The sequence below is a fragment of the Camelus ferus genome, chromosome 9 (assembly GCF_009834535.1).
Source record: "Camelus ferus isolate YT-003-E chromosome 9, BCGSAC_Cfer_1.0, whole genome shotgun sequence".
NCBI lineage: Eukaryota > Metazoa > Chordata > Mammalia > Artiodactyla > Camelidae > Camelus > Camelus ferus.
Window position 1 is genome coordinate 10,219,602 of NC_045704.1, and position 104,908 is coordinate 10,324,509.

The following is a 104,908-nucleotide window of genomic DNA, read 5'->3' on the forward strand; positions in this document are numbered from 1 at the left end:
GCCAGTACTTGTGTTTGATGCTGTATTTCAGTGCACCTCTGCCTCTCACCTTCGTCTCTTGAGTTCTTGCCTCCCTTTGTATATCATTCATGTTATGATCCTGTTTAAAGCCATTCCATGGCTCCCCATGGCCCTCAGAATAAAACCGAAACTCTTGTTCTGACCTACAAGTCCCTGGGCAGTCTGGCCCTGTCTACATCTCCAGCCTATCTTCTTCCATCTGCACCTAGCTCACACAACATACAGGCGTCTTCTCTGGAAGCTCTTCTTGCCCCAGGGCCTTTGCATATCCTGTTCTCTGGCTGAGACTCTTGCCTCTAGCTTCACTTGGCTGGCTTCCTGCCATCCTTTCAGTGTCAGCTAAAATATCCCTTCCTTTTAAACTGGGTGAAGCCTCCCTGATGGAGCATTTTGTAGCATTTTGAATTCCTCTTTTGTCTTAACTGTAACTTTTTTATGAACACAGTTCTTTGATGAACGTCTGCCTTGTGCACAAGATGTAAATTCTCTGAGGATGTTGGGGACCCTGTTTGTCTTCCTCCCTTCTGTGGGCTCAGCATTCCCCACAATGCTTAGCACACAAATAAATTGTACGTAAGTACCCAAATAAATTGTTCGCAAGTACACAATTAAATTGCTGGTAGTGAATGAACGAGTCCCTCTGTGTGCTTTTTTATGCTCCCTCCGTAGTGCCATCCTGGTACATAGCAGGTGCTTAATAAACCCTTGTGGAATGATAAAGAAGTGAATGAACGCCCACGTCCACCGGTAGTCACTTTGCCTTTCTGTACCCCATCTCTTTACCTTTCTACTTATTTATATAGAGCATATATATAGTTTGTAGGTATAACTCTATATTCATGTGTTCTGGGCCCCTCTCCAGGAGTTGGGCTGGGCTGGTTGTCCCTTCCTCCTGCCCCGCCCCCACATGCACACAGCAAAACATTAAAAAGAAAACATCTCAAAACTGCAAAAAACACCACAGCCCTCCCCCCTCCCCCAACCCACAAAAAAATAAAACACGACGCTCCCTCCCAACGGCCCCCTCCCTTCCTTTCCCTTCCCCTCCCTTGGGGTCCCTGATTCGGAGGGTGGGGGATGCTCCCCCACGCCCGGGAGGTGGGGAGGGGGCGCGGGGGAAGGCCAAGCAGTCTCCAGCGCGCTCACGGGGAAGGAGGGGGGCGCCCCCGACCCCTGGCAGCCTCGTTGCACGCGCGCCCGCGCACGCGCCCCGGACACGCCCCCCTCGGCGCCCCCTGTCGCGCCCCTACACGGGCGTGGTTTTCCTGTTGAGCGTGTTGGTGTTGGAGGCCGCGGCCTCCTTGGCCAGGGTCCCGGGGGCGGGCGCGGCGGGCGCGGACGGTGCGGGCGCGGGCGCGGCGGGCGGCCCGGTGACCGTGACCGTGACGCCGCCGCCCGCCTCCTTGGGGAAAGCGTTGTGCAGCGTGAGGAAGCCGGACGCCCCCCCGCGGTCCCGCTCGGCGCCCGCCCCGCCGCCGCCGCCGCCGCCGCCACCGCCGCCGCCGCTCCCCGCGCCCCCCGCCGCGCCGCCGTACGCCCCGCCGCCGGCACCGGCGCTCGCCAGCCCCGCGGCCACGCTGCCCTTGGACGGGTCGCGGCTGAGCGTGTACATGGAGATGTCCGTGGAGGCGAAGCCCGGGCCCCCGGCGCCGCCGGGAGACGCGTCCCGCGACGGCGACGGCTCGCTGGAGCGGGAGCTAGAGCGGGAGCGGCGGCGGTAGCGGAAGCGGTAACTGGGCAGACGGAGGATGGCCGAGGGGCCGCTCCCGCCACTGCCGCCCGCGCCCCCGCCGGCCTTGAGCAGGTCCGAGCGAGACTGGCAGTGCGCCTCGCGGCTGCGCTCGATGTAGATGTTGACGGCCAGCACGCCGATCACCTCTGCCAGGATGAACGACAGCCCGCCGAAGTAGAAGGACCAGCCGTAAGAGTAGTGGTTCTTCTTCTCCTCGTCCCGCTTCGGGCCCGGCTCGCCCGCGTTGGCCGAGATGTACACGATCACGCCGATGATGTTGCTCAGGCCTGGGCAGGGACGGTCAAACGGGAGCCTCGAGGCCACCCTGGCTCGGTCCCTGTCCCCGCCGGCCCGATGGGCTAGGCCCAACCCCGGATTATCCAATGTCCACCCCTCGGTGGTCCATAACCCGCCTCGACTGGCCCAGGCCCTGCTCCATGGTGGTCTAAGCTCTCCCCGTTAAGGTCTAGGCCTCGCCCCAGATGGTCCAGACCCCGACCTGGCCGGCCTAGGCCCTGCCCCATATTGGTCTAAGCTCCACCACCCGGTGGTAGGCCCCGCCCCAGATGGTCTAAATTCCTCTCCAGCTGGCCCAGGCCCCTCCCCAAAGGGCACCAGAGCTTGCTTTGGATGGTCCAAGCCCCATCCCCAAGCTAATTCAGGTCCTACTCTGTTGGTCTAAAGCCCACCCTGACTGGTCTAAACTCTGCCCCAGCTGGCCCGGGGTCCACCCCAGATGATTCAGGCTCTCCCTTAATGGTCCAGACCCCTCCAGGATCTCCAAAGCCCTGCCCTAGATGTTCTAAACTCCTCCCCAGATGATCCAGGTTCTGCCCCAAGATGACCTAGGCTCCACCCCCAGGTAACCTATGCCACATCCCAGATGGTCTGGATCCCACCCTGGATAGTCTAATTTCCTCCCCAGATGGTCCAGGCCCTTCCCTGGCTAGCCTAAACTCTGCTCTTGATAAGATGATCTTATCAGGGTTTCCAGGCCCTACCCTGATTGGTCTAACTCCACTCTTAGGGTTATACATCTTGGTTTCCCCTAGGCCTCGCCCTTTGCTCTTTTAAACTGTTAATGCGGTAATCCTGCTCTGACTCTCTAGGCCGTAACTCTTGATCTGAGCTCTTTCATGATTATCGTCTATTCTAGACCTTCCCCATGGTGGTCTCCTTTCTACTCAAAGCCCCCTCTCCAGTTTGCCAAACCCCACCCTCTGAGCGCCGAGGCCAGGCTCCTCCCCTGTCCCAGGTGTAGCTAGTCCCTCCTTTCGAGTTCTCCAAGCCCCATCCCCTGCAGATCTTGATCCACCTCCAAAGAATCCCCTGCTCTTTATGCTAAATCCTCCTTCTCCTCTGGATTCCACCCCTTCAAAAAGGCTCTGACCCCTGGAATTTCCCAGTACTACTCACTTCGAGTAGAAAGGGGGTCTTGCCCCTTAATGCCATGCCTCACTTGGAGTTGGTCTGGGTGGTTTCGCAGAACCAGCCACTTCTCGCATACACCCGGGTCCACGAGGCCCCGCCCCCTAGAGCAGACCACTCCCCACCTGCATCCAAATCACTTTCTCCCTCCAGTGCCGGCTCCGCCTCTCTATCTATAAGATCGCAATTCTGCCTCAAGGCCCCACCCTCTGTCCAAAGCTCCTCCCCTTCCGTCTCCTGGACCTCGGGCTTTGGAGTCTTAACTCCAGGTATCCCCGATTACGCGCCAGACGCCAGTTTGTGCTGGCTTCACTCCCCAAGAAGATCGCGCCAAGGCGACACCTACCTCGCCCAGCGGGTGGCAACAGAGCTTGGGAAGAGCCTAGGAAGGCTTCAGGCCCCAGGGAGCGCCCCGGGCTGGGTGGCTTTGCAGGCGCGCGCGCGCACACTCGCACACGTGTGCGCGCGCAGGTGGGCCGCCCCCTCCCTCTGCCTCTCACCTGCTGCCACGAACAGGATCCCTGCGCCCAGAATGATGTTCCTCTTGGACTTGTAGACCCGGGAGGCCGCCACGCACACACCCCCAAGCAGCAGCAGGATGGCGCTGAGGATGGGGAAGATGCTGGAGGCCCGGACGACCCCTAGGGGGAGAAAGGAGGAGGGGGAGAGAGACAGGGGTGGGAGCCAGGGCGTCAGACGCGGCCGCCTGCACCCTCGGCGCTTGGCGCTTCCTGCCTGCCTTGGTCTCCGCTTCTCTCTCGCTAGTTCTCCAATTCTCCCTCTTTGCCTGTGCCTGTGTTCTGGTCCTTTTCTTTCTTTTCATTCTCTCTTTTCTTTAAAATCTATTTCTTGGTCTGATTGCCTCTCTCTTTCTTTGTCCTTTTTCTTCCTTCCTTTATTTTTTCTCTCTCCTGGCATATTTGCCTTCCTTTTTATTTCTCTAGTCACTCTCCTTCTCTTCTTTTTCTCTGAACTTTTCTATTTCTCTGTGGACCCTCCTCCCCTCTCTCTTTTTCCTTCTCTCACGCTCTTTTCCTTCGTCTCTTCTGCGCATTTCTTTCCTTTCTCCAGATCCTCTTTCTGTCAACTCTAAACATCTCTCTCCCCGCTACCCCTCTTCCTGCCAGGCTTCATCCATCTCTCCAGATTTCTCTGCTCTTCACCCCGCCCCTGCTCTCTGCCTTCGTCTCTTCGTCCTTTCCTCCTCTCTCCCTTCTCCCTCTCTGTCCCCCGCCTTTTCTGCCTGGCTTCATCTGTAGCCCTGAGTTTCTCCTTTTTCTTTCTCCCTCTCTTCTCTCTCGCTCTCTCTTTCTCTCTCCCTGTTTCTCCCCCTCTCTGCAGTCCTTTCCACCTTCCGCCCCCACCCCAAACCCCAGGAAACCAGATTTTGCGATTTCTGAGCCTGGCTGAGGCCGCAGCCAATCATAATTCGGGATTTGCCGCGTTCTCGGGGTAGCTACCAATCATAACACAGGCTTCCCCGCCCGCTCCCGAGAGTGGCCAGTCCGCGCCGCAGATTGCCTCACGGCCCCGGGCGCAGTGGCCAATCACAGCCCAGAGCGCGACAGCCAATCACCGCACTGAGTTGCCGAGCGTACTCTCGCCCACACTGTGGCCAATCAGCTCCCGGGATCCCCCCTTGGCCCGCCCCAAGGTGAGAGGAGGGGGCGGGAGAGAGACCACTGAGCCAATCGGAGAACAGAGGATCTCAGTATCTGGGCTTGGACTGGCTGCCAAGCTCATCTCTGTGTGTCGATCCAAGTGCTGAGACACAGCCCCCTCTCCCCCTCCCGCTTGGCCAGTCCACCCCCACTCTGTCCGGGACCCCCACGTACGGAGCAGATACTCCGCGCTGTCATGGTCGTAGTCCGTGTCCTCCGGGAAATGGTTGATCTTCACGCAGACGCCTCTTTTCAACCCTGGAGGAGGATGGGGTGATGGTAGGGGAGGGCGCTTAAGAGTTGGGGGGAAGCCCCGGTGAGAAAAGACCCTTCCCCCTCCTCAACCCCTTCTCTCGCTGGGCTGACTGGGAGGCGGGAAGTCCTGGCTCCAGAGACTGGGCAGCTGGGGCAAACTTTCAACCTCCCTGGACTCAGTTTCCCTAAAAAAGAGAAAAGGAAAAGAAAGAAAGAAAACCATCCAATACTCACTAAAAGGACACAAGGACCTTTGCCCTGTAACCTGAGCTGGGACACGGTCTCTCTGGCCTGTTTCTCCCTCTATAAGAAATAAAGCGTTTGTTTCGGCAATGCCAAGGCACCCTTCAACGCGAAACCTGTTGAGTCTGAGTGAGTGGGAAAACGAAGAGGCCACGGGGGGCGAGGACTACATTTCCCATCAGGCGCTATGGCGTCTTGAGTCCAATTGTGAGGAGAGAGCAGCCCCAGTGGATCACTGGGGTTGTAGTTTCTTCAGTGCGGCGTGTGTGGAGAGGGATTCCCCGTCTCTCTCTGCGCTGCACCTGGAATCTTCCAGGAGGAGATGGAGCGGTGGGAGGAAGCAGAGACACGCGAGAGGGTGCAGTGTGCCTTCGGGGAGTCCTGTAGTCTCACCCTCTCCCTCCCGCCCAGAACCCTCATCCTTACATAGCTGGAGACGGATATATAAAAAGTATAAATATAAATACATTTCTCCAGGCTCCTTCCAACCTCCAGGCCTCAACCCAACAGCTGTGGAACATTCCACTCACATTCTTCACAGATGGAAATACTTACCCTTGCAAGCGGGCAGCTCACAGGCCCCTGCTTGAAGAAGCTTCCACGCCCACCCCCAACACAAACACACACACTTCCTGCCCAGGGTGGGTTAGTTCCCCTCCGTGGTGCAGCAGCGACCTGTGCTGCCCCTTCCCCTTTTTAGCATGCATCGGGTTGGTTTATGATCTTCTTCCTCTGCAAGCTGGGAGTTCCTGCAGGGGAAGGGCACGGGGTCTGATTCCTGTGTGCCCCTAGCACTGCCTGGCATCAAGGAGGCCTCAAGAAATGTGTGTTAAATGAATGAAGTTATAAATGAATATAAGGATAGCAGAAGGGAAGATGTGAGACAAGATGACAGGGAAAGAAATGAGGGTAAAGAAAGAACTAGAAAGAAGGAATAAAAGGCAGTGAATAATCCCACTAAGAGCTAACATTTGTTAAGGGCTTCCCAGGAGCCCCATGAAACGGATAATGTTATTGGTGTCATGTAGTGGTCAGACGTGGGGAACTGGAGTCACACTGTTTGATAATGAAGCCCAAATCTATCATGTCCTTATTCTGTGATCTCATTGGCCTTACTTGGGCCAATCTTCTTCAGTCCCCTTTCCTACAACAAAAGGATAATAGGACCTACTTCATGGGGTTTGTTGTGAGCATTGAATCCAGACATAAAGACCTAGCACTTTGCCTGGAACACAATTAAGTGTTCAGTTGATACCACTCCATAAACCCATTGTCCAGATGAGGAAAGAGAGACATAAAAAGAGTTCATCAATTCACAGCTGATGGGTAGGGGAAACAGGATTCAAACACACAGCAGTTTGTCCCACTGGGATGTAAGCTTACGGGTGTTCACCACTGTCTTCCCAACATCTACAACAATGCATAGCATGTAGTAAGTGCTTAATAAATATTTTTATGAAAGAAAGATTGAATAGTCAACAAGCACATGGAAAGATGCTCAATATCACTAATCACCAGGGAAAAGCAAATCAAAACAACAATGAAATACCATCTCATAGATATGAGATGCCATCCCATTAGGATGGTTACTATAAAAAACCAACCAGACAAAACAGGAAATAACAAGTGTTGATGAGAATATGGATAAAGTGGAACTTGAGTGCACTGTTGGTGGGAATGTGAAGTGGTGGGATGCTACGGAAAATAGTACAGATGTTCCTCAAAAAATTAAAAACAGAATTACTATATGATCCAGCTATTCCACTTCTGTTAAATACTCAAAAGAATTGAAAGCAGGGTCTCTAAGAAATATTTCTACATCCATTTTCATAGCAGCATTATTCACAACAGCCAAAAGCAACCCAAGGGTCTATCAATGCATGAATGGATAAATGAAATGTGGTACATACATACAATGGAATATTATTCTGCCTTTAAAAGTAAGGAAATTCTGACACAATGCTACAACCTTGATGAACCTTGAGGACATTATGCAAAGTGAAATAAATCAGTCACAAAACACAAATGCTGTATGTTTCCACTTTTGTGAGCTATCTAGAGCAGTCAAATTCGTGGAGACAGAAAGTAGAATGATGGTTTCTAGGGGCTAGGAGAGGGGAAAAATGGGTACAGAGTTTCAGTTTTGCAAGATGAAAGGAGTTCTGGAGATTAGACAGTATATGAATATATTTCACACTACTGAACTGTCTGTCCTCTTAAAAATGGTTGAGATGATACATTTTACTACACTTAAAAAAAAAGAGCAACTGAATGAATGAATGAATGAAGATACACCTTTTGAGAGCCGATGCTTATCCATCAGCACATCGATTATGGTGTGGAGGGTAGGTTCAATTTCTCTCCTTTCTTGAATGGGGTCATAGTGCTTCTCTCCAATCATCAATGATAATTCACTGAGATTGAGCATAGAAAGTACACAGCATGCAGACTCAACAGACTAGACGTGACAGCAGTAATGTTAACTAGGACTTACTGAGGGCTAACCACACACCAAGCACTTGACAGATACTAACACACTCAGTATGCAAGACAAACTCGAGGGGTGCTAGGCAGTAACAATATCCCCACTTTACAGATGAGGAGACTGAGGCATGCAGCTGGAGAAATTGCTCAATCCCACATAGATGAAGGCATGGGGAGGAGACTCGAGTGTGGCTGGCTCCAGAGGTGAGCATATTTTAGGCAGCTGAGCATATTTTAAGGCTATGGTGGCCATGAGTGCTGGCTCTGGAATCCCGTGTCTGGACTCACACGCAGGGTTGCCACTTCCCAGCTGCGTGGCTTTGGGAACTTGAACACCCTTGAGCCTCGACTTCCTCATTTGGAAAATGCGGATGGTGATATGACCCCATATGGTTTGATAAGAGTTCTGTGAAACATAGCATCAAGCGAAGAAAACATGGAGGTTATGAGGCACGCCTCTGTGTGCTTTCCGACTGGTTCAGGGTCCGGCCACAATCTCTTTGTGGGCAGGGATGGTGGGGATGTGTCCCCGAGTCTCCCCCAGAGCCTGCCTAGCCCAGACCCGGCTCGGGGGAGAAGGGATGCGGACTGTACCCCGCACATGGGTGGCCATGTGGCTGACTCATTTCCCTTTCAGGCCCTTAGCTTCCTGCTCTGGCAGACTCGAGTGATAATAATACCTTCCCCCTGGAGCAATGGGAGGGATTCAATGAGATAGTAAGACATGCAAAGTGCTGTGCACAGAGACTTTATATAGCTGGCAGGAATCAACAGGCCGTGCGTCCAGGTTCTAGAAGCCTGAAACAATTTCCTGAGGATGGGGCTAGACCCAAACGGATGCCCCTAGCCCCGGGTCTCGGGTACTTGAAATGTGGCAATTGAGATGAGGTGCGGGCGTAAAATATGCACACAGATTTCAAGCTCAGTATGAAGGAAAATGTATAATATTTCATGAATAGTTGTTATACTGATAACATATTAAAATGATAATATTTTGGCTCTGCTCAGTTAAATAAACTATATTACTAGTCTTCATAGGAATGCATTATATTGTATAATTTATATTCATTGAATTAGATTCATTGAACCTTTCCCTTTTTACTTGTTTTAATGTCATTACTAGAAACATTTAAATCATATATGCAGCGGGGGAGGTATAGCTTAGTCACAGAGCGCACACCTAGCATGCACGAGGTCCTGGATTCAATCTCTAGTACCTCCATTAAATAAATAAATAAACCTAATAACCTCCCCCCACCAAAAAAACTTAAAACCAAATAAATCATACATGCAGCTTGTGTGATATTTCTACTGGGCAGTGCGGGGACTTCTAGGCTATCAAGGAAGGGAGGCGCAGGGCTTGGTCACGTGACTTCCTAATAAAAAGAACAGCAACAGAACATAAATGGCACAAGCTCGCCCTGTCTCGGTGCCTGCTGGCCTTTTGAATGCTTTAAACGTAGGAACTCATTGACCGCCTCCATCACCCTGTGGGTTACGGGCTGTTAGAATCCCCATTTTACCAATGATGGAAACAAAGTGCAGGGAGGCTTAATGTATGGCCCAAGGTCACCTTTCCAGGCACAGTAGACAGGAGGTACCCAGTCAGTTTTATTCCAGAGTCTGTATCCCAAACACTGCTCTCTACTGTGTCTCTCAGAGACACTTGGAGGGACATGAGGAAGACTGTGTCCTGGGGACACAGCACCTTCAGGAGACAATGGCTCAGGGGGACCAGTTTCTACCCTCTTGGATCCCTGATGGAATGGAGGCTGGTGGATGTGTTGCTCTGACTCCTAGGAAACAAAATAGACTCAGATTCAAATCCAGACTCCACTGCACATTAGCTGTGTGAACTTGGGAAAGTCGCTTCACTTCTCTGAGCCTTATCTTCCACTGTTAGGAGATGGGGGTATTAATACTACAGAGTGCACAGGGATATTGTGAGCATTCAGTGACACATGAATGACAATTACAGTAACAATAAAGCTGGCCCCTCCTTAACACACTTCCTTTGACCCCCAGAACACCCACTTACCTCATTATTTTCCCAAAACCTCTGTGGTCACTCATTTCTCAGCTCCCTTTTTTGGTTTTTCTGTTTTTTCTTTTGTTTTTTGCTTTTTTAAATGGAGGTACTGGGGATTGAACCCAGGACCTTGTGCATACTGAGCATGCGTTCTACCTCTGAGCAATAACCACCCCAGCCCCCTCTCTCTGTCTTTTAATACTGGACTAACTCAGGCTTTAGCCCTTCAACTAATTTTTCAGTTTGCTTCTGTCTCTGCCCATTCTCTAGTTGACCTCATCCATCCACATGTGATGATCTCCCCAATTTATATCTCCAGCCCAGACTGTCCCCTGAACTCTGGCCTCCTAGAGCATGTCGCTAACATCCTAGTTCAGGGGTCAGCCAGCTACGACCCACGGGCCAGACCCAGCCTGCCAAATCCAGTGAAGAGTGAGTTTCATGTTTTTTTTTTTTTTTTTTAATGATTGAAAAACTGTCAGGGAAGAGTATTTTGTGGTATGTGAAAATGACATAAAATTCAAGTATCAGTGCCTGGAAATGAAGTTTAATTGGAACCCAGCCACGCTCACCCACTCACGCATTGTCTCTGGTTGTTTTCAGGAGTAGCTGTGACAGAGACTGCACGCCCCCCGAAGCCCAAAGTCTTGCCTGTGCAGCACTTTGCAGGGCTTTCGCTGGACTGAGCCTTGTCCTAGAGGATGCCCCGAACAGGCACCTTAAACCTAACATGTCCAAAACTGAGCTGGTGCTAGCTAGCCCTCCTCATAATAGATCAGATAAGAGAAAATAAAAGAAATACAAGAAAATATCAGCTGTTTCATCTGACGGACCCCACCCCCATCCCCCATATTCTCCAATGCTCAGTCCGCACGCAGCCTTAGAGCAGTGACTCTCACTGAGGCGCGACTTTATTCCTGGGTGGTCACACTGGTGGATGCTGCTGGCACCTAGAGGCCAGGGATACTGATAAACACCCTACCGTGCACAGGACCCCTCTCCCTCTGCCATCCCCCACCACAACATGGAATTATCCAACCCCAAATGCCCAGAGCGCGGAGTTGGGAAACCTTGTTTTTGAGACACCCTGATTCTTTTCGCTCTCATGTCCCATATCTCACAATCGCCCCATCGGCAGTTCCTGCCCGCTGCACCTGCAGAATACATTCTGGATGCGAACCCAGACTCTACTGCTCCCACCCCAAAGAAGCCACCTCCCGTTTTCCCTTTTCCTGCTTGCCTTCCTCTCAACACAGCAGCAAGAGCGAGCCCCTTAACGTGTAAGCCAGTTCCTGTCATTCCTCCGACGTGGAGAGCAAATGACGTCCCAAGACCTGGAAGCATGTGTTATCGCTGTGACTCCGCCTCCCACCACGTTCCCGCTCCCCGGCTGGCTCTGCCCCAGCGCCCCCGGCCTCCCCTGGTGGTCAGACACGCGAGCGCATTCCTGCTGCTGGACCTTGGCTAGGTTCCTGAGACCTGAAGCTCTTCCCTCCGGAAGCCGCACGGCTGAACCTCTCCGTTCCTTCAGACCTCCCCTCGGGTGTCACCTGCTCAATCTCTTTTACCTCCAGTTTCACATGCTCAGCCCTAACACTTCCCGTCTCCAGCCTTGCTCTTTTTCCTCCTTAGCACTCAGCTCTAACACCCTAAATGTTCTATTTACTTATCTCCCTTGTTATCTGCCTCTCCTTCTAGAATATAGACATCTTTGTTGTAGTTGTTCATTCCACCACTGTAACTCCAGAATCAAGAACGTGCCTGGCACTGACATAGATTCAATAACTAGCGGCCGTGGAAGGAAGGGATGAACAAATGGAATGATCACTCTGTGCTGCGCGCTGTCCTAGGGGCTCCAGGATGCGCAAGGCCTCACACTTGGCTCTGTGCCTGGTGCTCCGTCAGGCCAGGGAATAAAGATGAAGTCAAACGGGCACAGAAGGAAGAGAGTAACATAATGAGAAAAGTGGATGGGGGTGAGGCGATAGGGACCAGAGGCGACTGTGGGGAAATGGAGACCCCCATGCCTCATCTGAAGACAAAATTGCTGCTTGGATCCAGCCAATTGTGGCCACAGCAGGCTACAAGTTCCAGGTTGTCAGATCTTCCATTAGTTCAAAAGAAGCTGGAAATCAGATTTTTCAATGTGCAATCTCCCTATTTTTAAATGTTGGCAACCGATTCAATTTTGGTTTCAGTTTTAAACACTCCACACTCCAGACAAAGCGTATCCACAAATCGCCTCCATCAGACCTGAGTTCTCTTGGCCCTGCCCCAGTCACAGCTGGGCGACCTTGGGCAAGTGGCTTAACCTCTCTGAGCCTTGGTTTCTTCATCCTCAACTGGAGGGTGGCATCCCACCCATAGGGTTAAATGAGATAATAACATTCTTTGCTCATTGAGAGCACTCAGCAAAACAGAGCGGGGGGGGGGGGGCGGGAATAGGGAAAAAAGATGGCTGAAAAAGAGAAGTGAAGGGATTTCCATCTTATTGGCCCTGGAAGGGGAGCTTTGGGATTGGCTGGTCCCCCTTCTTCATGTTGCAGACCGGGACTGTAAGGCTCAGGAAGGTCACACGAGGGAGAGATGCACAGGAGGACTGGAACCCAGGTGTCCTGCTTCCCAGCCCAACACCCCCATGATATGCGTCAAGAAATGGCAAAGCTGAGAGTGGGACCAAGGAGCTGCTGAGAGGAAGAGGGCTGGAGTGGGGAGAAGTGGGGGAGATGGGAGGCAGAGGGAGCTAGCTGGGAGGGAGGCAGCGAGAGGCAGAGCAGGACCAAGGGAAAGAATGAAGATGGAAATTAGAAGAGGAGGTGGCCTCAGTGTCAAGGAACGAGGTATGGAAGAAGGAAGAGGTCCGAGGCAGGCATGGGAGGAGGGAAGAAGAAACAGAGCCATCTAAAGGACGAAGGAGGACAAGGACCAGGACGGGAGGTTGGGAGAGATCCTGATGGGGGGCCTGATGGGTAGAGGCAAGCAAGACAAGGAGATCTGCGGGATGACAAGCCACAAAGAGAAAAGAGGAGAGGGCCATGGGTTATGGCCAGATGGGGCATGCCGTTTTAGGGGAGGAATAGCCAAAATGAGATCTGAGGTCGGGGCACTCAGGGGCCTGAGGTGGGATGTGGGGAGGGAAGACGCCATGTGCCTGCATGAGCAGTGTCAAGATAAATGGGGAGAGGCGAGGAGGGGTAGAGGGCTCCCCACGTGTAGGGAGGCCAGGCACCCGGAAGGGTGAGAGGAGGGGAGGAGAGGGGCCTTTCCCCGCGGACGAAGGGAAGGGAACATGAGGGGTTTCCCAGTGGAGGAGGCGCGGCGAGTGTGCAGAGACATGGAAGGGAACCTCGAGGTGGGAGGGGGTGTTCAGAAGAGGGCCGGGGTGCAGAGAAGAGTGGAAAGTTCGAGAGGAGGGTGGCGGGGAGTGGGCAGGAGCGGGAAGGAGCTGGAGAAGGGAGGCGGCCGGGTGGAGACCGCAGGAAACCTGGAGGTTCAGAGGGGGGACGTCCGACGTGGGGGGAGGGGAGGCAGGGCCCGCCCCACCCTACCTTCCAGGCAGCAGATCCTCCAGAGGCCCGAGTGGGTGAGGCCGCCGGGGTCCTTCTTCTCGGAGGAGCCGCTGCCCCCGCGGTGGGGGGGGCCGTCGTCGCCCGCCGTGAGGTTGGTGGTGTTGCAGATGAAGGCGCGCGTGTAGAGCCAGTAGTCGGTGCTGATGGCGATGGTCATGAGGCCGAAGGCGGCGAAGGCGCCCACCGTCGTCAGCAGCACCTGCACCCCCTTCTCGCACCAAAGGCCCCTCTCTTCGTTCCAGCGCTTCAGCGACTCCAGTTTGACCACGGGCAGCCGGGGGGCCGTGGGCCACCACCGGGGCAGCGGGGGCGGGGCCGTGCCGGCGGCTGGGGGGGGGGTCACAGCGCAGGCAGAAGTGGGGGGCCCGGGGCCGGGGCTGGGGAGGGGGCGGCGAGGAGGAGGCTGCGGCCGGGGAGGGGGTCAGAGGGCGGCCATGGGCGCCAGCTGGTGAGGGCAGGGAGCGAGATAAAGGATGAGATGAGCAGGCTTACCTCCCTGGATACCCCCTTCCCTGCCCCCCTGCCCCCCTACCCCCCACTTTTTCCTTGGTCGAAGGGACTCCTTCCACTCCGGGTCCCACTGCCTCCTTTTCTCTGAAAATATCTTGTGCCAAGAAAGTCTTCCCACTAACCCCACTCTGAGAAATAGCCCCACCAATCCTGACAGTGGTAGGGCACGCCTCCAAGCCCCACCCCCACCCCCACCACAGGGAAAGCCATCCCTCACTCTAGCCCCCAGGGCTTCCTTCCCAACAAAGCCCAGTCCAGTTCCTCAGCTCTTACAAGACACCCCCCTCCCATCCATCACCCTTCTCTCATATATTTCTCCCACTCCCTATCTTCCCCTGCAAGTCTCACCTCTTCACCTGTTTTGTCCTCTACTTGGGAAAAATAAATCTCTCAATCTCTCTTTAGCTAAAAAAGAAAGAGAAAGAAAGAAAGAAAAGAAAGAAAAGAAAGAAAGAAAGAAAGAAAGAAAGAAAGAAAGAAAGAAAGAAAGAAAGAAAGAAAGAAAGAAAGAAAGAAAGAAAGAAAGAAAGAAAGAAAGATGGAAAGGAAGAAAGATGGAAAGGAAGGAAGAAAGGAAGAAAGAAAGGAAGAAAGAAAGGAAGAAAGAAAACAAACAAATAAACTCTCCCAAATCTTCCAAAGTAATCTTGACTGCACAGCACAGAAAACCACACAGTAACCACCACAACCACCCCACCCCAGTCTCCTCTGCATGAGAACCCCCTTCCCCACCCAGACCCCTTTGTCTCCAGACCCAGGTTCTCAACCTCCAAGGCACCTTGGAACAACCGGAGGACCTTTACAGACACCGATACTTGAGAAATTCTGATTTCTTTGGTCTGAGTTTTGGCCCTGAGCATTTAGGTTTTTAAAAGCTCCTTGGGGGATTCTAATGAATGACCAACACTGTTGGACCCCCTGGTGTAGAAGAACAACCCCCTCCCCACTTCCTCTAACAGCCCCTCTTATCTTCCTTGGATGACCTCCCCCCTCTACTATGTCTTTGACTCAAGGAAAATCCCCCTCTGGTTCGTTTGCTTCTAGGAGTCTTCCGAATCTGGCCCCTACTATCTCTACAACTTAGACAAACTCATCATAGCCATCACTTTCTCCTCCATTAAGAAAAATTCCCTCCGTGAGTTGCACGGCATTTTCTACTCACAGGAATCCCTTCCTCCAGACCCCAAGTTTCTCTCCATTCAGAAGTCTCCCAAGCTGTGACCTGTACACCCACTGCTGTCCAAAGAAATCCTCCCAGTCTGCCCAGGATCCCCCACCCCACTCCTCTGCCCTTCCACCATCTCCCACTACCTCCAAATCCCTTCACGGTAGCCCTTGTCATGGGGATGAACCCCCCAATTCCAGATCTCCCCAGCTCACTTCGGCCTGCCACTCTCTCTTCAACTTACAAGATCCTCCCCTTACCCCCACCCCGACTTCTCTCACGTCATGAAGGGCCCCCTGCGTGCTCACCCTTCCCCCTACCCGCTCTGGCTCCCAGCACCTCCTCTGCTCAGAAGAACCCCCCTTCATAGCTCCCCCAAACTTCCCTTCTTGGTAACACCCCCAGAACTGCCCTTTTATTTCACCTGTGCTGGAACATACACTGGACACTCATTTTTCTTCCAAATTAAAAAAAATCCCCTCTATAGAGAGTGCCCCTTAGAAAAACTTGATCCACAAGACTATAACTCTCAACTAGGAATAATGGCCCACTCTGCACCCCACCAAGTGTCCACTCATTTCCCTTTCCCACAGCATCCCACCACCGCACCCCCTGCTCTGACTTCTCCACCTTACCCCAACCCTCTTTCCAGGCACGTGTCCCTTACCCGCTTTCACCACTCACTCTTTCCTAGACTTCTTCCCCAAACCTGTTATAGTTTAGAGCCTGGAAGCCTTAGAGGTCGGGGTGAAAAAAACAGTACTGGGTCCCAGCACCGGGGTGACCTTGGCCACTTCCTCTCCCATGAGCTGGCCCCTACTAGGTCTGTCCAAGGAGGGGTGTTGGAAAGGTTGTCTAGGGGGGTGTCTCCATGGCAACTGAGCCTAGTGCCCTACACGTGTGTTCCCTCCTCACCTCCACTCCCGCCTGCCCACGCACAGCCCCTGCCCTGGCCCCATTCACCAGTTCACCGGACCCTGACATCCCCAGCCTCCCTCTCCTCAGTTCTGACCCCTTCCTCTCGTTCCCCTCCAGAAAGATGCTGAATTTCCTCTCCCCTCCATCTCTCGGCCTCTCCTCCCCGCATCTGTGCCCCCTCACCACCAGCACCACCGCCTCCACTGTTCTAGCAAATTTCTGCCTCCACCCGGGGTGATCCTGTGACCCCTGGCTGTACCCCTCCCCCTCCTGGGCCCCCTACAACCCGGGATAAGGAGGGGATGGGGAGAGAAGGAAATGAGGGAAATTCTCTATCAAATAAAGATTCGAAGATCTTTTCACGTTGTCGGTTTGGGGGCAACCCTGTTTTAGGGATTCTTCCTTTAGTCCGTCCGTCTGTCAGTGGCAGCAAAAAAGGAGGGAGCAGGGGACCCCCAATCCTAAAGCTTAGGGATATGAGAGGGGTCACCATCCCCTCTCCCTCTGAAAGGGACCAGCTCCTTCCTCTAGAATTAGGGGGGTCATGGAACCTTCATTCCTCATCCACCCACCTCCGATTAATAAAAAAGGTCTGTCTCACCTCTTAACGATAGGTCAACTCTCCGATGCACTGGGGAGGGGACGCTGAGCCCCCTGTCGGCACCCCCCCAGAAAAACCCTCGTGGCTCCCAATTCTCACTGCTCCCCCTCCCCCAGCAGCGAGGGACCCAGGCGTCCGACCTGGTTGGGGGGTGGAGATGAGGAGGCTTACAGGGAATGGGGCTGTCGAGGTGGGAGAGGAGGCTGAGGGGCAGCTCTGAGCTTGGGCCCCGAGGTAGAGGGGGTCGGGATGGGGAAAAAAAAAGGTGAGGAGACAATTTGGTTCTCGTGTCGCTGGGTAAAGTGCGGAGCTGGAGGACGAGAGAGGGAGGGAGGAGGGAGGGGGAGGGGAGCCGCTGAGAATGGGGGAGCCACGGAGAGGAGATGGATGGGGGGAAGGGTAGTGATGGGGGGGAAGGGTCTGGGTGGCAGAAGGAAGCTGGGGAAAAAGAGAGAGACCCAGAGAGGGAGGGAGAGAGACAGAGCCAGGAGAGGCGGAAAGACCGAGATCCAGAGTCGGAGAAACAGAAATGGGGGAGGGAGAAATTTGGGGGAGGCAGCGGCTGGTAGCAGAAGGAAGTTGGAGAGAGAGACACACACAGAGAGAAATATCCAGAGAGAAAAGGGGACAGAGACAGAGACAGAAACCCAGAGGCTGGGGGAGAGATGGGGGATGGGGAAAGATTGGGGCGAGGGAGAGGATGGGGGGGTCGGGATCTGGGTAACAGAAGGAAAGAAGAGACAGAGAGTCATCCAAAGAGGGGGAGGAAAGACAGATGGGGAGAGACAGACAGAGACTGAGAGGATGGGGGAGAGAAGGAAAGAAATAAAAGGGGGAGAGAAATTGGGGATGGGGCAAAGGTCTTAGAGAAGAATTCGAGAGAGAGAGAGAGAGAGAGAGAGAGAAAGAGAGAGGGGGGAGAATGAAAGAAAATTAGGGGAGAGGGGTCTGAGTGGCATTGGGTTCCTGGAGACAGAAAGGCAGGTGCAAAAGGAAAGAGAGAGGTCCAAAGAGAGAGACAGATGGGGAGAGACTGAGACTGGAGGGGAGAGAGACCCAGGGAAAGAGAGACGGAGGTAGAGACCGAGGAGGCATTAAAAAGAAACTGGAGAAAAATAAAAGGGGGGCCAGGCTCAGCTGAATGAAGGAGGTCAGAGATAAAGGATACCCCTGCCTTCTCCCCAACCCACAACCCCAGCCCCTGATCCCTACCCCCATCCCCATTTCAAAGCCACCACCCCCACCCCCACTAGCCTCCATCTCTCCACAGCATCGCTTGCCGCCGCCACCGCCTCTTCCTGTCGTCATAGCAACAGGATCCAGGCGCCCAGCCAAGGCTGGCAACAGCGGCCGGAAATGAGGGGAGGGCCTTTTTAAAAGGACCCTAGGAGCTTTCCCCTTTCCCCAAATCCAAAGGGAAGCTCCACCTCCCCGGGCCATCCCACCATCCCCCTCATCCCTACTGAAGTGACAAGGACAAAGATCCCCTGAAAATAAAATTATATTACATTAAACTTAGAAGGATAGCAAGCCTTTTGAATTTCACGAGTAATTTTTTTTTTCTTCTTACCCTCTATCCACCCCTTAGCTCAAAGAGTTAGATTCCCAGAAGATGGGGATGAGAGTGAGGAGAATAGTAGAATGTGAAAAACTTGAGTGGAATAAGTTTTAAAGAAGTCTGTTGGGGGTTGGGTCAGAGGGCTATATCTAGAGGGTTAGAGAAAAATAGATTTGCGAGGTCTAGAGCTAGCCAGTGGGTAAAAGACGGGCAACCTTGAGGTGGAAAATCTGAGATGAGAGAAAGTTTGGTCTTGGGTTCAGACCTGAGAGATGCCTGAAGCCCCTGTGTGGCCCTGGCCAAAGCATTCCCTCTCTTCTGGACTCAGTTACAAGGGGGACAAAACTGTCTCTGACTAAATGAGAACATTGCTGAGGAAAGGTCTTTGCACACTGCTCTCGACAAAGTTATTTCAAGACTGTCTTCAGGGAAATGCTATAGAAAACTAAAAAGCTAGCCATCAACACAGACTTAGGGTAGGGATTTTGCATGCTTTCGCTTTTGCGTGCAGTTTTTACAGAATCCTTGCAATGTGGGCATTGATGTTCCCATATTATAGATGAACACACTGAGGCTTGGAGATGTACAGTGATTTGCACATGATCTCCATCACTGGCAATGAAACAGACCCTTTGTGGGGAGTTGCCAGGAATGATCAGCAATAGATGAACTTCAAAGCCACTCAACACACCAATCCTGTGTCAGTCTCTCCCTCTTGGGGGCTGGCAGAAGATAGAGAAGACCTGTGTTCCCCACACATCCAATTACCTCCCCCAGAGGAGCATCTCAGATTTCCACTGGAATTTCCTTAGGTCAGTTGACTTCATTCTCACCATGTCCCACGGGGGAAAGGAGTTTAGAGAAGCATTCTGACACCTTTGATTTAGAAGCAAAGAAACACTAGCCTCAAGGGAAGGGGCTTAGAATTCATTCATTTAAGAAACATATTTTTTGAGAGCTTCTGTTCTTTTGCCGGGCAGAAGGATATAGCCGCGGACAATAATGCTAATTGATATAAAATGAGTGCCGAATGTTAGAGACTGTAAGTGATTTGCAGACATGGACTAGGTCTTCTGGGTTCTGTTATTATCAGCCCCTATTTTGGGGGGGAGGTAATTAGCTTTATTTATTTATGTTTAGAGGAAGTACTGGGGATTGAGCCCAAGCCCTCATGCGTGCTAAGCATGTACTCTACCACCTGAGCTATACTCTCCCATCTTATCAGCCCCCATTTTAAAGATGTGAAAACTGAGGCTGAGAGAGGTGAGCATGTAGGTAGGAAGTAAAAACAGTGGGAATTAGAGTCAAAGCTTTGAAATTCCAGAACCAGTGCTATTTTCACTGCTTCTCTGTTCTTTGGTGGGGTGAGGGGAGTGTTTATATCCGAAATGGGGGAACTATAAATAAATAATAACAAAAACGGATACTTCCAAGGGGTGAAAACAACATGAAGATGATAAAATTAACCAGGGTTTCTAAACCTCAGGACTATTGGCATTTGGGCTCTGTAAGTCTCTGGTGGTGGGAGGGCTGTCCTGTGCATTGTAGGATGTCCAGTGACACCCCTGGACTCTACTCACTAGATGCCAGTAGCAAGGGATTACAGAAAAAATAATTCAATCTGTTCCACCTCAAATACTGTTCCTTATTGGAAGTCTTTTAATATTTTCAGCTGTTTCTCCTCTTACTTGTTTTTACATCCCTAAATAATAATTATCTTCTAGATGTGTCAACATTATACACTGTAGATTTTTTTTCTCTGATAAGTATTTAACTCATGTAGATCTCATTTTCCCTGCCTTCTTCCCCATATAGGTATATTTAGTTCTTCTACTGGTTAATCTTGTGATATTAAGTAATAGACTTAAATCATGTTTCCTTCTTTTAGAGGGCATATCTCTTCTTTTCTTTTTTTTTTTTAACTGAGTTTTGAGACAGAATCCACATACCATGCAATTCACCCACTTAAAGTGTACAATTCAATGGCTTTTAACTATAGTCATAGAATCATGCAAGCATCAACATTAGATCCATTTTAGAACATTCTCATTAGCTCAAGGAGATATCATACACCCCTCAGCCAGGCATCACCCTCAATCTCCCCACACACCCCCACCCATCCCTAGGCAATCACTAATCTACTTTCTGTCTGTATAGATTTGCTGATTCTAGACATTTCATATAAATGGAATCGTACACGTTCCTTTGTGATGGGCTTCTTTCCCTTAGCATGGTGTTTCCACTTCTGTGTTAGTACTTCATTTCCTTTTTATTGCAGAATAATATTCCATTGTATGGATATATCACATTTTATTTATCTATTGGATATTTGGGTTATTTCCACATTTTGTCTATTATGAGTAACGCTGCCATGAACATTTGCATACACCTTTTTGTGGTTACGTCTGTTTTCACTCTTTTGGAAGAGAATTGCTGGGTCTTATGCTTATCCTTTTGAGAAATGAGCTAGCATCTCTGGACTTCATTCTGCAAGTTAGAAATAAGAGAACTACTGAACAACACTTCCGCTCTTGAAAGGACTCTTCAGAAGGGGTGCCACAGAATATACAGGTTATGGGCCTTTTCAGATCTCATTCCTAAATTTGCTCATGACCTCATCTTGCATTAGCTGAGGTCTCCCATTAGATTAACCTGGAGACCAAGAGGCTATAGGCTCAGAGATAAGTATGCTAAGCCCCTCACCTTGAGAAGGTCATCCACCCTCACTTCCCTTGACCCCATGTGGTAGGCAGAGCTCCAAAATGACCCCCCAAATTACCACACCCTGGTGCACACACCCTGTACAACTCCCTCCCCTTAAATGTGGGCAAAATTTGTGAATAGGATGGAGTGTCACTCCCGTGATTACATTATATACAAGATAAAGTGATTTTGCATGTGTAATGTTCCTGATCAGTTGACTTGAATTTAGTCAAAAGGAAGATTATCCTGGGTGGGCCTGACCTAATCAGGTGATTCTTTTAGAAGGGTCAAGAATCACATCACACCAGTCAGAATGGCCATCATACAAAAGTCTACAAATAATAAGTGCTGGAGAGGGTGTGGAGAAAAGACAACCCTCCTACACTGTTGGTGGGAATGTAAATTAGTGCAGCCACTAGGGAGAACACTATGGAGTTTCCTTAAAAAACTAAGGATAGACTTACCATATGACCCACCAATCCCATTCCTGGGCAAATATCCAGAGAAAACTCTAATTAAAAGAGGTACATACATGGGGTGGGGGGAGGGTGTAGCTCAAGTGGTAGAGAACATGCTTAGCATGCATGAGGTTCTGGGTTCAATCCCTGGCATCTCCTCCAAAAATAAATAAGTAAACTTAATTACCTCCCCCTGCCAAAAAAATAAAGGTACATGCACCCCAATATTCACAGCAGTACTATAAATAGCCAAGATGTGGAAGCAACCTAAATTTTCATCAACAGATGAATGGATAAAGATGTGGTACATATATACAATGGAATACTACTCAGCCATAAAAAGATAAGTGAATCACTTTTCTGTACACCAGAAATAAACACAACATTGTAAGTCAACTATACTTCAATAAAAAAATAAATAAGAGACAAGAAGCCAGAGAAATTCAAAGCAAGAGAGTCTCCTGCTGTCCTGAGGGAACAAACTGCCCCATTGTAGAGAGAGTCACATGGCAAAGACCTGAGGGTGGGAAATGCTAGCAAAACAGAGGGACTTCAGTCATACAACAACAGGAGATGAATTCTGCTCAACCTGAGGGAGCTGGGAAATGGATCTCTCCCTAAATGAACCTCCAGATGAAGACCTAGCCAGACAACATCTTGGTTTTGCCTTGTAAGACCCTTTGCACTGTTTTGGACTCTTGATCAACGGAAACTGTGGGATAATGAATATGTGTTGTTTTAAGCCCCTGTGTTTATGGTAATTTGTTATGCAGCAGTAGATGACTAATACACCCTGTAGATCGCACTGTGCTGTGAAGTTCGTACAGGGGCCACTCAGGTAGTCACATTAATGCCTCCTCAATTCCTCCCTCTGTCTCTCCTGACAACCAGTTAGTCCCTGTGTGCAGACCCCTGTCCCTCCTGGATCCCTTTCATAGCCATTTTTTTCTCTCTGTCCTGCTCTTGTCTGGACTGTGCCAAGCCTACACCACTGATCTCCCTCTAGTCCGATTTTCACTTGGTCCCTAAAGGCTCTTTCTAACCTTCAGAACTGACCTTGTCATTCTTCTGCTCAAAATTCTCCTATAGTTCCCTATTGCCGTCAGAAAAAAAAATCTAAGCTCCTCACCTATGTCCGTCTGCCTGGGGCACCAGTCTCATCTTACGCCATCCCCACGGGTGCCTCCTGCCAACTGGAGTTGTTTTCCCTACTATGCCCAGCTCCTTTGTGCTTTTGAGATTTCTGAGTGTGGCTCCTTTTCCTGGACTCCCTTTCCATCTCTCAGTTATATGACAAACCCTCTACCAGCTTCTGAAGATTCAATTTACATGCTCCTTCCTCCAGGAAGCCTTCCCTGATGTATCAGGGGTTGTAGCTGTTCTTCCATCATGCCATACAGTGCCCCCACTAGAGCACAGTCACCCTGCATTGTGATCCATCCATCAGCTGGTCTCCCCCAGCAGAGCAGGGGCTGCTCAGGACAGGCACAGGTTTGGTTCACTTTGGTGTCCCCTAGAGCCCAGCCCTAGTAAACAGGAAGCTTCAGTCCACAGGTGCTGAATGAATGGATGGATGAAGGAATGAATGAATGACTCAGGGAATGAGTAGTGGATTACATATTCTAGGGTCCCTACCCTCCAGCAGTCCCTGCCCAACCCCCTCCCTGCCTCAAATCCTGAATGTGCTTTTTCCCAGGTGCTTGAGTGTTTTTCATCAACAACAGCTGGGGCCTTTGTGTTTCCTCAAGAGGAACAGAGTGGTGGTGGCGTGTTTTCCCGCTGTATCAGGAAGAGAAGATCAGCGTTTCTAAAATGTCCTCATTCAGGGTGAAGTGGAAATATTCCAGCACTGGGGAGTCAGATGGCTTGAGTTCCAATCTTTGCTTTTCCTTGTCTCCCTAAAGGACGCAGAACCAAATCATTATTCTTTCTGCACCTTCAACTTCTTGTCTAAAAAAGGGATTGAAGGTGCAGTTAGCAATCTCCCTCTGGGTGGGATGCTCTGGGACTGCTTTTCAAAATCACATACATCCAAGGAATTCTGGCAGGGCTCTTTTGGTGCCAATGAAACCCCTAAAATTACGTTCAAAATTTTGTGAATATGGGTGTCATTTTCTGGGGGTTCATAGCTTTTAACTGATTCTCAAAGGGATCCCTAATCCCCTAAAAAAGTCACTCGATTTAGCAAAATCTCATTTGTATTAATAAAAATAAAGGTAAAAATTAAGTCAAAAAATATCCCCAGACATTGCCCAATGGCCCTTCGGGGCAAAATCACCCTAAGATGGGAATCACTGGTCTAGAAGAAGAAACTGACAACAACCCTTCCCTCTCTGGGAAACAAAGCTGGGATTGGGAAAAGTGAGGAGAAGAAAGTTATTTTTTCTTTTCTACCCTTCTCTGCTGTTTAAATGTGAAAATCATGACAAGGTATTACATTTATAATAAAAACAAGTTTGTTGTTATATTACTTCCATTCACGGGACCAGTACACAGCTGTTGAAAAATGAGGCATATCTCTGCATCTGATCTATTGCCTTCATGGCATACAGCAGCAATGCTTAAAATTTTTGGCCTCAAGACCCCTTTATATGCTTAAAAATTGTAGCAGACCCCAAGGAGCGTTTGTTTACCTGTGTTGTGTTTATCAATATTTAACAAATTATAAAACTCAAACTGAGAATATTTTAAGATATGTATTCATTTAAATAAAATAATAAATTCATTGCATGTCTGCATAAACAAACTTATTTCAGTACAAAATGACTATAGTTAAACAAAATAGTGGTATTGTTCTATACTTTTGAAAACCTATTCAATGTTTGGCCTTAGAAGAAAGTTTGATTCTCATATCTGCTTTTGCATTCAATCTATCGTGTTATCACCCATGGTGAAGCCTCCAAAAGACTCTGGACTCTATATTCTCATGAAAGACTAAGTGAAAAAGGCAAATAACATCCTAGTATTCTTATTAAAGTGGCTTTGACCTCATGATGGCCACACTTGGAGAATCACTGATGCATAGTACTGATCTGTAAATGAAATAAGTTCAAAATGCTGTGTAAAAACCATAATAGATAAGCAGTTGTGACTGTGTAGTTTCTGAGATCAGAGGAGATTGGGTGCGTTCAGGGTGGTCTGGCCATAGACAACTGTGTAGTTTCAATATACATGGAGGCATACAGCTCAGTGGTTCAGCATGAGTAGTCTCAGGATTCCCAGGATTCAGATCTTAGCTTGACCACCTACTATCTGTGTGACCAAGAGAAAGTTAATTAACCTCTCTGTGCCTCAGGATCTCATTTGTAAAATGAGGATGATAAGAAAAGCACCATCCTCCTTGGGTTATTCAAAGCAAAATGCTGAGGACTTGAATGCAAAACAGCCAGCACAGAGGAACCAATAAATTATGCAATTAATTTATGCAAACTATTGTTATTAAGCATCTTTAATAACAATAAGGTAGTTATATAACTGATACTAAATTATCTCCATAATACATTGCCATGTGAAATTGGAAGGTACAGAAAGAACTATGTTCAAACTATGATAAATGTTGTGTCCAATAAACATGCATAGGCTACAGACAAACCTGTGTGTGGATTTAAACACACACATATATGCTTAAATATGCACACAATATTCTTGAAATTATACCTTAAAAGATGATAATATCTTTGCACAGAGGATATTTCTGGATGTCAGGAGGTCAGAAGTAGGGCTGACTTTTCATAGCATTCCTTAAAAAAAAAGGCAAACAAATCTTTAACTATGGAATCCCATTCTATTCTCAAAATGTAAAAAAACACAAAACAACAACCAAAAACACTAGCTTAGTTTGTTTGTTTGTTTTGTTTAAAGAACATACACTTGAGGATTTTAGGTTGTTAAATTCTGGACCAAAATCAGCAAATATCCCAGCACTTGCACCACCACCGCCCATTCTGCAGGCAAGACAGACAACACCAAATGATCAGGATGGCAGGCAGCATCAATCGATGGGGACATCCTTTCCCACTGAGCAGATGTTCAAGTCCTTCTCAACAGTGTGCTTCAAGCAGCCACTGGGAGTCAATTAGTCTTGACAAAGGAGCTGAAACATACTTGCCTTCCCAGTTCTCAAGCATGACCTCCAGAAATTCCTGAAATCATTGAAAATGACTCAGAGTATTTCCCTCAGGGAGTCTGATCCTGCTGACTCTTAATTCTCTCCTGCTAACCTACCCCCACCCCTCTCCCTGTTCCAGAGGGATTTGGAGTCCTTCTGGCCCATCCCCTTCCTTCTTTTTTTTTTTTTTTTTTTTAACAGAAAAAGAAAATGAAGCCCCAGAGATTAAAAGACTTGCTCAAGGTCACAGTATGACTTTGCATCAAATTCGTAGAAGTAAAATACAGCAGCTGAGAGAGTAGAGTCTGGGATTAGACAGGCCTGGGTCTGAATTCCCCTCTGCATCTTTCCAGCTGGGTGACATTACCTCCCAGAGTCTCAGTTTCCTCATCTCCAAAATGCAGCTCTTTGGAATGCCTAGTTCATAGGATGTTTGGGAGACTCCAATGAACTAATTAATAGAAGAAAAGGGTGCAGAGTATCTGACATCTAAAGACAGCTTAATAATTGTGCTCGTGGTCATTTGGGGGTGTGGTCGTGATTGCAGAAGTTGTTCTGATTGCCCGCAAGAAACTAAATCTAGACGAGGTGAAGAACAGAAGGGCTGCACTGTTTGCTTTTCAATATACTTCAAGAATAAGCTTATCAAACATTCGGGCTGTCTTCAATCCCTCAGTGTAGTACAGGAAATCGCAGGTCTTAGACCACACTTCAAGCCGCTATCCCTTACCTGCAAAACCTGTACGCACGCATGCATGTGTGTAAGCGCGTGTGTGATAATTTCTACAAACAGGGCTGCTGGGAATGTCTCTTGAGATCATGGGTGGGAGGAAAGCATGTGGCTCATAGTAGGTGCAATAAATGGCAGCAGGTATTTCTCAACAGAGTGACCAAGCATTAAGAGGAGCCACTGCTCCTTGGTGCAAAAAGGAAGGAAGCTTAAGTTTTGGGATCAGATAGCTCTAGTTCCAGCTCAAGGCTCTGCCAATTTCTACCTGTGTGACCCCAGGTGGGTCATTTCACCTGTGTGGACCTAGCTGAGAAAGGAGCCTAATAAACTCAACGTGCAGGCTTGGGGAGAAAATTTAATGAAACAACGAATATAGAAGGAAGGCGAGTAATAGTAACGGTACTCTTGGTAGTCAGAGTGATACCAAGAGTTAATTTTTATTGATTCTGACCTGTGTCATTTGCTGTCCTACAAGCTTTACATGGACTGAATTATAAAGTGCGGCTGTTAAGAACTATGATGATTAAGCAATCTAACAAACACCCATCTAACCTTACTCTGTTGCACTCTATCCCCCACCTCCACCCTAGGGGTAGAGGCCTTGGAGACCTGGACCCGCCACCTGTACCCTGTGCCCTCCCGCTGGTCAGGCGGAGACGTGTTTGAAATAAAGTTTATTGAAGTTTCTGTCGGTATTTACATATGATACACGGTAAATAACAGAGCCAGGCCCCCCACCCAACCCTTTCCCCACCCCGAGCCCCCCTCCCCCCAGCCTCGTTAAAAATCGCTGCGTAAAGACGGGTTAACTGCTGCGGTTCCCCCCTCCCCCCTCCCCCCTAAGATGCAAACTAAAAGCCCCCGTCCCTCCCCTGCCCCCCTCCCCCCACCCAGGGGGCCTTTCTAGTTCCGTGTACAACACTGTGCTACCTCGCCCCTCCTCCCCTAATAAGGGGGTGGGGGTAGTGAGTTTCTTGTGGCCCCCCCAATCTGTCCAAGGGGGCGGACGGACCCTTGAAAGAGGCCAGATTTGGGGGTCTGAGCTGGGAAGGGGGACTTCAATGAGGGGGAGTGCCAGAAAATGGAAGACTTCGAGGTTTGGGGGGTGTCGGCCCCCGCTACTGCCTCTCCCTCCCCCGACGGGGCCTCGAGGGGGAAGAGGCGGGCACAGGCGTGGAAATGGCATGGAGGAATCCCTCCACCCTAGGGTCTCCATCTTTGCCGTGTGGTGTGTGGGGCTGGACGCACCTAGGGGCTTGAGTGGGCGGCGGAGAGGAGGCAAGGAGACAGAGGAAGAGAAAGGAGAAGAGGAAAGAAGCCACGGACGGCTGAGAAAGCAAGAAGATCCATTAGAGAGCGCCCTTGAAAAGGCAGGTAGCCTTCATAAGGCGGAGAAGAGTCCAGCAAGCGAGAAACAATGGGGCCTCTCAAGTGTGTGTGTAGGGGAGAGGTGGGGGGGGAGGGGTGTGTGTGTGTGTGTGTGTGTGTGTGTGTGTGTCGGAGGAGGCCACGTTAACCACACCCATGGCCTCCAGCCCCCTGCCCAACCCAGGAGCTGCAGGCGGAGACCCCCCCGCACCTGTGGGCCTCCCTCCAGGCACCTGAGGACGCCGAAGGTCCGGAGGTGAGACTGGGCCAGGAGAGAGAAAAGCTGGGGCAGAAGGGAGAAGAGGACGGCTGGCATTCCTGGCGGCCGCAGGAACCCACTCTCCAGCCCAGAGCCCCTGCGGCGAGGCGGAAGGCTGGGGGCTCAGGGTACGTGGACGCACGCGGAGCAGAGGAACCTGGGAGGAGGAAATTGGCTGGGGGGGGGGCGGGCCATCTAGGGGTGGGAGTCACCTGGAAGTGGAAGGGACCAATGAAGTGGAGGGGTCAAGAAAGTGGGAGGAGCCATTGGAAAGAGGGCGGGATTAGGGTGAAGAGGCGGGGCCACCAGGAAGAGGGCGGGGCTAATGCGTGCGCAGCATCCTCCCCGTGGGAGCCAGGAGTCCCGGGGAGTTGCCTGGAGCTGCGTTCCCAGGAGGCTCTAGAGGAGGAGGAGGAAGAAGAAGAAAAGGAGGAGGAAGAGGAGGAAGAGGAATTCTCCGAGGGGCGGGGCCTCAGCAGGGCGAGGTGGAGATGTGCAGGTGGTCAGGGTACTTGATGGCCGGAGGATAGTTCTGCGTCATCTGGATGGACACATCGCTAGAGATATCGGAGGGACTGCGGCCGCGGCGCCACGCCTCGGGCTGCAGAAACTGGCCCGAGTAGTCGGAGCAGTCGCTGAGACGCGGGCGGTAGAAGGCCGGGTGCGGACGGTACATCTCCTCCTCCGCGTAGCGCTTGGTGAACAAGTACACGGACATCACGCCAGCTCCCTGTGGCAAGGAAGGATCAGAGTCCCCGAGGCTGGGCCCGGGCTCCCTCTGACCTCAAGACTCAAGACCCCCAGCCCCTCCTCTCCAGGGACCCAAGATTCCAGGCCTCTAGCTTCCCCCTTTCCCAGAACCCAGGAATTAGGGTCCCCGCCGCCTCCTCCCCCAGTACCGCAGGCTTCCAGACCTTCTTCCTCCAGGAACCAGGGTTTAGGACCTCAGCCACCCCCTCCTTTTAATTCAGAGTCCACACCCCCAGCCTCCTCTTCCTCCTGGACCCAGATTCATGCCGCCCACCCCAGACCCCATCCCCGTTAAAGACGAGAGTCCGGGCCCCACAGACCGCACCTCTTTGAGTAGGAAGGAGGAAGCGGCGAAGGCAAAAGACCACCCGTAGCGATAGTGGAAATACTGCTCGGAGCTGCTGGGCCTGTTCATGACCTCGTCGTTGATGCTGGAAATGTAAAGAACCAGGCCCACCACCAAGGAGAGGCCTGGGGGCAGAGGGACGCCCTTGGGCAGTCAGCAGTGGACCCTTTCCCCAGCCCCAGATCCCCTCCCCTGTCCTCCCTGCTCTATCCTAGACTAACTTCCACCTTTTGAATCCCCTTGTGGGCTGGGGCTTGGCTGGGTGCAGGGAGCCCAGAGGTAAATCAGCAACCTCCTCCTCCTCCCCCTACCCCAAATCTGCCACCCAGGAGCTCACAGTGCAATTGGGGAAGGCAAATATGGACACTGATCAACAGTCACACCCACAGTGGTATGTGCTATAAGGGTAGTGGTAGGACAGAGCTCTGTGGGTCCAGAAGAGGCACCAAACCCACCTGGGGCAGGGGTGGAGGGAGTCAAGGAAAGATTCCTGGAGGCATAGCTTTGTCCAAGTCCTAAAGGATGAGGCTCAGGGAAGAATTAGGGTATGCCATTATACCACTCTGGGCAGGGACAGAGGGAACAGCACGGGCTAAGGGTTGGAGGGGGATTGTTGAATGGATCCATCTATGTAGCTGAAACCTGGGCCAGAGCCACAAGAAATAAGGCCAGAGAAGAAATTTGGGACATTGACATGATGAGCCTTGAATGCCAGGCTGAAGAGCTTGGCATAGATGCCAAGGGCACTAGGGAGCCATGGAAGGTCTGGAGCAGAGGAAGGACAGGGCCAGATCAGGGTGTTAGAAGATCCTTTGGGGCTGGTTGGTTCTGGGAAGAGATTGGAGGGGAGAAACTGGAGTTGTGATATTCCAGGGGGAAGAGGATGAAGCTGAGCTGAGGCTGTATAGATAATAAGCAACAACAACAACATCAGTAATAATAACAATGCAATAACAATAGCAACTGCTTATATAGGTCTGCTGTGCCAGGCACCATTCTCATTGTTATATATGTATTAACTCCTATTCAAACTTCACAACAGTACTTTCAAGTAGGTACCCTTTGTATCCCCGCTTCTAGTTGAGGAAATAGAGTCTCATGGAGAAGGTAGAAAGGAGACGTCTGGTTTGAGAATTTTTAAGAAGCAAATATCACTTCCTCGAGATGAGCTTTCTTTTAAACAGTAGCCATGCAAGGGTGGTTTAAAGGAGGCCATAAAGTCCCCTGCCCCAAGTTAATCCAAGTAAGCTTTATCAGCATCTTCCCCTAGAATCCTACAAATAAACACCTGTGTGCCTGTCACACCCAGAATAAATCTAAATTCCTTCCATTGCCTCCAAAAGGGGTTAGCAAACTATGACCCCAGGGCTAAATCCAGCCCACCTCCTGTGTTTGTATGGTCTACTAGCTAAGAATGGCTTTTCTAAAATTAAATGGTTGAGAAAAATCAAAAGAAGAGTATTTTGTGGCACGTAAAAAGTATACGAATCTCATTTGGCAGTTCCTCAAAGTGTTTAAAGATAGAATTACCATGTAACCCAGCGATTCCACTCCTAGGTATTTACCCAAGAGAATAGGGAACATATGCTCACACAAAAACTTGTGCATGAATGTTTGCAGCAGCATTATTCATAATAGCCAGAAAGTGGAAACAACCCAAATGTCTATCAACTGAATGGATAAACAAAATGTGGTATAGCCATATAAAAGAATATTATTCAGCCAAAAAAAGGAATGAAGTACTGATTTAAACTACCACATGGATGAACCTAGAAAATATGCTAAGCGAAAGAAGCTAGATGGAAAAGACCACATACTGTATGGTTCCATTTATACGAAATGTCCCAAAACAGGCAAATCCTTAGGGATAGAAAGTAGATTTGTGGCTGCCAGGGAGTGAGGTGGAGGGGAGATTATGACTGGCTGTTAAAAGGAGTGAGGTTTCTTTCTGGCGATGAAAATGTTGCAAAATTAGGTAGTGGAGATACTTACACAACCTTGTGAATATACTAAAACTGTCAAATATGTGAACTTTATGTTATGTGAATTATAGTATCTCAATTCAAAGAGTATATGAACTTAGAATTTCAGGGTCCATTAACAAAATTTTGTTGGAACACAGCCACACCCATTAATTTACATTTAGCCTATGGTTGCACTGGCAAAGTTGAGTAGTTGTGACAGGCTGTGTGGCCAGGAAAGCTAAAAATATCTATTATCTGATCTTTTACAGAAACCTTTCCTGACCCCTCAACTGCAATGCCTACATAGTCTGGTACCTGTTAAATTCATCTCTAGTCAGTTTCTCCTTGCACCGTCCACTTTGATCACATGACTTTTCCCACCCTTCCTTGAACATGTCAAGTTCATTTCTATCTCAGGGTCTTTGCTCTAGCTGTTCCCTCGAACTGGAATGCTCTTTTCCCCAGATTTCTCCATGGTCACTCTGCCACTTCATTTAGATCGCTCCTCCCTTGTCACCTCTTCAGAAAGGATTTCTATGATCTCCTTGTTTTAAAAAATTTCCCTTTCACTCAAACTTAGAGAAATGCAGGTGAAAAAGATGAGGAGATACCATTTCTCATCCATCAGATCGTCAGAAGTTAAAAAAAAGTCTGGGTAAAAGGAAGCTCTTATATGTAGCTTGTGGGGACACGAAATAGTCCAACCCCTATGGAGAGGAATTTGGCCGTATGTAACAAAACCACACATATATTTATCCTTTAACCCAGCAATCCTACTTCTAGGAATTTACCCTGAAGGTATCCACCCAACAACATGGAAGCGCACGCATACAAGTAAAGTCACTGCATCATTTTTCATAATTGCAAAATATTGGAAATGACCTAACTGTCCTTACATGGAGGATTAGTGGAATAAACTATAAAACATCACACAGCGGAGTACTTGCATCTGCTTGTTTTTGCAAAAAGAGACATAGGAGGGAAGGCAAACATGAAGTCGATTACCTACAGGAGGTAGGGAAGGACAAGAAGGAAGAGATGGGAAGGAAGTGGCACTCCTCTGAGTATATATTTTTGCATAACTTTCACCTTTGGAACTATGCTAATATTTTATATATTCAAAAGATAAGAACAACAAGGATGAGGGGAAAACTAAAATTGAATATAGACAAAAATAAACGAAGCTAACTTTGTATTAGATGAATAATACAACCAAAGGATGGGGGAAAAGCAGTAATCCAAGTAACTTTTGGACAAAGTACTTTGAATATACATCTCAGTTTGAAGACAAAATGGCCTGCAAAGAAATCTTGAACCTTATTTAGTAGGTTTTTGTTGGGAGCACTGTAGGGACAGCAGTACTTAAGTTATTCTGTGTGCATAGTGAGGCTGAGCAAATGTGCAAATTTGGGGAGCTAGAGGTCTCAGCCTGAAAGAAGAAAGATACAAATCAGAATGGGGTAATTCAAGAAAAACTCCTGGGGCATCAGTGTAAACTCCTGTTTCACAAATATATATATAATTTCCTAGATTGTGTACTGAAATATCCTAGAAGCAGTGACACCCTAGCAGCAATGAGCAGACCTCACACCCAGATTTTGGTGTCTATTATCATTCCCCCTAAATCAGGAGTAAGGAAGAAATAGCTCATTTGAAGCCTGAGGCAGGGACAGTAAAAGTGTACTCATGCCACAAAATAAGGAAGTACTGAAAAAAATGTTGGAGACAAGTTAAAAAAGGAAAGAGAAAGAAAAATACCATATGATATCACTTATATGTGGAATCTTAAAAAAAAAAAAAAAAAGACACAAATGAACTTATTTACAAAACTGAAACAGACTCATAGACATAGAAAACAAGTTTATGGTTACCAAGGGGGAAAGGGGGTGGGAAGGGGTAAGTTGGGAATTCGAAATTTGCAGATACTGACTACTATATATAAAATAGGTAAACAGTTTTCTACTGTATAGCACAGGGAACTATATGAAATATCTCATAGTAACCTATAATGAAAAAATACGAAAAGGAATATATGTACATATATGTATGACTAAAACAGTATGCTGTACACCAGAAATTGATACAACATTATAAACTGACTATACTTCAATTTTTAAAAGCCATTAAAAAAAAGAAAAAGGACACAGGAACTTGTTTGAAGGGGGTTCCTGATAGTCCAACTGGGGACAATTTGAACATCAAAATGAATAATAAAGTAGTGGCAAGTAACACACTGAATTTTTTAAAAGTATGAATCCATACAGACATATTCTTTAAAGAAATAAATAATAAAAGAAAAGAGTGACATCCATATAGACAGAACAACAGAGTCAGAAGACACCATTCTGCAACCCTTGTAGTGATACTAGGATTCAGGCAAGCATAATCAGCAGACATTAAATCACTGGATGACAGAATCTCCCCATGCAACATCTATTAATTACAAAGAGATTTAAAAACCCTTCCTTTATCGTAAGGGAACATGACAGATACCGTCTGAAACATTGATGGAAACTAACATCACAATGACGGGGCAGACGGACATCCTGACCTCCTCCTAATGAGATCGTGCCACTTCTCCACTTACATGGTGCCCCTGCTGGAAAAGCGTAACCTGGATCCACTCCACTAGCGCAGAAACCGCGGGGCGTTCCACAAAACACTAGCTACACTCTTCAAACAACTTCAACATGAAAGATTAAAAAAAAAAAAAGGCACAGGAACTATATAAAAGATGGCAGGAGACGAAAGAGACACAGCAAAGAGATACAGTGGGATCCTAGCCTGGATCCCAAATCAGGAGAAAAACTGACTATAGAAGGCAGTTTGAAGACAACTGGTGAGGTCTGAACATAGGCTGTGTATTAACTATAATACTGTATCAGTGTTAAACATCCTGAATTTGATTACTGTATGGTGGTTAGGGAAGAAAATGCACTTGTTCTTAGGAGATATTTGCTGAATATCTAATGTTTAGGGGTGAAGTGTTTGTAATTTATGTTCAAGTGATATAATATAAAATAATATAATATAATATAATATAATATAATATAATATAATATAATATAATATGTACATACATGTATCGATGTATACACATAAGATAGAAGGAGAGAAAGACAACTGTGGCAAAATGTTAAAAATCAGTCCAGGTGAAGAATATATGAGAGTTCCCTGTACTATTTTTGCAACTTTTCTGTACATTTAAATATTTTTCCAAAACAACAAATTTTAAATGAAATAGGCATCCCCGTACAGAATTCCACCCCCCGCAAGGTGCCAAAGTGTTACCCTGCAAATTACTTATTCATTGTAAAGATAAAATATACCTTTTCAATGGAGAGCTCTAATGCCACCCCCTTTACCAAGGGTTTGAGGTTTGTTCCACTCCTGGTGGGACAACTTGACATTATTTGCTATCTGACATAATGGAGTATAAAGAACTTGGCACCACCTCTAAATCTCGCCAAACATATTTAAACAAAAATCTAATTAAGTCTCTACCCTGGATATAAACTTCCAGGTCACAGAAAATACAAAGAAAGAGGATCAAATCAAATAATGCAATGAGGAAACAAGCAAACAAATGCAGGAGGTGAGGTATTCTACAAGTCACCCCATTCTGCAGTTTTCAAAAGGACTAAGACATGGGCCAAGGTGTAACACTTGAACAAGTGATCAATCTTAACACCTCAAAAAAAGAGACAACCAGACATTGTTATGTCTCATGATGTAATGCAGTAGGGTGTACCAGCACCACTTATCTATGCAGCATTTTTGCCAAAAAAAAAAAAAAAGTCAAATCTGGATCTGATCTACAGTTTTACAGGAAAACACAGGATGGATGAACATATTAAAGCACAACACAGGAACGCAATTGGAAAGATCCAGAGTATGGGAATTCTATAAGACAAATGACTAGATTTCATCAACAAATAAATGGCAAGGAGAAAAGAGAAAGAGGGGGACTGTTACAGAGTAAAAGAGTCTTTGGAGATCTATCCACTAAATGCACAAGTGGAATTTGGATCCTGATTTGCAACAAATTAATTGTAAAAAAAAAAAGGCATTTATGAGACAAGTGGGGAAGGTGAACACTGACTAGATATTAATATATATTAAGCAGCAATCCTTAATTGATTTGGGCATGAGAGTGGCACTGTGGCTATGTTAAGTAACAAAGTATTAATTTCTCAGAGATATACTGAAATATTTGTGGATAAAACAATTTAATGTTTGAGACTGGATTTAAAATCATGTAGTGAAATGCAGAAGGGAGATATAGCAGTAAGACTAAAAAAGGAGTCACCATATGTTGATAATTGTTGAAACTGAGTGAAGGGTACATGGTAAATTATACTAGCCTTTTTATATTTTTATAATGAAATATATTTTTAAAGTCAGTGTTGTGAAAAAAAATTGTGCAGGAACTAGTTTAGACTAAAAGAGGCATTAACTAAATGCTATGCATGAACCTAGATTGAATCCTGGTTCTGGGAGAAAAGCTATAAAAGGCATACTTGAAACAACTGGAACAATTTGAAAATGGAATGAGTTGTATTATGGAATCATTGTAAAATTTCTAGGTTTGATAATGGTGTTGTAGTTATGCAGAAAATGTCCTTACTCTTAAGAGATGCATTCTAAAATGTTTAGACATGAACTATGATGATGCCCAAAACTTACTTCCAAATGGTAAAGCCAAAAAAGTGTGTTGTGTTTATGTGTGTGAATAGAGAAAGAGAGAATATGGTGAAAACATTGGCAAAATGCAAATATCTATGTGGATCTAGGTGGAAGAAGGTATTCCAGTGTTCATTGCACTATTCTATAGATTTCAAAGTTTTCATTAAAAATTTGGAGTGATTGAGGTAAGATAAAATAATGACCCCAATCACTCTCCTTCCCCTTAACCTGCTTTATTTATCTCCATAGCCCTTATCACCACCTAACATTATATTTTCTATTTGTAAATTTTTAGTCACAAGTCTCCTCCATTTCCTCTATGATGCTTGAAACTCGTCTACCTTGTTTCCTATTGCATTCCTAGCGTCCAGCACAAGATTCAGCAGACAATAAATACTAGTTGAATGGATTATACTTGCCATGCAAATAGAACTTCTAGACCAGCTCATTAGTTGCGTCTCCCTTTTGAATCCACTATAAATCCCCATTCCTTCAGCTCCTTCAAGCATTAACCTTTCCTTGCTCTGGACTACATAGCACTTTCAAATTCTAGTATTCCCTAATTTTGACATTCAAGAAGAAAGGCATCAGAGAGAAGTCTTGAAAGATGAGTAGGTTTATAGAAAAGGTTTACCCAAGGAAGCCCAGAAACCATGCTCACTAGAGTACCCTAGTCAAATGCAGGGAAGTCCTCTTGATTCCGCTTTCTGTCTATTACCCAGCAAAGATGGTCTATTATCAAGTGATGTCCATTTTATGTCCTGAATCGCTCATAAATCTAAACTCCCTTTTGCATCCCCAAGCCCTCTGACTCAGCTAAAGATCATTCTCTATGCCTGGAACATTGCCCTCAAATCTGTATCTGTTTTATTTATTTTTTTAATTAAAAAATTTTAAGGGGAGACATAATTAGATTTGTTTATTTTTATTTATTTATTTTTAACAGAGGTTCTGGGGATTGAACCTAGGACCTTGTTCATGCTAAGCATGCACTCTACCACTGAGCTATACCCTCCCCTCCTTTCTCCATGCGACTCTAACCTTCTCTTGTCAAAATGTTTCCTTGGCTCCCTAGTATCCACAGGAGAAAGTTTTCACTCCTCAGCCTGACATTCCAGGCTCTTGATGATCTGATTCCTGCTAACCACTCGTTCCTCATCTCAAGTCCCATATTTCACATTGTAGTTCTAAATAACAAATATTCTCCATACAGAGAAGCAGAAGCAGGGTTGATGAGAAGGAAATAGATATTTCCAAAGAGAAGGAGTTTTTTGTTGTTGTTTTTTCCTTTTTTCCTTTTTTCCTTTTTTTTTTTTTTTTTTTTTTTAGCTAAGAGTTATTTAAAAACAATGTCATGAGGGGAAGGTGGAGAGGGATAAATTAGGAGTTTGGGATTAGCAGATAGAATCCACTATACACAAAATAGATAAACAACAAGATCCCACTATATAGCACAGGGAACTATATCCAATAGCTTGTAATAACCTGTAATGAAAAAGAATATATTTATATATGCTTAACTGAATCACTATGCTGTACACCAGAAACTAACACAGCATTGTAAATCAACTGTAACTCTATTAAAAAGATAAAAATAAAAATAAAGTAAGTCTCAAAAAAAAAGTCAAAAGATAAGTTACTCTTGTCATTCTTTCTCCTTCTTGTTCATTTTACAGTGGCTCTGGTTCTCTAAAAATAACCTTCTTTTCCTTTTTTTTCCCCTTCCCTCTTTTTCTCTCTCCCTTCCCCCTTCCTTTCTCTGTAATCCAACTCTCTGTCTCTCTCTCACTCTCCCCACTACATCTGCTTCAGAATTCTTAGAGCACAGTAGGCAAGAATCACCTACATTCCAAAATGAATAGGAGAAACCTGCCTTAGGAACAATGGGTTTCAGAACCATGGAGAGCGACACAGGCGTCCACCTCTATCTTAGACGTTTTCTAGGGTCTTAATACATGCTGTGAATTCCATCTCTGTACAAGGCACTTACTTTTTTCACTTGAAAACTCCCCCCCTCACCTTTTCAGCATCAATTTAGATGTCACCTGCTTTTGGAATCCTGGTCATTCCCACCCTCTCCACCACTCCACTGTGTCCGCTGAATGCATCTTTCCTTTTCTCAGAATGTCCTGAGCTGCTCTTACTCTTATTTGTATCCCTTCTACAAATACTTCATCGTGTACCTTGCATCAGCAACTCATCTAGGTTCTGAAGATACAAGCAAGAGCATGTCCCTGCCTTTTGGAATTTACATTCTGGTAGGAGACAGAAAATGAACAAGATGACAGTAGCAATAAGTGCTACAAAACAAATATAAAATAGGGAATGTGATGGATAGTATAGTGGGGGCAAAACAACACTGGGTACCACTGTCAGAGGAAGAAACTGAAGAGGGAAAGTTGGAGCCCTTTGAGAATTAGGGGGAAGAGACTTCTAAGCATGGAGAGTTAATGAGTATCAAAGTGAGGCTGAGGTGATCATTTTCAAGGAATAGACTGAGGTCAGTGCATCTGAAGTTATAAGCAATGGAGAGAGTGTTAGTGAGTCAGGAAATGAGGTCAAAGATCTGAGCAGTAACCAAATCATGGAAGACCTGGTCAGCCAACATGAGGAGTTGGAATGTATACTAAGTGCAAAGGAAATCCACTGAAGCATTGAAAAGATTTAAGTGCTGTGTGATAACCTTTGCTGGACACGTAGCTGGGAGCTGTTTGTGGCTAACGGCATGTAGACTGCCATTTTTGATTCAGCACATCTTCAGTACCCAGCACAGCATGGGGCATGTAAGATGTCTCTGTAAATGTCTGATGAGTGAATGAATGAATGAGCAGATGCATCGAACATGTTTGAGGATCAGGGGTTAATATGAGCCATGCATGGGAAACCTGCCTCTTATGACCTGGAAAAAGAAAATCAATGGCACTCCAGCCTCCTCCCTCTTCTCTCACCAACCAAATAAAGTCAGTCATCTGGTTCTATTGATTCTTCTGTCAATATCCCTTTCTCTCAAAGCCATCCAGTCACCTTTATCCTCCCATCCCCCACCCCAGCTCAAACCTTATCCTCTGTTGACTGGACCACTGCATAAGCCTCCTCCTTACTTTCCCCATTTCCAATCTCTCCCTTGAGTCCACCCCAACACAGGTCCCTGAGGGATGTAAAATATCCAACTGTGACCCTGTCCTTCCTCTGCCCCAACCCTGCCACCACATTCTTCAAAACTGAATGGCAACTCCACAATTTACCAGACCTCAGGCAACTCCTGTCTCTCTCTGTCTTTTTTTGTAAACTTATTTATTTATTATTTGGGGGCAGAGGAGGTCATTAGGTCTATTTACTTATTTAATATTAGTTTTTTTTTTTAATGGAGGTACTGGAGATTGAACCCAGGACCTCATGCATGTGAAACATGTACTCTACCACTGAGCTATACCGTCCCCACCAAGTCTTGATTTCTTCATTGAGAACATGAGGTGATTGGATGAGATAATTCCATTTCAATATCTAAGATACTAGTACTATTTCCATCCTTTCCTCCCCTTTTAAGTCTCCTTTGTTTTATGATTTTTAATGGGGGTGGGGCAGTAGAGTGCCAGGCTGAAAGCCTGGGTTGGAATCCTGCTTCCACTTTGAAGCAACTTAACTTCTGAGTACATCTATTTCCTCAACTGGAAAATGGCAAGAATAATAATGGTATCTGCCTTATGAGGTGATGAAAAAGAAATAACTTAATTTGTATAAAGCACATAGAACTTCCCCCAACCATGGCACTCAGTAAAGTGTTCATTATTATGGTTGTTGTAGTTATTACTACTGTAAATCTGTGTGTGTGTGTGTGTGTGTGTGTGTGTGTGTGTGTGTGTGTGTATTTAAAACTATTACATGATGAGCACTTATATAGTGGGCTGGCCTTTCGCATCCATGATCTAACCAAGGGTCAGAAAACTACTATTTGTCCCATTGCCTGTTTTTGTATGGTTTGCAAGCTATGTGAGGTTTTTACATTTTTTAATGATGGGGGATAAAACTAAATTATAATAGTTCATGACCCATAAAAATTACATCGAATTCAAACTTCAGGGTCCATGAATAGTATTATTGGAACACAGCCAGGCCTACTGTTTAACCTCTGGTTGCTTTGGCACTCCAGCCCACATGGCTCACAAAGCCTGAAATATTTACTCTCTGGCCATAAGCAAATAAAGTCTGCTGACCCCTGATCAAGATTTGTCCTCTCAACAGCTCTGCAAAGGAAGGCTGAAGCTTACACAGTGAGTAATTGGTAGAATTTTAACCCAGTTCTTTATAGGTTCACAGCAGTGTGTGCCTTCAGGCACTACACCCTACAAACTTCAAAGCACACAACTGGATAGCTTGGGGTGGGGTCCGTAGGTCATAGTCTATGAAATGAAGTTCTGAAAGCAGGGTTCAATCTTCCCCAGATTACTCTATTATTACATCAGAGGCCTGACTCCCAGCCCTGAAGGCAACATTGTTCCTCAGTTTGACCTTGGGAAGCCTGGCCCTGATGCACTGGTATGAGCATGGCTTTGGGGATGAGAGTAACCTTGATTCTAATCCCAGCTCATCCATGTACCAGCTATGCTGCCTCCTCTGTATCCACTTCTGTGAACCACAGACAATGGGATTTTCCTTCTCATGTTTCAGGTGGGTTGAATAAAAGTCCCCATGCTCCCTACCTTTGCCCCACTTTCTGTCTCTCTAGGCCACTATTTTTCTGCCCTGACACTCTGGAATGGTGATATTGTGCCTGTCTTATTTTAGCTCAGTGTCTGGCTCCACAGGCTGTGATTCAAGTTTGCATGGAGGTTGCACCCCGGTTTCCCTGGGAAAAGGTCTCATCAGGTTAGGTTAGAGGCACAGGGGAGGTTTAGCCTAGAGAAATTTGGGTGGGGAGTGGGGAGGAGCCTGGGGGGAAGGGACATTCGAAGATCCATCTTCAACTATTTGCAGAGACTCCAAAGAGGTTGCCTACTGCGGGCCCCAGGGGACAGAATGGAAATGAGACGTACAGTGGGGTTTGCTCATAAAATACCAACTGAATTAAAAGGACCTAAATGGAATTTAGTTAAATTACGTTGAATTAATTCGAATTGAAGTGAAGAACTGAGTCAGAAGAGACTGGGGTTAGTCAGGCCAGATGGATAGAATTAAGTACGTGAGAGCTGAAGCGATCTGAGCTGACCTGAGCTAAATTGGACCGAATTGGACTGAACTGAACTGAACTGAAATCTGAAGGAGGATAATACTTCAGAAAGTACTCTGGAGCTCAGGACACTCAAGTCCCCAGGCACTAGCTTATGCTGGTATCTTGAGCAATTTCTGGGCCTCGGTATCCCCATTTTATTATGAGTGCTAATAATAACTTCCAGACAGAGATGTTAAAAGAAAGTTATGAGATCACTCATGCAAAAAGCCTTGTATCTCAAAAGGAAAAAGAACTATAAACAAACCTTGAACTCTAGCTAATGACATGCATGGTGAAGAATTTATGGTGAAGTGCACTGATGCCTGCAATCACTTTGAATGCATTTAAAAATGGTAATAAGATAGACTGAAGTATGGGTAGAAATATAGACAGATGAACAGATACAGGATAAAGCAAATCTTGCAACGTGGTAAATATGGACTCTAAGGTGTGGATACAGGGTTCTTCCAACTTTCCTGGTTGAAAAATTTTCAAGTAAAATGTTGCACAGAACATAAAGAGCCTTGTAATCTGCTAATTGCTAAAATATCAGGAGTGGTTAAAAATACAGTCTCTGGAGGCGAAATGAGTGCGTTTGTGTCCCATCTCTGCCTCTCACTGGTTGTATGGCCCTAGGCAAATGACTTCATCTCCCTGAGTGTTCATTTCCATATCTGTAAAATGGGGCTATTAATAGCATTGACCTCACAGGGTTGTTGTGAGTATCAGAACCGAGCTTGGCACATAATTAGCACCCAAAAAGCATTCGCTGTGATTTAGCTGCTTTCTCCATTTCACAGAGAGGGAAAGTGGGGCTCAGAGAGGTTCTGCAACTCCTCCAGGATTGCACAGCAAGGAAGTGGCTTTCTCATTGGAAGAGGAACCACAGGTTTCTGGAACCCAAAATATTCCCCCAGTCTGTAAATCATTTCCTTGGACTTACCCGACAGGATGAAGAAGATTCCGGAAACGAAGGCCAGAATGGTCCTCTGTGGGCGGATGTGGCCGATATTGCTGATGACGAACGCGGTGAACACGAGGAAGAGACTGACCATGGGGAAGGGGGTGGCTGTGCGCACTGTCTCTGGGGGAAGGGTAAGGAGAGAGACAAGGGTGAGGGGGGACTCTCCGAGGGGACACCTCCCCATCCTCCCATCTTCCTGGCTCCACTACTTTTGCGCCTTTACATGGCTCCTCCCTGCTTGCTCCACCGCTTCACCCAGACCCCACCGCCTTTGGCTTGACCCCACCCCTTTACTATTGACCACCCACTTCCCAGGCTCCGCCCCCTTCAGCCCGGTCCCTCCTTCTTACCCAACCACTTTGTCCGCTTTCCAGCTTCCGCTCCTTCCCTTCCACCCCACCCCTTCCCTGGTCCTGCCCTTTCTTCCAGGACCCGCCCTGAGACCCTGCCCCCTTGTTGCTTAACCCCGCCCACCCTCGCTTCCCCTCACTCAGAATATTCTCCGTGTTTTCCGTCACCAAGTTGATCTCCGGTTCAAGGAAATATTCTGAGGCCACGCAGCGACCCTTTTCCCTGCCTGGAGGGGAAGATAAGAAAGCAGGGCTGAAGGGGCGGCTCCTAAAGTTCCGGAGAGGCAGTCAGGAGCAGGACGCACAGCACAGACTCTGGGATGGAGATGTGAGGCTCAATCCAAAGCTCATGGTCTGTACTACGCTTAGGGGGTCGCAGAAGGGGATCGGCAGGAATCTCAGTGCTCCTTCTCCAAGGTGCCCTAGAGACCCTTGGATGGAATAGGACAAGGCTGGAAGCCCGAGTCCCAAGTGAGAAGGAGATGTGGGCCAGGCCTCCTGAATCCCTGACGAGGACAAGGTCTAGCGGGTGAGGTGCAACTGGATTCCTAGAAGGAGAATGGATTTTTTTTTTTTTTTAAATCCTGCCCATTCTACAAGGAAACTGTCCAGGAGACACGTTCTAAACCTAGACTATTGCTTCTAAGGGGTCAGGAGACTCTGGTGGGGTTCCTGGGGATTAGGAAACTGGGGATTGTGTGAGCACTAGGGCTCATTAGATCCAGGGAATAAAGGGCTAGAAATTGAATCTCCAGGTAGAAATTGGACTCTCCAGGAGAGAAACTGGATCAATTTCGGGCTTTCTGGCACCCAAGGGATGAGATTACAGATGAGGAGCCTCGGGTCTCAAGCAAGGCAGGGAGAGTTGACCGGAGGGCTGGTGAGATCTGTACCTGCGAAGAAGCAGACTCGCCATAGGCCGGCATGCAGCGCCATCTTGACCTCCGTGGTTTGGTTTTGCGGCAGCACCGTTCCCTCCTCCATGTACAGCCAGTAGTCCGTGCTGACCGCGATGCCCACGAGCAGCAGGCCACACGCGCCAAACACGCTGCTCAGCAGGGTCAGGGCGCGGCTGCTGCAGTGACTCATCCTCAGCGGCGGGGGGCGCCCTGCGGGGCCTGAGGGACAGAAAGCTGAAGCCCTGATGCGACCACTAGAGTCCCCAGACCCCAGGCAGCCATGCGGGACACTGGCCCCGGGCCAGGTTCACCAGTTTCCAAACTGAAACCTCTCAAATCTGACCTCTGGGTCCTGACCCATGACCCCATCCCTGGATTTGAACCGGTGATACCAACTCTTGAACCTCAACACCAGGACTGGCCTTCCCAAACTGGATACTCGTGCTCTGCCTCCGGATCCTGAACAGAGATGTCGTATTAGAACCCCCAACCTCTGGACAATATTTCCAACCATAACCTTCACCCCAGATCCAGAGACTGACCCTTGATTCCAACCATGTGTCTGGACCTGGGTCCCAAATATCATGACTCTGACTAGAAACTCAATTTCCAGATTCTCAGCTTAACCTCAGAACCAGTCCTTCCAACCCTAACTACATGCCCTGATCTGAGACCTTAAATCTAGACACCAGAGCCCATCAGAATCCCTAAACTTGAGCCTGGGCCCGTGACTCAGAAACTATCACATTGATCAGGCACTTGAACACTAGGACCAGTGCACACCCCCAGTCCTGACTCTGTGCCCTGATCCAAGGTCCCTGATCTCGAATACCAGACTCCAACAAGAGCATATCACCTCAACTCTGAGCCAGGGTCTAGGTCTCTGGACCCTGAATATTGGACCTAGAACACTGGATGCTGAGCATTGTAAGTTGTCTAGAAACCCTAACCCAGGCCACAAATCCTGACTCCATGCCCAGACCTAGCACCCTGACCTCTTTCCTTTGGACTCTATCTCTGAATAGCAGCCAGAAATCCCCAAAGTGGGTCACTAACCAAGGAAGGACCCATACCTTGGTCTCAGGCCTCCCATCTAAGTTTAAACACTTGGACTCTTATCTTGATCTTTAACATTCAATTCTAACTCCAAGACCTTGACTCGTGATCTTTTAACTCTGATCTGATGCCTTGACCTCAATTTGGTATCCCAAGCTGAGATCATGGACCATGTCCCAGATCCAAGATTCCAGAATCTTAATTCTCCCCCATCCCAAGTCCCTGTAGGCCCCTGAACCTGGGACGCTGGAACTCCATCCGAGGCTACTGGATCCCAGAATATGGGGGCCCAGAGACCTAGATTCAGGATTTTGGCTAGAGACTCCGGGATGTCAAAGCCATGATCTGGGAATCCCCCAACTCAGCACCCTAACCAGAGCATTCCAGTCAAACAAGTGACCCTCCTTCAGACTAGGAATCAGTCCTCTGAATTCTAAAACCCAAATCAAGAAGCTCAGGATCCCCATTTCCTCCATCCCCATAACAAGATCCCCAAATTCCCTAGCAGGGATTTTTTGACTCCAACTTCTCATTCTAGGACCTCCAATTACAGACCCTCTTCAACATCCAACCTGGCACCCAGATCCCCATAACACTGGACTCTCAAAACAAGAGATCCCCAGTTCATAGCTGTGGACTCCCAAATTCCAATCAGGAATCTGGAGATTCCAACTAGAGAGCTCCTAAATTCTTACCCACTTAGTCACCCCTCACCAAGAACTTTTCCCTAAACCCATGATTTGGGGGATTCAGTTTGGGATCCCCGTTCTATCTCAGCCAGAGCCTTCAACATACTGAATGCCACCATCTCCATCACCTTTTTAACTATGACTGTTAAGACCACTAATGCCCTCCCCACCAGCAATGCAGCCATGACTTGAGACCTCACCCTCCTTAACCAGAATTCTTGTAGCCTTGAAACTCGACACAACCCCAATAAGAACCCTGGAGTTTAAGATAGTCTTCATTCTGATGCCCCCCCGCACTCCATCCCAGCATCCAGTACCCTCAGCTTCACCCCGCCCTGCCCCCAGCCTCCTGGTGGATTCAGGGATTGGAGACTGGCTGGCTCCGACCGGCTTTTCCTCCCATCCCCCGCGCCATGGCTCCATGGCTTCACTGCCGGCTGCCTGCTCTTCTTCCAGTCCGCTCATCTCAGAAACAAGCATCAAAAACCCTGTCACCCTGACTGCCTTAGTCCCAGGTAGCTGACCTCAGCTCCCCTCATTGGCTGCGTGGACTCACAGCTGGGACCTTGCCCACTGTCACCTTCTCACTTTCCCCCTGGAACTCCCCTCCTTCCTCGCTCCGATTCCTCCTCACTCTAAATGGCCCGCCCAGATCTCCTCATTCCCCTCCAGCCTCCAGCCCTTCCTCCTTTGGGACCCCCCCCACCCCCACCCCAGCCCGGAACCTCCTTATCCTTCTTTATCCCAGGCTCTCCTGGATATAGGCTTCCGGACCCCCGGGGTCCCATGCTGCAAGCCTCAAGTCCAAACTCCACCTCCCTTCAATCTCTGGAGACGTACTCCCCCTTTCTGGGGACCCCTTCTTAGACTCACATCCTCCTTTACCAGGCTCAGGCCCACCCCCTCATCCAGGACCGCCTCCCTTGAGGACCTGGCCTGCGCCCTCCCTCGTGCCCACGGACTCTAAGACTCGGACACGGAGAGTATAGTTGTCCCACTCTAGGACCCTCGGACCTCGTCCTCCCGGATTTCTTAGGCCCAAATATCCCTCCATCCTCCATTGCCTCTTGTACTCGGGTGTCCGATTGCCAGAATCCCAGCCCCTCCAGAGCCACTCGGGTCTCTTTCAGCCCCAAACCCCGGCTCCCAGCCACCTCAAGGGGGGCCCCCTTACCTCCTTCCAGGACCCTTCCCTCGCGCTCACCTCGCTCAGGGCTGGGCGGACGCTCCGGGCCGCGGGCCCCGCAGCCGCATGACCGGCCCCGCGGCTTCCCCCGGCCGCCGCCGCCGCCGCCGCCGCCGGGGTCGCTGGTGCCCGCGCCCCCCGCCCCCGCCCCGGAGCCCGGCGTCCCGGCCCCCTCCCGGCCTCCCGCCTCCCACCCCCCACCCCCCGCGCCCGCGGCCTCACTCGGCGGACGACGCCGGGAGCTGGGACCCGCGGCCGCTCATTGGCTACTGCGGAGGAGGGGAGGGGCAGGGAAGGAGAGGGGAAAGGATGCAGGGAGGGAGGGAGATGGGTCTTGAGAATGGGGGAGGCAGGGAGCGAGAGAGAATAGAAACGGAGGCAGAGAGCCCGAGATGGGCAGGGGCACACAGACAGAGAGACAGAGCCGAGAGTCCCGAGTCACACCGAGACCTCGAGGCTGAGAAATTCTAAGTCTTGCAGGGCTGGAGACTGGAGGAGATACAGAGATGGCCTAAAAGAGACAGAGAAAAAGAGAGGCAGAGATCGAGTCTAGGACCCCCTCTCTTCGCCCAGGCTCAGAGACTCTGGGGTCCTCGAAGTGGCGAGGTCACAGAGACAGAGAGAGACAGGTAGACGGTCAGAGGCCTTGCGCGAAGAGACTCTGAGATCCAGAGACCTTGAGGTAGAGAGAGAGCGAGTACGAGAGCGAGAGAGAAAGAGAGAGAGAGACCCTGAGAAGGAGAGACAGCAGGGACAATCCTGGGGGTCCCCTGAAAAAGACTGGGGCTTTTGCGGGGGCGAAGTCTGGGGTCTAGGAGGCGGGAGGAGGCGTCCCGGGCCGGGGTCCCCTGAGCAGCAGGCGGGCGCAGAGCGGAGCCGGGTCCTGCAGCCGCCGCGGAGCCGGGAGCCGGGCCAGCACCCCCCACCCCCCACCCCGCCGTGATGTCAGCGGGGCCACTCTTAAAGGGGCAGGCCGCCCGCCGAGGGTCGGAGTACGGGTTGGGGGCTGCGGGCACCGGATGGGGGCGACCGTGGCGGTGCTGCGGGAGACAGGGGGAGCGCCAGCATCCAACTGGTCTGGGTCCCAGAAACCCAAGAGCCTGCAGGAGCAAAGAGACACAGCGGCTCCCCGAGGGAGCCTGCAAAGCTCTGGGGCTCAGTCCCCTCCAAACACACAGACAGAGGCACACCATTCCTCTGGCCTGTCCGAGTCCAGGGACTACACATCCCATCAGCCCTGGCGGCGGAGGCTGCACCTGGGGGAAGGGTCCTCCCGCGGTGTCTGCTGGAAAGTGTAGTCTATTCGGGCTGTCCTAGCCACTCCCCCACTCGCAAGTGGGTCAAGGGAAAGAGGCGCAGAGGGCGCGTTCGCCTGCCGTGTGCCTCGGTTGCTAGTCCTTAGGCTCACAAGTTCTGGTTGTTTTGGGTTCTTGTCGCGGAGCTGCTCCCTCTGATCAATCTCGGGGTCTCTCATCCTCCCTTTCAGGACCTCCCAGCCTCTGGGTTTGTGTGTGTGTGTGCGCGCGCGCTTGCGCGCGTGCTTGTGTATTGTTCTGGGTGAGTATGTGCGTGCTTGAGTCTCTGTGCCTGGGGTCTCTACCTAACACGTTCAGTGGTCTGTGTGTTCATCTCTGCCTCTTTCTGCACTCGTCCACTTTGGTCCTTTCTGCGATGCTCTTTCTCTCCCTCTCTCTCTCTGAGTCCCTGCTTTCTCCAAGTCTCTATTCTTTGTTCTTATGCCGTGGGTATTTTCTCTCACTTTATGGGTCTCTGCTTTCCCCCTCTCTCTCTGCTGTCCCCTCCCCAGTCTCTATCTCTCTGTCTCTTTCTCTCTCTGTTTATTTCTATATACAGTCATTGTCCCAGCTCCACACCCCCTTCATTCTCCAAGCTTAGAAGAAAACATCCAAACACTTCAGCATCAGCATCCCAAATTTATTCTCCAGCAGCTGTGGCCAGGTGGGAGAGGCAAAGAAGAAGAGAGGGGGAGAATCCCCAAGAGTGGCAGGCATTGGGGTGGGGGTAGGGTTCCGAGCAAGACTGGAGCCATGCAGTGATGGGTTTAGAATGGGGGAGTCTAGGACAAAAGCTGACTGGGAACAGTTGGGGAAAGAATCCTCCATACATCCCAGGAGTCTCCAGAGCATAGAAGTGGGGTGCTGGAGCATGGGGGCACAGCCTCCCACTTACTCCAGAATGCAGTGCAGGTAGGTGGGGCCTTGGAGGAGGGGATTATTCTGGAATCAGAGTCTGGAATAGTTCCACCACATGAGACTATTTCCCAGGGGAGGAGGAGAAAGGCGAGGCATAGATTCTAGCAAGATGGAGTCTAGAACTCAGTAGAGTTGGGATGGTGTTGGTGGTTCTGGAACTTGATGGAGCGGAGTCCTGAACACTGAGGCAGGTCAGAATCTAGGGCTCAACGCGGCAGAATCTAGAACACGGTCCGGCTCTAGAGACTGTATGGAGTTTAGAATGCCAGGAACGCTGGGGAGGGGCATCTAGAACCCAGGAGGCAGAGGCCAGAATGCTGGGGAACAAGATCTAGAATTGGAAAGGGGGTGGGGAAGTAAGGCAGGCGTGGCAGAGGGAGCCATGGGGACACCTAGTGGCAGCAGGTGAGATTACATGACTGGCACAGGCGCTGGGCTGATGGGGCTGCGGGCATCTGGGTGCACGAAATCCGGGTTGACATAGGTGAAGCCTTGGAAATCGGCTTGGTCGATGCTGGCCAGAACTAGGCGGTCTGGCGGTGTCAACGCTGGCGCTGCTCGCGTGAAGAACTTGTCGAAGTTCTCGCCGCTGCGGCCACACTGTGGGAAACAACGCGAGGGAAACATGAAGTTCTGCCCGCTCCTGGAGTGTCTATGTCCCCATATCCATCTCCTGTCTCCTCTGCACAACCTTCATGGCCTCTGCATCTCTCTTTAGGGTGTCTCCACAGGGAACCCCACCCCATCTCCACATATAGGTATTGGAACTCAGGGGTATCCCATCCCCAGAGGCCAAGGTTTTGTTTCCAGAAGGTGACTGACCGGGCGGGGTCTGAACGGAGGCGCGATCTCCAGTCGTTCCAGCCGGTCCCAGTCGATCCAGCGGAAAAAGCCATGAGCTCGGATGGTGGGTTCTCCGTCTGGCCCTGAGCCCAGGCGCTTTGCTGGGTGCTTGGTTAGGAACTGTGGGAAACACAGAAAGAGACAGACGGACAGACAGAGTCCCAGACAGGGAGGCCCAGAGACCGACAGAGAGAGAGGAAGACAAGGAAGGAGGAACAGAGAGACACAAGCACAGAGATCCAGAATGAACAGCAAGGGAAGCGGAGGGAGGGGGAGGGAGGGGAAAGAAGAGAGGGAGAAAGAGGGAGGGGGGATGAATGAGATGGGGTGGGTGAAATCCAAACCCAGAGACCCAGGGACAGACAAAGAAAGAAGCAGAATCAAGGTGTGAGAGTGTGTGGGGCAGAGAAACCCAGAAAGAGAAGAGGGGAAAGAGGGGTGGAAGAATCCAAGGTGGGGGAATGGAGGGAAAGAGGGAAAGAGGGAAGGAGAGGGAGGGAGGGAGGGAGGGGGAGGGAGAGAGAGAGAGAGAGAGGGAGAGAGAGAGAAGGGGAGAGAGAGAGAGAGAGAGATTGAAGACCCAGAGAAAATGGGGAATAGAGATCCAGAGAGAGGGGTTACTCAGTGGGGAGGACAGAGACCCAGAGAAGGTAGAGATGGTGCAGGGGCAGAGGTGGGGGAAAAAGAGAGGGGGACGGAGACCCAGGAGACAAACATCCAGGGAGAGGGATAAAGACCCGATTTGAGGGTAAGGACTCAGAGAAAGGGTAGGAGAGAGACCCAGAGAGAGGAGGACAAAGGTGCAAAAGGTGGACAGAGATCCCAAAGGACACAGAAAAGATAGAGACACAGAAAGCCCCATCAAGTGCCGATGGAGGCAGAGGGATGGGACAGAAACCCAGAGAGAGACAGTCAGAGGGACATGGAGACAGGAGCTAGAAGCAGAAGTGTGCTAACTGACACCTGTCAAAAGGCTGCCATTGGCTAGCCTTTTCCTCCTCCCTTAACTCCCCAACCCCAGAGGAGGAGACTGGGGCTCCCAGAGTTCGGCTGATTTGCTTGCAGGAAGAAAAATGGCAGAAGTCAGGTTCATCCGACCCACCCAGGGCTGGAGAGGAAGGCCCTGGCCATCTAGCACTTTCTGGAGTGAGCTGGGAAGTGGGGACAGCAGAGGAGGATGGGGTAGAGGCCATCCTTGGATGGGAGGTGGCAGCAGGGCAGGACATTATCTATCGTTCTAACAAAATCTCTGTATAAACTTTTTCAGCAGATGGAAGTAAAGGGACTTGAGGAGTGGGAGATTTCTAATGTGAATAGAGGCCCTGTGTGGCAGCCCCAGTTGGCAGCAGTGGGGTGTATAAGCTGTGGGTCCAGAGAATCTGGGAGTCAGGGGGCTCTCACCCCCTTGCAGATGGCCACAGCTTCCCGGGAAAGTGACTTGGGGTAGGTGACAGTTTGTTCCATGATGGCCTGGAACAACTCCTCCTCGTCCTCCCCATCAAAGGGGGGCTAAGGAAGTAGAGAGGACAAAGAGTGAGAGACTTGACAAACTACCTTCCCGCCATCACCCACCATGAACACACACCACCCCTGCTAAATTCCTAGGGGGAAATTTGACCAAACCACCAAAATTGTATCTTTCTCAGTCTCAGACTCTCTTATTTTCTATCTCAGATGCTTCAGCTCTCTGCACCTCTTTGCTGCTCCCTCTCTTTATCTGCTATGTAAATCAGCAGGGTGCTAATTAGGCAATATGTCAGTTAAATAGAAGAGAGAAAAACTGCAGGAAAAGCTGTAAAAATCCATCTCCTAGTTAGTTGAGTGTCCTCCAGTCTTCTGGGGTTAGGAAAAGCAGTGCCCAGGTGAGGCTTTGTAATGTGGGTTCTAGAGGGTCTGTTTATACAAATGAGGGGGTTCGTAAACTTGGACAGGAGAAAAATGCATCTTTATTTTTTAAAATCTCTAACTGAAATTCAGCAGCCCCTTCAAGTATGAATGTAGGCGACAAACCACAGCAGTAGTAGTTGTGACTTCATCACCAATGGATATCAGGTATTTTCTTATCATACAAGAGTTGCAGATATCTCAAAATATCAGTCATCTCTACTCAGACTTACTGGTAGACCTTCCTATTTACCTCTTATTTCTGTGAAGTATTACCATTTAATTTATTAGTAGGAAGCCACGTGTATGTCCATATTCTAATATATTTAGACAACCACACACATTTAAGTCAAATTTACTTAGTTGGTTAAATGAGACTCAATTAAACTTTTAACATTTTGATAACCATATTTCAATATGATTGGCTTATTTTATAATGCTATTATTTTATTTCATGCTTTTAAAAACATTATTCTTGGTAGGGGGTCTGTGGCACATAAAAAGTTGAAGAACCCCTAGCCTGTGGGATGATAATGCTTCAGGACCATGGAGAGCGCTCTCGCATGTGGCACGGCCTCCCCACAGCTTAGCACACCACGTTAGCCTATAGGCATCTCTTCCTGACCTGCTTTTCCTGAAATAGTGTCCATGTAACAGGCGGCACCCACTTTGTGCTGCCTTTAGCAAAGCCAGCCTCTCCCCAGCTTCCTTTACCTGTCCTGCCAACATCTCATACAGCAGAACCCCAAAGGACCACCAGTCAACAGACTTCCCATAGGGCTGGTAGGCAATGATCTGGCAGGGAAGCAAGGAAGGCAAGGAATTATGATTTGTGCTTTAAAAAACATAAAGTCCCTCTGGCTTCACCACCTGAGAACCCTACCCACTTTAAGTGTTTTCAGTACAAACCCTTCCCACTCAGAACACTTTGGCCAGATCTCCATCCTTTGGAGAATTTGGGAAACAAACTCTACCTACTTAGGACATTCCTTTGGTCCAAAATAAAAAGACTATCTGGGGGAAAGGTAACAGCTCAGTGGTAGAGTGTGTGCTTAGCATGCATGAGGTCCTAGGTTCAGTCCCCAGTACCTCCAAAAAAACAAACAAACAAACAAAAAACCAGCTACCTAAGGGCCAGTCACAAGTCCTACCCATCTAGATGTTTAGGTAACTGGACTCTCTCCTTACAATATCAGGTACTTAGGGCAGAATTTCAGATACCAGGGTGTCTTAAATCTGGATACATACCAGATTCATCTAGGGGGCTCTTTAAAATAGATGTTTCCAACCCGGCAGAATTCTAACCACAATAAACCAGAGTTAGAAGCAGGAAGATGTGTGTGTGTCTCTAAATCTTCCCAAGTGATTCTGATCATCAGCTATGGTTTGAAACCATTGGCATTGAGTACTAGGGCACTGGCATAGAAGAAAGGTCAAGAAGACATTGCCAAGAAGGATCAAGGACCACACCACCAACCTCACCTCCTCCTTCAAGTGAGAAAAGTCAGGACATGTGCTCAATCTACTCATATACAGTCAGATCATTAACCACCCCCACCCCCGAAAGTCAGAGCATTCTCTGCCCACTTGAAATATTCAGGAGACAGCCTCCACATGCCTAGTGCTCATGGAGGCTGGGCCCCACCCACTCAGAGTACACTGGAAATCATCTCCACCCTCTTAGAACAGTCCAGTAACTGAGAGTCTTCCTGTTCTTTTAGAATCTTTAAGAGCTGGTCCTGCTCTTTAGAACATTCACCCACAGGTCCCACCCACTTTGCCTATTTAGAGACCCAGCTCCGCCCACTTACAATGCTCCATGTGTAAGCCTCTGTGCTGCTCACTGTTGCAACACCCATGACTCTCGTAAAGATCCCAGGGTCAGGCCCCCCTGTTATGAACACTAGACAGTCTGCCACACCCACTCAGTGAACTTGAAGAAAGCCAAGAGCAGGGGAGGTAGGGTTACCTCGGGGGCTATGTAGTCTGGGGTCCCACAGAATGTGCGAGTTGTGGTCCCGGGGAAGACGTTCTCCTTACACATGCCAAAGTCAGTGATTTTGATGTGTCCTTCAGCATCCAGCATCACGTTGTCCAGTTTCAGGTCCCTGGGGGTGAGTAGGGTGGAGTGGGTAGGAATTGCAGGAAGGGCAGAGTTCAACAGGCTAGAACCTTTAGTTTAATTCCCTTCCCCTGTAAGGATCGGATTCTCTCCACTGAAAGGCCGGGGACTGCTCACCGGTAGATGATGCCCTGATTGTGAAGGAAGAAGAGGCCGATGGCGATTTCTGCTGCGTAGAACCTGGAGGAGGGGGTGGGGAGTCAGAAGGTCAGAGGCTGGACCCCACTGCCTTCCACCTACCCGCCCCCCGCCCCCTACCCCCCGCGTTGGCCAAGACTTACGCTGCATGGGGCTCCTTAAACTTGCCCAACTGCTGAATGTGGTACATCAAGTCGCCCCCGGTGACATACTCCATCACAAAATACAGGCGGTCCTGGGGAGGAGCGAAAGGGACTCAGAGGCAAGGACACGCCCACCAGGGTTAGGAAACATCCATTCCTGCCCGTTCAAGACAAACGTGGAAGGCTCTGCATCCACCCAGTCAGATATCCAGAGAGCAATTGTCTATGCCCACCTGGTGGCCCCGAAGATTCTGAACCGGCCACCTCAGAATCTTCACCCACCCCATCCCCTGTTACTCCGAACAGGCGTTCTGGTCCCTGCTTCTCAGAATTGAAGACTGAGGCCCACCATTCGCTTGAAACCCGAGGAATACTGAAACCTTTTTCCATATTCACCCACATGCATATGCAATCCTGGCCACCTGTTAGGAATCAAAGTTGTTCAGGCCTCACTTGCAATTAATATTAATTAAAAAAAATCCAGGAAGCTGGCTCATCCCTTCAGAGCTCTTGGAAGTAGAGTCACACCCTCTCAAACCTCTGATGGTTCTGGACTTCTTGTCCCATGACACAGTCTTGGGGAAATACTGTGTTTGACCAGTCCTAAACTCAGAATCCAAGAGTGACAACCTCATTACCCAGAGCCCAGCTGTAGGCAAGCTCACTCGGAAGGTGTTCTCCACGAAATCCTTTACTCCAGAAGCTGTTACTCAAAAAACACCCACTCAAGACTTAGCTGGGTCAGGGCACGCCCACTTGGGGAATCCTAGTCTCCTGGCCACGCCCCTTCAGGGCACCTGAATTCTGGCCACACCCACTGAAGAGCCGGCCACGTCCAATCAGAGTTCATAGAGGTCTTTGGCCCTGCCATAAACTCAGAATCTCAAAGCAAATGCCTGATCCATCCAGTGGGGGGTGGTCCTGAGACAGCCTCTCCCCTCTCTTTTCTTACCGGGGTCTGGAAGGTGGAGTGAAGCTGGGTGAGAAAGTGAGGCCGGCCTCCGGGGCCTCGGCCCCCCAGGGCCAGCACGCGTTTCTCCACCAGGGTGCAGTCCACGTCATCATCCTGGACAATCACGTCTTTCTTCAGGATCTTGATGGCATAGAGCTCATCGGAGCCCCTGCGCTCTGCCAGCATCACCTAGGGACAGAGGCCAGAAAGGCCCAGTCAGTTTTGGGAACCCAATGGGGCAGGTCTCTGCCCCTCCATTTCAGGGACACAATGCAAAGGAATCCCAGGTCCGCCCTCTCCCTCTCAGGAGACCCGGTGCCCCAACTTTGCTAACCACTCTCTCAGGGAAAATTATCCACATGTTTACACATCTCCTCTCCAGCAACACAAGAGGCCCCATCAAACCCTCTTTGGAGACTCAACAGCCTACAGTCCCTCCACCACCGCTTCATCTCTAAGAACCAGAACCCTGACCCCTCCTCAGACATCCTCCCCTTCCCCCAGAGCCCCAGAAATCCAACCTTCCCAAAGCTGCCTTTTCCCAGAACCATGAGGAAGCTGAAGTCGGAGATGTGCAGACGTCCAGGGCTGGCCCCGAAGAAACAGCGCTTGGAGTCGGTGGGGCTGGGGGATGGGGAGGGGATGGGAGAGGAAGAGGGACCCATCCGCACCCTCTGTGAGAAAGGGGAGAGATCCGGAGGTAGTCAGACCCCAGAAGGGGATAAGGAGGTATCCCGAAGAGAGACAGCATCCAAGGACAAAAGGGATGGGGAGAAATGGACAGATGGGAAGATGGAGAAAAAATGTTGTCTCCACCCTCCTCCTTGACTTAAGAACTTTCTCTAATTTCCCATGGCCTGGAGGGTTTATTTATTATTCAAGTAGCACTTAGATAGCTTAGTATATGCCATTAATCCTCTGGAAAATCCTTATCACCCTACTGCTCCCCATTTTAGAGAAGAGGAGACTGACACAGATACATTAAGTAACTTGCCCAAAGTCACACAGCAGGTAAAAAGCAGAGCCAGAAATCAAAATCCATTAAAGCCAGAGCCTGTCTCCCTATTTTCTGTTTCTTCACCATCACCCAGCGTGTGGCTGGGGTTTTAGCAAGAAGATGTTGAGTAGATGAAGGTCTCAGGAGATGGGTACTGGATGCATGTTCTATTGTTCAACCTCCAGAGCATATGCAGAATCTGAACACCTTTCCTACCATTGTCCTCCTGAGCCAAGCTACCAGCAACTCCCCTCTGGGTCTTCACAATAGTCTTCTTTCACTTTTCTACACCTATTCTCTACACTGAGGCTGTCCAAATTTAAATCTTGTCCAAATTTAAATCCTCTCAGGTCACCTCCAATGCCCTTCCCATCTCACTGGGTTTAAAACCCAAATCCTTCCAATAAATGACCAAGCTGTCCCCCACCTCTTCCCTCTCTGACTCCATCTCCTACTTCTTCCCACCCTCACCCCTCCCTCGGCTCTAGCATCTCACCTTCTTGCTGTGAAGACATTGCTCCCACCTCAGGGCCTTTGCATGTGATCTTCCCTCTGCCTGGAAAGCTCTCCACTGTCCTCATAGCTCACTCTCTCGGTTTGCCCAACAGTCACTGTCTCAGTGAAGCCTTCTCTGCTCACTGCCATTAAAATCACAGAAACTTTCCCCAGCTGCACTCCCTAGCCTCCTTAATGTTTATTTTTCTCCATATCACTCATCACCTTCTCACACATTCTCATTTGCTCCTTTATTTTGTTTAATGTCTTTCTCTGAGTGTAAGCCCCCATGAGGGCAGGGATTTATTTTTTCTCTCTCTTCTTGTTTCTGGCTATGTCCCCAGTGACTCAAACCATTCCTTGGACACAGAGTGCTCAAGAAAATGTGTTTTGAAAGAATAAATGAGGGAGAAAGCAATCCTTCCTTTGACCTGAAAATCTGGTCTCCCTCTTCTTTGCCTGGGGAACCCAGCACATCCTCTCTAGGAAGCTATCTGGGACTCTCTCTGGTCCTGCCAGGTGCTTCTTAGGACTCCCCAGTGCCCAAGGCCATTTTCATTATCATATACATTCCTTCTCTATCTGTAGATTTCTCCTGCTTTGAAAGAGGAACTCCCCAGGGAATGGCCTGATTCTACTCCCAGAATAGGGCATGGTTTATGTGAAACCTCAGGAAAGAGGTGTTCAGTAAGTGAAAAAACCAATGGAGGAGAGAGAGGCCACAGTGATAAGTAGACAGAAAAACTCAAGGAGCAATTCAGCTGTCATCTCCTTAGGGAGGCCCTCCCTGACCACCTCCCCCCGCAACCCCCAACCCAGGCTGGGTTAGTGCCTCCTCTATGCTTCTTCAGTTCCCTGGGCTACCTCTAATTTAGCACATCATCCTGGAATCTAAGTATCTGTCACTGTGTCCCTACCTTGGGGAGCTGCCTGAGGGTCAGATTCACCTCTGGAGAGCCAGGATTGCTCAGCAAGCCAAGACCCACTGCCAGCTATGTGCCCCGCCCGTGTGCATGGACATGAGGACAGGCATCAGAGGGGTGGGAGGTGGGCGTGGGATCCAGACCACAGGAATTAAGCAGTTTCCACTCCAGGCCTCAGCTCTACTCACCTCATACAGTTCCAGGGGGTAGTTACAGGCCTGGGGGAGAAGAAAGAGCCCCACGTCAGAGCCCCCAGAGAGGTAGGAGATTGCCCTAGAGCAGGGGGTGGGGGCCCCCAGACCTCCAAGCCATGGGGATGGATAGAAGTTTGAGTTCTCATCAGACCCTAGGGCAGGGGGCCCCTGGAAAAGCAGAAGAAGGAACTCCGGGATCTTCTGGGAGTTTTAGGCCAAGGATCAGCAGGCAAACAGAGGTAGTTTGGGAAAGGCCAACTGAACCATGGGAGGCTGGGCTGGGCTTTCCGTGGGGAAGCCAGGGTCTGGGTACCTCAAACTTCTGGAGGAGGCTGCAGTTGTCAGCATCAGCCACCGGCACATTGTAATATTCGCCCTCCTCCTGGTTCAGTAACTTGTACCTGACATACAGACAGAGACCAGAGCAGGGCAGGAGGAATAGGGGAGACGGTTGGGGAGGGGTGGGGGAGGGCACCCACAGGAAAGGCAGAGACATCAGAAGGGGGGAAAGAGACAGAGAGACAGAGATGGAGAGAGAAAGAGTGAGATAAGGAGAGAGGGACGGGGGAAAAGGGGAAAAAGAAGGACAGAGAGGTAGAGAGAAGATAGTGGCCTAGAAGGGGAGAGACCACAAACAGACGGAGATGCGGGGGCGGAGGCCCCGCCCAGGCTCTCACCAGCCGTCCACTGGCGCTTTGAGCAGCTCCGAGACGCCAAAGGACATGGCACCCATAAAGTCGTTGCGCGAAGTCCGGTCCCAGTCCCACACCTCCACGCTGAGCCGGCGCTCCACGTCCCCCGGCTTCAGGTTGCTGCGGGAAGGGAGGGGTGCAGTGAGGGGCCCAGCTCGTGGCTCCCCCACCTCCCCATCCTTGGTGCTGGAGGAGGCGAACTCAGTGAGCTGGGGCCTCTCCTGCTCCATAAATTGTCTTCCTACACCTGGTCCTCTGGAAGAGGGTCTCTCTCCCTCCCTGGCCCCTAAGTAAACCTAGACCACTCGGGTCTCAGTCTCCCTCCCTCCCTCCCTGGCCTGTCCCCATCCCTGTCTCCTGGCCTCTCTATCCAGATCTCTCCTACGCTCAGGGCCCCTCTCCTCCCTCCAGATCTGTCCTTCTGTCTTTCTGTCAGTTGGCTTCTCTTTCTCCCCCGGCCACCCACACATCACTCCCCCCTCCCATTCCATCTGTGATTCTCTTTGGGTTTGTCTCTCTTCTTCTGAGTCTGTGTCTGTCTGTCTTTCTCTGATCTGTGTCACTCCGAAGCAGTGGGATTTGATGGAGATTAAACACATAGACGTCTGTCTGTCTCTCACCTTCTTTATCTCCATCCCTCTCCCTCATTCACTCCATTTTCTTCTCCCACCACCTTTTTCTGCCCTTTTTGAGGTTCCCTCTATCCAAACACCTCCCACCAGCTGTTCTCTGGGGTCTTGTAGGCCGCCAGGACCCTCAGATCAGCCATCACAGCCTCCCTTGCGCCCGAGGCTCACAAGACAAAGGTCTCGTTCCACACAGGGTTTAGCGTGGCTTTCACCGTCCGGGTCTTTTGTTTTGTCAAATTCCGAGGGTCTGGGATGAGCTTCAGTTTCACATAGGGATCAGACAGACCATTGGGGTCCATTGGGATGAGGTTACGGGCCTCGCCAACTGGGGGAGAAGGCGGAGGAGGGTAGACGGGTTTAGAGATGGAGGAAGAGGCTCCCTAGCCCTCCCCTAGTCAGCAATCAAGAATTCCGGTCTTCCAGCCTCGTTTCTCATGGCTAGCTGGCTTTGATCTCTTGCTTCTCCAGCACTCGGGAGGCAGGGCACGAAGCCCTTTCCCAGGTAGTGACCCAGAGATCAGACCCAAAGCCCCTTTTCCACTAGGACCCAGGAGCCAGGACCCTGGCCGTATCACCAGTAGTAACCTGAGCCTCCTCTGAATTGGGTCCTTTCTCATCCCTGCCTCTCGAGGACCTGGGTGCCTAGTCATTAAGAGGGACAGAAAGTCGCCAGAGGCGAGGCTGGAGGCCTGGTGTCCAGCTAGAAGGGGCGTGGCAGGGTGGGGCTCAGCCTTTGCAGGTGGGGTCAGGAGTGTGGGCGTGACCTGCGAGAGGGGAGTGGGCTTCCCGGGTTGGGAGGTAGGCAGCTCAGGTGAATTCCATGGGTCCCTCACGCTTGGCTAAAGGGGTGGGGCCAGGCGAGGGGGCGGGGCTCACCCGTGACGTGAATCTCATCCGAGGTCGGAGCCCGGATCTCCAGCTGCAGGCGGCCGCGGCGCTCGGTGTGATCCACACCGCACAGAGAGGGGACGCTGCGCACACAGCGCCGGTGCACGTTCATCTCGCAGCCTGTGGGGACGAAACCCGGACGGGCACTTCAGGCCCCAGCCCCAACGCCAGACTCCATTCCCCAGCATTCCCCGAAACCCCGACCCTGCCCTTTGGCAAGGGCCCGGGAAGCGCCAAGTTCTGGCAGGCGCGGAAAGCGTAGACTCACAGGAGCATTTCATGCCCTGGTGCACCAGCCCGTAGAGGAGGGAGCCGCAGTGGTCGCAGAAGGTGGGGCTGCTGTAGCTGTGCAGACGGAACTTGTGCTTGTTCCGGGGATCCTGGGGGCAGGGAGGAGTCGATCAGAAGGGGTCGGGAGGGTGTCCTAAAAGAGCATCCCTTTATACCCTTCCTCCTTCCTCCTTGCTCTCCCAGTCTTCCTGCTGCTTCACCTCACTCACTCACTCTACAATATTTATTAAGCTCCTACTGTTCTTGGAGCTGGGACCTAGCCATGAAAAAGCAAAACAAAACAAAACAAAACCAAAGCAAATAAAAACTCCTGTCTATGTGGAGTTTACTTTCTAGTGCTGGGAGACAGAAAATGAACGTGATAAATAAAATATACAGTACGATGGATGCTAACAGGTGCTCTGGACAAAAATGGAGCAGGCAAGTGGGTTGCTGGGGTGGGGGGAACTGAATTTTGAAACAGGCTGATCAGAGAAGATTTCAAAACACGGTGGCACTTGGGATGAACCTGAAGCGAGGGGAGGTTTCCAACGTCCCATAGTCCCTACCCACCTCAGCCTTCCACAAACTGTTCTTTGAGGACTTGTGGGCCACCATGAACCCCAGTTTATTCACTGTCAGCCTCCCTCAATGTCTGCCCCCTGATAATCTGCCTTCTCTGAGCCCCTTGTGGAGTGGAGACTATGACCTCTCAGTTTTAAGGCCTCAGGCATCCTAAATGAAAGATTAGGTGTAAACCCCTTAGCAGGGCCTGGCCTGTTAAATGTGCTCGGTACTGTTACTTTTACTGCTGTTCCCACTGCTATGGTTATTATTAGTGATTTTATTGCAGTCCTCATGTAGCCCCTGGGTTTAATTAAGAGGCAGGCCACTTCCCAGCTGCGTGATTTCAGGCAAGTACATGCCCACTTTTCAGCCCCAGCATCCTCCTCTGCCAGGTGGAAGTAAACAATCTATATCTTGAAGCACTGCTAAATGTCGAGTCTAATTAAGCATGCACTTAGGATACCAGTAAAACATCCCTCCTTCCACCCTCAGCAATGTCGGAGTGTTAGATAATTTGATATTTGCCTTTTTCTAGGAATGCATTGCAAGAGTTATCCTAGGGTGGAAATTCAGGGCATTCTGGGACTTCCATTTATTTTACGGTTTAGTGGGGATGATATTTTGAATCCTACTTGGTGGAAAGAGGGTGCTGGCAGTGGCCGTGATCACTTTTAATGCTCTGGATCTCTAAAGATCTTCAGCTGACCCTAGTCCAAAGGGTTCCTACTGCACAAAATGAGATACTGTGGGTGAAAATTCCCAGCAGGACACCTGACATAGGAGGTGAAAAGAGCTACTAAAAAGGACACGGTACTGGGAAAGACCAGAGGCTAGATTTTGACTCTGCTCACTACCCAGCTGTGTGGCCTCCCTCCAAACTGCCCTTTTTATTTTCATTTTATTTAAAGTTTTTTTGTGGGGTGGGGGAGGTAATTAAGTTTGTTTGTTTTTTTAATGAAAGTACTGGGGATTAAACCCAGGGCTTGTGCATGCGAGGCATGCGCTCTACCACTGAGCTAGGCCCGCCCCCCCACACCACCCTCTTTAGAGGCTCAGGCTTCCTCCCTGTTAAACGGAGCCAGAGCCCTCCTGGAAAGGGCACTGGTGGAGACTAAGCGACGTCATGCTCGTCACGCATCGAGCACCTCTTCAGCCCTTGATCTGCGCTGCCCACAACAAGATGGAAAGCTCAAGGCTTCACGAAGAAAGAGAAACCCAGAGTGGTATCAGGAAAGTCCTCATCCTCACTATTTCCCTCAGTTTCCTCGTCGGGAATAGGAACAATTTTGCAATGGAAATCATCAATCTTTCGTCTTTTGCTGTGTACCAAGTGCTGTCCCACGTATTTGACTCATTTAGTCCCTAAAGGTGAGGGGATGGCCATCATTGTCATTTTACAGATGAGGAACTCCAGAGGTGCAGAGAGGTAAACTATGACCTTCCAAAAGGTCACAGAGCCCGCACATGGTGGAGGTGGGAGTCAAGCCCAGGTGCCCTGGCTCAGGACCTCTCTCAGGTGAAGATGGGAACGAAACCTAACATAAGCTGTTGCGTGGATTCAGTTCTATACTGGATACAAGATACCTGATGAGTGCATGCAAGGAGCATTGGAAAAGTCAGATGTAGTGCTGGTGCTGGAGGCGGGCAGCAAGAGAGCCAGTCGTAACAGATACAGGTGCTGGTAGACAGTGGTGCTCAATATACGTTCTCTGAAGTCACATCCTCTATGTAAACTTCAGTTTTCTTGATCTGACAAGCTGGCAAAAGGCCTCACGGACTTCTGTGGCCATCTCCCTCCCTCCCTCTTTGTCATTCTGCTTCCTTCTCCATCTGCTAATCATTAAAACCATCTTCAACCCTGTGTCACACCCTGGGCTAGACTCTTAAACTGCCTGACTTCACTGAACTGTCAAAACAAGCCTGGAGGCATCTAGATTGATGTCACCCCATACGGTAGCCCTGACCATAGGTGGCAATTTAAACTGAAATCAATTCACATTAAATCGAATTTGGATTTCCATCCCTCGGCAGCTAGCTATGGAGGCTGGTAGCTGGACAGCGAAGATACAGAATGCTTCCATCATTGTGGAAAGTTCTATTGGTCAACACTAGATGGTCAGCCCCATTTTATAGATGGGGAAACTGAAGTTTAGGGAGAGGAGCCCCATGGCCAGACAGAAAGTGAAGGAGGGATCAGGGATGGGCAAGGAGAGTTGACAGTTCTTGTAGGCCCTGATGTTGTGGGGGGAGGAAGGAGAGAGAGGTTGTGTGTATCTGTATGTGTGCACATGGGGGAACTGTACATGCACATGTGTGTGTGCACATGGAATTGTATATGCACATGTATGTGCACACAGGAATCTGTACACACGTGTGTGCACATAGGGGATTTGTATATGCGTATATGTGTGTGCATGCAGGTGATCTGCACATGAACTTGTGTGTGCACACGGGGTGGTCTGCATATGCATATGCACATGGGGGAATTGTGTATGCACATGTGTGTGCACACGGGGAATCTGTACATCATGTGTGTGTGCACACAGGGTTGTCCATATATGCGTATATGTGTGTGTGCACAGGAGGGGTCTGTATAGGCACATGTGTGTGCATATGTACTATAGGATCTCTCACGCTAACGCCTCAGCACGTCCTAAGCAGTTCTGAGTATCTTCCATTTTCTATTCCAGTTTCTCTTTCCAGGTATCTGCACCTCTGACTCTCTCAGTCTCTCTGGGGCCTCTTTTCCTTCCTCCTGTGTCACTGTCTCTGTTCCATTCCTGTCACTCTGCCTCAGTCTCTCCGTCTGGATGTCTATCTTTTTCTGCATCCCTGAGATTCTCTCTCTGTCTTATCTCAGGATCTTGGTACCTGCATCAATTTCTCTCTCTCTCCCTCAGCTCTATTTTTTAAAATCTCTTGACTCCTGGATCAGAGCCCACCTCCTCCAGTGCCAAAGTCCCCTTACCCCTGCCTCCTTGGTCCCCTACTTGGGTCCCCAGCCTGTCTCAGTCCCCTCTCATTCCCCCTTTCCAGGCCAAGGGCAGGGAATCTGGGCCAGACTAGCTCTCCATATCTCTCCAGCCCCCCTCCCCTCCCAGCCTTAAAAATAGCAGGAGAAATTGGGACGGACGCCGAGGGGGTGAGGGCGGGGGTGCGGCCTGAGGAGGAAGAACCAGGTGTCCGGGCACTCACGTCTGTCTGGGGGCCTTTCCCAGCGCCTGGACACTCGAAGGTCACAAATTCGTGGCATCGTCGATGAACCACAAAGCTGCAGACTGAAGGTGAGAGTCATAGAGACACAGAGGCAGAGAGAGGATCCAATGGACAGAAAATCAAAAAGAGACAGAAGGAGAGACCCCAACAGAAAGAAAACCAGAGAGAGAGAGAGAAATCCTGATAGACAGAGAGGGTTCAATACAGGGAAAAATCAAAGGAGAGACCTGGACATGCAGAGAGAGAGAGAGACAGACAGAGAAAGAGACAGAGGCAGAGGCACTGGAGACAGAAATTCAAAAGGTGGACCCAAAGAAAGAAACAGAGATGCAGAGAATCACAGAAACAGAGCATAGAGAGCCCAGTGCATACACCCAGCCAAAGGGAGACAGGGAGAGAGACAGAGACAGACAGAGACAGACACAGACCCACAGACAGAGATAAGAAAGCAAGGAGACAGGCAGGCAGACTAGAAGAGAGAAAACACAGAGAGATGTCCTTCGGCAGAACAGAGAGCATCAACTTGGGCAGAAGTGAGTCTGGGGGCGCTGCTGCCGGCCCGCCCCGCTTCCTGACTCACTGTTGTCAGCAGTAGCAGCTGGTGTTTTAGGACTCGTCCCCCTCTCCCGGCCCCCATAACTGCCGGCCCCACCCGGTCCCCACTCGCCCATTGGTGACCCCACCCGCCCTGCCCCTGCCTAGGACGATTGGTGTTGTCATGGAAACGGCAGTCTGGGGGGGGCTCTGACTTTGCATCTCCGGCCCCCCTCCCTTCAGCTCCCCTTTTCCAAATCTCCCTGTTTCCATGGTAACAGATTCTCCAAATATCTGTCCCCACCTGGAGCTGGCCGAGGGAGGGGCCCCCAGCACCACCTCCGCTGTGGCCCCGCCGTCAGAGCTCCCTCCCCACTGCAGGCTGTGTCTCTGCCACACCCCCCGCCCCGGGCTCCCCCGCGCCTCTCTGGGGACCAGAGAACACGTGTGTTCAGCAGCCTAGGCTGTGGGGCTCCAGCCTCCACCCTCCTGAGGGTCCCAGGAGTCCAGGTCCCCAGCTCTTACCTTGACATTGTAGGCCCTGTTTTCCAATCCCCCTGTAAGAGTCAAGGATCTGAGGTCAGTGCAGAAAAGGGTACCTGGCCCCCTCACCTTTGCCCATCACAGGAGGCCTGCATCCTCCCATCCTCCTCCTGCAAGACCCAGGAGTCTGAGCCCCAGGTGCCTCTTTTTCACAGAACCCAGAAATTCTAGCTCCCAGAGCCTCTTCTCTCAGACCCAGGACTCCAGGCCCCCAGCCCCTTCTTTCAAACCCAGAAGTCCAGGACAGCAGCCCCTCCTCCCTCTGACCCAAGAGTTCAGGCCCCCAGCCCCCTCTGACCCTAGGGCCAAAGCCCCCTCTTTCCTCATCATTCAGGGATATGGTGCCAGGGGTCTTTAGCCCTAGTCCCCTCGTCCCCAGCCCCCTTCCCTCACCATATGAAGTCAGTGCAGTGGCTGCAGAAGGTTGGCTGCTTGAAGAAGCGAGCGGTAAACTTGTGACTCTTGACTTCGTGGACCACCTTCTGCCTCAAAGCCCCCTTTCTGCAAAACAGGGGCCGGGGTCCCCCCTCTGAATCGCCTCCGCCGGGGCCCAGGCCTGCCATGGCCCCAGGAACGTAGCAGGGACCAGGATCCTGTCTTTCTGGGGAAACAGGTGGAAGGGCAAAGAGCCGGAGACTTGGAAGAGCAAAAGAGCCAGCGGGAGATTCCGAGGTGGCAAGGAGAGGGGCGAGGCACCTCCAGGAGCTGAGCGCGAGGGGCAGGCAGCGGCACCCCGGGTCGCGCCGGCTCCGCCAGGGGGAGCGGGCGAGTGAGGCTGGGAGCCGAGGGCAAGGGCGCGGAGGAGCCGGAGGCACGGGCGGCGGCGGCGGTGGGAGCTCCAGCTCAGGCACCTGCTGAAATGTTGGAGCCCCGGGTGGGGGGAGGCGTTGCTATGACGACCGAGGGGCGGGGTTTCGGCTTAAAGGCGTCCCCCCCTCCTTGAGACTCGGGACAAATGCCCTCCCCTCTCCAACACACACACGTGCGCACACCCACTCTGGGGGCTGGCTGAAGGGAGGGGGCATCCTCTGAGCCGTGCCCTGCCCCCTCCCCAATCTGTCGCGTGGCCCATCTTCCTCCTCACTAGGGTGCCTCGGTGGGTCTGTTAGCCCACTGCAACTCCACTCGGAGCTCTGTGTCTGTCACTGTGTTTCGTTACACAAACTTTGTATTAGAGCTGAGATCCAGTGGGAAGGTCTGGTGTCTCACTTTTTCTGATGCCACCCGAGTCTTAGTTTCTCTCTCTGGACTTCCGTGAATTTGTACGTCTATGCCTCCCTCCGGAAGTGTCTCTTTCCCTTGGTCTCTGTTCCTCTCCTTGTATTTCTGGCGCATTCATTCCCTGTTTCTCTGGGTAGATCAGGGTTCCTTTCCTTGTCTCTGAAAATTTCTGTTTTTATTTCTCTGTTTTCTTCACTGTGTGTCTCCATTTATGTCTGTCACTCATCCTGTGACCCTCTCTGGGTCTTTGTATCTGTCTCACTGTGAATCAGTCTCCCTCTGTCTCTTCCTGTCCATAAATTCTTGCACTTCTGTCTCCCTGAATCTCTTCCTCTCCCTGTCTCTCTGGCTCTGTGGATCTGTCTCTCCGCCACCAACACCCCATGTCTTTCTCTTTGAGAGTCAATCTCTCTTTCTCTGTCTGTCCTCTTCTATTTCCCTCTATTTCTCTCTCCCCATCCCTTTCCCTCCGTGTCCATGTCTTTGTAGATGCTTTTGTCTCTGTCTCTACGAATCTCTGTTCGTGCTTGCCTCTTCCTCCTTCGGTATGTCTCTGTGCCTGTCCCTCTCTCTAGCCCACTCTCTGGTTCTGTCAGTCTCTCTCTCTCTGTCGCTGGGGGTCTCTCTCCCTCTCCTCCACCCCCTCCCCCCGCCTCAACTCTATCCTTGTCCCTTTCTCACCCACTTTATTTGTCTCCCTGGCTCTATGAATCTCTCTCATCTCTGGGGGCCTCTCCCTCCCTCCACGTCCCTCTGTGATTCAGTCCCAGTCTCCTGCTGGCTCTGTACTACTCTGCGTCTCCGTCAGGGGGTTGGGAGGGTCTGTCTGATTGTTGGCCCCGTCGGTCTCCTCCCGTCTCCCCCCTCTGTGCCTCCACCAGCGTCCCTTCCCTCTCTGGTCGCGCTTCGTCCCTCCCCCAGCTCCCGAGAGCTTCCTAGTCCGGGCTCCGAGGAGAACCGCTTTGTTGCCAAGGGCAACCACGGCCCACCCGGAGCTGCAGGGTGCCGTGCATTCTGGGACTTGTAGTCTAGGTCCGCGGACTGGCCGTTCTCCAAACGCGGCCAAGAACTTCCTCTCCCGGCATGCTTCGCGAAGCGGGGCGGGGCGCTGCCGCAGCTCCTGGGTACGCCGGACGCCCATCACAGCTTCTCTGGGAATTTTGGGAGTCAGGTCCAGCTCCCGGAAGCCGAAGGGGAGATAAGAGTATCCGAGGTTTCTCCTAGCCCCCCAAACATAGGATCCACTGACTTTCCAGCCACCTCCAGGCCTCTGCCGTGCCCCAGGACAGAGGATGGGGGGCGGGGTGGCCCCTAAAACTGACCTAGCAATCCCACCGCGCCCTATTCTAGTTCTGCTTGGGTTCTTTCTCTACTTACCAGCATTCACCCCCAGGTTCTTAAGGGGTTCTGCCTGGTGCCTTCCAGAAAGGGTTCAAGCACGGGATGGGGAAGCGGGGTGGGGGGCAAGACGCCCTTTGGGAAGGTGGGGACTGGTGTGAGTCAGAATTCTCGGGTGGTCACTGCAGAGATCAAAAGGAGCCTTTTCCTCACCAAAAAGACGTACGCCTGTTCTAGTTAGCCCCTCCCCCTCCTCCAGCGGGACCCTTCCCTCCCTTGCAGGATCTCTGCCCAATAGCTTTTGCGGGTATAGATGAAGAAGATAGGTTGCATGATCCTGGAGTTTTTTTCCAGATTCACATATTGATGTATTTGTGATCGTCCTCAAGCTGGAGAAACGGACTGTGGGTCAGAGAGTCACTGCAGGAGTAATTAATTTGATCTTCAGCAAGGTGTTCTATGGACCAGGTGTGTCAGGCAGCTTAGAACTGACAGTAAAATGGAGCTGAGGGTGAGAATATAGGCAGGGTCAGATCCTGAAGGCTTTGACTGAGGGACTTTGGTATTACCTATAGGCCATGTTGAGTGGGATAGAAGGATTTAAGCAGGGGAGGGCAGGATCAGATCTGGATGTTGAAGGCAGAGCATCCCTCTGGGGCCAGGGTAGGCTGCAGGTAGGCTTAAGGACGAGGCTGGGACAGTAGCTCAGGTGAAGCCAATTGAAACCTGAGCTGGGTCTGGGACAAGGGGACAGATATCAACAGGATTTAGGAGGAAGAATAGTGTTTGATGAGCCACCAACTGACTGAGAGGAGAGAATGGTAAGAAGTACCTGCGTTCTCAGCCCTGAGAGGCTGTTCCTGATGTGGGACACCTGAGGAGTTGATTTTGGAGGAAAGATGCCACACTCAGAAAGGGACATTGTATTTCTGATGTGCTCGTGGGACTCCAAGGAGGGCGAAATCTTGTTCATTTCTAGTCTAACTCTCCTGATGTGAGGGAGTAGTTTGGAAGATCCAGACTTAGCTAGTTTTTTTCTTACAAAGCCAATGTCATCTTGACCCCAGCCTCTTTCTCCTACCAAACCCAGGAATCGAGGCCCTGCCCTTTCTCCTGGATAACAATAAAGCAAGCACAAGTCTTTCTTTTATCTTTATGTTGAGGTTTTTTTAAAAATGAACATTACGGATGTGGGAGAAGGGACAAAGCTTCTCTCTGTGATTGACAGCAGGGGCTGATGGGAACCAGAAGCTCCGAGGAATTAAAAAAAAAAATAAAATATATATTTATACATTTATATAGATCATGTTATGCATGTGAGTCCCAGAGAAGCAGGAAGCAGCAGCAGAAAGCAACTAGCACACAGAAACACACGTGTGTGTGCACCACACACTCAAGCAATGCAGTTCCTTTGACTGTGGCACAGTAGCAGTTCCCAGCCCCCCAGCCCACGCCCCCCAAATTTTTTTTGAAAAGAAACTTCCCTTTTAAGAACAGAGCCATCCAGTAATTGTTGGCCCTTGTGACCAGAAAAAAGTAAAGGAAAAAACCCAGGCTAGCATCACCTTTAAGGCTGGCAGTGGCCATTTTCCTTCCTCCCTGCAGAGGACGGAGATGCTGTCTTTAACACTGAGACTGGAGGGCCACATCGCTGCCCCTCACAAATACTTCAGTTTTCTTCAAGACCGTGCAGTTCTTTGCCAGCTCTTTTCTGATACCCCAGAGTAGTTGGGATGGAAGGTATCCACCCCTCGCTTCCTTTAAGATGGCGTCGAGGCAGTGGGGTTCTAGTAAGCCTGGCAAAAATTCTGGAGCCAATCTCAGGTGAGGCTGAGCACCAGGTGGGGCCTAGGGACCCAGGGTCTATGCTTTAAGGCTTCTGCCCATTGGAAATTATTGACCTCTAGAGTTTTGTTTTTTAACTTAAAGCGGAGGTGCACTGGACACCCCGCTCTGCTGGGAGAAAGGAGGCCCAATCCCTAGTTACCCACCCCACCACACCCCCAAACACACACACATACACACACACACCGACTAAGGCACAAGCAGGGCGGGCAGGCATGCTTTGGCAATGAGGCCCCTCCGGAGGCCCAGGGTATGAACAGCTGCAAATGGGGTGTGTGATGTGGAGCTCAGCACCTTTGGAGGTGGGAGGGGGCGGTGGGGCAGAGGAGGAAGAAATCTCAGGGCTCCCGAGGGATCAGAAGGGAAAAAGGAAGAGGTGGTCAGGAAATAGGAAGATGAAGAAAGAGGCAGGATGACCAGAAAAGAGCCAGAAACAGGAGAAAATGGAGAAGAGAGAAGGGAAGAGAAAGGGGCAAAACAGGAGGGGAAAAAGAGCAGAAGTGAAGGAAAGAGGAAAGAGAGCTGGATGAGTTGGGAAGGATGTGGGAAGCCTAGGAAAGAGGGGACCAGGAAGAGGACATCAGAGGACGTCAGAACTTGGCAGAGAACCTCCAGTGAGAAGAGGGAGTCAGGAGCCACTGGGCAGAGCCTCAGACCCTGACAAAAACCAGGCGGGCCGAGTACACCAGATCGGCCACGTAAGCCAGCAGGTTGATGGCTGTCAAGATGGCCACGGCCAGGCGGCGGTCCCAGGAACACACGTAGTAGGTGTGCTGACTGCCGCAGCTCACATCCCTGTACCGCCGGGGCTGGCCGCCATACTTCTCGTCGAACTGGTAGAGGGGCCAGAGGACCAGAGCAGTGGCGTAGAGGAGGACAGAGAGCAGGGCCAGCCCAGAGAGGAAGCTGGGGAAGGGGAAGGGCAGCATGTTGGTGCAGTCACCCAGGTTCAGCAGGATGGCCACGGCTGCCAGGATGAAGCAGATGGAATAGACGGCCACGCACCACTCCAGGGCCGGCTGGTGCTGGTACAGGTAGGGGCTGCTGATGAAGGCGAAGATGACACAGGCCACGAAGGTCTCCAGCACCTTGAGCAGGCCCGGCACGGTGGCCATGTAGCCAGTGATCTCACCAGGCCGGGCCCGGGTCCAGGCCACTTCGGTGGCGTAAGCCACACAGGCGATGCAGGAGAAGGTGGTGGCGGCGATGGCATGGTCCCGGGAGCGGCCGTGAGACATGAACTGGACGTAGGTGGTGGGGTAGATGATGGAAGCCGAGAGGCAGAAGAGGGCAGCGTAGCAGGCGTAGGTGATGGGGAAGTTGCGCCAGGACAGGGGGAAGCGGGCCTGGAGCCCTCCTAACTCGACGATGAGGATGATGAGGGTCACGGCGAAGCAGAAGCACCAGGTGAACATGGACCAGTTACCCATGGCCCCCGTCCAGGCGCCCACACTGGCCACCAGAGAGAAGGCCACACAGGTGGAGAGCAGCTGCAGCAGGCGGAGGAGGCCCAGGGGCTGGGTCAGCGCCCGAGGGGACCCCACGATGGTCGGGTAGCTCAGGCCTGAGGACGACGATGTGGTGGTCGTGATGGTGGTGCGGGTCACCGTCACCGGCATGGCTGCGGGAGGGGAAAGAAAGTGTCCCAAGAAAGTTGCAAACTGGAGAATCCAGGCTCCCAGCCCTTGCCTCCCTGGTGGGGCAGGGAGTGTGGACAGAGTAATCTGGTCTCCAGCGGGGGGGGTACCCAGGATGCGGGCCTTCCAGTTTTCAAAGTAGGCTAGTCCCAGGCCTACTGGGATGAGGTGTCACCCAGGTGCTAGCCCCCTCTTCGCTCCGCCCTCAGGTTTCCCGCCTCCCACGTCAGAGCTCAGGACTGTAGGCTCCTCTTTCTCTTCTTCCCAAGATCCTCCTTTCCTTGCCCCGAAATCCCCCTCCTGTAAAACCACATGCCTCCCTTCCCACTCCAGACCCGTAAACCTGCCCTACTTCCTCCTGGGACTCAGCCACCCAGCCACCCAGCCACCCAAGAGTCTGTTCTAAAGCACACTCCTCCCCTGCCCTTCCCATAACCCCTGTCAGAAGAAGAGGCCCTGCCTTCTGTGACCTCTTAAAAACCCCATCTCCACACTTCCTCCCTTTGGAGGACCCAGAGCTCTGCACCCCAGCGCCTGTGCCCAACTTCCTTCTTTCACCTAACGGACTTAAATATTTCCAGCCTCCAAATGGTCACGAGTCCAGCTTCCAAGTGGGAACATTCTCAGAGAACCCATGTCTGATCAGAGGGCCCAACCTCCCTGCCTGTCGCCTCTCCCTAAGCAGGCATCTGGTCCCAGCTCCTAGAAGACTAAGGGCTCTCCCTCCCTCTTGGAACTAATGTTCCATCTCAGGAGTCTGCTTTAGTCTGGAGTACTTCTATGCAGAGGAAGCTGGGCTTCCCCCTGCCTATCTCCATGGGGTCCAGCCCCGCTCAGGAACCAACCAGCTAGTCCCCCAACTTCTGGAAAATGCAGCTACCCAGATTCTCAGCCAGTCCAGTGCCACTGAGAACTCAAGGCCTCTCTCATTCAGTAATACAGCTTCCCACCCTGAGGCTCTGGGCCCGCAGCACCAAGCACACCAGCCTCTGGGAAATCCGCTGTCTTCTGTCCCTTCAGAATCTATTGTTTAACATCCTTGTCCCAAAGGCCTAGCCTCAATTTCTGACCAGGGGTCCAGGTCCTCCCTCAGGCCCTAAAATATCTAATCACTTGGCTCCCACCCCTAAAAAGCTCAGAAGGCCTCTCTCAGCCACAGGGAAATAAACCTTCCTCCTTCCGGGGTCAGGCAGTGTCCCAGCTGGTTCCTACACAACAACTCCCTGAAGACACAAGAGGCCAGCCCCTAAACATGCTGCTTCCTCAGATACACAGGCGTCTGGGCCCCTCTCTTTGGAACCCAAAGATCTCAGGATCTGGGAGTCCATGTCCCCAGCCCCTCCTTCAGACCCAGCAGCACCCACCACCCAAAACTCTGGCCTCAGACTCCAATATTCAGGACGCTCAGCTGGCTCCTGCCTCTGACACGGGAGTCCAGGCCTCCAAGTCCTCCTCCTTCAGGCCCAGGAATACAGCCCCCCAGCCCCTCCTCCCTCAGACCCAGGAGTCCAGACCCCAGAGACCCCAGCGCACTCACCAGCGGCCTTCGCTGAGGACCCCACCAGAGGAAGATTCGGCTCTGGAGGCCGACTAAGTCAGACACCTGGAAAAGGCCAGTCGGAGGGCAGGAGGGAAAGAGAACGTCAGCCTCCAGCTGGGACCCGGCTCCGCCCTCCCGGGACCCAGGCGACCAGCTGGCCCGCCGCCCGCCCGGGTTTCGCCGGGAACACGAGGTGAGGCTCTGCAGACCCTGGGCGCGCCTCCCGGCCAGGGCAGGGACTTGGCCCCGATCCCCAAGGAGGTCCGGGTGGGTGACCCCAGGGAAGCCCCGCCCCTTCCTTCCTCCCCTCGTCCCGTACTGCGCCGGCGGGAAAGCAGGGAGCCCGGCGAAAGTGTAAGTCCTGCGGGCCGGCGTGGGCGTGTGTCATCCTAACCCTGCTCCGGCCGGGAAAACCGCTGGGCCGGCGGCGGGAGGGACCTGGGCGGTGGCTGCGGGGGCGGGCGGCCCAGCCGGCGCCGCGTCTCCGTGCCTTATAAGGGCTTCAAGTCAGCCCAGTCATTCGGAATGTGGCGGGGACCCGGAGGCGGTGCTGGGACCCCCGCCCTGCTCGTGGATTCCGGGGCGGGGGGTGGGGGGAGTGGGGCGGGAAGCCCGGACTCCAGGTTCCAGGAGGAGAATCCTGCAAGTTCGAATTTCTGAGTCCTTCAAAATGTGAGTTCTGGGTCCTGATATGGTGGGCTGGGAGCCTGGACCCCCAGGAAGGTCTCAAAGAGAGGAATAGTTGGGAATCCGGACCCCTGGGTTCGCCCAGAGGACCACCCCCCCCCCCCCCCCCCGCCATGGGTCAGGAAACTGCACAGTATTGGAATCCAGTCCCTAGATAGTAACCACACCTCCCGCCACCTTCCGGAAGGCAGGTTTCTCGGCTAGAGCTGGGCCTCCCGGGCCACCTGGGAGGTGCTGCGCGGGAGCCCGCCGCCTCCTGCTCCGCCCCCACCCGGTCCGTTAGGAGGAAGTTGGGACGCTCCCAGAGATAAGAGGGCAGGTCACAATCAGTAAGTATCCTCTGGAAAGTTGGTTAGCGCACGGACCACCCGGACGGAAGGGGTCCATCTCCACTCTCAGCGCCCCCAGCCGCCGCTTGAGGTCAGAGCTCAGGAATGCACTGCCAGAGACCGGAGGAGGGAGAAGTAACACCCTTGCGGCTTCCCGACGTAGCTCAGGGCCTCTCACGGCCACGCCCCAGTCCTCTCCCCACCTCCACGCCAAGCACCACACCCCATCACTCCACTAACTCAGAATCGCGCCCTGAACCCCAGCTTCTGCTTTCAACACCCCGGGGCCCAGCTCTGTCCACACTTTGGGAGAGGGGTGTTGAATCTCAGCACGCCCCCAGCCCCCTCCCACTGGCCATTCTAGTCTAAAGTTCAGACTCGGTCCCCTGGATGGGAAGGTCAGCCACTCTCTCAAATCCAGGGCTTCCAACTCCAAGCTCCTCCCCAGCCCCCCAGGACCTCCTTGTACCAGATTCCAGTCCCCTTCAACCTGGGCACCAAGAAGTCCCCATCCCTCTGCACCCTCAGACCCAAGCCAGGCCCCCAGCCCCTCCTCCATCAGACCCAGGAGTATAGGCCCCCAGCCTCTCCTCCATCAGACCCCACAGTCTAGGCTCCAGGCCTCCTCCTTTTTCAGATGCATGACCTGTGTGAGTTCAGGTCTCCAGCGCTCTCCCAGGAACCCGAGTCCTGAACCAGCCCGTCTTTCTAGGGACTCAGACATTTGGAATCCCTCTGCACCCAAGAATCCTGGACGTTGCTCCCACCCTCAAGGATTCCCGCAGCCTCACCTTACAGGCCTGTGGCGGCTGCGGCTGAAGCAGAGGCGACAGCTGCGGACCAGAAGGGTCTGCGGGCTGGGTGGGGTTGGCTGGCAGGACAGAGTGTGTGGGCGGGGCCGGAGGCGGGGCCAGAGATCCGGGCTCTAGGCGAGTAAGGGACTCCCCCAGCCAGGGCTATCCCAGCCCCGCCCCGAGGGCGGGGCCAAGGCAAAGACCACAGCCCTCCAGGGATAAATACACGGCGGATCCTCCGCCCCGCCAGCGGTGGGGGTTGAGGGCTGAGGTCACTGTTTCCGTGGTGACAAAACAGGAAGACACAACAGCTGGCGGAGTGGAGGCTCTAGGGGGCTGCCCTCCTCGACACAGCTCTAGAGAAGTCTCCAGGGCAGGCCTTGGAAGGCCGTTGCCATGGCAACCCCTCTGTTTAGACTTTGTTTAGGACAAAGCCCCCCAGCCCAGGTCCCCACCCCAGGCTCACCTCACTCAGTTCTCCCTCTCCCTTTCTGCCCACTCCTTCCTCGTCTGCTCCAGCCCCGCTCGTCCAGGATGGATGAAATCTTGGACATCTGGGTGGCCGCGGGTTGGAGGGCCGGGTCTCTCAGTTTAATGGGGTCTATGGGCTAGGGTTTCTGCCTCTTGGGTCCCTGAAGTAGGAAAGAGTGAGGGGTGTGCTGATCCCTAGGCTTTAGGGGGTTTCTGGGCTGAGGTCCCGTCTCCTGGGTCCCCAAAAGAACTGTGGTTGGATTTCTGTGTTTAAGGTTCTTAAGGGAGGAACAAACTGGGTCCCCTAATCCTCATTTACACTGGGATTCGCGGTGTGAGGGACTTACGGGCCCGACCCCTGGGTCCCCTATGTGACTGTCGGTAAGGGCAGGGGAGGGGGTTTATTGGTAGCAAAATTTCTGGAATCGGGGAGATATGAATTGGGGGCATGGACTCCCAGGTTCCACATGACGCCAAGGCTGCGGGCCCAGATGTGGTTGTAAGCCGAGCCTCTTGGGTCTGGAAGGGAGAGATATTTTTGGCCTGCATTCTTGGCTCCTACAAAGAGGGAGGGGCTCAGAAGCTTAACGAGGACGAAGGCTGGGGGTGCTGAGGGCTCCAGATTCCTGGTTCCTGCAAGAGGGAAGGCCCCAGTGCAGGAGGGGGGCCCCGGGGTCTTTTCTAAGGGGCGGCTCTGGGGCCCTGAAACGGATTGACAGAGCCAAGAAGACAGCGGGAGCTGAAGGTCGCGACGCATGGCCCGGGGCTGGGGCGGGAGGGGACCGGGGCGCCCGGGTCCCTCCCTGCTGGCCGGGCTCACTCACCGCGATCCGCAGTCTTCCTAGGCGCGGCCTCGCTCGCGGCTGTCGCTGGGCGGGGCCTGGTGGCGGCGGCGGCGGATGCTGGGCGGCGCTGAGCTAACGGGGCGCTGTCCGCGAGGCTGCTGCTGGGTGCCTTCCAGGCCGCCTACTGAGGAGGCTTTGAGGCCGAGCCCCTGGGTGGAAGCCGGCGCGCGGCGCGGAGGGAGGGGTAGGAAGGGACGCGGGAGCTCTGTGTCCCCGGCTGCGTGCCCTACGGAGCGGGAGGGGCCGGGGGACACCTGGACGCTGTGTGCGCGGCAGAAGCGGGGGGCGGGGGGGGGGAAGGGTGTGCAGCCTGCGTGCCCACTTTTGCGCCCCGCAAAGGCGGTAGACGCAGACCGTCTGTCATCCTGTGCCCTGCCCAGGAGAAGGGGTCTCCACGAGCCCCGCGTCAGGACGTACAAGGAGTCAGGACTGGTCTTCGCCGGAGGTTCTCCAGAGACGACCCCAGATTCTACTCACACACCTCCGTGGCCTCCAGGGTAGAAGCCGCTCTTACTCACTTCCTGCCCAGCTCCTAAGATACCCCAGATAGTTCAGATGCTGTCTCTACGCACGCAGTTGACTGCAGTTGTGCTCGCTGGTGGAAGTGTTTCCCCTCCAGGCACGAAAACCCTCAAAACAGCAGAGTTTAGGGTGGCAGGAACAGGAAACAAACATTTACAGACTGAGTCATCAGGTGTGATCCCGAGAGGTGACCCGCAGGGTTCCCGGGTCTGTGTAATCTGGCTGCGTGTAGTGTTTACCCCGCCTGCGGAGCAGCACGTGGACCCCAGAGATGCGGTCTCCATCCCGGCACTGAAATCCCGTCTCAAACAGGCCGTGCCTCTGTTCTGTGAGTCTAGCTGCCTCTGGGTGATTGGGGTACGTGGACCCGCCCACTGACTTACTAACAAACCGAGTTCCTTGATCAGAAGCAATACTGTGTGGGTTAACACGACGGTGAATAGGGCCATTCAGCGTGTGTGCAGATGCCGCCGTTGGCAGGAATGTGGAGGGCAAGGAAAGCAAATATAACCCGGAGTTAATTATTTCAGGCAGGAAAGTCGTTGCCCAATCCACGATGGAAGGGGTCCAAGGTGGTCCTCAGGTGACCGCGTATCTGGCTGGTCTCCCTAGGAAACCATACCACACTGAAGGCCCAGCCCTGCTGCTGCCCAGTAAGGTGGCCTCCCCATCAGCCCATCAGTGACAACGCTCTCTAAGCTTTGATGAGGCAAGACCATGTATAGCCCGCCATGGTCACTTTGCTCATAAGCCCATTAAGCCTGTGCTGGGGAGACTGGGGAAAGAAGCTGACTGAGCGTGGGCACCTGATCTCCTTAGTGGTTAGTGGCAGTCTGTGTAAGAGAGGCTTTTTGGGGGGAGCTCACCCGGGTACAGATTATGAACCGTTTTTCACTTCTGACACCAAATGTGTGGGTTTTTTCTCCCTCCCTCCCCTCCCTTCCTTTCCTTTCCTTTCCTTTTCCTTCCTTCCTTCCTTCCTTGTTAACAACCAGTCCATAACTCCGGACACCACCTGCATGTCCAGTGATTCACTTCAGTTCTGAATCAGGGTACACTAACCACTTGGACCTGTCCTCAGGCCTTGCAGATTAAGGGCTTCATTCCACAAGACCACCCCCACTTCAAACACCAGTCCCAAGTCCCAGGCCTCCCACATTTCCTACCGACTTAGGTATTCCCATGACTTAGGGTTCCCATGACTCCCTCCTTGTTAGCATATGAAGTTACTGAGCCTATAAAAGCTAACAACCCTGCGCCCCGCGGCCTCTTGCTCTCTCTTGCCTTTAGGGACAGCCTGCTCTCTGTCTATGGAGTGTGTATCTATTTTTACTTTAAACTAAACAATCCCCCACGCCTCGTGGCCTCTCTGGCCTTCTGAGACAGCCTCCACTCTGTCTATGCAGTGTGCATCGCTGAATAAATCAACTTTTACTCAACTATGGCTCGCTCTTGAATTCTTTCCTGCATGAAGCCAAGGACCTTCACTTGGCGGGGCGCATCCCAGGGACTCAGCTGAGACCTGGGACGTGGCCATCCCCTCGTGCCCCATTTTCCTGTTTCAGCCTCAAGGAGTCACTCCTTTGTTGGGCTGTCATCTTCAACAAAGGGCTTCCATTTGGGACCTCGCATGTGAGCCAGATCACACCAGGTGTTGTTGCTGCAGCCAGCAGGAAGTGGAGAGGGGGAGGGGCAGCATGCTTCTTTCGCTTTAAGTCTGTGATCCTCAAGTTACACACAGTCCTTGGATGTCCCACTTCATTCTGGGGTACCCCAGAACTCAGTGACATGGCCACATATAAGACTGGAGAGTATAGTCTTCAGCTGGGCAAACATACACCCAGATAAATCTTCTAATATAGAGGAAAGAAACTGGGGGGAAATACTGGTGACCTCTGCTGTGACCCACAGGAATATACACAGCCCAGACCGTCTGAACTCCAGACACGTGTAGTGGGTGCTCACTGAGCCTCCACTGGGTGTCACAAAGGTCCAAACTCAATGCATCCAAAATTAACAGCCGAGGGGGTGGGTCTACTCAGTGGTAGAGCACACACTTAGCATGCATGAGGTCTGGATTCAATACCTCCATTAAAAAAAAAAAAAGATTCAACCAAAATTAACAGAGCTTCCCTCCTGTGCACAGATCACCATATCATCATAAATGTCACAACCTGTCATCTTGCTGCATAAGCTAGCATTCTTTTTTATTTTATTATTATTTGTTCGGGGTTTTTATGGGGGGGGGGACGTAATTAGATTTACTCGTTTAATTAATTTTTCTGAAGGAGGTACTGGGGATTGAACCCAGGACCTCATGCAAGCTAGGCATGCGCTCTACCACTGAGCTCTCCCCTCCCCCTCAAGCCAGACTCCTAAGACTTGTCACTGATATTCATTTCCCATATCCTCCCACATCCAATCAAACACCAAGTCCTGTCACCTCCTATACTCTCTCTCAGATTCATCAACTTACAGAAATACATCTCTGTATTAGTCCCATGTTGCTGGGCAGTACATTTCCCCAAAGGAATAAAATTCTGACACATGCTACAGCATGGAGGAACCTTGAAGACTTGATGCTGTGAAATAACCCAGACACAAAAGGACAAATACTGTATGATTCCACTTACATGAGCTACTTAGCGCAGTCAAATTCATAGAGACAGAAAGTAGAATAGCATTTACCCAGGGCTGGGGGCAAGGGGGGTGGGAGTCAGTATTTAAGGGATCCAGAGTTTTAGTTTGCCATGATGAAAAAGTTCTGGAGGTGGGTAGCGGGGACGATCGCACACCCATGTGAATGCACTTAATCCACTAAACTGTTCGCTCAGACTTGGGTAAAGGGGCACATTTTAGGTTATATATATTTTACTACGGTAGTTAAAAAAAATAAAAAGAAAGAATAGCCTGGCCAGTCTCGAAAAAGAAAAACAAAGCTGAAGGATGTATGTTACCAGGTGTCAAGACTTATTTAGGAAGCCGAGTGACTGCGTGAGGTGGTACTGGCGCAAAACCAGACAAATTGAACCATGGAAAGTACTGGAGAGTTCAGAATGGAGAGGGAGAGGGAAACGGAAGCTCGTTAATACCCTGAACCTTCTTTTTTTTTTTTTTTTTTCAAAGAATGTTTGAGTATGGAGAGTGGAATTATCCAAGCATCACTGACATGGACTTGGGCCAGATCCACACTTGCTGGATGGAACTAGAGGAATCCTCAGAGTGACTCAGTTCCTTGTGCTCTCTTTGCCTCACAAGCCCACCCTCAGAAGCACACCCCTAGAATCTTCAGTATCTAAGCAACCCTCCCCCTCTGACTGGGCTCCTCTGGTTCTTACACCACCCAGCACCACATGGATAAATGCATTTCTGCCTCCCTTTGAGCAGCGCTGTCCAATAGAAATGCAACATGAGCCACCAATGTAGTTTAAACATTTCTAGTAGCCAGATTTTTTTCTTCTGTTTTCAATTTGGTGGCTTTTGATAGATGTCTACACCCATGAAATCACCACCACAATCAAGAGAGCTAACATTTCCCTCCCTCCCCAAGGGGTGCAATTTTCAAATTCCCAGTTTATCCCTTCCCATCCCCCTTAACCCCTGGTAAACATAAGTTTGTTCTCTATGTCTGTGAATCTGTCTGTTTTGTAGATAAGTTCATTTGAGTCCCTTTTTTTTAGATTCCACATATAAGTGACATCATATGGCATTTTCCTTTCTCTTTCTGTCTTACGTCACTTAGAATGATGATCTCCAGGTCCATCCATGTTGCTGCAAATGGCATTATTTTATTCTTTTTTATTCTAATAGTCACATTTTTAAAAAGCAAAAAGAGAAACAGATGAAGTGAACTTTAGTAGCATATTATAATTAACCTAATTGGTCAATATGTTTTATATTTTTTTCTGGAAAAAAAAACTCAGTAAGACTTTCTTGTTGGCCATGGTGATGGTGGTGGCCTGTATTCTCCTTAAAATCCAGTGGCTATTTGCACTTAGAGCCCATCTCAGTTTGGAGGCTAAGGTTTCAAGGGAAATGTGGCACCTGCAGGTAGAATTCATAAAATGGACAGTTGAAAAGGCAAAGTCACATGTTCAAGTTGTCCAAACATTCTTGAAAGATATCTGCTAGCTGAACCAAGTATCCACCTTTAGATTTAAATTATGCATAAATAAAATTTAAAATTCAGTTCTGCAGCCCCACCACGCACATTTCAAGCACTCAGCGGAGACGTCACATGGGATAGCACAGCCTTAAAATGTGTTAGGAAAGGACCGCTTGTAAGAAGCTCTTCGCAGGAAACTGCCTTCAGCTGACACTCCTTTTGCCTTTCAGTTTAGCAGAGCTACATTGTAACTCACTTTTAAATCAGGCGCCTCCCTACCCTACTCATTGCCCCCCACCCAAGCACTTTTCAAATCTTCTGATCACACAGTACCTTGCCTCACCGGTTGGTTTTCTCCATAGATCAAAAGTATGAGAATGAAGAGTAAGTAATGAATAGATGACCAGCTCTCTCCCCAGCTTCCCCTTCACTCATCTCGTGAACAGGCTGTGTGGACAAGACAGCATTTAAAGAGAAGAGTGGAAGTGGACAAGCCTGCACCCAGTGGAGGGACGGCGAGGGCTCTGACCCCCTGCCTCAAGGATTAAGATCACTTTCACGTTTCCCTTTAAAACTTCCATGGCTGAGCAGAATCTTTGAGTTGGTTTTCTTGGACACTGAGTCCACCATCTCCCCAGACTGTGGGCAACTTTCCTCTCTACCGACACTTGCCTCTCCAACCGTTGGCTTTCGAGCGCAGTGAGCAGCCGGACCTGAGTTCAGCAACACTCTGTTTATTAGCCTGTGCAAGCCTGTCCTAGCATACAGATTCTAGCAGTATTTTTAAAAATAATACTTTGTGACAAAGTGTAACATTTTTTTAAAGGCAGGAAAGTTACAGCAGTGATGCAAGTCCAGGATTTTTTTTTAACTTTTTTGGGGGGAGGGGTAGGTAATTAGGCCTATTTATTTATTTATTTTAACTGAGGTACTGGGGACCGAACCCAGGACCTCGTGTATGGAAGCACGCACTCTACCACTGAGCTCTACCCTTCCTCACTAAGTGGGGTTTATTCTAGGAATGGAAGAATGGCTAAATATTCAGAAACCATTAATGAGATTTATCACACGAACAGGGCCAAGTAGGAAGAAAAATTGTGTGATCATCCCATATGTGCTAACAGAATATTTGACAAAATTTAATTTTAAAAAACCCACTCTGAATAAATAGGAAGTTACCGTTCCTAAAGCTGTCAGACATCTGTGGTTCTCCAGGGTTCCCGCTCCGTGAACGGGTTTCTCTGGTCTTTGGTGTCAGCATTAATACTACAGAGCAGGTCTGGTATTTGGGGGACTTCCCAGCATTTAAACCCTCAACTTATTTTTGGGGGGTGGGAGGGTGGGTAACTCCTCATTGCAGACACACTAGTGGGAGCTGGTGTCTGATTTATTGGGAAGACTAAGGCAGCTAGACCTGCCTCCTACTCCGCCATCCCAGAAAGTGGAGAGCAGGCAATTGAATGCTTCCTCCTGGGACTTTGAATGAGGCAGGAAAGAGGCAAGGACACAGGGAAATTAAAAGCACAGTTGCAAGGGCCAAGATGTCATTGGCTTAGTGTTGAGAAGAGGGAGTGACCGCTGGAGCTGGTGGCGGTACCTCTCCCCAGCCCGGGGTGGCTGCATGTGACTGAACATTCTCTCTGCTGTCTAATCTTGGCTTCCTGCCAAATTCCTATTCTCCAGCCTTTCCCATGCACTCTGTGATTTACTCAATGCAGGGTCCTTCCGTTAAATTCCTCCTCTGCTTCTTAGATTGAGAAGCAATGCCTATCATTTGCAAGCCAGGCCCACATAGGTAGAGGCTTTCCCCTCCACACCGCAGCAGACCCTCAGGAATCCCCCAATCCTGGCAGCCCAATGGAGGTTTCACGCCCCTGAGACGATTTTGCTTCTCCTCAGGACGCAGATTGGATTAACAGATGGTGACTTTAGTCGTGCTTAAGCAAAATAGACTGAAGTCTTCTGTTCTGAAGACGTAGGCTGCATGGCAGGGGTGGGGATGAGGAAGGAAGGAAATCGATCTGATTTGGAAAACTCCCCTGCGAAATGTACTTATCAGATGGAAATTAGTCTCCGTCTTAAGGCACCAGACAAATAAACTAGGGTTCCTTCAGATAATGCAACATTTTGCATGCCTGAAAAAATAGAATTGGGGAGGGGGATGGTGTAGCTTAGCGGTAGAGCACGTGCCTAGCATGCATGAGGTCCAGGGTTCAATCCCCAGGACCTCCATTAAAAATTAATTAATTAATCTAATTAACCCCCAAAATGAAAAAAATAGAATCTGGAAGCTCTAGTTACCTAATTAGAAAATCTTCCAGGATATAGTCAAATGAGAAAGACAAGATGCAGAAACACGTATGAGAATTTAACCTTCTGTGTGAGGAAACATAAAAATAAGAATAGGTATTCCTTTGTTTGCTTAAACACTTGGAAGGGCCCACAAGAGACTCAGAAAACTGGTGACTTCCAAAGGAGGGCAAAAATAAAGAGATGTAAGGTACAGTGTAGAAAGGAAACTGCTTCAGGGATGTGTATAAACCTAAAGCTGTAAACACATTAACATATTACTTATTTAAAATTGTAACTGTGTAGGGCTTCTATGGCTCAAGGCGTGGAAAATCCTTAGAACAGTGGTTCCATGTCAGGACATGCTAATTATTACACAGTATATAATCTATATCAATATTATATGAAACATGCCATGGAAAATTCTAGAAAGATATAAGAAATTAGTTCAGACGGGAGGGAAAGGAGGACTGGACTGCTGGAACCCTGGTATGGGTGAGAGATTTATCTTTCGCTATCCACCCATTTTTGTGTATTTTCTGAATCCTCTACCATGGTAAATATATTGCCAAGTCAAACCACATAAGGACGAGTGCGTTTTAACCAGCTATTTATAATCTGCCAGGCAAGGAGCCTGATAATGACAAATGAATACAGATGCCTTTCTCTACTGAGCTTCTAGGAGGAGACCAGAGGCAGGCATCACAAGTGTGGCGGCTCCCAGTCACAGATAAAAAGAGTGTGTGTGGTGCGAGTCAAAGACACACAGACACGCAGTGGGTGCAGAGAGAGGGTGTAGCTCCGTGGTAGAGTGCTTGCTTAGCACGCGCGAGGGCCTAGGTTCAATCCCCAGGACCTCCACTAAAATAAACAAACCTAATTATCACCACTCCCCCCACCCCCGCCTTAAACCCCACCCCCGCCTTAAATGAAGGCTTGAAGGCCCAGATTGATTTAACCCAGCGTCTGTGTGCCCAGGGTAGGTCTTGCATACCTGCTGTTAGAGATCCTGAGCCAGGCTGCGGCCAGGAGAGCGCGTCACCTCTGGGTCGCCCACCCACCGGGCCCAGGGTAACCTCTGCACGCCCTCTGGGGCCTCGCGTCAGGCCGGGAGCACAAGAGGCTTCCGTACAAACACCTCGTTTCAGGCCAGCCAAGGCTGAACCTAGGCGCTCACCACTTGCGGTCTCACTTTCTAAACCCGCAGTTAACGCGGGGAGAGGATAGCTCAGTGGTAGAGTGTGTGCTTAGCGTGCACGAGGTCCTGGGTTCATCTCCAGTACCTCCATTGAAAATAAACAAATAAACCGAATTACCTCCCCCCCAACCCCCCCAAAAAGTATAAAAAAAATAAATCTGCAGTTAAAAGGCGTTGGCCAGTCGAAAACGCACAAAAACAACTCAAAGCGGAGCTGGCTGGCTCTGTGGGGTCGGGTCGCGTCCGTGTTAGGTCTCCCTCTAGCGGACAGTGCGGGTAGTGCACACTCAACCTGGAAATGGAACAGGAGACTGTCTTCCGGTCCACGCAGTGTCTTAGGGCAAGTGAACAGTCCAAGACGCTCGCTGCTCTGCGAGCACATATCCAAGGAGAGACAGTGAGTAAGCAACCACCTACACTAGCCCTACACTCTGGCTAAAGAACTAAAAGGATTTGGAGGAGATGGGGGGGTCTGATTTAGGCTGAGTGGAAGGGACTTTTGAAGGCATGACATTTGGCCTGAGAGCTTAAGGATGCAGAGAAACCAGAGTCCAAGGAAGGCGGAACATTCCAGACACATGCCTTGAGGGAGGGGGACTCCTCCCGTGTGCTCAGGGAAGAGCGGGAAGACCAATTCAGATGCATCCAGAGTGACAGAGAGACTGCGGTGTGAAATGAGGCAGATAATGCAGTATTGCCACAAAGACAGATGCACAGATGGATGAAACGAAACACAGATTTCAGAGACGAATACACAAGCAGAGAGCCACTCGGTTTATGAACAAACGCACAGCATTGCAGTGGGGCAAGGAAGAACCCTTCCTTCCTTCCTTCTTTCTTCCCTTCCTTCCTTCCTTCCTTCCTTCCTTCCTTCATCCCTCCCTCCCTCCCCTCCTCTCTTTCCCAGTGACCCCCTACCCCAGACCATATCCCCGAATAGATTTCCAGATGGTTCTTGGGTCTGTGAAAGAGAAAACAATACATATTCAAAAATAAGACATCATTGTGATGTTGGGATTGGCAACAGTTTCTTAAACAGGATGCAGAAGCATCGCATCCAAATTAAAAGTGGTAAATTGGACAATTTTTTAATATTAAAGGTTTATTTAAAACTAAATTCTCACCTTGAGTATGCAAAATACAAACTCCACAATAAACTGGGCAATCTTAAAATGGAGAACTTCTGTTGCTATAGACTGAATGTTTGTGTCTTCCCTCCCACCCCTAAATTCATATGTTGAAATCCTAAGCCCCAATGTGCTGGTATCTGGGTCTGGGCCTTTGGAGGTGATTAGCTCATAAAGTGGGAGTCCCATGAATAAGATGAGTAGTCTTATAAGAGAGACCCCAAGTCTACCCAGGCAATAGAAATAAAAGCAAAAATAAACAAATGGGATCTAATTTAACTTATAAGCTTTTGCACAGCAAAGGAAACCAAAAAAACAACCTACAGAATGGGAGAAAATATTTGCAAATGATGTGACTGACAAGGGCTTAATTTTCAGAACATACAAACAGCTCATACAACTTAATAACAAAAAACAAACAACTCAATCCAAAAATGGGCAGATCTAAACAAGCAATTCCCCAATGAAGACATACACATGGCCTATAGACGCACGAAAAAATGCTCACTATTGCTAATTATCAGAGAAACACAAATCAAAACTACAATGAGGTATCACCTCACACCAGTCAGAATGACCATCATTAAAAAGTCCACAAATGATAAATGCTGGAGAGGGTGTGGAGAAAGGGGAACCCTCCTACACTGCTGGTGGGAATACAGTTTGGTGCAGCCATTGTGTAAAACAGTATGGAGATTCCTTGAAAGACTAAAAATAGACTTACCATACAATCCAGCAATCCCACTCCTGGGCATATATCTGGAGGGAACTCTAATTCGAAAAGATACATGCACCCCAATGTTCATAGCAGTACTATTCACAATAATCAAGACATGGAAACAACCCAAATGTCCATTGACAGATGACTGGATAAAGAATTGTGGTATATTTATACAACAGAATATAACCCAGCCATAAAAAAGAATTAAGTAATGCCATTTGCAGCAACATGGATGGACCTGGAGAATGTCATTCTAAGTGAAGTAAGTCAGAAAGAGAAAAGAAAAATACCATGTCATTCATATCTGGAATCTAAACACACACACACACACACACACACACACACACACACACACACACACACACAAATGAACTTATTTATAAAATGGAGACTGACTCACAGACATAGAAAACAAACTTATATTTACTGGGGGTGGGGTGGGGTGGTGGGAAGGGATAAATTGGGAGTTCGGGATTTGCAAATAATAACTACTATATATAAAATAGATGAACAACAAGGTTCTACTGTAGAGCACAGGGAACTATATTCAATATCTTGCAATAGCCTATAATGAAAAAGAATAGGAAAAGGAATCTATATCTATCTATATCCTTATGTATAAATAGAACAGTGCCTCAAAGATGTGACATCCTGTTGCCTGTTAACCACTAAATTCTTTCTTGTATATGCAGTGAATTTCTGGAAAAAAGACAGAGGGACGTGGGGAGAAAACTGGAAAACTGGGATGTGTGGGGGACCTATTTGACCAAAAAAAGAATTTTTTTATATATAATTGACGTGTAACATTGTTTAAGTTTAAAGTGTACAACAGTGTTGATTTGACATATTGATACACGGCAATATAATTGCTACCATAGGGTATAGTATAGATTTGATACATTTCTGTATCACAAAACGATTGCACCTCAGTGTTAGCGAACACCTCTATCGCATCACATAATTGCCATTTCTTTTTTGCGGTCGGAACAATTAAGACTCAGTCTCTTAGCAACTCTGAAGTTTATAATATAGTATTGGCTATCGTCACTATGCTGTGGGTTAGATCCTCAGGACTTACTTATCTACTAGCTCCCAGTTTGTACCCTTCAACACCATCTCCCCCAATTCCCCCACCCCTCTGCCCTGGTAACCACCACTCAGCAGTGCTAAGATTCCACATAAGAGTGATGTCATACAGTATTTTTTTCTCTGACTTCACTCACTTTGCATAACGCCCCCAAGGCCCATCCTTGTCACAATCCTTTTCATTTTCTTTTCTTTTTAAAAAACTGAAGTAGAATTGACCAATTGCATTATGTTAGTTTCAGGTGTACAGTGTAATGACTCAATATTTGTTCATATTGCAAATGATCACTACAATAAGTCTAGTTATCATCCATCCCCCATACGGTTACAATTTTCTTTTTTTCTTTCTTGCCATGAGAACTTTTAAGATGTACTCTCTTAGCAACTTTCAAACACAGGATGTGGACTTGTTAACCACCATCACCATCTGTTTCATACCCCTAGGACTTTCTTATTTTATAACTGCAAGTTTGTACCAGTTTGTAACCTTTTGTCTTATAGGACCACCGTTGTATCCTTTGTAATGTACAATGTAAATTATTACTGAGTCAGAAGCTGGCAACATAATTTCATCTGGCCAGCAGGTAGCCTTATGATCTTGCACGAGGGAAGATGCTTCTTTATCACCCAGAGTCTAGAAGGACACTTAAAAGCACTTGCCCCTGGGGAGAAAACAAGCCTCATTGCAAAGACTGAGATAGTGATACACAAAGAGAGATGGTTGACATGTCCCCAAACAGGCAGCTGGCAGGAAGGCTAGAATTTGAACCCACATTTGATCTCCAGCCATGGGCTCCATCCCAGCACCTATCCCTGGGCTTTGGTTTCTCTGAGTCAGACTGTGTCTACCCCAGCAGACTGGGAGCTGCTCCAGGGCTGGCACCACACCCAGTTCCTCTCTGGAATGAGGATCCTAAGAGGTTTCCAGAACTCTGTGTCATTGCTCAGATGAACTTAGGTCTGGAGAGGGAGAGATGGGATTGGCCCGGGGGCCCCCACCCTTTTTCTGATGGCTCTCTGTGTACTTCTGGGCAGGAGTCTAGGGCAGGCTGTGTCAGGAAAGAAACCAGGCAAACTTTTATATGCAAACCTGGGCCCCATGAGGGCTCTCTCTTGCATGCTGAGATCTCCCTCCAGAGGGCTGTGATGGAAAAATGCGTTTGTCCCAGACATGGATAAAGATGATAATAATTCTTTCCGTCAGTAGTTATGTGTTAACTGTGTACCATGGTCACAACCACATAGGATAAGGCAGGGGACAAGACAGACATGGTCCTGTATGCAATGGGATACTACTCGGCCATAAAAAAGAATGCAATCTTGTCATTTGTGACAACATGGATGGACCTAGAAGGTTTCACGCTAAATGAAATAAGTCAGACAAAGACAAATGCTGTATGATTTCACTTATATGTGGAATAAAAAAAAAACCCAAAACCAAATGAACAAACATAAAACAGAAACAGAGCTATAGACAAAGAGAATCAACAGGTGGTTGGTTGCCCGAGGAGAGGGGCTAGGGTAGGAAAGAAATGGATGGGAGAGATTAAGAGGTGCACATTTCCAGTTGCAAAATAAATGAGTCATAGGTATGAAATGTACAGCGTGGGGAATATAGTCAATAACTATGTAAGATCTTTGTACGGTGCCATATATTGTAGCTAGCCCTGTCCTGCTGATCAGTTTGAAATGTAGAGAAATATCAAATCCCTATGTGGTGTAACAGGAACGAACATCATATAATAGGTCAGTTATATACCCAAAACAAGCAAATAAACAAACTCATAGAAAAAGAGATCAGATTTGTGGTTTCCAGAGGCAGGAGCTGAGGGGAGCGGGAATTGGATGAAGGTGGTGAAAAGGTACAAACTTCCATTATAAGACAAGTGAGCACTAGGGGTGTCATGTCAGCCATGACAGATACAAGTAACGCTGCCTCCGTTCTCATGAAAGTTGTGAAGAGAATAAATCTTAAGAGTTCTCATCACAAGGAATAAAATTTTTTTCTATTTCCTTAAGTTTGTATCTATAGGAGATGATGGATGTTTACCAAACTCATTGTGATAATCAATTCACAATGCATGTAAATCAAATCATTAGACTGTACACCTTGAACTTATACATGGCTGTGTGTTAATTACATCTCAATAAAAATGGAAGAAAAAAATTTTAAAGACAGACATAGTAGGGAGGGTATAGCTCAGTGGTAGATCATGTGCTTAGAATGCATGAGGTCCTGGGTTCAGTCCCCAGTACCTCCATTTAAACAAACAAGCAAACAAACTTAAATACCCCTCCCCCCAAAAAAGTGGGGGAAAAAAAAGACAGACATAATCCATCAAGGGCCACATTCTAACGAGACAGACAGAGTAAAAGGCTATCAAATGTGAAAAGTGCAATAAAGTCAGGATGCATGAGGGTCCTAGGAGGAAGGGGGGTCCTGCTTTAGACTGACCTGGCAGGCACTGGCCACGTCAGAGATGGTAAATCTGAGCTGAGAACTGAAGGATGAGGAGGAGCAATCCGTAAAGATCCTAAGGGAGTCTGGACATCCAAACACAGGCAGGAATTAGCAAAAGGACCCTACGTAAAAGGGATGCAACACACGTGTATGGAAAGCAGCCCCAAGGCTAGTGGAGTGGACCCAGTGAGAGACAATGGCCCGGAGGCAGGAAGTGATGCAGCCCCGGCTGGCTGGAGCCAGGTCGCGGAAGGAGTTTTAAGGACACGATAAATTCTCTGGCTTTTGTTCAGAGTAGGAAGGGAAGCAATGAGATGCTTTTCAAACTGGAAATGATATCATTTGATTTCTGCGCTTCAAGGAGTCTTGCTGGGTGGAGAAAAGACTGCAAGGTGGTGAGAATGAAACCAGGAGGCCAGGCGAGGAGGGCAGAGCAGACAGGGGTCTTTGGGAAAGAGGTCGGTGGTCGGCGGCGGGTAGTTTCAGGGGACAGAGAGGTAACTGGGGAGAGCCTTACACTCAGCAAACATTTATTTATCTATTTCTTAAATTGAAGTATAGTTGATGCACAATATTGTGTTTCTGGTGTACAGCAAAGTGATTCAGTTGTACATACATATATATGTATACTTTTTTCATATTCTCTTCCATTATGGTTTATTATAGGATATGGAATATAGTTCCCTGTGCTATAAGTAGGACCTTGTTATTTACCTACTTTATATATAGTAGGTTTTATCTGCTAATCCCAAACTCTCAATTTATCCCGACCCCCCATCCCCTTTCCCCTTTGGTAACCATAAGTTTGTTTTCTATGTCTGTGAGTCTATTTCTTCTTTGTAAAATAATCTCCTTTGTGTCATATTTTAGATTCCAAATATAAATGATATCATATGGCATTTGCCTTTCTCAGTCTGACTTACTTCACTTAGTATGACAATCTCCAGGTCCATCCATGTTGCTGCAAATGGCATTATTTCATTCTTTTTTATGGTTGAGTAGTATTCCATTGAATATATACGCATCTTCTTTACCCAGTCATCTGTTGATGGACACGGAGGTTGCCTCCATGTCTTGGCTATTGTAAACAGTGCTGCTGTGAGCACTGGGGTGCATGTATCTTTTTGAATTAGAGTTTCCTTTTGATATATGCCCTGGAGTGGGACCGCTGGATCATATGATAACTCTATTTTCAGTTTTTAAAGGAATTTTCATACTGTTTTCCATACAAACTACATTCTTACCAACAGTGTAGGAGGGTTCCCTTTTCTCCACAGCCTCTCCAGCATTTATCATTTGTAGACTTTTCAACGATAGCCATTCTGACTTTGAGAGGTGGTACCTAACTGTAGTTTTGATTTCAGAAAATATTTATAGAGTTCATCGTGCCCTGTTACAGGCACTGCAGATAAAGCCATGAAGAAAACAAAGTCCCTGTCTGCACGGGGCATCTCAAGGGTTCCAGGATTTTACACTGCGTACCCTTGATATGCCCTTGAAAATGAATTGCTCATCAGTCTAAGATCACTGAGAGTTTCAGCAGGGGATGTGGGCTCAGACACTCTAAATTCCAGACTGGGAGTGATAGCGTCATGGTTCCCATTCAGAGTTCAGAGCCTGGTCTCTGAAAGATTTGGAAGAATGCCTGGGACATGATAAAAAGGTCAACAGAAAGACACTGTTCTTCTTAGAATTATTACATTGCTGTTGTGTGAGGTATGCAGCTACACACTTTGAAAGGATGAAGGGCTCATCTGGGGATATCCTGGGAGGCAAATGGACACTTCTAGGGGACGTGGGCTAATGTATTCTGGGAAGCAGATGAATACATTTGGGAGCTTGTCCTCCCACACTTGAAGAGTTGCTCACCCAAGAGACAGCTAACAGGATGATGGTGAGCATGATTATATGTGTTTATATCTATATCTAGAGAGAGAGCTTGATTTTATTATAAGGAATTGGCTTGTGCAACTTGGAGACTGATGAGCCCCAAGTTCTGCCTTCTCTAAGCTGGAGGCCCAGGGGAGCAGATGGTGTTGTTCTAGTTCAAAGTACTGCAGGCACAAGACCTAGGAAGAGCCAATATTTTACTCTGAGTCCAAAGGCAGTGGGTAATAAAAACAAAACCAACATCCCAGCTCAAGAGCAGACAGGTAGAAGGAATTTTTTCTTATTCAGTGTTGTTCTAGCCAGGCCATCAACTGATTAGATGAGGCCCACCCCTGCTATGAAGGGCAATTTGCTTTATTCAGTCTAGAGATTCAAATACTACTCTCCTCCAGAAACACCCTCACAGACGCAGCCAGAATAATGTGTGACCAAATGTCTGGGCACCTTGGGGTCCAGCCAAGCAGACACATTGGATTACCCATCACACTCAGCCTTGAATCTGAGCTTCAGAGGAGGGACCTCTGCTCCTGGACGCCCCTTGAGACCTATCTTTGGAAGTGTGCAGGGAGAGGCTGAACAGTATCATGGTTAGGAGCAACGGCTCTTACGGAGATGGCCTCGGTTCAAACGCCGTCTCCACCATTTAAAGGTGAAACGCCTGTTGCATATTTTCTGCAAAGACAGCTGCAGACAGTTCCTCCCAGATCTGTCATCTTGCTGCTTCTTCCAAGAAGAAGTGGAGTTTGTGCCACACACAAAATAGGAAAACAATAAGGATTTACTGTGTAGTACAGGGAACTATATTCAATATTTTCTTGTAATAACCTATAATGGAAAATGATCTTAAAAAACATATAACTGAATCACTTTGCTGCACACCTGAAACTAACACAATATTGTAACAAAACAAAACAAAACACAATACTGTAAATCAACTATACTTCAATTTAAAAAAAAAAAAAGTGTTTATTTGCCTCCCCTTGAATGACTTGTTGGGGCCAATAGAATATGGTGGAAGTGACACTGACCTCCTCACCTTTTAAGAAGATTTACATTGAGATTTGCAAATGTTAACCGCTATATATAAAAGTAGATTGAAAAAGCAGATTTCTTCGGTACAGCACAGGGAACTACATTCAATATCTTGTAGTAACCTTTAACAAAAAAGAATATGAAAACAAATGCATGTATCTACATGCATGACTGGGACATAGTGCTGTCCCAGGGCACAGAGCCAGAGAGCCACCCAGCTGGCCCTCAGGACGTAAGAATTCATCATTGTTTTAAATTAAGCTTTTCAGATTCTGAGACATCTGTTACAGAGCGACAGGGGACAGGGAGCAACCTGGGGCTGATCACGTCAGCTCTTGGGGATACCACAAACTCACAGATCTACTGACGATGAAGGACTTAACGCACCTAAAGGACTTAGGTCATATGGTCAGTTGCTCAGTAATGTGACCTGCTGTGGTTATTCAAGCTCGAAGAATATGAAACACACCAGGCAGGGCTGGTCTCTATCAGATGCATGTCTCCTGCCATCACCTCTGGGCATATTCATTCTGCGGAAGTAAGAAAGGAGAATAAGGAACCCTAGCCTTGATCAAAATCAGTGGTCTGAAAGCAGAGGTGGAAGGTTTCAGAGTGCAGTTGCTGAAAAAACCTTCCGGCAATCTTTTTTTTTTTTTTTTAAAGTTCAATTTATTATTATATTATTTAATTATTTTATTGTGGCAGCAAGGGGGAGGTAGTCAGGTCTCTGTATTTTTGGAGGAGGTGCTGGGGACTGAACCTTGTGCATGCTAAGTATGTGCTCTACCACTGAGCTACACCCTCCCCCACTGGACAATCTTTAACACATAAGCCCTGGGTTAGTCATTCGTCTCTGTGTAGATAGGGAAGAAAAAAAGCTAACAAATAATTACACACCCAGTACATTTAGATTAGCGCCCCAAACACATTTATTCCATAACTGGCCATCGTAAACGATAATACACTTTACAACATCTATAGATTTTTTTCAAAGTAGTCCCAAGGATTATAAGCTTGAAAACTGGCAACCATGACTGTTAGTAACAGACAGCTGTGTTAGAACGTCTGTTGAGAAAAATTCTGGTGGTTGAAAGCTGTGACGCACGTTTGTGAAACGAAGGTGAGTTTGCTGAACAAACTTGTGACAATGAACCACTGGCTGGTAGAGATACATAACCCTGACGATGTAATTGATTTTTAAAAATTGAAGTATAGTTGATTTATAATGTTGTGTTAGTTTCTGGTGTACAGCATAGTGACATACATGTGTTTTTCAAATTCTTTTCCATTATAGGTTATTATAAGAGATTGAATATAGTTCCCTGTGCTGTACGGTAGGACCTTGTTGTTTCTCTGTTTTATATATGGTAGTGTGTATCTGTTAATCCCAAACTCCTAATTCAGCCCTGCACCCCCTTTACTGCTGTGGTGACCTCTAAGTTAGTTTCCTATGTCTGTGAGTCTATTTCTGTTTTGTAAATAAGTTCTTTTGTATCACCTTTTTTTTAGATTCCACATATGAGTGATATCACATGATATTTTCCTTTCTCTGTCTGACTTACTTTACTTAGTATGATCATCTCTAGGTCCACCCATGTTGCTGCAAATGGCATTATTTCATTCTTTTTTATGGCTGCATAATGTTCCATTTTATATTTTATATGTATATACACCACCTCTTTATCCACACATCTGTTGACTGGCATTTAGGTTGTTTCCATGTCTTGGCTATCGTAAACAGTGCTGCTATGAGCACTGGGGTGCATGTGTCTTTTCAAACTAGAATTTTCTCCAGATACATGCCCAGGAGTGGGATTGCTGGATCATAGCGTAACTAATTTTGGCTTTGTAAGGACCCTCTGTACTGCTCTCCATAGCGACTGCACCTGAATTGTACTCTTTATAATAAACCAGTAATCAGTAAAGCCCTGTTCTGAGTTCTGTGAGCCATTCTGTCAAACTGCTGAGCCTGAGGAAGGGTCGCCAGAAGCCCTTGTTTACAGCCAGCTGGTCAGAAGTCCAGGGGGCGACCTGGGACTTGCAACTGGCATCTGACGTGGAAGTGGTCTGTGGGGCCGAACCCGGAGACCACGGGGTCTGCCGCTGACTCTGGGTGGGTACACAGTGTCGGAGCTGAACTGAACACACATTTGGGGCCTGAAGAGTTGGAGAACTGGTTGTTAGCATGGGCAGGAGGAGACCCCACACTTGGTGTCAGAAATGGCAGCGGTAAAACAGCACAATTACATTCACAGGTCCCAGGAGGAGAGGGCACAGCAGGCCACGGGGCAGGGCCGGGGTTGGGGAGGGGACCATGGCAAGAGCCGTACTGCGGTTTCCTTCTGGGGAGGGGCAGGTGGGGGCCGTGTAAGGAGACTCAGGCTTGTTTAGTTTGAATAGTTTCAGATTCTGGGGCATGGGGACAGCTCCTGGGCGTCTGGTACCCGGCCATGGGGTGAGCAGGGCAGAGAGCGCGGCTCAGCGTGTCACAGCCCAACGAGGGGGGCTGGTGAGGGTGCAGGCTCTGGATCAGATGGTTTGCAAATAAAAGACACGCTCAAAAGCAAGTTGTTTGCTGTGGGGGAAGGGAGGGCGTAGCTCAGGGTAGACATGTACTTGTGTACTTAGCACGCACGAGGTCCTGGGTTCAATGTCCAGTACCTCCATTTATTAAAAGGTGAATAAATAAACCTAATAACGTCCTCCCAAAACAAACAAACAAAAAAACCCCCGCAAATAAATAAAATAAAACATTTTTAAAACCCCACAGAATAAAAGGAGAGGTTTAGTACAGCCTCCTGCCCAGGAGAGTCTCAATGTCTGGAGACATTCGTGGTTGGTGCGGTTGGGGGTGGGGCGCTGCTGGCGCGCGGACCCGGGGGTCCGGCAACGCCCAGAGCAGCTCCCCCGCCCCTCCGCTGCTCCCCCACCGAGAACGGGCCACTCCCAAATGTCAACTGCGCCCCGAGACTGAGAAACCCTGGTTCCGAGCAAAAGGCAAAGCCTTATTTTCCCACAGTCGCTTAATTAAATTGCCTCCTAATTCAGGAGACTTTTCTCCACGCCTCCTGTGATCCAGAACTTGCAGTGGGCCACGGGGGCGACACACGTTGGACGGACTGGGAGACAGCCACGGCCTGACAGGACTGGCTGACTCAACACCCAGATGTTCGAAATGCACAGGGAGAGAGCTCTAGAAAGGGTGGAGCGGGGTGGGGGTGCTGCAAGCCGACTGTTTACATTCCTCTTCCTGAGCCTTTGATTTGATGAGAAAACACGAGTGGTGGTTTTGCTCTGCGACGCGCAGCCGGCACCTGCTGTATGCCCCTGGCTGCTGCCTCGGGCCCGCAAGCGTCCCACACCTGCACGGCCGAACCACGTGTGCACAGGTAGGTACGCAGCGCGTAAATCGCTGAGTGAGTGAATGGAAATCACGAACACGTTTTCAAGGAATAATGGATGCATCTAGGAGAGGTAAGAATGACTTGTGTTTGAATCTCCCCAATTCCTTCATTAAAAAAAACTCTCCCAAAGAACAGCAAACTCAGCAAAGAAAATTACCTACAGACGACATTGTCAGTAAAACTCAGTGAACTCTGGTGAATTCTGGAGCATGAGCACATGGGCTCAGCCGAGAAACAGGTATCTCTTATTCTACATCACAGTAAGGAAACAAAGGCAGCTATGAAAGGGCAACTGTGCAAAAATTAGGACACCTCAGAAAAGAGATGGGTGGGGGGAAAGATGGCGTCAAAAGGCACTGACAAGGGTCAGAAAAGGACTAGATACTTAAAAAAAAAAAAAAAGACAGTTACAAAACATCATTTACAAGACATTGACTAAGCTGTAAGGAATGGACAGACCCACAGAAAATATTGTAAGTGATACTGATGATGGAAAGAAGGAAATAATCGGAGATGAATGAGGGGATTAAAACTATTTAAAAGAAAAACTATTCAATGGAAAGTGAAAGAAATCAAGGAGAGACAAAGATCCAAAATACCGGAACAGAAACAGCTGAAGGAGAAAACCAAAGCAATGGAACAAAGCGAGTAATAAAAATCGTGATCTAATACACGTTCCTGAAAGAAAAGGTTTGGGTCTTCAAAGGGAAGGGCCAAGCATGCGTCTAGGAAATCAGCTGAGAAGTCGTCAGTAAGACACATTCTAGGAAAATTACTATTTACACATCTGAGCAATAAATCGAGTTAGCTTAGAAGGAAAAAAAGTCAGATTAGCATCAAATAATTTGCCCACAGCACTGCGGTCCAGGAGAGGGCGGTTCAACAAGTGAACAACACTCAGCAGCTCATTAAAAAACAAACAAACAAACAAACAAACAAACACCTTGGCCAAGTGGGGTTTACTCTAGGGATGCAAGAATGGATAAATTAGAAAATCATTAATGAAATTTATCATCTTAACAGAGCGAAGAAGAAGAAAACATCACGGATCATCCCCAGACACTAAAGGGACATGACAAGATTTGTATCTATGTTAACACACAATTAAATAGGAAATGATAGTTCTTTCAAATATTGATAGATAGCCTGAAATTCAGGATCTCTCAACAGTAGAGGATCTAATAAAAATAACACCAGCATCTAAATTTAAGTCAAGGACCAGAATGCCCACTGTTTTCACTGCTACTTAGCACGGAGAACGCGTTTTCCACTGCGTGATGGAGGGAGGCTGTCTATATTCGACAATCACCGTCCGAGAAAATCTACTGAGCTCCAACTCACCTCTCATGAGATTGTTTCCAAGGATCATAGCGCCGACAGGTGAAAGGAATTCTGCTTTAACTGACTCAGCACGTTTATTTGCCAAGCATCCTTTGCATGTCTACGGGTCTCAGACACTCTCTTAGGTATGATGGTATTACAGTGAGCTGGACTAGAAGAGGATCCTGCGGTCAGGATGACAGTCCATGTTGTTTCCCCAAAGTGTTCTTCCACCAGGATCGACAGCTGCAACTTTCTTTATAACTGACTCCAAACGGGATTGTCTGAGGAAAACTATGCGGGGACAGTAAACCTAGCCCTTTCTCCACCCCTGACTCACTCCTGGGTAGTCAGACTCCTGGTGGAACAATGCAGCCACGAACTAGTGGACAGCTGGTGTTTTCTTCCTCTCCCTCCCTTCCTTCCTTGTAAACTAGGAAGTTAATTGCTAGCTGTGTCTTTAAATACACATTTTATCCGGTAACATTGAAAACCTCTGTTCCCGTAGTTAGACTTGAATCATTTACCAGAATCACCTGCACAAACGTGCAGTCACGCGTTAAAACCCTGAGCAAGGATTCAGCACCTATTCAGCAACTGGGCGATTGTTTCCTTAATTTCCAAAGCTGCCACTTGAACTTGTGAAATGGCTTTACCCTCTGCTGGTAATCACTGGGTTTTCGCAATCAAGAGGGTGTGCCCCCCACCCCCCAACCCAAGAGAACAAAAGGATCCTTTAACTTGCATTTCTTATTGTTTGGCTAAGATTGCCAAACGTTACTACTTTGCTAACTGGTAACTAATACCATAGTGCATTGAGACTGTTTCTGTTTGTACTCAGGTCCTCGGCTTTACTCAGGGGTGAGTCATTTAAAAGATCACCAGCAACGCTGATTATTTCACTCCCTCCGGCTGCAAGGCGGGCTTCGTCCGCGCCTGCGGTGTCGGAGCGCCCTCTGGTGGTAAAATGAATACAATGCGGCCACGGGCCGGTCCTGGCTTGGCTCTCTGAGACAGAGGTCAGGGATCAGCCTAGAAAACTTAAACATGGGCACGCTTGATTGTCCCCTGGGAAAAGTATTCACAACTTGATTACGACCATCCTTGGAAACTACAAGATTAAAAAAAAAATTTCTCTGCCCTAATGACTGCTGGGCAATTAAGATAAAATGATTTATGATTTTCAGGTACTGTTAACATGTAACTTAAGGCCCAAGTTGTTAATATGTAAAAGCTGACTCCTAGATTCCCCCAGTGTGTTTGTGAAGGACAGGTGTCACTGGTTCCAATACTCTTAAATACTCAGTGTGACGGCAGAATTGTTCCTAAACCTAGCTGGATGGGAGAGCTATTCTATAGGAAGCCTAACTCCCCTTTGAGAAAAAAAGAAGAAGAAAAAAAGACAGTACTTTGTATTTGAAGACCGAATCAAGAACACACTACATATCAGCCATACTACTTAGCCATAAAAAAGAATGAAATAATGCCATTTGCAGCAACATGAATGGACTTGGAGATCATCATACTAAATTAAGTAACCCAGGAAGAGAACGAAAAACACTGTATGACATCACTTATATGTGGAATCTAACAAAATGATAAAAATGAACTATTTACAAAACAGAAACAGACTCACAGACATAGAAAACAAACTGGTGAAACAGGAAGTGAAAGGGGGGATGGGAGGCATAAACTAGGAGTTCAGGATTTGCAGGTACTAATTACTATATTAAAATAGATAAACAGCAAGTTCCTACCGTAAAGCACAGGAAACTTTATTCAATAGCTTGTAATAATGGAAAAGAAATATATATATGTAAAATGAAAAGGAATATATATATATGTAAAATTGATCTCATTTCTGTACACTAGAAATTAGCACAACATGTAAACTGAATATACTTCAGGATAAAATAAAAAATAGGGAGGAGGGTATAGCTCAAGTGGTAGAGTGCAAGCTTGGCATGCACAAAGTCCTGGGTTCAATCCCCAGTACCTCTACTGAAAAACCAAATAAATAGATAAACCTAATTACTTCCCCCATATAAAATGAAAATTAAAAATAAATAAAATTTATAAAAGGAAATGTGACATATATACACAATGGAATATTAGTCAGTCATAAAAATGATGAAATATAGCCATTTGTAGCAACATGGATGGACCTAGAGATGATCGTAAAAAAAGCAAGTCAGAGAAAGACACATATTATATGATATCACTTATATGTAGAATCTAAAAAATAGTACAAATGAATCTATATATAAAAACAAAATAGAATCACAGACACAAAACTTATGGTTACCAAAGGGGATGGTGGGGGGAGAGTTAAATTAGGAGTTTGGATTAGCAGATACAAGTTATTACCTATAAAATAGATAAACAAGGTCCTACTGTACCACAGGGAACTATATTCAATATATTCACTATCTTGTAATAATCTATAATGTAAAGAATCTAAAAATAAAGAATACAGATCTATCTATCTATCTATCTATCTATCTATCTATCTATCTATCTATATCTGATAATATTGATGTGCATCTGAAACTAACAGAACATTGTAAGTCAACTATACGTCAATTAGAAAAAAGATTATATGGCAACCCTGATCAGGTTCACTCCTTCCTGTTGCAAGACTGACTTTGTTTGCTCCTGTGGTATCGGAGCGCCCTCTGGTGGTCGTTCAAATCCTCTGTAGTCATGGGACACTCCTGGCTCCGCTCTTTGAGACAGAGGTCAGTGGTTACCCGATAAAACTCAAAAAGGGGTACCCTTACTACTTGCATTAGCCAAGAGATGAAAGCAACCTAAATGTCCATCGACAGATGAATAGATAAAGAAGGTATGGTTTACGTATATAATGCAATACTTCTCAGCCATAAAAAAAGAATAAAGTAATGCCGTTCACAGCAACATGGTTGGACCTGGAAATCGTCACTGTAACTGAAGCAAGTCAGACAAAGAAAGAAAAACATCATATGATATCACTTACATGTGGAATCTAATAAAAATGAAACATGTGAGCTTATTTATAAAACAGAAACGGACTCAGACATAGAAAACAAGCTTGTGGTTATCAGGGGGGAAAGGGAGTGGAAAGGGATAAATTGGGAGTCTGAGATTAGCAGGAACTAACTACTATATATTAAATAGATAAACGACAAGGTCCTACTGCATAGCACATGGAAATATATTCAATAACTTGTAATAACATATAATGGACAGAGTCTAAAACTAAAGCATACAGATATATACATACGTATACATGTATAATAAAATCGCATTGCTGTACACTTAAAACTAACACAATATTGTAAATCAATTATACTTCAATCAAAAAACAATTACGGGCAACACTGATTAGTTTCTCTCCCTCCTGCTGTAAGGCTGGGTTCCTTTGCTCCTGTGGTGTCGGCGCGCCCTCTGGTGGTCATACGAATCCTCTGCAGTCACGGGTCATTCCTAGCCCCCTTTTGAGACAGAGGTTCTACCGTAAAACACACGGAACGATGTTCAGTAACTTGTAATAACTTATCATGGGAAAAAATATTTTTAAAGAATACAGATATATACATATATATGTATAATCGAGTCACTTTGCTGTACATTCAAAACTAATAATATTGTAAAGCAACTATTCTTCAATTAAAAAAAAAAAAGATTGTGGGGCAACACAGATCAACTTCATTCCCTCCTGGTACAAGGCTGGCTTCGTTCGCGTCTGTGGTTTCGGAGCGCCCTCTGGTGGTCGTACAAATGCTCTGCAGTCACAGGCCAGTCTGGCTTGGCTCTTTGAGACAGGGGTCAGTGGTCACCCAATAAAACCCAACAAAAGGCACCCTTACTATTTACATTAGTCAGAACATGGAAGCAACCTAAAAGTCCACTGAGATATAAGTGGATAGAGACATTGTGGTATATAAAAACCATGGACTACCTCTCAGCCACAAGGAAGAATAAAATAATGCCATTTGCAACAAAATAGATGGGCCTGGGGATTATCACACTAAGTGAAGTGTAAGTCAGAAAGAGAAACTCCATGTGATAACACTTATGTTGGAAACTAAAAAATGAGACGAACGTATTTACAAAACAGAAACAGACTCACAGATAAAGAAAACAAACCTGTGGTTGTCAGGGAGGAGAGGTGGGGAGGGATAAATTGGGTGTTTGAGATTTGCAGATACTAACTACTATATATAAAATAGATAAACAAAGTCCTACTGTGCAGCACAGGGAACTTGTAGTAACCTGTAACGAAAAAGAATGTGAAAAGGAATATGTATATATGTATAACTGAGTCACTATGCTGTACACAGGAAATTAACACAACACTGTAAACCTACTATACTTTAATAAAAATAAAATGAAATAAAATTAAATAAAGGAAAAAGAAATGGTGGTATGTATACACAATGGAATATTACACAGCCATAAAAATGTTGAAATATTCCCTTATGCAGCAATATGGATGGACCTAAAGATTGTCATATTAAGTGAAGTAAGTCAGGTAGAGAAAGACAAATATTATATGATACGACTTACACGTGGAACCTAAAAAAATTGTACAAATGAATCTATATACAAAGCAAATAGACTTACAGGCATCGAAAGGAATGTATGATTATTAAAGGGGATGGTAGGAGGAGGGATAAATTAGGAGTATAGGGCTAACAGATACACACTAGTGTATATAAAATAGATAAACAAGGACTTTCTGCATAGTGCAGGGAACTATATTCAACATCTTGTAATAACCTACAATGGAAGAGATTGAAAAAATACAGATATAAATATATAAATGTATAACGGATCACTTTATTGTACACCTGAAGCTAACAAAATATTGTAAATCAACTATATTTGTTTAAGGAAAAAAAACCATTACAGGGCAACACTGATTATTTCACTCCTGCTGCAAGGCGGGCTTCGTCAGCGCCTGTGGTGTCGGGGCGCCCTCTGGTGGTGGGATGAATACACTGCAGCCACGGGCCGGTCCTGACTTGCTCTCTGAGACAGAGGTCAGGAATCAGCCTAGAAAACTTAAACAGGGGCACGCTTGATTGTCCCTTGGGAAAATTATTCAAAACTTGATTACCTCCATTCTTGGAAACTACAAGATTTAAAAAAATTTTTCTCTGCCCTAATGACTGCTGGGCAATTAAGGTAAAATGATTTATGATTTTCAGGTACTGTTAACGTGTAACTTAAGGCTCAAGTTGTTAATATGTAAAAGCTGACTCCTAGATTCCCCCAGTGTGTTCGTGAAGGACAGGTGTCACTGGTTCCAATAATCTTAAATACTAAGCGTGACCGGCAGAATTGTTCCTAAACCTAGCTGGATGGGAGAGCTATTCTATAGAAAGCATATCTCCCCTTGGAAGAAAAATAAAAAAAGATGGTACTTTGTATTTGAAGACCGAATCAAGAACACACTACATCTCCACCATACTATTCAGCCATAAAAAAATAATAAAACAATGCCATTTGCAGCACCATGGATGGACATGGAGATTATCATACTAAGTGAAGTAAGCCAGAAAGAGAAAGAAAAATACTATATGATATCACTTATATGTGGAATCTTAAAAAGTGATACAAAAGAACTTATTTGCAAAACAGAACCAGACACACAGACATAGAAAACAAACCTGTGGTTACCAGCAAGTGAAGGGGGGGATGGGAGGCATAAACTGGGAGTTCAGGATTTGTAGGTACTAACAACTATATTAAAATAGATAAACAGCAAGTTCATACTGTAAAGCACAGGAAACTATATTCAGTACCTTATAATAGTCTATAATGAAAAAGATAATGAAAAGGAATATATATATACACACACACACACATATATATAACTGATCATGTTCCTGTACACCAGAAATTAACACAACATTGTAAACTGAGTATACTCCAGTAAAAAATAAGATAAAAGATAAAACAAACAAAATTTTAAAAGGAAATGGGGCATATATACACAATGAAATATTACTCAGCCATAAAAATGATGAAATATAGCCATTTGTAGCAACATGGATGGACCTAGAGATGATCATAGTAAGTGAGTAAGTCAGACAGAGGAAGAAACATATGATATCACTTATATGTAGAATCTAAAAAAAGTACAAATGAATCTATATATAAAAAGAATAGAATCAGAGACACAAAACTTATGGTTACCAAAGCTGATGGTGGGAAGGGGGCTAAATTAGGAGTATGGGATTAGCAGATACACACTACTATATATAAAATAGATAAACAAGGACCTACAGTACAGCACAGGGAACTACTTTCAGTATCTTGTAATAACCTATGATGAAAAGAGTCTAGAAATAAATCATACAGATATATACATACATATACATGTATAATAAAATCACATTGCTGTACACTTAAAACTAACATAATATTGTAAATCAGCTATACTTCAATTAAAAAAAATTGTGGGACAATACTGATGACTCACTCCCTCCTGCTGCAAGGCTGGCTTCCTTTGCTTCTGTGGTGTTGGCGCGCCCTCTGGTGGTCATATGACTCCTCTGCAGTCATGGCCAGTCCTAGCTTGGCTCTGAGACAGAGGTTCTACTGTAAAACACAGGGAACTATATTCAGTATCTTGTAATAACCTATAATGGAAAAGAATTTTTAAAAGAATACATATACACATATATATGTATAGTCGAATCACTTTGCTGTACCCCTGAAACTAACAATATTGTAAATCAACTATTCTTTGATTTAAAAAAAAAAAAAAGATTATGGGGCAACACTGATTAGCTTCACTCCCTCCTGCTGCAAGGCTGGCTTCGCTCGCTCTCGTGGTGTCAGAGCGCCCTCTGGCGGTCTTACAAATGCTCTGCAGTCACAGGTCAGTCTGGCTTTGAGACAGAGGTCACTGGTCACCCAATAAAACTCAAAAAAAGTCACCCTTACTATTTACATTAGCCAAGACATGGAAGCAACCTAAATGTCCATCGACAGATGAATGGATAAAGATGTGGTTTACATATACAATGGAATACCTCCCAGCCATAAGAAAAAATGGAATCATGCCATTTGCAGCACCATGGATGGACTTGGAGATTATTACACTAAGTGAAGTAAGTCAGACAGAGAAAGAAAAACACTATATGATATCACTTACATGTGGAATCTAAAAAACGAGACAAATGAACTTATTTACAAAACAGAAACAGACTCACAGACATAGAAAACAAGCTTGTGGTTATCAGGGCGGGGGGAAGAGGTGAGAGCGAAAGAGGTGGGGAGGGATAAATTGGGAGTTTGGGATTTGCAGATACTAACTACTACATATAAAATAGATAAACAACAAGGTCCTACTGTATAGCACAGGGAACAATATCAACACCTTGTAATAGCCTATAATGAAAAACAATGTGAAAAGAAATATGTATATATGTATAACTGAATCAGTATAGTGCACCCCAGAAATAAACACACATTGTAAGCTGACTGCACTTCAATTAAAACAATAATTATAATAAAATAAATTGAAGATGTGGTATATATACACAATGGAATATTACTCAGCCATAAAATGATGAAATATTTCCATATGCAGCAATGTGGATGGACCTAGAGATGACCATACTAAGTGAAGTAAGTCAGACATAGAAAGACAAATATTATATGATATCACTTATACACAGAAGTTAAGAAATAGTACAAATGAATCCATATGTAAAAAGATAGACTCACAGACATAGACAAGGATTGCATGATATTAAAAAGGATGGTAGGAAGAGGGATACGTAAGGAGTATGAAATTAATAGATACACACTACTATATATAAAACAGATAAACACAAGGATATACTGCATAGCACTGAAAACTACACTCAATGTCTTGTAATAACCTGTAAACGAAAAAAATCGGAAAAAAGAATACAGATATATAGATATATGTATAATGAATTACTTTATTGTATACCTGAAACTAACAAAATATTGTAATAGACTACAGTTTAATTTTAAAAAGATATTACAGGGCAACACTGATTATTTCACTCCTTCCTGCTGCAAGGCGGGCTTCATCTGCTCCTGTGGTGTCGGAGCGCCCTCTGGTGGCGCAACTGATACACTGCAGCCATGGGTCAGTCCTTACTGAGGTCACTGGTCAGCCTAGAAAACTCAAAAAGGAGCACCCTTACTATTGACATCAGTCAGGACACGGCACCAACCTAAATGTCCATCAACAGAAAAATGGATAAAGACGTGGTATATATAAACAATGGAATACCCCTCAGCCATAAAGAAGAATAAAATAATGCCACTTGCAACAACATGGATGGACCTGGAGATTGTCATTCTAAGTGAAGTAAGTCAGACAGAGGAAGAAAAATACCACATGATATCACTTACATGTAGAATCTAATAAAAATGAAACATGTGAACTTATTTTTTAAACAGAAACAGACTCAGACATAGAAAACAAGCTTGTGGTTATCAGCGGGGAAAGGGAGTGGAAAGGGATAAATTGGGAGTCTAAGATTTTCAGGAACTAACTACTATACATTAAATATATAAACAACAAGGTCCTACTGTACAGCACATGGAAATATATTCAATAACTTGTAATAGCCTATAACGGAAAATAATGTGAAAAGGAATATGTATATGTGTATAACTGAATCACTATGCTGTACACCAGAAATTAATACAACATTGTAAACAAACTGTACTTCAATAAAAAATAAATAAAATGAAACAAAATAAAAAGCAGATGTGATATATATACACAATGGAATATCACTCAGCCATAAAAGTGAACTATTGCCATTTGCAGCAACATGGATGGACCTAGAGATTATCATACTAAGTGAAGTCAGTCAGAGAAAGACAAATGCAGTATCACTTATACGTGGAATGTAGAAAAATAGT

The 104,908-nt window shown here is 48.4% G+C and overlaps 4 protein-coding genes, 1 long non-coding RNA gene and 1 other non-coding gene across 10 annotated transcripts; 1 reads left to right on the plus strand and 5 right to left on the minus strand.

Moving 5' to 3' along the window:
- Nucleotides 1-1,083: 1,083 nt before the first annotated feature.
- On the minus strand, nucleotides 1,084-13,750 carry CACNG8 (calcium voltage-gated channel auxiliary subunit gamma 8; the record flags this gene model as incomplete). The annotated part of the gene is made up of 4 exons (XM_032487373.1): nucleotides 1,084-2,040; nucleotides 3,682-3,822; nucleotides 5,017-5,100; nucleotides 13,402-13,750. Coding segments are annotated over 4 exons (1,347 nt in total), but the record flags the coding sequence as incomplete, so codon positions are not given.
- Nucleotides 13,751-27,072: 13,322 nt separating this feature from the next.
- CACNG7 (calcium voltage-gated channel auxiliary subunit gamma 7) lies at nucleotides 27,073-46,036 on the minus strand. Of its 2 annotated transcripts, none has more exons than XM_032487890.1 (6): nucleotides 45,918-46,036; nucleotides 42,963-43,187; nucleotides 42,210-42,296; nucleotides 41,699-41,839; nucleotides 28,876-29,021; nucleotides 27,073-28,530 (listed from the first exon to the last, which is right to left on the minus strand). In XM_032487890.1, the coding sequence occupies exons 2-6, from the start codon at nucleotides 43,156-43,158 to the stop codon at nucleotides 28,273-28,275; spliced, it is 828 nt and encodes a 275-aa protein (XP_032343781.1). In that variant the 5' UTR covers nucleotides 43,159-43,187; nucleotides 45,918-46,036; the 3' UTR covers nucleotides 27,073-28,272. The 2 variants fall into 2 exon arrangements, with proteins under 2 accessions (XP_032343781.1, XP_032343782.1); XM_032487891.1 differs by having other exon boundaries at nucleotides 45,888-46,036.
- On the minus strand, nucleotides 38,912-38,983 carry TRNAV-CAC. Its single transcript has one exon. It is a non-coding gene; the product is annotated as a tRNA-Val (tRNA).
- Nucleotides 46,037-47,821: 1,785 nt separating the features above from the next.
- On the minus strand, nucleotides 47,822-64,951 carry PRKCG (protein kinase C gamma). The gene is made up of 18 exons (XM_032487716.1): nucleotides 64,536-64,951; nucleotides 64,125-64,156; nucleotides 63,045-63,127; nucleotides 59,281-59,392; nucleotides 59,001-59,132; nucleotides 58,293-58,449; nucleotides 57,481-57,615; nucleotides 57,117-57,204; nucleotides 56,798-56,827; nucleotides 54,716-54,868; nucleotides 54,195-54,383; nucleotides 53,243-53,334; nucleotides 53,079-53,141; nucleotides 52,809-52,947; nucleotides 51,554-51,634; nucleotides 50,357-50,464; nucleotides 48,935-49,075; nucleotides 47,822-48,712 (listed from the first exon to the last, which is right to left on the minus strand). Exons 1-18 carry the CDS (start codon nucleotides 64,703-64,705, stop codon nucleotides 48,524-48,526), a joined length of 2,094 nt encoding a protein of 697 aa, XP_032343607.1. The 5' UTR covers nucleotides 64,706-64,951; the 3' UTR covers nucleotides 47,822-48,523.
- Nucleotides 64,952-67,840: 2,889 nt separating this feature from the next.
- Nucleotides 67,841-75,068, minus strand: MYADM (myeloid associated differentiation marker). Of its 4 annotated transcripts, XM_032487852.1 has the most exons (4): nucleotides 74,829-75,068; nucleotides 74,000-74,165; nucleotides 71,721-71,786; nucleotides 67,841-70,167 (listed from the first exon to the last, which is right to left on the minus strand). In XM_032487852.1, exon 4 carries the CDS (start codon nucleotides 70,163-70,165, stop codon nucleotides 69,197-69,199), a length of 969 nt encoding a protein of 322 aa, XP_032343743.1. In that variant the 5' UTR covers nucleotides 70,166-70,167; nucleotides 71,721-71,786; nucleotides 74,000-74,165; nucleotides 74,829-75,068; the 3' UTR covers nucleotides 67,841-69,196. The 4 variants fall into 4 exon arrangements, with proteins under 4 accessions (XP_032343743.1, XP_032343744.1, XP_032343742.1 ...); XM_032487853.1 differs by lacking the exon at nucleotides 74,000-74,165; XM_032487851.1 differs by lacking the exons at nucleotides 74,000-74,165; nucleotides 74,829-75,068 and adding an exon at nucleotides 73,531-73,957.
- LOC116666025 lies at nucleotides 72,214-76,810 on the plus strand. The gene is made up of 2 exons (XR_004322875.1): nucleotides 72,214-72,739; nucleotides 75,230-76,810. It is a non-coding gene; the product is annotated as an uncharacterized LOC116666025 (long non-coding RNA).
- The last annotated feature ends 28,098 nt before the right edge of the window (nucleotides 76,811-104,908 follow it).

Excerpts from the sequence above, each read along its gene's own strand:
- PRKCG (XM_032487716.1), bottom strand. The coding sequence starts at position 64,705 with ATGGCAGGCCTGGGCCCCGGCGGAGGCGATTCAGAGGGGGGACCCCGG. Across the intron at positions 63,128-64,124 it reads ACAGGGCCTACAATGTCAAG|TCTGCAGCTTTGTGGTTCAT; the intron begins GTAAGAGCTGGG and ends TCTCACCTTCAG. Across the intron at positions 54,869-56,797 it reads ACCCCCTGGAACTGTATGAG|AGGGTGCGGATGGGTCCCTC; the intron begins GTGAGTAGAGCT and ends CCTTTCTCACAG.
- MYADM (XM_032487853.1), bottom strand. The coding sequence starts at position 70,165 with ATGCCGGTGACGGTGACCCGCACCACCATCACGACCACCACATCGTCG.
- CACNG7 (XM_032487890.1), bottom strand. The coding sequence starts at position 43,158 with ATGAGTCACTGCAGCAGCCGCGCCCTGACCCTGCTGAGCAGCGTGTTT. Across the intron at positions 42,297-42,962 it reads GCGAGTCTGCTTCTTCGCAG|GCAGGGAAAAGGGTCGCTGC; the intron begins GTACAGATCTCA and ends CTTCCCCTCCAG. Across the intron at positions 41,840-42,209 it reads AAACACGGAGAATATTCTGA|AGACAGTGCGCACAGCCACC; the intron begins GTGAGGGGAAGC and ends CCCTTCCCCCAG.